Raw genomic sequence first — 121,896 nt, 5'->3', positions numbered from 1 at the left:
AATGGAACAGCATCCTCCAACGTCTTTTTCCGCCTCTGATTTCCGTTAAACATTTACTCTGGGGACAGCGCGCAGTCTCCACAAGGCCGGCCTCTTGGAAGGCGAGGTTGGACGCTGGGAGGACCGCGGCCGAGGGCTCCCGGCGCACTTCCTGCGGGGCGGCGGGCGGGGGCGGAGCTGCCCGCCTCCCCTCACCCCCTCCCGTCCCCGCTCCCCGCGCCGGGGCGGCCCAGGCGCTGCGGGGGCGGGGCCGCCAGCGGCTGGGCGGCGTGGCGGTGCTGGCTGGGCGCCGGGGGCCAAGGTGCGAGCCGACCCGCGGCGGGCTGCGGCGCGGAGCGGGGGCGCGCGGCGCGGAGCAGCGCAGCCCAGCGCGGGCCGAGGCGAGGCGGCGGGTGGCGGAGGCAGAGGCGGCTCCCAGCCCAGCCGGCGCAGGGCCTCCGACAGAGCTGCGGCCGAGCGGGGCCTCAGCCCCGGCGCGGTGGGAGCCCGCCGCGGCGGGCAGCAGCAGGAGGAAGCGGCGGCCGCGCGTCCCGAGCCGTCCGCGCCATGTCGGGCGGGCCCTCCAAGGCCCTGCCGTCCACGGGGCCCCACTCTCTGCGCGACATGCCACACCCGCTGGCCGGCTCCAGCAGCGAGGAGGCCGTGGGCGGCGACAGCACGCCCAGCCCGGACCTGCTGATGGCCCGCAGCTTCGGCGACAAGGTGGGGCGCGCTTAGCTGGGGGATGATGGATCCCGAACTCCTGTGGGCCCCGGGCCGCGCCCACCCTGGCTTTCCTTCCCGGAGGGGCAGGCATGCCCTCGCCCCCAGAGCCTTTGGACTCTCTGCGGACTCTACGGGGTCCCAGCCGCAGGGGAAGCGGGCAGAGGAGACGGGCTTGCCGGGCTGTGACTGATCGTGAGCGCGGGTGACAGCTGGTGGGGAGGGGTCCAGCCTGCGGGTTGGGGCTGGACGTGTGTGTACAGTGCTCGGCGCCTGTGTCCTGGGATGGGGTCCCAGGTTCCTCCAGGTGCATCCTTGAAGCTGAGCTGCAGAGTAACTTGTAGCTCCTCCAGTTTGTTGGGGCTGCAGAGAAGTAAGTTAATGGTTTTCCGTGGTAGGACTGGGCAGCCGTGGTCTTACTGCCAGTCATCTTCCTCCCGTCTGTCATGTGGGGAGGGATCTTTGTTTAGGTTCGTTGTGTGCACTGAGAGGTCACCTGACTCAGACCCCAGCTGGCGGCAGGAGACTCAACTGTGGTTTTCTGTCTGGTGCTCCTTTCACCTCTGACGGCCTCTCCCGCTGTTTAGGTTTGGCAGAAGTTGGCTTTGTGGTTGATGGAAAGAAAGCTCGCCCTTTGACCTTCTTTGTGGAGAAAGAAGCTCCTGATTTTCTTAGAACAGCATAGCCCTCCCGCTGCTTTAAGAGACAACAGGGTCCAGTGATTGGTAAGGGGACGCATCGCCCGCCCCCATCGCCATTTCAGCTGTGACCTGGACTCGAGCTGTGATTGTATCAGCAGTGCTGTTGCCCCTTAGTCATTAATTGCAGAAATTAGAATTTTTCTTAACACTTGTGATCAGGATTGCCTCCTCCTTAGATGGGAGAACATAGTTAAGATGAATATGCCTGTACCGAACACTCAAAATAGCTAAGGAGGGGCGCCTGATGTACCTTCTTGAGAGGGTTTGTAAAAGGAAAGAGTGGGGAGTGAGGGGTAAAGTATTAGGAACAAGAAGACTTAAAAAGCTAATGCAATCAATGGATTGAGGCAGCTTGAGGTGTGTGTGTATGAGTCTTTGTAATTATTTCTTTTATAGCTTATAACTATATGAAGGCTTATGTCACTTGGAAATACCTTCCCTATTTGACATTCAATAAGTGATGAATGATCGAATGAGTAATTTGTTGCTTTATTATGGAAAATAGAAATTGTCCTACGTGCATACGGGTTAAATCTTTTGATTTCTACCTCAGGCCTGTGTAAGATAGTGAATTAGTTATCTATTGCTGTGTAACAAACTACTCCAAAATTTAGCTCCTGAAGATAGTATCTGTGTGTCAAAAATCTGGAAACAGCTCAGCTGGGTGGTTCTGACTCAGGTCTTTCATGAAGCTGCAGGCAAGCTGTTGAGTAGGGTTGCGGTCATCTGAAGGCTGGATTTGGGAAGTGAGCCTCCAAGCTCACTTGCTTGGCTGTTGGCAGGCAGTTCCTCTCCTTTGGGTTGCTTGACATGGCAACAGGTTTCACTTGGAGTAAGTGATCGAAGACAGCCAAAGATCCCAGGACTCAAGCCATAGTCTTGCATAACCTAATATTTGAAGTGACATGCCACTGTCATATTCTGTTGGTCACACAGACCAACATCGCTGCTGGTACAATGTGGGAAGAGGGTATGAATATAGCAAGTTCTCGAATAATGTCGTTTTGTTATAATGTTGATGAGATGCTATAGAAAGTTTTGTTTATCGATTAGCCTATGGTAAAATTATTTTTTTAATATGTAGTTTCATTTAAAGTCGCAAAGTCTATCGACGACAGTAAGTTAGGAATCGTTGGGGCCATCTTGGAGGCTGGCTACTGCTGATAGCTATTTTAGATATTTGCTTAATGATCCACTTTTGGAGGTTACCTGATGCAGAAGTATGGGCATTTAACTAATAAGCAGTGGGAGAACAGATGCTCTGTACCACCCAAAGCTTATTGATAGGCAGGAAGTCAGGTCCAATTCTAATTACCGCAGGCTGCCTTTACAGGGACAGTTCTGTGAGAGAGAATCTTGAAGACCTAATTATTAATTATTGAATATTAATAAGTCTCCTTACAGCTGCAAGGAACATCAAAATGACATCACTCCCAAGGGCCTCATTTATAGTAACCAATGTAATTTCCTTAGAGGCAAAGCAGTGCAATTTCTTTCTCTGACTGGGAGTAACATTTTCCTTGAATCTTGGCATGCACACATGTTTTCGTAAGTCTGGAGAAATTTCTGTAGAGAGAACTAGGAAGCAACAGAGGCGAATCATTATCAGTGGAAGGCAGTCTTCCCTTTGCCCTGCTGTTTCTTGCCCAGGCAGCATGGAGGGCAGGTAGGAAAGTGGTCTATCTTTGAAAAGAAGCCTGTCCTCTTGCCTTTCTGGACATTAGGGTTGTGATCCTGGGTGCCTGATTGTGAGTCAGTTTGGGGCTTGGGAAATGAGGGTTTGACAAGCTGCTTATAGTGCAGTGTTATTATGTTATGCAAAGGGAATTGCTTTTTGTGAGCCCAGGATGGTGCCATGAACAGGGAAGCCCGTGTCTCAGTATAGCAGACACTTCCGAATGGCCTTCGAGGTGCCGGGAAGGAGGGAAAGACCATATGCTCTGGTCTCTCCATGCACAAAACCTAAAATCATTCAAACCGTGAAATGATAGGAGGAATCTTCTCTATCTGCCTGGGGTTGCTAGGACTAGTTCTTTTGCCAGCTAAACTCACCAGGCCTTCTACCACTACATCCTTCATCTCCAACTAAAATGTAAATAAACTACTGGCCCATCTTTCTTTTTTACTTTCATCTGTAAAGTGCCCTGGGCTGCTGCTCCCCTGACTCAGCCTCTAACTCTTGTGTGCCTCCCAAAGCTAAACATCAAGCCCTTTCAAGTCCCAACTGTGGTTAACACCCCTACCAACATCCTCAATCTTGTCACTGAACTCTTCCACCTCTTTCTGTCCCTGTAGGTCACTGCTTCCTTTGAAGTCTTCAAAATGGAGGTGTCTTTTCCTCTTGTACTCCACTTATATCAGAATCAGGAGATAGGGGGTTAGTGTCCTCTCTCCCTCCTTGTCTTTTACAAACCAAGTTCTGCTCCTTTGAGGCTTATGTCATCCAGCAAGTATTTGAGAGCCTACTAAGAGTCAGGCACTGTTGAAGGAACTTGAGATGAATCAACAAGTTGAAGACCCCTGCCTTCATCAGATACATTTAGTGAGCACATACTATATTATGTAATAAAAGCTGTGGAAGGAAGAAAAAGGGCAGGGAGGGGGTCGTTCAGAATCACTGGCCATGGGGAGGGGGATTTGGGTAGGCCTTATTGAGAACTTGAGATTGGAGCAGAGGCTTGAAGGAGGTGAGGGAGTTAGCAAGTGGATATGTGAAGGAGTGTCCAGGTGGAGGAAACAGCCAAACAGAGGTCCGAAGGCATATTCCTGACTTGTCAGGGAATAGCCCAGTGGCCAGTGTGGCTGGAGCAGAGTGAGCCATGGGAAGTCATAGGGTTGAGGGCGTGACGGGGTGGGGCAGATTGTATAGGGCCTGGTAGGTCACCCTGAGAACTTTAGGCCTTTACTCTGAGTGCCATTGCAGGGTCTTGAGCAGAAGGAGGATGTGGTTTGTCTTCGGGTTTGGAAAGGATCACACAGGCCGTCGAACTGAGAATCCTTTATTCTACTATTCTACAGAATTAGATTTCTTTTTGGTTAAAAGGACATAAACTGAATGCAGACTGGTTGAAGAAGAAGAAATATTAGTTCCAGGTTGTTGTATGTTGTTGAAAAGCTCCAGGTATTTGGCTTCAGGAATAGCTGTAGCTAGGTATTCAAATGATGTCTGGAATCTGTCACTTTCCATCTTGGCTCTGCTTTCTTTGTTTTAGCTTTATTCTCAAGCTAGCAAGGGATATGCTGTACAAACAAACTTCACAGCCCTAGCAGAAAGAGAGCAACTCTTCCCTGATTGTTGCAGCAAAAGCTCTAGGCTAATGTCTCATGGGCCTAAATTGGGTCAGACCTCGAAACCAATCTTGGTAGCTCTGATTGCCCAGACAGGAACAGGTCTTTATCTTTATAGCGCCAAGAAGGGAAGTTTTTATGTTTGTTTTAACTGGGAAATATGTATCCGAAGTATATAAAATGTGTCTGTAGTCTAAAGAATAAAATGTGTCTATATTGGTTTTTAAAGAATAACAACACAAATACTCATGTTTTTATCCCCTAGATTAAGCTATAGAATATTACTAATATTTTGGAACCTCCTCTGTGCCTGGGGAGGACAGAGGTGGCTTCCAGAGCAAAATCTAGATGCTGGTATTAGAAGGAGGAGGAACCAGTGAATACTGGACATGCAGACACAACAAATGTCCATTACAGACCTTCCACTGCCTCTTTCTTCCCTGTCGTTTTCTCACGTCTCAGCTTCTCACTCCTATTGATTAAAATCTTTCAACCCCCAACTCTCCTCAAATCAAGCGCTCATCTCAGAGACACTGTCCAAATCTCCAAAACTCTCAGTTTCTTGACCCTATTACCAGTCGCCCTCACCTCTTTTTCCAATTCAGCTGCCCCTTCCCGTGGCTACACCCTCGCATCATAACACGTAGAACTGTTTCTGCTCCGAAATAATGTCCTCACATGTCATCTTTTCTTGCCTTACCCTCCTCTCAGTCAGTACTAACCGACTACACCTGTTCTGTGACCTCACGTGCATTCACCTACCTGTTTTAGATTCTGTGGCTCTCACCTTGTTACTTGATCCTGCCACTGTCCTTTACTCAATCACTTTGCTCTCCTTTTACGCTGAACCCGGATCATTCCATTTGTTTATGTCTGTTGCCCACACCTAGGGTGTAAAGGCATCTTAAGAATTCCTGCCAATGTAAAACCACAGATTGCAACCACAAATGCGGCCTCCATGGTGCTGGGCACTCCTTTCTTTCCACAGTCGGCTCTCATTCTGCACTGTGGCCGATCTGAAGCTTCTCTCTGCTCCTTACACCCTCCACTTGTCCTTCTGCTGATGGTCTCATTTTCAATGAGGAATAGATAGAAGCCACTGTAAACAAACTTCCTTTCACCACATTACAAAATGACCATCTGTAGCCATCTTTGCTTTCCTGCCCCTTGTTGCAGTGGAAGAGATTCTGTGCTGATCCTGAACTATACAGCTTGTCCCTCTGGCCTCGTGGAGACACTGCTCCGTTGTCCGCCTGCCTCCCTCCTTTGTCTTCAGACTCTCTCTCAACGAGCTTATTCCCATCAATATTTAAACATACTCAAGTCGCTCTTACTTCTAAAACAAAGCAAGAGTGAAGAAAACTGTTGTGATGCTCCCTTCACTTCCATCTCCTGTCTGATTTTGTGACTCATCTTCACAGCCAAACCTTTTCAAAGACAGGTTCGCTCCTCTTGTCTCTACTTCCTGATCTCTGGCTTGCTGTTCAGCCTACTGCTATCTGGTTTCTCACTTGCCTATTCAAAGTCCCTCGTGACTTCCTTATTGCGAAGTCCAGTAGATGCCTCACAGTCCTTTTCTTACCTGACCTCTTGGTAGCACTTGATGCAGTCAAGAGTAGCTCCCTGCTTAAAACCTTCTTCACTTGGCTTTGTGTTTTAGAGCGTGTACTCTGGAGCCAGGTTGTCTGGATTTGAATCCCAGCTCTACTACTTACACTCTTTGTAACAGCAAATTATTTTCTCTCCCTGACCCTCAGACTTCTCATCATAAAAGGGTGCCTGTGCCACAAGGTTGCTATGAAGACCTAGTGAGTTCATTTCTAACACACTGAAACACACTACCTTGAGGAGTTCCTGATACATAGTGAGCTTTTATTAAAGGTGAGGATAGTGGTGGTGGTTTTTATTCCTTGATATTGCATTCCACATTTTCTTTGCGCATTTTTACCTGGTCTTTGTTAACTTCTGTATCAGTCATGGTCTAGTCAGGGAATAAAAACCACTGTAGGTATCTCAAACGGAGGTACTATAATCCAGGCAGAGGACAGCAAGGCAACCCAGAGAGTAGCAAATGTAGGAAGCTGCTGTCCTCCTCAGGGATGGAGGGTCAATGGGAGGAGGCAATGTTAGCATAATCCAGGAGCTTCTGTGGGGATTTGAACCATGGTTGGGTTGCTCAGCAAGAGCTGGGACCACAGAGAAAGGGAGCCCTGGAGAGGGAGCAGCTGCTACCAGGGACACTGGTCTGAACCAGAGGGAAGGGGTTGGGGAGTGGGGAGAGATACCCTGGCTTCTCTCTTCATCCTGCCTCTCATCTCTCATCAGCATCTAGCACTGGCTGAAGCCAGAGAGGAAAGCAGAACTGGGGAGGAGGAGGGGCGCCAAGCCTGAAGAGCCACCTGTGCCAGCTGCTCCCTGGGCTTCCTGGTTACGGGCAGCTATGAATTCTCTTTCGTTTACACTATTCTTAATTTGGTTTGCCACTTGAAACTTTAAAAAAAAAAAGTTGACCTGTCCATTGGCCTTAAAATGCGAAGTGCAAATTGAGTTTCACATTGGCAGGATTGAGAAGGGGGTGCTTAATTTCCATCAGTCAGCCCCACTTTTGGGGTGTACATCTGCAAATCAGCTAAAGTGGCAGAGGTGTGTTTTCACCAGGACCCTGAAGTTCGAGGAGGCTTTCAGGTGCAGCGTGGGGAAAGCATCGTGGGCCAAGGGAGCAGCTTGAGCAAAGCTCCTGAAGTGGAAAAGACCTGTGCCCACTGGAGTTGGATTGAGTTGGGTTTTGAGAGTCTCGAGGTGGGGATTAGTGAGAGATGAGGTGGGAAGTCAGGTCGGGAGGAGGCTGAAGACTGCTTTGAATGCCGTGACATGGCGGTTGGTTTTATAATTTAGGTAAAAGCCAGCCCTAGAGGGTTTTTGAACAGGAGAACGTGTGATCAGTGCTTGGAATGAGGAGAGACTGGCAGTGAAAGAGGGAGAATCAGAGAAGGTGTCAGCCTGCTTTAGGTTGGAGTTGTTGCCTGAAAAAAGAAAGATTAGCAAATGTAAAGATGACTAGTTTTGGTAAGGTAGGAACGACTGGTTTTCTAATCAAAATATTGATTGATTATATATTGATCCTGATATTGCCTGGTGCTCTCATTGAGGAGGGGAACACAGATTGGGATGCAAGTGGGAGTGGGAGGTATAAAGATGACTAGGATGCAGTTTGAAGTCAGGAGTTCAGGACGGAGGTTATCTGAACCTAAACCCATGCAAGCTTCAAGGCTTAGCACAAATGGTGTCCCCAGGCAGCTCTCCTGTGTTATATAGGTGTGTAACCCCAAGGGATCAAATAGAGATGGGAGTGGAAGAATCCAGAAGTTAAGGCCAGACTTTAGGCAAAGTGGATATTGACAGTCACGTGGAAGGCAGGAGGTCATAGTATGGTATAAGAAGGGTGGTAGCTTAGGAGAAGAAAAGCGGAGTTGGGGGAAGGTCTTTAGAAAAGGGGAGAAATGAGCATTAGTGGAGGTTATGGGAAGGAAGACAGATGTTCATGATAAACGAGAGTCTCTCAAAATAAGTACATAAATAACAGCTTGGCAAAGGTGCACAACTAATTCATGTATGAGCCGCTGGGTTTGTTTACTAGATACTAGGGGGGTCATATGCTGTCTCACATCTGCCTCAGATGTGCGAATTCCTCATTTAGGCCACCACAGCAGGGATCAAGAATTATGGTTGCACACATGTGTGCATGCGTGTGTGTGCGTGCGTGCGTGTGTGTTGGGGGACAGGGTGGAGAGTGGCTAAGAGCAGGTGGAGAGTGGGTAAGAGCATGAGAGATATGCAGAAAAAGGTGTTCCAGTACTCCTGTTTGAAAAAAGGCAGAGGCAGGAAGGGAGCACACAGCACGTTTGCATAGCGGAGTATAGGCGCTCTTCAAAACCCGTATCTTTTGAGCATCTGCTACTTGCCTGGCTCTGTGCTAAATGCTGGAGATGTTGAGAAATTAAAAAAAAAAAAAGGTCTTTCCTTTGAGAGGTTCATGGTCCAGTGAGAAGAGGGATATGTACACAGATGGTTGCAATAGCACGTGAAAGATGCTAAATGTATTTGCTGCCTCTGCGGCCTTGGGCGAGTTTCTTAACCTTGTACAGAAGTCCTTCCGCCTTAATGTGGGGTTTTGCTTTCTGCAGTTCCAGTTACCTATGGTCACTGAGGCCTGAAATTTATTAAATCACCTCAATTATTGACATCTGCTCCTAACATCTAACTATTAACATCGTCATGGCTTTATGACCTAGGTCACCTGAAGCAGATGATCCTCCTCCTGACGTATTGCCAGGTCAGTAGTGTCCTAACGCTATGTCACAATACCCACGTCATTCTCTTCACACCATCTCATCACGTCAGCATTTTATCATCTTACATTGTCACAGGAAGTGTGAGTACAGTACAATAAGATGCTTTGAGAAGGACTATGGGTGTGTAAATATCTCTTTGAGATCCTGTTTTCAGTTCTTTTGGATATATGCCCAGAAGTGAGATTGCTGGATCATATGGTAATTCTATTTTTAATTTTTTGAGGAACTTCCATACTGCTTTTCACACTTGATCTTAGCCAAAAGGCCAAGAAGTGATCCATACTGCTTTTTGTTGTGGCCACAACATTTTAAAATTTTACCAACGGTGCACAAGGATTCCAATTTCTCTACATCCTCACCTACCCTTGTTATAGTCTATTCTTTTGATAGTAGCATTTTAATGGATGTGAGGTTATATCTTAATGTGGTTTTGATTTGCAGTTCTCTGATTAGTGATGTTGAGCATCTTTTCATATGCTTGTTGGCCATTTGTGTCATCTTGATAGACTCTCAAATCCTTTGCTCATGTTAGCATCAGGGTATTGATTTTGTTGTTGTTGTTGAGTTCTAAGAGATTTTTTTTTATTCTGGATATTAACCCCTTATCAGATATATGATTTGCAAATATTTTCTTCCATTCTGTAAGTTGCCTTTTAATTCTGTTTGTTGTGTCTTTGCACAAAAGTTTTTAAGTTTGATGTAGTCCTGTTTGCTTATTTTTGCTTTTGTAGCTTGCGTTTTTGATATCACATCCAAGAAAGTTTTTCCTTGTTTTGTTCTAGGAGTTTTATGGTTTTGGGTCTTAGATTTAGGTAATACATTTTGAGATAATTTTTGTTTATGGTTTCAGATGAGGGTCAAACTTCATTCTTTTGCATGTGGATATTCAGTTTTCCTAAGACCACTTTTTGAAAAGACTGTTCTTCCCCCATTAAGGGTGCATATGCTTTTAAAGCTCATTTCTTACCAATATTAATAAACCATATTATATTAATACTGGAAGAGCTAAGGTAAATTTATTGTACAAGTGTGTGACTTTTCTGTACTATGCCCTGTGTAAGGCATTATGTTCCTTGAGAGTTAAGATATCTAAATTCTAAAATGGACGGGTCATGTCTCAGATGTTCGGGTAAATGATATCTTACTGTAATTAGAATAAAAATGGTTATGGAATAGCTGTTTGATTACAAAAATGGAAGCCTAGACCTTCTTCAGGGCTATTTAATTAGGGCAGAGGAATAGTCTAAGGAACTGGGCTTGTCATCTTGCTGACATCAGCATCTGTGCTACAAAAATGCAGTATAGCAGCCTTTCTCTGTCATGTCCAATCAAGAAATCCTTATTTATTTTATGACTTGCATCAGCAATTGTGAAGGCCACTTGGACTTTTTGTTCATTCCCCAAAGATTTATGTTGGCCTGTCATGTACTGTGCCTGAAACATCTGTAGAGAATGAGAGAAGACCTTACTTTCTAGGCACCCATAGTTCCGGAAGGGGGACAGAGGAGGTACAAGTGAATAATTGCAATTTAGCTTAATGGTAGGGGTATATTGTACAGAATGTCATGATGGTTATCATAGTTTCTTTGCAAAGAAATTCTAGACTGAAGCATGTTTGAAGGAGTCCTTAGATTCCCTATTATAGATAATAACTACATTTTGTCTTTTAATGTTTATGTTGGAATTTCAATAAGAATTTGAATAGTTGTTTTCTGGTGTGACGATAATGAGAAATTCTTTACTACATTTCAGCCCTTAGATTTTATCGTGTATATGTTAATCCACTGAATGTTCTTTACTAGCGTATCTGAAATTGACTACAATATTTATGAGACCCAGTGAAAAATTTAAATACTTGTCCCTTGTTAAAAAGTTATCGAGGATTTCAAGATAGTGGCAACAGAGCATTAAAGCCAGCATGGAACCCTTCTGAATGCGGGATGCTCGTATCCTTTGGATATACTGGTTTTCATGTCCTGTTAAAATCACCCCTTATCCATCTCAGTGTTCTAGTTTAGGACTGTTGTCATTCTCTGGGTATGCTTGCAATGAGTTAGGGTCCCCAGGGCTCGCTTCTCCAGTTGGAACTGGCTGGAGCTTGCCTGGAATACTCCATCCTCTGTCAACATTCTAGCTTTCCCTGTTACTAGAAAAACTTAACATGGTCTTCTCTATGCCCAAGTTTTCATGTTTAACATATGCTTGGGACAGCTTTTTATTTTTCTAACAGTTGCTTCTACCGTCTTTTCCTTGGTTCTGGTCTCTTTCCCATCAAGGGTATTCAGCATATGCTCCCTCAGTTACCCTGCCTTTACCCAGAAATAATAGTAATGTGTGTTTGCAATTGTTGCTAACATTTACAGAACACCTTCTTTGGTTAGGAACTTTACTGCATCATCTCAGTGCACTCTCCTGTGACATAGTTACTGTCTCATTCCCTTTTGACAGCTGAGGAAATGTAGGCTTTAAGAGGTGAAGTAACTTGTTCGAAGCCTCGATGCTAGAAGAGAGTGAGGCTGGGATTTGAACTTGGGTCTTTCCAATTTCAGAGCCCACTTTCTTAACCACCACCAATACTACAACTGTCATCCCTTCCCAAACCTTTTCCTTCTTTTGTGAGCATTTAAATGCTTTAGGCACTGTGCATTGCATTTCTCATACAAAACACAGTCTTTGGGCCAAGAGGCATGAAACCATTCTCTACTGTATCTTAGCCCAGTCTCTTCCCTTATTTCAGTTTCTAGGTCTTTCAGCCTCTTCCTCCTCATGTGCCAGTCTCCCATGTTCGAGAAGTTTCCTAAGGCTCACTGCTTTTTGCCTGCTCCCCCTTCCCATCACAGTCAGGCTCCTCAGATGGGAGGTCTTTGTGCACTGCTTCCATCTGCCTTGCCATCTGCTGCCTCTTGCCTCAGCATCCAGCAAGCCCCCTGGTCCAAGTTCTGCCCCTATCACTCACTGCTCACAGAGCTCCACGGTGGCTGTTTTTTTTTTCTTTTGCAGAATCCCAGGCTTTTAGAGCTACAGAGGCCTCAAAAAGCCTTCTTTGCATCTATGGACATGATAATTTGGTTTTTCTGCATTAATCTTTTAATATAATTAATTGATTTCTTAATACTGAACCATACTTAAATTTATACTCAGGTTAAGTCCTACTTGGTCTTGGGTTCAGTTTGCTCCTGTTTTATATGGATTTTTAGATTTATTCTATATTTTCTGTTTATTGTACTGTCTTTCCCCCGCCTCCCTCCTCAATTTTCTGACTTTGGGTAGATTGATTAAGTGTGCTTTGTTCAGTTTTATTTTCCTCCAAGTTCTATTTCCTGTTTCTATTTGACTAATATTTATAATTATATTTTTAAACCATAGGCGTGATTTACTTAGTATCTATAAATTTCTCTAGAATAAGGAGAACCCTTAGGCTTTCTTCTACTTCCCCTTTTTAAAAAATCATCCTGAATCATCCTGTGATCAATCTTTGTTAAAAAAAAAATTGATGCCCCCCTTTTTTTTTATGAATTCTTAACAGTTACCTCGAATTTCACAGTTACTTCAACTGTCCATTAAACTATGTCTTCTATCTTGAACAAAGGCTTTATTCTGATTTATTTTTCAGTGTGCTGCATTATGTCTGTTAGTTACATAAGGGCAGAGGGAGCCCTGGATGATATACATTATATAACGACATCTGAGTGGTATTATTCTTGTCTGAATGGTAATTTGGCTGAGTTTTTCCCCTTAAGATATATGTAGAGATTGCTCCATTTTCTTCTTTTTTATTTTCAAAACATTTAAGATTAAAGCATTTTTGAAAATCAGTTTTGTAGAGTGTCATTTATCTTAAATCACTATCATATAAGTGTTTGATTCAATGAATTTTGGCAGTTGTATATACCTTTGAAACTGCTCTCACAATCAAGCTACAGAATGTCACCTACAAAAGTTTTCTCATGCCCCTTTGTAGTTCATACCTTTTTCCACCCTTGGCACTAGGCCAACCACTGATCTACTTTCTGTCACTATATTTGCATTTTCTAGACTTTTGCATAATTGGAATCATAAAATATCTTCTCTTTTGTGTATGGCTTCTTTCACTCCACATAATGATCTTTACCCATGTTGTTGGTATATCTGTAGAACTATTTCATTACTGAATAGTATTCCATTGAATGAATTTGCCACAATTTATTTATTCACTCATTAATGGACATGTAGGTTGTTTCCAGTTTAACACTACTATGAATTAAGCTGCTACGCTAAAAAAGAAGAGCACACTAAACTTATAGCAAGCAGAAGGAAGGAAGATTGAGTGGAAAATAATGGAATAGAAATAGAAAATCAATAGAGAAAATTCATGGAACCAAAATTTGTTTCTTTGAAAAAAAAAATCCACAGAGTTGACAGCTTTTTAACGGGATCAAGCAAGAATAATAGAAGATTCAAATGACCAAAATTAGAAATGAAAGAGTAGACATTACTACCGACCTTTCAGAATTAAAACAAAAAGCGGGGGGGGGGGCGGTGTCAATTATAAGGGAATACTGTGACAGTTCTATGCCAATAAATTACGTAACTTAGAATGGACAAATTCTTAGACACAAATAAAACTGCTATGAATATCCATGAACAAGTCTTTGATTGACAGGTTTTCATTTCTTTTGGGTAAATACCTAACAGTGGAATTGAGTTTATGAGAGTGACAGCAGCTCCATACCTTTGCCAAGACTTGGTATTGTAAGCCCTTTTAGTTTGATCAGTTCTAATGGATGTGTATTATCTTGTGGTTTTAATTTGCGTTTGCCTGATTACCAGTGACGTTGAGCCTTTTTTTCACATACTCATTGGCCATTTTTATATCTTTCGTGAAGTATCTTCAAATCTTTTGACTTTTTTATTATTATCGTTTAAGTTATTTTTTTAATTTAGTTTCAAGTGTACAGCACATTGATTAGACATCTGTATAGTTCATAAAATGATCCTCCCAATTGCTCCCTCCCTCCCTCCCCTGACCTAGCCAATATATTAATGCTAACTGTATTCCCTATGCCATGCTCCCCATCCCTGTGACCATCCATCAGCTACTACTTTGTACTTCTTTAGCCCTTCACCCCATTCTCCCAGCCCCTAAAACTCCCTTTCCCTCTGTCTGACACCAAATTGTCCATTATATTTGTGAATCTGTTTTTGATTAGTTTGTTCTTTTTATTTCTTAGATTCCACATACATGTGAAATCATAGTGTTTATCTTTCTCTGTCTGACTTAAATACCTTCTAGGTCCATCAAAGCAATATCTTTTTTCATCCCCTTCCTTTTCATATGTAGGGGTCTGATTTTCTTATCCTTTCAGGCACTCTATCTTTTGGTTGGAGCACTTAATTCTTTTCCATTTAAGGTACTTGTTGATAGGAATGTACTTTTACCATTCTTTATTCCTGTTCTTGATACATGTTTTTTCTCCTTAAAGAAGTCCTTCCAACGTTTCCTATAATACCGGCTTGATGGCGATAAATTCCTTTAGCTTATTTTTGTCTGGGAAGCTCTTTACCTGTCCTTCAACTCTAAATGATAACTTTGCTGGATAAATTATTCTTGGTTGTAGATCCTGGATCTTCATCATGTCGAATATTTTTTTTGCCAAGCCCTTCTGTCCTGCATAGTTTCTTTTGAGAAATCTGCTGCCAGTCTTATGGGTGTTCCCTTATATGTAATTATTTGTTTTTCTCTTGCTGCTTTTAATATTCTTTCTTTGTATTTAACTTTTGGCATTTTAATTGTGACGTGTCTTGGTGTGGGCCTCTTTGGATCCCTGATTTTTGGAATTCTCTGAGCTTCCTGAGGTTTTATGTTCATTTCCTTCACCAGGTTAGGGAAGTTTTCCATCATTATTTCTTCAAACAGCTGTTCAATATCTTGATTTTCTTTAGTTATGCTGACACTATTAAGGATATTTGGAGCCTTAATAGTGTCCCATATGCTCCTTAAATTATTTTTATAGTCTTAGCTGCTTTTTTCTTGCCATTCTGATTGCATGTCTTGGGCTTTCCCATCGTCTATATAGGTCATATGATCCTCTTCTTTATTCACTTTGTTTATTCCATTTAATATACTTCTCATCTCAGATAATGTGTTCTTCATTTCTAACTGGTTTCTGTTTATAATTTTCATTTCCATTTTTTTTATAAATGCAGTTTATTTTTCATACTATATCCATTTTCATTTTTATATATTTTTTTTATCTCTGTCGAAGTTCTCACTGATTTCATCTACACTTCTATAAGTTCACTGAGCATCTTAGTAAGCAGCATTTGAACTTTGCATCATTAGATTGCTTGACTCCATTATTTCTGGATCTCTGCTCTTTTCTCTCATAGAGTTTCTGCTTCTTTGTCTTCCCATTCTGGCTGCCTTTCTGTGTCTGTTTTTATGTACTAAGCAAAGCTCCTAAGTCTCTCGGTCTTATTAGTGTGGATTTGTGAAGTAGGTGTCCAGTGGCACAGTCCTGAGAGGGGTTCAGCTGCAGGGCAAACTTTGCCCAAGACTCTACCTGTCTGGGGTGACTTGTTAAGATTCAGCAAGCGATCCACAGATGCTATGCTTATAGCTGCTTCAAAAGGTGACACTAGAAACCGATGTTACCTCCAGTGTGAGTCTCAGCAAGAGCACCTAACTCCCTGAGGGTACACCTGGAAGTGGCTTGGGAGGGGCCATGAGTTGGGGGAGGCAGGGTTTCAGGGAATCCTCTGGGTGGAGCGACCTTAGTTAACCAGTTTGATGACGTCCAGGCTATGGAAGTGCTGTGGCTGGCGCACTGGTAAGGGGGAGGGCTCAACAGGGAACAATGGATACCACCGGCACTTCTGTACAGAGTGTCTTGCGTTGGCCCTCACTCTGACAATGTCTCCCTGTAAGTTCCTGGTGCCCCCTGGGTGCAGCCAGACCAGCACTGGTGCTCAGAGCGAGCAGGTCCATCACCGCGAAAATCCCTCGTGGACACGGCCCCTTTAAGAAGCGTCTGCCGCTGCCGCAGCCTCCATCTCAGTCAGCCGCAGGGGACCGGGCAGCCCCGCGTCCTCACCCTGTCCTACCTTCTGTAGTTGGAAGGTGTTTTCTTGGACTTCTGCCTAGTTGTATAGCTTGTTCCTCTAGATCCTAGGCGATTTTTCCTTGCTGTTGTTCTTGTTTCTGTCACAACTTTGATTTGGTCGCCAGGGATGAACAGAGCCTCTGTCATCTCTGCCATTTTTTCTCTCTCTTTTGCCTTATTTTTGATTGGGTTGTTTTTCTTTTTGAGAGAGATTTATATGTATACATACATGTACATATATAGAGAGAATTATTTACATATTATTTATACTTTTTAAAAAGTCATTTTATTGAGGCATGATTGACACACAAAGAGATGTACATTTTTAATGTATACGACTTGGAGTTTGGAGATAGGTATATATACCTGTGAAACCATCACCACAATCTATGCCATAAATGTATCTGTTACCTCCAAAAGTTTTCTTCCACCTTCTTTATGTTATTATTGATAAGAACACTATTTTTTTTTTAAAGGCAAGGCAACCCTCGGTTGACCTCACAGGTTGCAAAGACCGTGGCAGCTTACAATCCTTTTTTAAAATTTTTATTTTATTTTTTATGCCTACAGCACCTGGTCTTCTTCCTAGGAGGTCTCTCATCCAAGTACTAACCAGGCCCAACCCTGCGTAGCTTCTAAGATCAGAAGGGATCAGGCTTGTTTAGGATGTTATGGCCATAGACTAGAACACTATTGATAAAATCTACCTTAGCAAATTTTTAAGTATATAATACAGTATTGTTAACTGTAGGCTCCGTGCCATACATTAGATCTCTAGGAGTTATTCATCTTGCATGAGTGAAGCTTTGTACCCTTTGCCTAACACTTCCCCATTTTCCCCTTCCCCAGCCCCTGGTGACTGCCGTTCTACTCTCTGCTTCTATGAGATTGACTATTTCACATGCCTTATGTAAGTGGTACTGTGTCGAATTTGTTCTTCTGTTCGTTTGTTCTCCTGGTTCATTTCACTTAGAATATAGTCCTCCAGGTTCATTCATGTTGTTGCCAATGACAGAATTTCCTTTTTTAAGGCCAAATATTTTGTTGTATGTGTGTCCCACATATAGTTTCTTTTTTAGAAAGAGAGAGAAAAATGTTTCAATTATTGAAATACATTGGTAAATTGAGTAAACTAAGTTGCAGTACTGAGTGGATAAACATGGTCATTAAGAACTCTCCAAATATCCCAGTAACCCTCAGTCACAAGTCCCTGAAAATGGCATAGAATTAGCATGATACGATGCCATGATCAAACAAAGGTAGAAAGGGGAGATCAGTGGCTAGAATTATTTGTTGTTATGTAAGCCTTTGACTAAAGAAAATAGGACATTAGTCAAAATGTGCATATGGCATGCAAATTTCAGAAGTATATTTTAAAATATTATGTTATTCCTAATTAAGGAAATTCTGACATTTAAATAAAGATGAAAACTAAATAGGAAAAAAAAGGAAAAAAAGGTAACAAAATCAATTTTATGGCTAAAAATTACTGTGAAGTAGAACTAATGATAGACAAATATATTACTTTAGGTAATTCACGCATTGTGGCTTATTATTTTAATTTATAGATAGAATAAGGATTTTGTTATACAAAAACTGTTAAAAAGGTATCAGTGAAAAGACATGATCTTCATGAAGTGTGTTAAAGCGATGCTAGAGCACCGCAGGTCAGCTGGGCAACGGCTGTTTGTTAGCTTGTCTTTTGCAGGTGGACCACAGAAAGTTCCATATTCGAGTGTATAGTTTAACCAGTTCCTTTCCAGTACTACAAGGTTCAACATGTTTTAACTATAGACTTAAGAATCAGAGGGCGGGGGAGACAACTGTTCGGAATTTTGTTGGAAATGTCTGTGCACATTACAATGTCCCATGCAATGAAATTCCTTCCAATTCCTTCCAAGGAAGTTCTTGATTATTGAGTCATATTACTTTCTTCTAATTTTTTTTTTGTACAGTCTTTGTTTGGTTGGATACTGTATTGACAGTTTGGATGGCAGACCAATATATACCCCTCCATAGTTTCTCCCCTTGTCATCTTCGTTTACGATTCTTCCATTAGAGCTTTAGATATATTCTGGATACAAGGCCTTGTCCGATAGATGTGTGTTCTCCCATTCTGTCTTGTATTTTTTTTTTTTTATTTTAAATTTGTGTTTGTGAGAGGGAAAGAGTGAGGAAGGGAGACAGAGATAATTTTATACACACACACACACACATGCACACACGCACGTGCGCATGCCACATACACACTTTTTATTTTTTTGGTGTAGGCAGTGCATTCTCTTCACACACAAAAAATTCAGAAGGTACAAAAACTTATCTGGCAAAGGTCTCCTGTTTGCTCTGGGCACATCATCCCTCTTCCTCTGGTAGCCAGTTTATTCTCCTCAGAAGCAACTGATGTTACCAGTTTCTGGAGGAAATTTCTTGAGATATATGTCATGTATAAATATGAAAGTGCATAAATGTAATCTTTAAAAAAAAAAAACTCAAATCGTCCTTACATAGTGTTTTGTACCTTGCTTTACACAGCCTTGGATCTTGGACATTGTTCCATATTGGTCCAGAAAGATCTTCCTTCCCCTTCCCTCCACCTGCTTCCTTCCTTTTTAATGACTACATAGTATTCCATTGTTTCGCTTAGCTCAGCACTTACAGTCCCAGGTGAGAAGTCTGTGATTATTTTCTTCTTCACATACTGTTCCACATATCCCTTAATTTTTATTCTTAAATTTAGAAATTTCACCAGCCAGGTAGTATTTAGATGCATATTTTTGTTAGAAATTTCCACTTGAAACTTTTTTAGTTTTATTGCTTTGTCTATATCCTTTTCATTCTCCATTCTCTTTTTCTGAAGAAAGGACCTATGGATATTTGGATTTTAGTCTTTCCCCCCCCACTTTTTTTTTTTATTGGCTTCACTTTTTTCTTGGCTCATTTCATTGCATTTATTTATTTATTTATTTATTTGGCTCATTATATCTTCATTCTGCATATTGGAAGAATTCCTTGATTTGATTTTCTGAATGGTGGGTTTATTTTTCATCCCATTCTGATATTTCTACTTTTCTATTTAATTTAAATTTCACCTCACTTATGATTGTTTTAGCAAACGTGTCTTCGAATCTGCTTTCAGAATGTGATGTGCATATGATGATCTTGACTTAGGGCGGGAGCCGACTACTGCCCTGACCTAGACCAGAGTGCACTGAGCCCAGCCTGCATGTGTGGGGCTCTGCTGCTTCTGCCTCTTTGGCGAGGGAAGTACCGTTGCCCCAAGCAACGAGGCTTGTTCTCGCGCCACCCTGTGTGCATGTCTGTGTATATATAAACATGGATGTGTGTTCACAAGCAGTGCACAGACTCTGCAGTTGGCCGGCCTTTGTCCTGACTGCTGAACTATATACTTAAAACTGCTTAAGATGGTAGATTTTATGTGTATTTTAGTACAGTTTAAAAAGCGAGTGAGTGAGAGCGAGAGAGCGAGAGAAGGTTATAAAGGAACCCATTCTAGTGCCCTGAAAAAACTTGATGTGTGGGTTCACTGATGGCAGCTGGAAGAGCTCTAAGCCTTTGGGGTAGGGATGAGACAAGGTAAGGAGAGAAGGAGACTAGATCCACGGAATTGCTCTTGGACAGGCTTCCTGTTAGGGCGTGTGGCTGATAACAGGGCAGTAGGCTGGATGGACTCTTCTGAACTGAGGACACGGGACGGAGTTGCTCTGCAGGTGGAGAATTTCACAGCTGATCCCAAAATACGCTTCCTCTTTTCTTTATTCAAGTTGCACCGGACACTCAGCACTCTACACTCTTTCATCACCTCTACTCGCCACCTCAGTGCCTGCCGCTGTTCTCAGTCACTGTCCCTCCTAAATTTGTTTTTTTGTTTTTTTTGTTTTTTTTTCCTAGACCCCTCCCCATATTCACCATTTCCCACTGTGGCCCATTTAGGTTTTGGGTTCTTAACTCTGGCTAACTTTGATTTTTCTGTGAATTTGATCCTATCTTCTGTATCTCCAGAAATTCCTCAATTTTTTTTTTTTTTTAAGTTGAACAATAGCATCCATCCCTGTTTTCTGGCTTTTAAAATGGGTTTATTCTTATTCTGATACTTCTTTTGTCGTTTCCTTGGAATTTGGAGTAACATAAGAGTGAAACACAGGGCTTGATTCCTCACCGCTGGGGACTTCAGTGTTCTTTACATCTTTCACTGGCAGGGTCTGTAACAGCCTCTCTTCTCATTTGTTTCCCTTCCGTATAATTTTAATAATAGCAGCAGCTATTAAATCAAGTATTCGCTATGTGCCATATATCACGACAGAGGTGATTTAATTGTTGTTTCATTTTGTACCCGCTGTGTACCAGGCAGACATTGTTCCCTTTATGCGCTGCTGCTTAACAAACTACCCCCAAAACAAAGTAGGTTAAAGCACCAATTTATTCTTATCTTTTGTGGTTCTATGTGTTGCCTCGGCCGTGTGGTTCTTGCTTGGTGTCTTTCATGTGGTCGTCAGAGGGCTCAATTGGATTGGATGCCTAAGATGACTCACATGTGGCTGGCACTTGACTCGAGCGGCATCTCTATGTGGCTTGGCCTACTCAGAGCATGGCAGACGGGTTCCTGGAGGACGTGTCCCAAGAACGAGCATTCCAAGAGACAGGAAGTAGAAGCTGCTGGGCCATATGAGGGCTCTGTCCAGAACTGGCACAGCATCACTTCTGCCCTATTCTTTTGGTCAAAGCATTCATGCCGCCTGCTCAGATTCAACCAGGTAGATGGATAGACTCCAGCTCTGGATGGGACAGCAGCCAGGTCACATTGATGGCATGTACGATAGGAGATATTTATATAACCTTTAAAAAACACAAACTGCCACAGTTACCATACTGGAGAAAGGTAACTGATACCAGATCCATAGCTCCTCAGACCCTGTGGTTCAGTGGCAGAGGCAGGTAGGTATGTAAACAGACAATGATAGTGCAAATCGTTAGTGTTATGAAAGGGCCAGGCACAGAGGCCCGATGAGAGCATTGTGGGGGATATCTAACCCAGACTTGGAAAGTGCTGGTGGGCTGGGGATGGAGACTTTGGTTGAGAAAGAAGACATCTTAGCAGGGATATTGTTGGAGCTGAGTCTTGAAGCATAAATGGCATTAGTTTGGTGAACTAGGAGAAGGAAGGCATCCTGGAGGGAGGAAGTATCCGGTACAGAGATAGGATGAGGGGTGTGTGAGAGCAAATGGCACTTTGGGGGAATTGCTGAAAAACAGGATGGGCAAGTAATTAGGTGCTGCTGGCACATGGGATGGGAAGGCGAAACTATAGCAAAGATATGTTCTCCCTTTGGATTCTGTGAATCCTTGGCTTGACGTGTGCGGGTCCTCAGTTGGTCCTTACTGAGTGTGTTAGTGGGGAGCTCAAGTATCTTCTTAGGGGTGATGAATGGGCTGCTTTAGGGAGATGGCAGAAGAGCAAACCTCATCAACTCCATTTTGGGGATCCTTTCCTGGATCCTGTCCATTCTTCATCATTCATTTCTCCTTCCGTTACTTGTTCTATACTTTGTTTCTCAATCCATAGCTCAAGTGAGCATGTAGAAAAGGATTATGTTCAGTGTTGAAGAATAAGGGCAGACGAGGGAAGAGAGGAACGGGAGTGAAAGTTGGAGAACTTACTCATTGTGAGGTGCTTGGCTGCACATTTCAGAGATTTGCTCTCAGTTGATACTCTCCAAGGCACCCAGAAGATAAAATATTATCCACGTTTTATAGATGAGGAAATAGAAGCTCTGAAAGGGAGCCTGGACTCTGTCAGCTGGTTAGGAGCAGACATGGAGCGGGGTTATCTGTCGCTGCCCTCCACCTCCACCCCCATGCCTTCAGATACACACATAGATGTCCAAGGTGATGATCTTGTCTTAGGGCAGGAGCTGACCATCTTTAGACTAGTGTCTAAATCATTCTAGAGTCCTGAAAAAACTCGACGTGTGGGTTTGCTGATGGCAGCTGGCAGGAGATCTCTACGCCTTTTACTTGCGCTTTTGGCAGCTGTTATCTTTGTACCGAAACCCAAGAAGAATGGGTTTCCTGCCTTTTTTGTGTGGACTCCTCCCTTGGTGACACCATTGTGCATAGACTTTAAAATGTTTCTTACAGTGAGTTTCAGCACAGTGTTTTGCTGACTGCCACTTGTGTCTTATGCTTCCTTGGTTGATTTCGAGGACTGCCTGCTTCCCTGGGGCTTGAATTTTCATAGTAAAATGAAATTCACTGGGTATAAATATTACCATCTGCTTGTTAGTCGCAATTGACAGAGAAAAAGCTCTGGGGTCATTGAAGACAAATGGAGGCGGGTAATGTCTTCTGCATTTTTGTCCTTGGCATAGGCATCGATGACACTTAGGCGTGGCTGAAGATGGAAGAAGGGAGGCAGGTTCTATCAGCACTTTTTCTTTAGCTAGAGGGAGTTCAACCAGTCACAGAGTCCCCTAACCACACTATTGTCACCCAGCCCATAGTCTCTCTTCTTGTTTATAAAGTTCTTCCATGTTCTTTTGGCTTTGTACTCTGAGCTTGAAAAAAAGCCATTTTATTTTCTTGTTTTCCTAAATATTTTTTTTAGTGTGGTATAGTAGAGAAACAGTGTGGCTTTAGAATTAGAAATAATCTTTTTAACCTTTGCCAATCTGATGGGAGATGTTTCATTTTTATTTTGTTGTTTACTATTGATGTTGAACAATTATTGCTTAATGGCCACATTTATATCATTTGTTCATTTTTGTATCAGGCTCTTTTTTTAAATATGGATTTCCAGACCCTTAATATATTAAAGCAAACAACCTATAGTCATATATGTTCAAACCCTTTCCCCGGGTTGCTGTTATCTTTTCATTTTTACTAATTGTGTCTTATTTGACAGGGAGAAAAAAAAAATGATTTAAATCTTTTAGTTTCCTTTATGGATTCTGCTTTTGGTTTTGGGTTTCAAAGCCCCTCCTAACCATTGGATTTTATACACTGTTCACATAAATCAGGAATTACCAAACAAAGGCCAAGAGGTCAAAGCTGGCCAGCCACCTGTCTTGTATAGGGCATGAGTTAATAATAAAAAAAATGTGTTTCGCAATAATTATAGATTCACGGAAGTTACCAAAAACGTGTAAAAGGAGGTCCCAGGTATCCTTTAGCCAGTTTCCTCCAATGGTAATATCTTGTATAACAATACCAGGAAATTGACACTGGTGTCCCCACAGGACTCATTCAGATTTCACTGGTTTTACACGAACGTGTTTACGTGTAGGTCGTGTGAATATTTAGTTCCGTGCAGTTCTGTCACGTGTCGGTTTCTGTAACCAGCACCACCACAGTCAAGATACAGATTGTTCCATCGCTACAAGGCTGCCTCCTGCTACCCTTCTGTAGCCACACTCACCTCGTCCCTAACCCCTGACATTTGCAGTCTTCAGAGTAGTTTTTCTATTTTCGAATGGCTGAAAAAAGATTTGTCTATCGTGATAAGTGAAAATTGGTGTAATTCAAATTTCGGTGTTCATCAGTAAAATTTTATTGGAACGGAGCCACACTCCTTTGTTTGCCTACTGCCTATGGCTGCTTTTGACCACAACAGACTTTGACTTGGGATGTTGCAACAGAGATTGTAGGGCCCGCAAAGCTGAAAATATTTACTGTCTGGTCCTTTACAAAAAAAGTTTGCCAACCGCTGATATAAATCATCACGTAATCTTTTCTTTTTTTAAATCTTGTGTTTAATTCTTTACATGACTTGATATTTATTTTTGCATTTGGCAGTAAAGAAGGATATGACTTAATTGTTTTCTAGATGGTTAACCAAATTCTTCATCAGTATTTACTGAATAATCTATTCTTTCTTCACTATATGAAGTTTCATGGTTATGTATTATAAACTCAGATCTGTTCCGTCAATTAAGGAATGACGGTGAATCATCAAGCTCTTTGGGCAGGATATATGTAACCACAGGTTCTCTGGGGTTGAGAAGCCTTTACCTCTTGCATTAATAAGGAACATTCAATAACGATGTACCTGTGTGCAATGAGATCTGACCACTCAGACTCTACAGCGAGGTGCTGTTTAATTTTCCAGAGCCCATAGGAGATTGCTGATGGCCAAATGGAGCTGTTTGTTAATGGTTTCTGGTCCTTTATGTTGTATCTTCCCTGGAGCTGGCTGGCTCTTAAAATCCAGTGACAAGAGAAGTGGCTTGATTTATTTCTCTGACATTGGTGCATCGAGAATTGTTTTCAGAAACACATATGAATGATTGCTCACAACCAGGTGCTGGCTCAGATGCAAAGGCGAATCTGGTGGTGGTGGTGGGGGTGTGGGGGGGTGGCCTCTCTGGTAGGTGGCTATGTAATGAAATCTCCTGTGACAAGGGGGCAGGTGGTAGAAGACCATTAGCTTCTGCTCTGGACTCTTGGGGTGTGCCTCTGCTTGTTGGTGGCTGAGTGACCTTGGGCCCACCCTTTGATCTCTTTGGGCCATTTTTCTTGTAGAAAAACAGAGATAATAAAGGTCACCTCCCTCTCCCTCTCTGACCCTCGAGTCATTTTAAGTTTTAAATGACAAAATGTGTAAAGCTTGCATAGTGCCTGCAGAGAGCATGAGCTTAAAATATTTAATTTCTTTATCTTTTCTTCCCTGGTCTTTGATGAGTATGCATAGATCGCTGTGAAAAGTGTGGATTTTGTCTCCAAGTTCTGTAATATTTCTTAGCCTCAAGACTTTGCTTTCTGTTTTGGGAGTTTGCTTTGTTTTTGAGTCAGCTCCCAGGCTTTCAGGGTGCTCAACTGGCCATCTTTTGCTCTCTGCTCTTTGTGTCATTTGTTCAGATGACCGAAGGAGAATCCTAAGGAGAACCGTCTGGCCAGGTGTCAGAACCAGGCCATGTTGGCAGCCTGTGGGCGGTTTGCACGTCCGGCTTCCTTAAATGGACTACAGTGCGAAATCCCCTGTGTGAGTTCCCTTGCTGAGGGTTGCTGGCTTGTGACAGTGGAAAAATGACTTGAATCAGGTATCACTGAAGCAGATGACTCTGAGGGTGAGCGGGCGGAATCTGCTCTGGGAGGCAGCTCCCGCCTGGTAAGAACGTCAGGTACGCGGTGACCTTGGTTTAAGCCTCGGCTGAACAGTCATTTTGACAGCCCTCCCTCTTGTCCTAAGGATGGGCTCTGTGGATTCAAGGACAAGCACACTGGGCCCTTGAACTTGGGTTTGCTAGATGTTGTTAGAGCTGCAGTTCTGGTCCTCTAATTTACCTGTGTTTGAAACATGATTCCCCTGGTGTGGTCAGACTCGTTTTTTTGTTTTTTTGTTTTTTTCCACCTAGGAAACATTCCTCAGAGTATCCCAGCCCATTTGACCTTAGTGTTGACAATGCTTCTCATGTGTCCTTCCCTCTTTGTGGCATTTGCCACGAAGTTCAGGTCCCATTGGGGCAGGGTTGTGGGGGGAGGGTGTGCCCAGACCATGACAAGAGCTTCCTAAGTGATCCCTTTCTTATCTCCTATTTCTTCCCCTTTTTATTTGTTCTGTTTTTTTTTTTTCTCCAAAGTCTTTTTTAAAATCAAACTTAAGGTATGATTGCTGCTTTCTTCCTTAAAGAGCTCAGTCATTGCCTATGGTAATGCACCTCAAATTGTTAGGGTCCCTCAGAATCTGAAGTTGATCACCTCATTTCCTGCTACTTCTCCTGGGCAGCTCATGTTCTGTCCATGATGACATTCTCCTGCCGTGCCTGCCCCACTTCACCTGTGACAGTTTTGCTGATGTAGAGTCCATGCCTGATCTCCTTTGTCTTCCACGGAGTGGCTCTTCACTTTATAGTGGGCTTTCACAGACATTCTCCATGATCTCCGTACAGCCTAGTCCCCGGCACAGGGTGCCCTGGCCATTTTCCGGTGAACGTTGGTGAGTTTAGGTAGTTTCCTTATGGCTATATAGCTAGTAGGAGAGCTAGAATTTAAACCCAGGCCTTCTGCCAGCCTATGAAACCGGCAAACTGTCTTCTCTGAGCCTTCGTCCCCAGGCAGTTACTCTCTCTTTTTCTAGACTCTAGCTCAGCAGGTTTCTACTTATTCAGGTGTTAATCACTTTATATCTTGTTGCTGTTTGTCTTGGGTCTGTGCCACACCCCTGTCCTCCACCCTAATACTTGATCTCTCAAGCAAATTCCTTATCAGCTTGTTTTCCTCTGCATCTAGAATAGTACCTGGCACTCAGTGAGAACCCCATAAGTGTTTGTTTGGATTAATGTGTGAATGAATAGATTTTTCTCCCCATATCCTCTAATTTGTGGTTTGGGGGAGTATAGCACCCTGGTAATTAGGCTGCTTAAACCTCTCATGTGTTGGAAAACATCTCTTTCGGTCTATAGAATAAATAGAAAGTGATAATTATTTTGTCCCATTCCGTCTGCCATGTTACAGAGACATAATCAAGTTTTTCATTACTTGAAGAAAAGTGCTTAATACATATTTAATTTTATGTATATTATAGGAATATATATATATAGGAGTATAGGAGATATAGGAATATACCTGTAATTCCTATAGTGGTCCCCAACCTTTTTGGCACCAGAGACCTATGAGAATCTAATGCCTGATGATCTGAGATGGAGCTGAGGTGGTGATGCTAGCGCTGGGGAGCGGCTGTAAATACAGATGAAGCTTTACTTACTTGTATGCTGCTCACCTCCAGCTGTTGTGTGGCCCAGTTCCTAACAGGCTATGGACTGGTACTGGTCTGCAGCCTGGGAATTGGGGACCCCTGCTCTAGAGTACTCTCACATTCAATGACTTGTGACACATATACCCTACCTTTGAGGGTGGGGGTGTACTTAAATCTTCAACCCAAACCTAAAACTAACCTGAGATGAGAATTTATTACATTAGAAGGAAATATATGACTGTATTCAAATAGTTCACACGTATTTGAAAAAAATTTTTATTTCATTTTTTCCTCCTAAAGGATGCATAGAATTCTTCCAATACTGGTTTGTTGTATTGATTCAGAAACCTGCACCTTACCACAAAGATGTTTTTCTGTGGAATTCCTCAAAGCCTGAATCACAATCTCCTCCAAGGCATCCAGTTTTTAGAAGCCTGGAGTATGCCCATCTCCTACTCCAAAATACAAATGATTTCTAAGCTCAAAATCCTCTGGCTATCTCCCTGTTCGCTCCAGATCCACATTCCTACTGGCACAACTCAGACTGGATGTGGGAGAGTCCTTTTTATTTCCATGGTTCATTGATTCCTTAGAAAAGAAAAAGGCACTCAAAAACCAAGAGTCAGATCATAGTCTAAAGAGTAAAAGAAGAAGCAGGAGTAGGACATTCTAGAGCCAAACTGCTCAAAAGAGTTTCACATCTAAGTAACCAGACAAGAAAAGTAGAAAAAAAGCAGGAAAAAAAGCAGGAAAGACGATGGCCTTAAACTTAACACTGGTTGGTCTGGCTGTCTCACATGAGCTCAGAGGCAGAATCAAACCTTGTGAATTAAGAGCAAATGGAAGGATTTCAGACCAGGTACAGATGACAGGGGCAGAGACAGGTGAAGGAAGGAAGTCAAGGCGTGAATGAGGGAAAAAGACTTACAACCTTGTTTGTCTGTAAACCCTGAGGTATAAAACAAAGTTGGAAACAAGGCAACTCCCACATGTTGGTACAGCAGCAGCTATGGGTACCCATCCACATGGGCTGGGGGGCTTGTTTTGAAGCCATTTGCAAGAGATCAGGTAAACAGCAAGGATTTCTCAAAATGCTTTTATTAACATCTCACATATGACAGAAAAATGTCAACTGTCCAAAGTGAAAAATATTACTTTTTAGTTAAGGTTGTTTTGGGGAGAGGGGTACTGATAGATTAAATGAGAGCTAACTTTCTCCAGAGGCAATCCTAGATGTAGCTTTTGCTCAACAAAATTTAGCTAAAAGGAATTGTAACACACACACACACACACACACACACACACATACACACACACACACACCACAACAGGAATATATATATGAGAATAGAAATATATTATTGCAGGGGTCCCTAACCCCCACACCGTGGACCGGTACTGGTCTGTGGCCTGTTTGAAACCAGATCGCACAGAAGGAGGTGAGTGGCAGGCAAGCGAGCGAAGCTTCATCTATATTTGCAGCCCTTCCCCAGTGCTAGCATCATGGCCTCAGCTCCACCTCAGATCACTGGGCATTAGATTCTCATAGGAGCACCTGTCCCTGGTGCCAAAAATGTTGGGGACTGCTGCCCTAGAGGGCAATTTGGTTTTAGTTAGCTCGTGAATGTTGAAATGTACTTCTGCTTTCTCTTTTTAGAGAGACAGTTTCGAATCTGCAGTGTCTAGCTTTTTTCTCCCATGGGTATTTTTAGGACTCTAAATACCACAGGTTCTTTCTGTAGGATGATTCAAAATCGCACTTGGAAAATTCTGTACGCAATTTTCATGTGAGGCGCCGATGGATTCCCGGGGAAGAGGCCATGTTGTAGAGGAATGGTAAGCTTTAGGCAATTTTTGAGGCAAGAACACTTTGAGTCTTGCCGAATGTGCAAGGCTTTTTTGAAGCACAGCTGAGTGGTGTGGGCTGTAAGCGTGGAATTAACAGTAACCTCTTGGCACCTGCTGTTGGTTATCGAGTTCTGCCCTATTCTGTTTCTCGCTTGAGTGGTTCTTGATTTTGAAAAGGTTTGGACTGGGGTGATGATTCATCCATAGGTATTTTATCACCTAGTGCATATTCAGCTCTGTAGAGTATATTGCTTTGCCTAGGTCTTTGTTCTGAACACCAAAAATGCCTTCTCCTTTAACCTTCAGTAGGTGTCTGACTTGTTTTATCAAATGCCAAGTGTGTTCTGTATATTTAAGACCGGGTCAAATGGTGGCACAAAAACATGTTAACAGGTTTTGTAAGATGAACCAATGCCAGTTAAGAGGTACTGGCATTTATTAAGGAATTATTTTAGGCACATTGTATTTCTTGAATCCCTGAACCCACCATGTCATAGATGGAGAAACTGGAGCTAAGAGAGAATGAGTACCTTAGCCCAGGACCGGTGAGGAGCAAAGCCGGAATTCGAGGCCCATCATTTAGATTCCAAGCCTAGACAGTTCTTTCTTGCCTCTTCTGTTAAAGATTAGAGTAGTTGGAATGGGATAGGGTAGGAAAAAGCATAGAAACGAGAACGTTACACTGAGTCTCCACGGTAGATTAATTTCATAGTCTTTATGAAACATCATTTACCCTCCATTGATTACCACTCATAGTGTTCCTCAGTTGGCCTGTTAGAGATCTTTACCTGCTTGTCTACATCACTCATCTTCTTCCTCTTTAACCCATTTCCTGAATATTCGCTGGCAGCTCATGGCTACAGCATTTACCCCAGGATAACTTGCGGATTACAGTCCTAACATTACCTCCAAACTTTGCCATGAAATATCTCACTTCTATTATCATTTTCACATCACTCTAGTATATTGATTGTCTTTGTTTGGAGGTTCTAGCAGGGGAGCGCAGCTACTCGTATACCCTTGACCAAAGAACAGTCCTCTCCTCTATCAGGGAAGGTCATCCTCTTCCACTGAGCGTCAGCTTCGGAAGGGACTCACATGGAGCAGTGAGGGAGGACAAGGACACCTGCTTAGCCAGCCAGATCAGCCCAATCAATCCTGGCGATCAATGCGGTGACAGATGTTGCAGCCAGATCGCCCTCATATCCTCGATAGTCTTTGGAAACAAATAACATCATCCCATTTATAGCATTCTGTTTTTAGTAGTGGTATTTCCATTTACAAAATATAGTAATTCTCGAGTGCCGAAATGTCAAATCCTAGAAAACGTAGCATTTCTATGCCTGATGTTAAATTCATGCTGGCCGCAAGCTGCACTTTTTGTTTCCTGACGGGAAATGGTTTAAGGAGGAGTGTCTGGGTTTTGGTGTAGTACAGCAGAGAGAGACCAGACCTGGGTTCCTCACATACTTCTTGAGTGACCTCATACATCTTATATATGTAACACAACCTCTTATTATATATAACACAATGACTTGGGTGATCTCTGAGGGGTGCTGTGCCCCAAACTCTTATGTGATTTGGTGCAGAAATGTCAGTGGAGCAATGCCTTAGTTTTATGGGTTTTCAGTTGCAGCATCCTGACAACACATTAAGGTGGGCAGAAAAGAGAGTGGTTTTTAGGAAGAGTCACGTTCTCTTTGGCTATATGCATCTTTTTAGAAAGCTGTCTGCTTGGGCTTTTGGGTCCTTCAGATGGCAAGCATATACTTGACCAGTCATAGAGGCAGAAATCTTTGTGTTGTGAGTCTTAATTATCATTCAGCTAAGGACAGTCTTTTGGAAATCTCTCCTTCGGCTGGTGGTGATTTCCCATCCTGGAATGGCCACACCATACTGCCCTTGAGTCTTGTTTTTCCAAGTTGCTCCAGAATCCTTTGCTCACCTCCTGCATTTTGCATGGAGCTCTATTATACCCTGTATTGTGTTGCATCATAGAGGTTTTCATATCCATATGCCCAGCTAGACTGAGTTATTTAAACACAGGTGTAATATCCTGTTTTGTTTGGTAGCCCTGTGTTGGCACTTCGGCTGTTCAATATGTGCTTGAAATAGTGGATCCTCCTTAGGACTAGGATCATGTTTAAATTCAGCTCAGAGTAGGGGAAGACCTTTCCTCCCAGGAATCACAAGAATGTTTGGAGAAATGATTGCTAGTCTGGAGATTCTTAGAAAAAGCTAGGAACAGACATTGGACACTTAGCCAAGGAATGTGGGTTTACACTCTTGGATTTTACTTCATTTGTGATTTTGTTGGATGTGTTATTTTTACATCAGGCCAATGGTTGGGTTTTACATGAATGACAGGTTTACTAATAGAAAAGCTAGGAAAACATTCCAGTTCTAAGTGACTTAATTGACCTACACATAAAGCTTTGAAACAGTGGTCACTTAACCCATCTCTAAAAGAGAGCCTTTACTTTATAAGAAATGGTCCAGAATCCAAAGTTGGAAAATTTGACTCTTCAGGGAGCATGCTAGAAACCACAGACTGGTGGGTATTGGGACCTTGGAGATATGTGTACAAGAATTCTCAGAGGTTTGGGAGAATGTCTGAGATAGGGACTATAATTCTGCAGAAAACCAACAAACAAAAGATAAATCCATGCATCTTAAAATTCTTACTGTTTTTCCAATTTAGATTTGAAAAAAAAATGTATAGATATTTTAATAATTATATATATTAGTCTTACTGTGGTAATAACTCCAAAAAATTCAAGGGTCTGCAGCAATTAATAATTTCTAAGTCACACTATGTGTTGGTGGCTGTGAGTCAGTTGTGGTGGCTCCTTTCCACAAGTCTTCCATTCTGCAGGAGCAGCCCCATCTGGGGCATGCTAGTTTTGAGGCAGAGGAGAGAGGACGAGAGAGCTGGGGAGACATGGACTAGCTCCCACAGTGTCTGCTCCCATTCGTTGTGTGTCACATTCGCTTATGCGCCATTTGGCCATAGCAAGTCACGTAGCCACGCCGGATGTCAGCAGGGTGGAGATGTGTCTTCCCGTGGCCAATTACTTGTCAATGGTAAGAACATATAAACCTCTTAAAGGAAGGGAGTGAGTCGTTGTGTAAACAATGGTACAGTCTATCATGGCGTTGGTGTCCTCTCCTTTTGTCACTGACCATTAGTTAGTAAATAACGTCTGTCCGGATTTGTCATTTTGAAATGTTTTAAATACATTTTCTCCCTATCATGTGTATTACAATTTTAGATTAATTTGGAGGGATTAATTTCAGCTTTATTTGTAGGTTAATAAAGTCATTTAGACTTCTTGCCAGGGAATGACGCAGTGGGTCACTGCATGTTTTCAAGTGTCCTTCAGTCCTTCGGTGCATGGAGTTCTGTTGTACATCATTGCAGTAGCTGGAGTCTCCAGAAGAATTTGAAGAACGGGGTCATATTAAGTATCAGAGTCTTGCTTTCGAATTTGGTAGACATGCCTCTGATGTTTCACATCGTTTGCTGCTTAAAAAAAAATTAGTATTGAGGTCTTCCACACGCTAAAACTCACCATGTTAAAGTATACATTGAGTGGTTTGGGGTATAGTCACAGCATTGTGCAACCCTCATCACTACCTAATTCCAGAATAGTTTTGTCACCCCCAAAAGAAACCCTGTACTTAGTAAGCTCACACTCCCGTTTCCCCTTCCCTCCAGCCTCTGGCAAACAAGAATGTGTTTTCTGTCTCTCTGGATTTGCCTGTTCAGGACATTTCATGTCAATGGAATCATACGTGTGGCTTTTCGTGTCTGGCTTCTTTCATTTTGGAGTAATGTTTTCAAGGTTCCTGGATATTTTATGATATATGCTCTAACATATTTAGTAACTTTCCTTTTAATCCTTATTTTTACTTAGAGATTTTAATGGAACAACTGATGTTCACTAATGAATGATACTACTAATAATAAACATTTTGGTAGTTGTGGACATGATTATATTCAACAGCGATTATGTGATAATTAAGGTAATACATTGCATTAATAAATGTCCTAATGTTAAATCATTCTGGATTTTTTGGAATACATTTGACTCAGTCCTCGTCCCTGGATATATATTTAAAAATCATTTTAATATATCATTTGCCATTACTTTATTGGTGATATTTACACTTTATCTAATTTCCTTTCTTTGTCCTAATATTTTGATACCAGATCTAGGTAACCCTCATACAACTGTTGAAAGGATTTTTCTATTTTTTAAAAATATATGTCTTAGAGTGTTTGAATAAAACAAGACTTGCTCCTTGAGGTTCATTAGAATTCAGTTGTAAAACTGTTGGGGTTTAGCTTACTTACTAGTAAAAGTCCTCCGATAACAGTTCTGTGGTTATTTATTTGTTTAGGTTTCCTCTCTCAGCTTAATTTCACTTTGGCTATGTAGTTTCCTACAAAGCCACCTACTCATATAGACTTCCAAGTTTATTGGTATGGTTATTCATGGCACATTTTTATGACCATACATAGAGGTAAGATTTAAACAGTTATTGCCTGCTCTCCCCCACCCCCTTTTTATGTTGATCAGGCTTCCTAGTTTTAGTTTCTCTAAGTCATCTTTTAGAAGAATAAAATTTCATTTATAGTTCTTACTCTTTCTTTTGTTTTCAGTTTCTGCTTTAATTTTTTATTCTCTCTCCCCCTTTTTAATTTTATCTCTCTTTCACCTTTTTTCTTTTAAGTGGAGGCACAAATTAGATGTAGGCTAAAATGTTCTGTTTCATGGGATAAATCTTTTTCAAGTGTATATATTTATCTGCTCTTGAGAACTGCTTCTTTCCTCATATTTAGGTCTTCTTGGGTTTGAACGATGAGCTAATATAGGCTGGATATATTTTTTGGTTTTCTTGCATCTGAAGGATGAGATAATGCAGGGTTGATATGTTTTTCTGTCTACTCGTATCTGATAAGGTAATATAGGCCTGTTCTTTGCCTCCCATCGGAACAAGTGAATTATTGGATCCCCTATGTTTCTATTTGATGTTAGAATTCTCTTCTTGGTTCTTGAGTTGAGTTGAGTGGTCAGTTCCCAGATCAGTTGAGGGATCTGTCAGTGCGGAAAGGAGACAGAAGAAAGCAAGCCAGGGTCCTGGACAGCCCGACAGGGACACTTGGCCTGGTTCCTGTCCGTGTCAGGATCCAGCATAGCCTGGCTTCCTTCTTGTTTTAGGTGCTCTTCCCATCTCGGCAGAGCTCAACCCTTCAGAATTTGTAGTGTCGCCTGCTTTGCGCTTGGTGGAGCGGCCCAGGGCAGCTAACCCAGTTGCCTTCCTATTTCTCTTAATTTTGCCTTGCATCTCTACCCCTCATGGGCTGATGAAGCAGTGTGTGCAGGTCGCCCCCTGCTGGTGGCACTCACATGGTGTGCCCTCCAGACACTAGTGGTCTTCCTTTGTCCCACTGTTGGCCCTTCTACTCCCACATACCCCCTGGGCAATTGTACTTTCAAATTAGAGTGTATGTAAGGAGTTCAGGACATTTTTTACTTCTTAGGTAATAACTTTGATAACCTTAAGTAACCTCAGCAACCTTGGTTCTCTTCTCAGTTGTGTCCTGATTAAATCCAGTAGAAAATCTTTGAAAGTTTTACATTTGGATGGTACTCTTTCCTAGTTTCCAGTCTGATATGATTCCAGTCACTGGTCATTCCCGCCCCCTTACCACCCCCCTCCCTGCTTCCTCTCCCATTTTCCAGGTTGTTAAATTAGTGTCTGGAGGACAGAAAGAGGGAGAAAGCAAAAGCTTGTGCTCACTTCACCATCTTTCCTGAGTATTGAGCTCTTGGGATTTTTCTAGGGTTCATTGTGTTCTTTGTTTTGTTAAGAACATCTTTGAACACAACATTTTGGGGATTTTCCCTTTGAATTTATTCTCCAAAGTGGGCTTAAATTTAACTTTATGACAAAGTCAACAATCAAGAGTGTTCTGTTGAACAGTTTAGACACATCCTTCTTCAAGTATCTCCTGTGTGCTGGCAGGAGGGAGGGAAATTAAGACAAGTCAGGTGCGGTCTGTGAATTCGGAGGGCCCTCACTTTCCTCTGAACTCTAAGGATGCCTTCAGAGACTTTGTCAAGCTCTACTGAAACTTCATCACCATGTTGTTCACATTCCTCTAATAGTATGAAAAAGAGAAATTAGAGCAATTAAGCTTGACTTGTTTTTATTAAATTCATACCGGCTCTAATGTATACCACTTTCCTATATGTTTAATGTAATGTTGAATTTTGCTGGCGATTTATGTTATTTTACTAATCTCTCTTGTGGCTGGCTGACCACAGTGTTGGATCTTCTAACTGAAATTTTTTGAAATTTTTTGAGCCAGAGGGGTTTCTGAATCAGCTTAGGTATGTATTTCCCTTCCTAGGTAAAAATGGGTAGAGGGGAAAGGAAGTTCTCTTATAACTGAAACCTACATGATGAGAACTGATATTTTAGCGCACTGAGGAATGTTCATTTATGTCAAATGTGTAGTAGTAACTTTTGCAAAGGCTCCTGTAGATACCTGTTGCTACAGTAAAATCATCAAGGAAAGCGTATCTGAGGCACCAACTATGACTCTCGCTTGATCCAGTTTTTATTTTCAGCAGCATTTGATTAAGTGCCTACTGTGAACCCAGCCCCTTAATCTATAAGGGGATGCAAGAATACTTGTAGACAAGTCGACTTCATATTTTTTTCAGCGTGTTTATAGCGATGTAGCACCCACCGTGTTCTAGGCACTATTCCGATCGCTTTCATATATACTGACTCAATCCCATTACGCCCATTTTCTAAACAAGGAAACTGTGGCATAGTGAGATTAAGAAACTCTCTAGTAAATAGTAGGACTGGGGTTTAAAACGTGGCAGTCTGGTTTAGGTTAGTCTCAGTTTCACTGTCATTCAAAAAACATTTGCTGAGTACATTTTATGGGCAAGGGATTGAGTTGGGTCATTTCAAAGACTCATTCATCAAATACTGATTGAGTACCTACTATGTGCCAGAGGGTAGAGGGGCGAATAAGACAAAGTCTCTGTTTTTGTCGAATTTACTGACTAGTGGGAGAGTCAGATGATCAATAATAAATTTGCAGAGAGTGATAAGTCCTGTGACTAAAATAAAGCCAGGGGAGGGGCTGGGAAGTGTTGGAGGATACAGGGATATGTTTAGATTTTGTGGGCTGAGGTCTCTCTGAGTAGGTGTCATGTGAGCAGAAACCTGTTTGAACCCAGGAGCCAGCCACATGGGAATCTGAGGGAAGAGGAGCGTTCCAAGTAGAGTAAACGGCAAGTACGAAGGCCCTGAAGTCAAAATGAGCCAAGCCCAGTGTCTAGAGCAGGATGAGCTAGGGAGAGAATGTCTGTGATGAGATCAGGGAGAGTGATAAGGTCACGTTGGCCTTCGTAGGTTATGGGAGGGAATTTGGAGAGTTGTGAGCAGGAGAGTAACATGCTTTGCTTGACATTTTTTTTTATCTTTTAAAAACTTAATTATTTTTAATAAGGTATAATTGACATACCACATTATATTAATTTCGGGTATGCAACATAATGACATGCTATTTGTGTGTTTCGAGAAACGATCACCACCATAAGTCTAGTTAACATCCATCACCATACATAGTTAGAGAATTTTTTTTCTTGTGATGAGAACTTCTAAGATCTACTCTCTTAGCAACCTTCAAATATGCAGTGCAGTATTATTAACCTTAGTTAATAATTGACGTTTTTCCAGGTAGCACTCTGACTGCAGTGTGGAGGACTGACTATAAGGAAGCAAAAATAAAACAAGGCTTTTGGTGTCGAGCCAAGGGTCGTCTCTCTCACATCTTGAATTCTGTACTTCATGTCAGTTGTAGAGGTGCTGCTATCCCACAATGACTGCTCTAGACTTGGGTCTCTCAGCCTAGCAAACCCAGTGCTGGAGGACTCGGGGGTGAGGAGCCTGGTCATTCCATGCACCTAACCCCAGGCCCTTTTCTCCTGAGATTTTCATATTTTTTTTTTTCTCCACATTTGTTCTTTGAGCGCCGTATCTTGAGGTGAGTCATTTGGGAAATAACTTGTATTAAGACCCTAAGGAAAATGTTAGCTTTCCTTGACTGGCTTTAAAACCAGAAACCTCATTAACGGCTAGGCGGAAAGCCAGGGGAGAGAGAGAGAGCAACTGAGGGGTCATTTTATAAACGATATAAATGTCTAACCAATGTGTTGTATACTTGAAACATAATAATAATACTCCAGAAAAATAAAAAAACAGAAGTTTTATGTTTACCCAAAAGGATTTATGGCTCGAGAGTGGAGATGAGGGACAGTGTTAGGTTGGAAAAAGCCACACAAGGGATTCAGCTTGATAAGAACCTTGAAGTAGGAACCAGACACCTGGGTCAACTTCTTTGCATCGACGTCTAGTTTCAACACCTTCGAACATGTTACTTAACCTTTTTGGCTTGGCTTCCTCTTTGGTAGAGACAATATCTCTACTGCTGACCTCATGAGGCAGACATGGGGCACAATGAAATAAGAATGTGGAAGCATCGCGTGCAGAGGTGCCATAGAAATCTGAGCTGGTAGCATCCCTTTTTAGAAAATTACAGATATTTGTAGCTTGCTGGCTATTCGTATACCCTCCAATAGTTTTCCTTGAAACACCCGTAGTAAGAGAGTGAGTGTTTTCCCTGGCCACCCAGTCCTAAGAGGAAAGAATGTGCAGTGTGCGACAAGATCCGGTTGACTGACTCTTCCCTTCCCCCACCCCTACTCACTGATTTGAGAAATAGCTAACTTCCCACTGTCTGGCCAAGACATTTCAGAACTTTCTGTGGGCTGTCCTGGAAAGTTATTGGCTGAGGTCCCCAGAGCAAAGGTTAGGGGAGTTGGCTTGGAGTCACTGGGAGACCTACAGACATAGTTAATTACACATACGCCACACACACAGACACACAGACACACACACACAGGAGAACAAAGCACAGTTATAGTTATTGGGGAATTCAGTGTTTGTGGATATTATATAAGTAAATCAGTGATTAAAACTGTGAAAATCGCTTCAGTGGAAATATCTTCAAACTATTGAGAAAGGGAGTGACTAATTCTGCCGCGGAGTGGAACAAAGAAGGCTACCAAGAGGAAGGGGCATTTGAGCAGATTCCTATGAGATACTTGGAGACCTCTGTGTAATAAAGAGGAGAGGCCTTGGCAAGAAGATATTAGGGGTACAAAACGGCATATGGTGGGTTTCGGGAACTAACGCGGTGAGAAATGAGGCTGCTAGGACCAGTCCAGGCCAGATTGTGGGAAATTGCTGTGTGAGCTGCTGTTGGCTTATCTGACTAAAGATTTTGAATTCTTTCTTTCTTTTGTGCAATGTTTAGCCATTGATAGAGCCATTGTGGGGCCCAGTGTGCTAATGTTGAAAAAAAATGGCCCCTGTAATGCCAAGCATGGTGCCTTACCCAAGCTCAGTGTTTAAATATTTACTGAAATGACGAAGACACGATGGTTATCTCAGAGCTGCAGAGAAGATGTCTTAGCTCCCTGAACAGTGGGGTATGGACGCTGCGTGCTCTGTGGTGTCAGGATGCTGAGAAAGCAGTTAGATCAGCCAGTTGGCACTGCAGCCATATCCACACGGAGAACAGCTCCTGAGGGGTTTGCCTTCCCAGCTGGCAAGCCCTTGGGCCAAGGAGGAATGGGGGTGGGCTCTGTTCCCATGAGTGCGTTCTGTGAAAATGGTACCCTTTTAGTAATTACAAAAATATTTTTCGTGTTGTGTAATTGAGTATGGGTTTCAATTATCTGTGGTCAGTAGAGATGGGTGACAAAGGAAGGTGCCTTTTCTGTTTATTTGCAATTTCCCATCGAGTTGGGTGACATTGCCCTCGACTCCAGGCTGCGATTCCCTCTGTCTGTTCCCAGGCCTCTTCGCAGATGTCGCGTGATCAGCTGGAGCTCATGGATATGACTACTAGGTTGGCCTCTCATTGCCTGTGTGTTCTCTAAGCTGGGGGCCCAGTCATATCCAGTCTACATATAAGAATAGAGAATTCAGAGGGAAGCACCTCCCACCCCCTTCCTGGGATCAGGAATATTTTCTCCATTCCCAACCAAGGCCCTTTTTATGGTGTCATGTCACTTTCTTGCCATATTCCTTAGTGTTTGCCTCCTAATGATTCCAAAGTGACATTCAGAGGCTTTCGCATCTACTGCTAGACAGACCTTTATTCTGTAATGAAACCTTAAAACCACGAAAGGTTAACTATAAGCTTGCACTTTTTTTTTTTTTATATATTGTAGGGGCATAATTTATTCAAGAGGCTTCCTACTAAGGTCTATAAAGAAAAGTCCATAATTTAAAAAATATTTCCTTTCTTTTGTTTCCCTAACATTTGCCCCTCACCACTTAAAACTCTTTTACTGTGGAAAAATTTTTTAAATGTACAGAAGAAGAGAGAATTGTACAAGAACCTGAAAATACCAACTTCAACAATTACTACCTTTGAGACATCTTGTATCATCTTTATCCCCTGTGACCCATCCTTAATTATCTTGAAGAAAACACCAGATATCCTATCATTTTATGCACGAGTATTTTAGTATATAGTTCTAAAAAGGGAAGACTTTGTCAAATCCGAATTCTTCTATTATCACACCTAATAATTCCTTAATATCATTAAACAACTAGTCAATATTCCAATTTCTCTACCTCAAAATCTTTCACCATTTTGTTTTAATCACATTCCACTGCAGTTGTTTATAGGCCTCTTAAGTTTCTTTACATCTCTAGGTGCTGCTTCCCTCTCTTATTTTAATTTTTTTGCAATTTATTTATTGAAGAAACTGTGTCTTTAGTTCTCTTTAGTTTCATTTAGTGTGGATTTTGCTGGTTGCATCCTTGTAGTATTATTTAACATCCTCCTTACTCCTCTGTGTTTCCTATAAATTGGTGTGGCTAGAGATTTGTTCAGGATTCAAATTCAGTTTTTTTTTGGCAAACATACTTTATAGGTAGGTGGTGGTGGTTACTTCTTTCAGGAGGCATATAATGTTCAGCTGTCTCTTTGTATTGGTTGATTGAGTTTTTAAATGCGATAAGTATTTTAGAGGGTTCAGGTCCCTTAATGTTTAGCTGGACCTGGGTGGCGGCCTTCAGAAAGTGGAAAAACGAGAGTACGTGGTGTGCTCACTGAGTTCCCTGTTGTGGTCTGATGATGGTGGGGGCTATGATGTTCTCTGTCCCTGAACTATTTGCTTCTGTTGGTTCCTCCAGTGCTTGCTGGAAGATGAATCAGCATGAATTTGGTGTGGCGCTCTGCCATGGTTTGTTTCTCTTGGTCATGAAAGACCTGTTCACTTAAGAAATTAATGTAAAGAGAGGCTCAGATTATTTGAAAGTTATTATTTTATTTAGAGGTGTTTCTTGGCTTGTCTAAACCAGGTACTTTTGCTGATACCTCCAGGTGTGTGTTTTCATTTAATCTGAAAGGCGATTCTCTTCTTATTTCAGGATCTCATTTTGCCCAACGGTGGTACTCCAGCAGGCACTTCAAGTCCAGCTTCTTCATCTTCTCTTCTCAACAGACTTCAACTTGATGATGACATTGATGGTGAGACCAGAGATCTCTTTGTCACGGTTGATGATCCCAAGAAGCATGTCTGTACAATGGAGACCTACATCACATATAGGATCACTACCAAAGTAGGTCCCTTTATTATCCTCTGCCCATGTTGGGTGGTCTTGGAGAACTGGCGTCTTACCTCTGTGGTTTCTGCCTTTTTTTCTACTTTTTTTTTTTTTACAACTCTGTTCCTCTTTATTTACAATTGTGGGTGTGGTTTTGAGAGAGCAGATGCATTCAGATTAAAAGGATTATATGCTTTTTAAAAAAATCTTAAAATGAAGGGGAAATTGAGACTACAGTCTTTTAAAGATAACATTTAATCCTCATACAATTGACTCTTGAACAGCATGGCATTGAACTGTATGCGACCGCTTATACTTAGATTTTTTTCAATAAAGGTTGTATATGTATTTTCTCTTTCTTATGATTTTCATAATAACATTTTCTTTCCTCTAGCTTACTTTATTGTAATAATACATATAGCATACAAAATATGTGTTAATTGACTGTTTATGTTACTGGTAAGTTTCTGGTCAACAGTAGGCTGTCAGTAGTTAAGTATCTGGAGAGTCCAAAGTTATATGTGTATTTTCGACTGCATAGGACAGTCAGCACACTTAATCCCCACGATGTTCAAAGGTCAAACTTTATTTTCACTTCTTTTTTTATCATGATTTTATCATAATATTTAAGATATTAATATCTTATGACACTTGAAATTTATGCGTCAGTGAATCAATCTAAATCTCTGTGATAAGACCATGATTATTTCCTTAGACTGATGGTATGGGGAGAAGGAGGAAGGGAAGGAGGGAAATTACTGTTTACTGACTTTTTGCTGTGCGCCACTCTGATGTTACTGCCTTGTCCTCGCCATACCCGGTTCACATTTGAAAATCGGTCTTTGTATGTGGACATACGCAGATGCACTTACACCGTCTTTCCCCATTGCCACTGGGTGCCTGCCATCTCCCAGGCACCGGGCCAGGTGCTTCGATGTATATTATATTTTCAGAGGTCTCAGGTAGATATACACGTGTATTCCAATGAATTATTTCCAGCTACTTATTTTTTCCCCTAAGGTCAACTTATTTTTTACCCCCTAGTCAGTGAAATGCAAAACCTGTCCTTCTTGAATTTGTGCTCTCAACAGCCGGATGACAAGGCGATGCCTTGCTGGCACAGTGATGCTTGCCTTCCCTGACGTTTTCCCACCCCTACTTGATTCTTCTGCCCTCACTTTAGCTCCCACAATGGTAATACTGCAGGGCCTCTGTTCACTGACTCCCAGGCTGAGACACAGGCTGCAGCCTCTCACTCTTTCTTGTGCCTCTTCTTTTTCCTTCTTTCCTTTCTCTTTCTCTTTGTGTTCTTATTTCTGTCCCTGTTCCTGGGGCTGTTCAATTTCCTATAACTCAGACAATGTCTTAGGATAATCTTTTCCAGGTTCCAGTCCCACGTTTTCACTTGGTTGTGATGCCAACACCTCAAGGTGAACTCGTCGCAGAATTATGTTATTACCATCAATTCCACTTCCTATCTCAAACCAGAGTCCTTTTCTTTTTCTGTTTCAAACGGTGACACTGGCTCTAATATCTTGGCGATGCCTTTGGAGCCTTCGTTCTGATGTTGTATTAAAGGATATGTAAGGATATGTGGGGATGAGAGAGAGAAAAACCAGGAACTCAGGGTCCCAAACACCTGATCTTGTCCCGGGATCCCCACTTCTGCCGAGGTTCTCATGCAAACTGAATGGTGAGAAGACGAGGTCATACAAATACTTACTCTGTTACTTTGAGCTTTGACTCAGATTTCCTAACTCAGATTCCTGATGAGCAAAGCTGGACAATGTATAGAGCTGCTTTTGCCTGAACCAAAATGAGCCTGCAGCTGAGAGCCAATGTAGGCAAAGCATTCTTCACCCATATCTAAGTTGCGGGTATCTTATCTTTCCAGCAGTGAAGAGAGGCTTTTTCATGGCAGGCAGATATTGACAATTTTTTTCTCCAGGCTCCTAGAACATATCATCATATTAACTAATTATTGAGCACTGAACCACGTGCTCTGTACTGTTTTGCAATAGAAACCGTTTAAACTTTATTTTATATAAGTAATATGTGCTCATTGAAGAGAAATTAGAAAACTCAAGTAAGCTATAACATTGAAACAAAAGGAGATCTGTAAGCTCACCAGCCAGAAATAATCACTTATAACTTTATGAACTATTTATTTCTATTCACTTACATAAATGAGTGTTTTGCAAGCTGTCAATTCACTTAATATGTTGCAAACATCTTTCTATGCCAGTAAATGCCAGTAAGCATGCTTTTATGCTGTTGTTTCTAAGACTGCAATAACGTTCTGCTCTATGGATGGGCTATCATTTATTTTGTGCTAAGGGCTTTAAATATATCATCAGTTAATCCTCACGCTCAATGAACTAGGTACCGGTGGTATTTTTGTTTTGTAGATGAAGAAACTGAGACACAGAGATATTTAAAAAATGGCTCGAAGATACGCAACTAACATGGGGCGAAGCCAGAACTTGAATCCAGGTCATGACATAATTTTCGAGGGTTGCCCCCCGCCTGCCCTAGCCCTGTGGTTTTACTACCACGGCCTGGCATTTGAAACTGGTGCTGATGGTGTGGAAATAGACTAGGGGCTGGCAAACTAGAGAAGAGCCTTCAGCTCCCTTTATAAGCCATCCTCCTCTTGTCTTTTCTCCATCGCCAGTTAGTCATTACCAAGACTTGTGCCCCAACTCGTTCCTTTTTTCAAATGCCCCGGTGGTCAACAGGCTAAAAGCTGCTCAGAGGTCAAGTTATATATATAAGGATTACAAAGCAAACACTAGCTTTAATGGCAAGAAGGTTATTGATGGCTACGGTGAGAGCAGTTTCATTGGTGTGGTGGGGCAGAACCCAGTTTGCAGCAGGTTAGGGTGAGTGAAAAGAAAGAAAAGACATCATGAGTTTTGGTAGTTTGGCAATGAAAGCGAGTCTAGAGAAAGAGCAGTAGCTGGAGCACGGCGTGGTTTGAGGGGAAGGGACTTTCGTTTGTTTTTTAAGGATGGACAAGACTTAAGTGCCAAGTGGACATGTTGAGAAGGAGACATTAGATTGAAGATTGGAAGCCACCGAGAAGGTGGAAAGAGATCGTATCCTGAGCAGAGTGAAGGGACAGAGCGGCCTCTGATGAGGGAAGTGAACTTTTTTCATTATTCCTGAAGAAAGAAGGAAAGTTTTTGTGGCAGAAAGTTGAGAGTTCTTTGCGGATAGCTGTAGTTTTCTCTATGGCTAGATAGATAGATTGGTCTTCTACTAAGAGAGAGAGGGAAGTGTCGAAGCCTGGGGCCTAGAAGTTTTCAAAACTTATACAGGTTTTGCATGTATTGATGAGGAAAGTGAGGGAGAGAGTTGATTAAGGAAGTATAGAAAGATCGTTTGGCAGTATTGAGGGTCGAGTCGTAGAATTCATAGCACCAGTCAATGTGTTTTGCTTGATTTTGTTATTCCTTCAGGAGTGTGCTCGCACGCCCAGGTCTGTTAGAGCAAGAAGTGGATGACTGTGTTTTTGCCAGAGTTGTGTGAGAGGACAGTGGGGAAGGGGCTTTTAGGGATATCGGCAAATCAGAGGTAGGAATGATGGTTCATGGAATTGATACTGATTAAGGAAGGAAGTGACGACAGGAATGGACAGAGTGTGAAGGAACTGTAGATGCCAAAGGCTAAAAACCAGGGGTAGAGGAAAATGGAAGAAACTGAAATATAGGAGATGCTGGTTAGGGAGGACGATATTTAAATTTCTGCATAATGACAGTTTGTGGAGAGGCCACGGGAAGGGGGCGTTGTTGTCTTGGTGATGGGTGTTGTGCGTGCAAACCACCTGACTCTCAAGGGCACCCAGATTATGGGAGGTATTTGGAAAGGAAGCCTGAGAGCCAGGTGCGCTCAGGGAATCAGGATAAATGACAGGGCTGTCAGTAGATGACATGTGTGAGGAGGAATAGAGATGGATATATCTCGATGGCATGGGCCTCAAGAGGGTTTTCACAGGGCTGTGCCGTGGAGGGGTGGTGGTAAGGGGCAGTGTGGAATGAGGAGGATGCCAACAGCAGCCCTTGGTCTTAGAGGGTGAGGTGAGGTTTGGGAAATGTGAGAAAATGGGCAGCTTTCCACTTGATTGGACTGTAGGGAGGCCTTATCCTCAGGGGAGAGCGAGCTTTCAGAATGGGTTGAAGAACTACAGGACTTGATTATTAATTATGAAATCAGTGTTCAGAGCACCTGGTGGAAGATCTGAGAAGAAGGGAGGTAAGTGGCAGCTTGTGTCAGAAGCGAGGAAGCCCAGGGGCACTTGAGGAAAAGGGGTCAAAGCCTCCCCAGGCCTGGTTCTCAGGTGCTCTCTTAGGCCTGTGGGCTTTTGAAGCAGAATGTGATTAGCTGGCTAATACTTGGTGAAGAAAGAAGTCCCTTTTGGGGCAGGGGAGGTCACTCAGATTTCTTAGGATCCAGCCGAGGCCAGACAGGTGGCATTTCTGACAAAGACCAAATTTCTCTTGAGTTAGTCAGTTGTAAATTTTGGATTGAATAGAAATCCTCTGGAATGGCTACAGGCCACAGTCATTGGATAGGTTAGCTTCCGGGGAATAAGAGTTCTTTTGTGGTAGGATGAGGCCCAGAGGACGGGAGACTCCTGGGTGATCACCTGTACTCTAGCTCTGTGCTAGGTCTTCCAAAGTGTTGAACTTAAATAAAAAATAGACGGGGATGCCTAGAGATCAGCAAGAAGATGTTCATATGGAGGGATGATGAAAATGAATATTTTTCATTACCACTCTTGTGAATGGTTACCGCTTTGTTCATCTGACTTTAGGTAGGTATGTACCCATGACCTTTGTGATATTTGTGGGTCATTCTAGACTGGGAAACACATTACAGAAGGACACAGAACAAAACGGTGTAATAATAATGGTTGTCTCTGATTGCAAACCTTGTATACTTTTCTTTCTTCTTTATTGTTTTGTTCACCACATATGTTAGAAAACAGATAAACATTTATTACCTTATTTTTCTTTCTAAGTTAGACCCTGAATTTCACTGAGGAAAATCTTACTACAAACTCATAGTTGGAGTTATATTGGCCTGCATATTTTATGAGTACTGTGAGTCTTATAACTGACTGAGTTTCTCTCCAGAAATTCCCAGTAATGTCTGTGGCCCAGTTTTAGCAAGTGAGAATAATTCCGAGGTGAGTGTGTTTTGTGAGCCTCGTTCCTAGTTCTAGTTTTCTCTCTGTCCTTGTTTTCCCTGTATCTTCTCACCTACTTCTAATTTATATCATTTGATCATGTTTCACATATCACTTTATCTCTTCTAGAACAAATTGTGGTAAAAATAAGTAAAATAAATATTGGATCAGAGAGTATGAACATTTTTCTGTTTCGTGATGATTATTTTTTATCATATTGCTTTCCAATGCATCGTACGAGTTTTACTGCATTGTTAAATCTCCTTTGTCCTTAAAGGAGCTGTTAAAAAATGAGTATGTGTGTGTTTGTGTGACTATAAAAGTATTGTGTCAATATAGTAGGAAATTTGGAAATAAGCATGAGTATAAAGAGGACAGTTTTTATTATCAGTTCTAGAGTTTCCTTCTAACCTTTTATATCCAAATTTTTAACACCAATGAAATCATAATGTATGTGCAATTAATCTTGTATCTTGCCATTTTCTCTTAAAACTATATTGGAGAATTTTTGTCACTGAAAATGTATTAAAGACATTACTGAAAACCGTAGAATAAATACGCCATAATTTCCTTAACCATTTTTTTATTGCTGGACATTTAGGTTGCTTTTGTTCTTTTGCTATGTTAAGTAATATTGCAGTGAATATCATCAGCAGATACCTTTGCCACAGTTTAAAAATTATCTTCTAATGGTTAATTCCTAGAAGTAGAATAGCAGTAATCAAAGGCATAAATGTAAGAGCCATAAATAAAGGAGAAAATACAGGTGAATATTTTTAAAAGCTTGCAATGGGGACAGGCTTTTCATGGATGACAACAAAAGTAGCAGCCATAAGGGAAAATAATGGATGAATTTAAAAACTCTATGTCAGAAAAACCATTTGAAAATTATGATAGACCAATGGCTATAAAGAGTCTTCACGAATGAAAAAGACTTGACTCACAATTTAAAAAAGACCCCTCACAAAAGAAGAAAAACTCCAGCCAACAAATATTTGAAAAGATGTTTAATCCCAATACTCATTAAAGGAAAAAAAAAATAAAACAAAGATAATATATTATTTTTCAATTATAAATCTATCAAAGATAGCCAATGTCAATGAGAATTTGTGGTAAGAATATAAATTGGTGTATTTCTGGAAGCAATTTGTCAATTAAAAATACGTATACTCTTTTATCCAGCAAATCTATCTTTAGGAATTTATTTTAAGAAAATTATCAAACAAGTGCCCAGTGATGTTTACTGTAGCATTGTTTATTGTTTGAAAAATTGGAAACAATTTATATGGGGATTTAGTTTAATTATGCTATATTCATTCAGTGGAATACTGTATGTGTGTTAAAAGTGATTCTGTAGATTTGAATTTAGTGACATAGAAAAAGATGTCCAAGGCATGTTAAAGAGATATAGAAAATGAGTGAATAAATGAATATGCATAGGAAAAAAAAGTGAAAAGACATAAACCATAATATTAATTGCATTTTTCTCTATTTAGAAGGAATATGGGTCTTTTATTATTTATTTCTTTATTTTTCCTAAAGTTTTAAAATAAGTATGCCTAACCTGAATGAACAGAGAAAGAAAAAAGTGGTTCCCCAAAAGTAAAATTAGTTACAGCAGAAACAAACTTGTGTTTTATCATACTGCTTTTTATAGTTACCAAATAGTGATTTCAAAATTAGAGTAGCAATGTTACTTACATAAACTATAATTTATAAAGTGGATCTGCAAAAGCATAGTAAAGAGAAGCGATCTGTTGATATCATGTAAATGAAAATGGGTTGAATTCATTTGTCACCTTTTGAAATCTGCCTTTCATGGGCCCATCGTTATCAGCAAGTCCTCATGGAGCCTGCTGGGGTGCCCTGTGGGTTCCCCAACAACGTCGCTTCCAACTCTCTTCTTACCGCTGCGGAAGCCAAGGCTCCGGGCAGGCATAGCGGTTGGTGTCCTGGGAATCTGGTGGGGGCGCTGGGGCCGCACATGTGCAGAGTTCTCCCCACACTGCCTCGCTGGTGTGTATCAGTATTTCCAAGACACTTATGCCTGAAAATACGTCAGCAGTGATTTGTTCTTTGGATTTAAGTATTTTCTCTCTCTCTCCAGTTCTACAATGCTATTTCCTCTGGGGAGTCTTCCAATAAATCCTACCTACCTAAGTTGAATGAATCTCCCCACATCTTCCCACCCCTACCCCCAGCGCAAGGGAAGGTTGTATTTCCTGGGCATAAGCGGGTGCATTTGACTCCAAAAAAGGGAAAAGATGCAGAAAGAGTTAGTTGGGGGTCAGCCCAAGACCCAGGTCTTTAACTTCACAGTTTTGCCCAGACGGTGTGAGCATCGCTTTCAGGGAGGATGAAATCATAATTTTCAATGCCAAAACTGTTCATGGCTTTTTCTCTGGTAGGTGACTCTTGTTCATGTGTTTTAAAGATATTCTCAGTGTTGTGGTTTAAAACAGACTTTTGGCGTGAAAGAATAAATTTATGAAATATAGCTCGAACCATTTTTATTTTGTACTTTAATTTCTGAGAACTGTGACTATCGTATAGTCAGTACCCCCCTAGGGAAAAATAGTTTATATGAGACACAATTTTAGTTTGGGCTAATTGATGTGTAAAAATCCTGTTTTGCAATAATTTAATTTTATTTAACATTAGTTTTCGTTATCTAAGTGTTACAGTCACATTTCAGAAAACTTAAATTCAGGAAAGGGTATCGGATAAATATTTTTCTTCATTATAATGGCATTTTGGTTTTATTTCCTTCTAAATTTTTTTTTCGTATCTAAAATGCAGTATAATTTAAAGGTTATAGTTCTGGCCAGAATATGGCAGATGAGGCAAAACCTCTTCTATTTCATCTAATCTGGATCCTAAGTGTGGTGTTATCTCTACTTTTTATTTTCCCTCTGCCTCTGACAAATTTTGTTAGCATATTTAGCAGAAGTTGGAGACATAATTTCTTTTCACAGATTCACAGATTTGGATTTAGTAGCAATATCCTCTGTGGAATGATTCTGCTAAAAGAAATTCTCAGTTAAGCTTGGAGGAAATGAATCGAATGTTTCTGAACACAGTTCTGTGGGATAGTTGAGATTCGTTTCCTGAGGGTAGAAATGAAAACATTTTTATTCTAGAGCTAGATCCTTGGCTTTTTAACTGGGCTTTGCCTCTCAGAGTGGTCATTCCGTGCTAGGAAAGCCTGCCATCTGGCTGGTGCTTTTGGTGGAAAGAACACGTGTTCTTGCGCAGTTTGGTTATTCAAAGAGAGCGTTTTTCCTCGCCCTCTGCCAAGATGTACTCCTGTTCCCTCATGCTTATTTTGTTCCACCCTTATTATTTTTTAGAGTACTCGGGTGGAGTTTGACCTGCCAGAATATTCTGTTCGTCGAAGATACCAGGATTTTGACTGGTTGAGGAACAAATTGGAAGAATCACAGCCCACTCATCTCATTCCCGTAGGTACTAAGTCATTATAGCTTGTTATTCACTTTTCCTGCATTATCTTTCTTGTGGATGAATGTTCACTCAACTCTCACCCTTTAAATTACAGGTAAACTCTGCCTTACATTTGATACCAGATTCACCCATCACATGTAATACCGTGTAATATATTTCACCTTTTGTGTTTTGGGTTCTGATTTGCTGTACAGGGTGCCAGTTTTTTGAGTGGGGTGGGGTAGGTTTTCACTTCTATTATGACAAATTTTTGAAGTTTGGAGAATCCTAAGTCTCATTTGCTGTCTCTAAAGACTTTCAGTTTCACTCGTCCTAGAGTGAATATCCAAACTATTCTTAAGGTTTGGATAGCTGCCACCAAGTGAAGAATGATGCCTCCGGCTACAGCCAGCCGGGCTTTCTTTACACCTGGGTAATTCAGGGAGCAGGAATCTAGCACACGATCCACTCAGCCACAGTTTTTCATTTAAAAGACAAACCGAAAAGCCACTTTAGCTCTGTTTATTTAAACAGAACCAGAGCAAATAAAATTGAAAAGACTTAAAATCAGCACACAAATTGAGTATTTTTATGACTTTTTTTTTTTTTTTTAGTAGAAATAATAATTACTTACACTCCGGAGGTTTCTTGGGGCTTTGGTGGTTTTAGGGCAATTTGGGTCATAAAGCCCTTCATCAGGGCTTTATTTTCAGTAACCGCCTTGGCTGAATAACGTCTTAGCACTGCCGATTTTCCTGTCCCCACAGCATTTTCCAGGGCTTTCCCCCACTCCGCCCCCCGCCCCGGCCCCATGGTCGAGAGAGGCGGAATGTGCTGTGACACTCTGGCAGTTTTCTTGGTTTTCAAGGCGAAAGCAGCCGTGGTTGCAGCGCTGCGATGGACGCGTTGGAACTTGGCTGGGACTTCATTCTCTCTCAGAGAAGCCCCCAGCCCCCAACCGCATGTCCCCTCTGCTCTCCAAGCCTGAAGTTTTGCTTGTCTGTCTTCTAACCAGTTAAAAATGTGCTTGAAGAAGAAACTGTAGTTTTTAAACCATTGGAACTATCACTTAAAATAGAATTTAAGAAAAAAAAAAATCTTCATTTGGCAAAATTGGCAGCTAGTGAATTATTTCTTTTTAAATAGACTTTTTATTTTAGAACAGTTTTCAAGTTGCAGAATTATTGCAGAGACAGTACAGTGAGTTCTCACGTACCCACACTCGGTTTTGCTTATTAACATCTTACATTATTGTGGCACATTTGTCACATTAAATGAACCAGTGATGGTGCATTATCATTGCCTAAAAGTCCTTTATTCAGATTTCCTCAGTTTTTGCCTAATGCCCTTTTTCTATTCGAGGATCCTATCCAGCATACAGAATTACGTTTAGTCATCGGGTCTCCTTAGGCTCTTATTAGTTGTGACAGTTTCCTTGTTTTTGATGACCTCGGCAGTTCTGAGGAGTACTGGTCAGGCATTTTATAGAGTGTCCTTCAGTCGAGATTTGTCTGATGTTTTCCTCATGATTAGGCTGGGTTAATAATGCATTTTAGGGAGGAAAAGCACAGAGGTAAATTACCACTTTCATCATATCAAGAGTACATATTATCAGCGGTGTTTATCACAGTAGATGTTAACTTTGATCACTTGACTTGAGGTAGTGTTTGTCAGGTGTCTCTGCTCTACAGTTACTCTTTTTTTTTCTCTCTCTCTCCATACTGTACTCTTCTGAAGCAAGTTGCTCTTTATGCACAGCCCACACTGTGCGTAAAGGGAATTGTGCTCCACCTCCTGGCAGTTTGTGTAGTTCAAGTTTGGTGCTTAACATCAAAGGTTAGATAGCAACACCTGCTGGAGAAACATAGTATCACTCATGCGCAGACACAGGCCAGAACGGAAAGAGAGCGGCAGTCTCCAGAATGCCTAGGGAATGATCCAGAGTATCTTTAAGTATGGTTTTTTATGGTCTGGGTAGAAGCAGTCACTAGGAAGGTACTTTAAAAGCAAATGAAGACTTAAATTCTTCATAAATCCTCCTAGCATATCTGGGCTAGAGAAAAATTTAATATAGGAGAGCATCTCTGACTTAAACATGAAAGTCAAACTGGAAACAAAAAAATTTGTTTCCCCTACAGAAATTCATTTTACAGCAACTTTGCTGGGTGTCTGCCTATTACTGAGCATCCACTTTTGTCTTGGTCTTTTTACTAGGCCTGGTGCGTACTCTTGGGAAGGTGAGGGGTTATAAGACAGACAAGGCCCCCTGCCCCAGAGACCCAGTAAACACACAATGCAATTATTGTTTAAATTTTCACTTAATTTTAAAAACAGCTTTATTGAAATGCGATCCATATACCATGCAGTTTGCTCATTTAAAATGAGTACGTTAGGGACATTCAGTGTATTCAAAGTTGTGCAACCATCACACAACCAATTTCAGAAACTTCTCATCACCCCACAAAGAAACCTCCCACTCCTTGCTCATCACTCCCAGACTGTTTATCTTCCCTAGTGCCCGGAAACCTTTAATCTACTTTCTGTTTGTCCAGATTTGCCTATTCTGGACGTTTTACATAAGTGAAATCATACATTGTGTAGTCTTTTGTGACTGGGTGTTTTTCACTTGGCATGCTGTTTTCACGGTTCTTTCATGTTGTAGCATGTATCAGAACTTCATTCCTTTTTATGGATATATCACAGTTTGTCTATCCATTCACCTTTGATGAACATTAGAGTTGTTTTCACTTTTTGGCTATTATGAGTAATGCTGCTATGAATATTTGTGTGTAAGTTTCATGTGGCCATATGTTTTCATTTCGAGGGGTCATGTACCTAGAAGTATAATTGCTAAATTGTGTGTAATTCTTAATTTAATCTTGTGAGGAACTGACAGACTGTTTTCCAAAGCAGCTGCATCATTTTGCATTCCTGCCAGCAGTGTGCGAGGGTTCCAGTTTCTCCACATCTTCATCATTGGTTATTATCTTTTTGATTATAGTCTCCTTGTATGAAGTAGTGTGTCATTGTGGTTTTGGTTTGCAGTTCCCTGACAGTTAAAGATGTGAACTTTTTTTTTTTTTTTTATGTGCTTATTGACCATTTGTTATCTTCCTTGGAGAAATATCTATGTCGATCTGTTGCCCATTTTAAAATCAGGTTGTCTTTTTATTATTGAGTTTGTTGTAGTGTTTTGTATAATCTAGATACAAGTCCTTTATCAGATATAATTTTCTCCCATTTAATGGTTTGTCTCTTTACTTTCTCGATGGTGTCCTTTGAAGTTCAAAGGTTTTTAATTTCTATGAAGTCCAATTATTCTATTTTTTTTTTTTTGGTTGCTTATGCTTTTGGTATCATATCTTAGAAACCATTACCTAGTTCATGAAGATTTATACCTATGTTGTTTTCTAAGATTTTTATAGTTTTAGCCCTTACATTTAGGTCCTTTTCCATTTTGAGTTCATTTTTGTACAGTAAGTTTTTATTTCTTTAACTAGTGAGGCTGAATATCTTCCTATGACTTTTTGGGACATTGGTATTTCTTTTATGAATGCCTCTTCATTTTCTATTTTTTTTTTTTTTTTATCGATTTGCAAAACCTCCATATCTGCAAAGGAAATGAACTCAGTTGGGAATATCTATTTTTTCTCCAGTTGTCATCTTAGACTTGACTCCATAAAAATAACATCCCTTCCCTCTCAGCCAAGTTAATCTTTCCTTTACAGTTTCTGGCTGTGAAGTGCATTTCTAGCTGAGGATGGTAAAAATGTATTTCTGTATTTTCTTCTATTACTTACATGTCTTTATTTTTAAAATATAAATGTAGAATTCTGATGTGACATGGGAAGACCTTTCTTTTTTTCACATGGTGAGTTGTCCCAGAACCATTTATGTGGATAATCAATCACCTTTATCATAATTTGTGTATTACACTGTATCATGCATTGGACTTGTATATTCTTGGGCTGTTTCTGAAACTTTTGGTTCATCGATCTGTCTAGTCCAACGCCCCTCCTACACTATTCGAAGTATTATAACTTTACCAAATGTTTCAACATCTGTTTGGATGCGCCCCATTTCCCTATATACTTAGATTTCAGGGCTTTTCTAGGTATTTGCACATTTTGTTTTCTTTCCAAGTTGAGCTTTAGATTCTTTTGAATCAATTGGGAAAGTTGGGGGAATAATGGTGGTGAGTTTCTGTTTGTTTGTTTTTTTCCTCCTGACAACTTATATCAGTTATAATTAAAAATGTGTGAGAGTTCCTGAGTTTTCAAATTCTACTGCTTATATTAGGAGCGTGGAGATAAAGTTCCCTCATTACCTGGGCTTCACTGGAGTTGTGTGAAATTGTAGGTGAACAGCCAGCCAGACTGTACTTCCAGGGAGGCACCCAAGTTCTTTCATTTGCCTTCCCCTGTTGGCTGCCTTTGCTTCTAGCCCCTGTGGGCCTGAATTGGCAGTTTCTGAGACTCTACTGGAGAAACCCAACCCTTTACTTTCTGGGACAACCTTTACTTTGCCTGAGTAGAATCACAAGATGCTTAATATTGACTGACTTTTCTCTCACCCCAATCTTTTCTGCTTTATGTCTTCAACAAATTCTGTCCTGTTAACAGTACCTTTATATTTTCTGGTGTCACGGCAGATTTTTCTCTTTTTATATTACTTTGTTCTTCTGGAATTTAAAGCAGAAAGAAATAATCATGTGTTCTTAAAATGCCATCTTAAAACTGGAAGTGTGCTGGATATATATGTTTGTCATCCCATAACGGCAGCTCACTTTGAATGTCTTTATTATCCAATAGTAGGAGCCACCAGAAAGTCTTCATTGTGACGTCTTTGTTTTTCAATTTAGTTTTGGCCCAGAAGTTAGTTTTAACTAAACAGCTTCACTGCTAGTTAGTTACACAGCAGATAGATTTCATGATTCATTGGGCACAGATAGATTTTTGAGATGAAATAAATATATTTATTAAACTCTAGTGTTTAATTTCACTTGGAAATTTAATGCTTGCTTCAGTTTTTATGAAGAAAGCTTTGCTGGAAGGACACATTTGTACTTATTATGTACCTGTTTTGTTTGGGGCAGAAATAAACTCAAGAATTAATTAGAAAAAATTAATAATGCAACAGCTGTTCTCCTTAATATGAAATGATCAATAAAACCCTAACTTCATTTTCTATTTGGTTCCTCCTTTTTCGTAGTTAAATATACATGCCTTTAGCTTACCCAGTAGATAAGTTAATAAGTAGTGAAACATTGATTGAACTTTCGTGTACTTTGAATTAAACCAAGCTTGGTGATTTTTTTTTTTTTATCAGAACAAAGCTTTTAATCTTGATGCTCTTTTATTTGTTAGTTATTTTTGCTTAGGAGCAGTATTTTCTGTTAGATAGATAGGGATAGGAAAAATACTTTTCTGACATGCAGTGGTATGCACTAAATATTTGTTGAATTCCATAGAAGAAGCAATTTTAATGCTAACGAGAGGAAGTTGGAAATTTCAAGACTGAGCAACTGAAATCTTTGTCCGGATTTCCCTTCCAGATATAGTAGCTTTTCACTGAAAGTCTATAGGAAATATGCTTTTTTTTCCCCCTCACAGATTGTAAAATACTATCCTATAAACTAATATGAAATATATGTGAAAGTACTTTACCAAAGTATGAAGTGCTATAAACATATAAATATTTTAAGATTAAACCTTGAAATATTTAATGGGTTATTGTCATGTTTTGCTAACAGGATTTTTGGCAGTACCAACGTACATATGTATATATAGTTTTAAAAAACTTATTATGGAAAATTTCAGCATTTATCAACTTAGGACTAATCTTGTTTCATCTCTATTCCTTCCCACTCCCTTACCCCTATACCAGCTGATTATTATTTTTTTTAAGTGGCTTAAGCAACAGAGATTTCTTATCTCATAGTTCTGGATTTCAAAAAACCAAAATCAGTCTTGGTGGGTTCATATCAAGATGCAGGTAGGACCGCATTTTTTCTGACGGCTCTTCTGGAGAATTTGGTCCTAGCCTTGTCCAGCTTCTATAGGCCGCCTACATTCCTTGGCTCACAGCCTCTTCTTTCATCTTCAAAGCCAGCAGCGTAGCATCTTCTCTCCTCTCTTGACGCCTCCCATCATCACATTTTTAAAAATTGAGATGAAATTCACCACGTTAAAGTGTACAATTTTATGGCTTTTAATACATTCACGATGTTTTATAATCACCGCCACTAGTTCTAGAACATTTGCATCACCCCCAAAAGGAACCCCATAGCCATTAACTCGGCACTTCCCATTTCCCTTTTTCCCCAGCCCAGCTATTGTGAATAATGCTGCTTGAACATTTATTGTACAAGTTTTTGTGTGAATGCTTGGCTTCAGTTATCTTGATAATATACCGAGAAATGGAATTGCTGGGGCACATGATAATTCTATGTTTAATTTTTTAAGGATCTGCCAAACTTCCACAGTGGCTGCACCATTTAACATTCCCACCAGCAGTTTATGAAAATTCCAGTTTCTCCACATACTTGCCAACAGTTGTTTTTCTCCTTTTTTTTTTTCTTTTATAGCCATCCTTGTGGGTGTGAAATGCCATCCCAGATGATTTTTTAAAAAAACAGTTGGCTTAAAAGATATATGGAAGTTCCACCCTTTAGTTCATACTTCTTTTTGCTTTCTGTTCTCAGTGTTTACAAATTTATAAACATAGCTGGCATTCATTTGACATCTACCATGAGCTCGGAGCTGGATTGAGCTTTTCATTTGCATTTAATTATCTCATCTACAGAGCATGGATGTCCTTGATTTCACCAGTAACCCAGATTCCTATGTATTAAAACCCAGAAGGTAATTATAAAGGTGACACTAGAGTAGTATTCCTTTAAGGAAGCTCGAAACAGGAAGAAACAAATTTTTGAAGCCATGTGTGTTTGAGAAAAATAATGCTTATCACAGAAGGAAATTCTGTTTGCAGAAGGATTCTCCCCAGAGTTCCTTTAGATAGCAAACTTTGTTGATTCATTAAACATCAAGTTCAGTGTAAACATAAATCTGAAGAATGGGTAACTATGTCAGAAGGTTATCTGTTATGTGAAATGAGGCACACCTCACCATTTATTTGCTCAATTGGCCTCCCTCCCAATTCGTATGAAGCATAAATAAATGAGAGAACGCTTGACAGGACTCATGAGATAAGAACAGAAAAATATCCACTGGATCTGATAACTAGAAAGTCACTGCTCCTTTCAAAAGAGCAGTTTCTGCAATTGGGTAGGAATGTGGCGGAGAAACGCCACACTGCAGGCAGTACCACAGACAGCTTTGTTTTGCGATGGAAGAAGTTTGGGGGTTGAGAAATCAACGGAAAGAGTGGAAGTGAAGATACATGATTTTTTCAAAATGGTGAAATGAGGACGGAGGCCAGAGGAGATGTAAGGTCAAGAGATAGTTGGATTTAGATTTTTTCTGGTAGAAAGAGAACTTAGCCATAGTTTTGTAAACTTGGAGTAGAGCTAGGTAAGGAGGAGATATGGAAGATACTGAAGAGAAGGTATAATTAATTGGTGACACAAATGCATGATAGTGGACTATCTGGGTCCAGGACACAGATGGAATTGATAGCTTTGCGGAGGCATGTGTCGTCCACAGGGATCTGAGGAGGGTAGGTGAGGGTGGTGCCCAGTAGGTGGGTTTCTGTGGAGGAAGAAAAATGCTTAGGGAGTTTCTATGTGATGCCCTTATACCTAGTTCCTACTTCAGAGAGATGGTTATCTGCTTAGCATGAAAAGTTGATAGATGAGTATAAGGTTTAAGGATAATGGTTGTCTAAGGCAATAGGAGAAAGAATTGATAAGGATAAAGGAGTTATCCTAAAGGACAGTCATATCCTGTTCAGACAGCTTCACTGATGCTGGAACATTGGGTTGGGTGGCGTTTGGGTCTGACCTTTGTCCCTTTCTAATGTTGTACCCAAGTATAAGCTCTCCTGGGCATCCGACTTGGACATGCCATCCTCATGTGGCTCTGTAACTGTATTCCTGACTATACTCCCCTCTCTTCCATTATTGCTTAACTTTTCCACTGTGCCCTATAGAAGAACTCCTGCTCTCTTAAAAATAAATCCCTCAGTTCTTAGCCTCTCCTCTGAATGCTCCCACCATCTCAAGATTTAACCGAACACTGGCTGTTTCTGAAGATGAGCAGTCCTCTGAGGTTGCTGCCACTCCTACAACCCAAAACACTCAAATGTCTACTCTGTGGCAGAAATTGTTCCAAACACCATCACCCTCATAGCTAATGTAATCCTCGTAACAACTCTGTGAAGTTTATACTGTTTTTTTTACAGATGCAGAAACAGATATTAAGAGATTATACAACATGACCAAAGTCAAACAGCTTGGCAGAAGCGAAAGAGGAACCAGGAGGCATGCCCCGCCCTCCGCCCCCTGCCCCACCCTGAGTCTTTGCTCCTGGGAATTAAAATACACTAACTTTGCAAAGCCCTTTCAAGTTGAGGCTGTCAAATTCCACACACTCAAGTTCCTAAATCTTTCATAGGTTCTGTCTTATCAACCTGGGTTCTTCTTTCCTTTTCCACTCCAAGTTGCTTAGGATTATTCTCTTTTTTGGATTGGCTAAGCCCTTGTTGCTGTATCTTATTTCTGTGGGGGTTTTGCTTTGTTTTGTTTTGTCTTTGAGGATTTATAACTTAAAAGAAGATCTCTTTATGGCCATATCAAGAAGTTGCAGACTTAAATGCTTTTTCTAGTTTTTTTCACATCCTCTCCAATATGTTTGTTTTTCTTTTGTTTTTTTCTTTTTAAAAAATTATGGCCATCCTTGTGGGTGTGAAGGGGTATCTTATCGTGGTTTGATTTGCATTTCCCTAATGACCAATGATGTTCAACATCTTTTTATGTGTGCTTATTGGACCATGTGTATATCTTTGGAGAAATCTTCACCAGATCATTTGGCCATTTTTAATGTAAATATTCTTTTAATATTTCATAACTAGAACATTTTAATTGTGCATTAGCAGCTCCTGTCTTTCCTCGTGGTAGCAATATTGAGGAAGGCCTTTAAATCAAGCATTTAATCGAGCTACTACAGAAATAGATTAAAGCTCAGAGATCCTTTGGTAGCTAGATAGTTTGAAATTACCCACAATATGGGCTCAAAGTAAATATGATAGAGAAATTCTTTTGAGGAAGGGGAGTAAAGGAAGTTGCATCTTTAAGAACTTTTGAGTGTAAACATAAAGGAACAACAACAAAATAGATTGGGAAAGGTCTTTTTTTAGATACTTGGGTTTGTCTAATGTGCTTATTTCTCAAGCTGCCATGTTCTTTTACCACTTGAACTGGGTAACTACATTATTATGTGGTTGATGTTGTCCACTTTCCTTCCTTAAGCTATCTTATCTTGTCCTAACTTTCTCATTTTATCACTTGTGCATCAAGCAATGTAAAGATAGCTATACTATTGGATTTACTGGATAAATATTGACTGACTGTTTTCTGTGTTCCACAGACTATGCTCTAGTGTTTTATTTCTTGCATTATAACATTGACAAGGTAGTCGTGATTTATTCCATTTTTATTTTTCAAAAATGTTTATATTGATGACTAGCAAATAAAGGTTTGACTGATTAAGAAACACTGTTCTCAGACAGACGGATCATAGGAATGATTTGCTAGCCTGATGGTTTTTCTTCGTACCATTTTATCAATTACTCTGAATATTTTTCTTCCTGTCTTCATAGCCACTTCCTGAGAAGTTTGTGGTGAAAGGTGTGGTAGATCGTTTTTCAGAAGAATTTGTGGAGACCAGAAGAAAAGCTTTGGATAAATTCCTCAAAAGAATTACAGATCATCCTGTGCTCTCTTTCAATGAACACTTTAATGTTTTCCTTACTGCTAAGGTAAGGACAGAATTTTTCATATTTCTTCCCCCACATTAGCATTCTTCGAGCTTTTCCTTAAAAGCTGTTTTGATTTCTCATGAGCCACCTTTTGTGCATGGCCCAAAAAACGTGCAATTTATTAGTGTTAAGTAAATTTAAATTGTTATATAACTAATCTCTAGAGCTTTTTCATTTTACAAAACAGAAACACTATGCCCATTAAACAACAGCTCCCCATCTCCCCACATCATCCTTTCTCTCCAGCCCTACATCTTTTAATGCATCATGAATATCTCGATCTTGCTCTTAAATTACCCACTTGCATGTTCTGCCACAGCAATTGCAGAAGCATTCCTCTTCCTTGTGATGATAGGATCTTATCACAAATTAGAAGCATCTTAAAGAAGAAGTCAGTAGTGTTTCTGGGAGAGAGGTAGGGAACACTCAGTATCAAATATGTTCAAATTAACCTTTTCATCTTTGGCAGAATGGGTGCAGCAATCAGAGAGGTACTACTACATCACTGTATACAACATGTTAAGTTGGTTAATTGGGGGTACCCTTTCAAAGCTCTACTTGAAGTAGAGCTTATGCAGTCCAATGAGCCCAGTTTGCTCCAAAAAATATTGTTTATGGAAGCAATTCCAAGAATTCCAAGGCTTTATTTATGGTCTTGGGAAAGCCTGGCACCTATAAGAATATTTTTTGTCTAGAGCATATGAGGTTAGAAGGGGAAATGGAATCTTTAGAACATTTTCTCAGGCAGCCTGATTGTGAAGGGAAGGAGAGAGGTGGAGGAAGTGGGCTGGAGGTGACTTCTCCCTTGGGTATATTTTACATGAAGGATTAGAAGTTGAAGATACAGACAGGAGAGGGGATGGTTGATAGGGCAAGGGCTTTGGTTGGGACATGGTGAAGAGGAAAAGATGAAATCAAGAGCAAAAGTAAAGGTTCTTACTGCATGAAAAAGTAGAAGGAAGTCAAATGAGGAGGAGTCTACACTTCTAACATATATGGAGATCTGAGCCTACAATTGTACGCTGAATTGGGGAGGAGCTGTTAGATAGCTGTGTTAACCATGATTCCCTGTTCCCTGCTGAGCCACCAGAAAGCAATGGCTTTGTGTTGTGTCTCCTTATCAAACTGTAGACATGCCCTTCTAAGACTAGGAGTTAACATTCTGTTTGTATCGAGGGTGGACATAAGGAACAGACACCTGTATCTTTTGTTACACCATTTTTAAATGCACCATTAAAGTAAGGGACATAAGACAACCTGAAGGTACTGTAGATTCTTCTTAGAGTTTAATAATAGGAAGAAGCTTGTTTTACTTGGCAGACTAATATGCTATTTTAACTTAGATACACTGGGTTATGTAGCTCAGTGTAGTTCTCATTTATGCCTAGACAAAGAAGTCCAGAGTAAATGTTTTGTTGTTTACAGCATCTACCCTTGCTGTGAATTTTCTGACAATGGTTTTTCTGTTACTGTTTTTGGCTTCCCACCCTCTACTTTCCTTATTTGGCTTTGGTCGAGATATAAATAAATGAATGGAATGAATTTCAGTTTTTGAATTTTACTCCTAAAGACAACTTAGGATATTTTGTAAGAAAGAAAGGGATTTTCTGTTTTTGGTCAGAAGTATTAAAAAATTATGTTGGAAACACAGTGTTCTGTTTAAAAGAAAGCAGGCTCAGGCGAGTAAACCTGATTAGAAAGGTAGGAGTCTAGCTCTATTGAAAGCGATCTGGGTGTCACCCCATAGGAATTTGTACCTGCTGGTTGTGATGGCATAGAGAGGACACACTTTTGGGTATGTGGTTAGGTCCTTTCACTCAGCTCCTTATTTTCTGAGTCCTGTATTTCCAAAAAGCAATTGCCTGAAGGAGTTGGTTTACTGAGTCCTGGCCCATGTGAGTGATCAAGCCCTCTGGGTTTGTTTATTCATGTGTCATCCTTAGGACCTGAACGCCTACAAGAAGCAAGGGATGGCGTTGTTGACCAGAGTGGGCGAGTCGGTCAAACATGTCACCGGAGGATACAAACTTAGGAGCCGGCCTCTTGAGTTTGCAGCCATAGGAGAGTACTTAGACACATTTGCACTCAAACTGGGAACCATAGATCGGATAGCCCAGCGGATCATCAAGGAAGAAATAGGTGAGCTATTTATTGAGATAACATGCCCAGGGACTACATTTGCAGAATTGGCATTCACGTGTGCTAAGCACAATCAACTGCGAAAATGCTGGTGGGACAGAACCAGGCCACATTTTACTTAACAAACAAATAAATGCAAGGAGGGGAGGAGGTGGTCGTGACCAGACTATAATTTCGCGCTTCATTTTTTGACCTTCATTTTAGCGTTGTGTTTGCTTTCGCCAGGGCAAACAACCACGTCTGCACCTCTAGACGTTCCCACTGTCTTCTCTCTTCACTGTAGCTTGAAAAGTAGAGACATTGGCTCAATTTCCCTTCATTCGTAGGAATGATGATTTAAAAAGTAAACTTAGGTATCTTTTCCGGCAGAAAGATGGTTCAAAAGGACAGCACGGTGACCCGTGTTTGCCAAGGTTAGGATCCTATGAGCCTTCAGACTTGAAATTAATTTACCTGCCCCACCCTCCTACATTTCAGAACCAGAGTTATGAGGCCTTTCTTTATTCTTCCTGATTGTCACCACCACTTCCTCCCCACCCCTCCCGTGGCCACTTGATTTCTGTATCCCTGTCGTGCTGGCACGTGATATGAAGCACGTTGAGAAGGATTCTCCGGTAGCTGCTCTCTGTTGGTTACTAAAAAAAATGGCAACTGTATTTCATTGTCATGGCAAGCATCCTGGTGACAGATGATGGCCCAGATTTTCTTATGGGGGGAAATAACTTTTTCTTGTTGTTCCCTGTGCTTTAATTCTCATTTAACCACTGATGGTATCGCATGGGGTCTGCAGGTTTGGGAGATAGCTTTAGGTACCATCCACATCTAAGGACCATGTGGAATAAATTCTGATGGGAGTAAAGTGTTGGGGTGACTCCTGACTGAGAGAGTGGGTCTGCCTATATAAGACCACATCTCCTATATCAAATGTTTCCTGAAATTCTATTATTTTTCCATTGCGACTTATTTTTTTCTTTTAAAAACATCCCCCTGAACGTGTAGGAAACTACCCCCATTGTTTGTTAAAATACTGCTTCACCGCGTGGGTAGGAGAATGGTTATTTTTGAAAATAGTTTGTGGGTACAGCACCTATGACTGTCCCCGGAAGGCATCGTGGTCTCCATTATTCAGAGGCATGGCATTCCCATTATGAGGTGGAGTCGATGTTACAATTTTAGCTGAAACATCATCTTTTCAGGATTTAAACATATACGTATATATGTATGTATGCATGTATGTATATGTATTTGTATATGTTATAAGCAGTATTGTGTTTAAAGGAGAGCATGCTCAGGTGAGTTAGTAGCCATGGAAAGACATCTTAATGTAGAGAGCTCTTGGCTGCAGTGGTTATTGAGTCAGTTAATACCGGTGATTGCTGCCCAGCCAGATCTTACTGGTTTCTCTTCCCCCTTTAGAGTACCTTGTAGAGCTGAGAGAATATGGCCCTGTGTACTCCACGTGGAGTGCATTAGAGGGAGAGCTGGCAGAACCCCTGGAAGGGGTGTCAGCTTGTATTGGCAACTGCTCCACAGCCTTGGAAGAGCTGACAGATGACATGACAGAAGACTTTCTACCTGTGCTCAGGGAATATATTTTATACTCAGACTCCATGAAGGTAAGCTGGCTCACTTCTCATGTACTTAGGTATTTTCTTTGTTGTAGTCATTAGCCAAAAAGGTAATTGATTATATCTTATTTGCACGTGGTACAGGTTTTTCTTTTCCTAGGTGAGCAGAATCAGACATGTGACTGACATCACGATCATATAAAAAGAGCACAGGGTGAACCAAGTATGTGAATTAATGCAAAAAAGTAGTTTGGAAAAAATTCTTATCAGTGTTCACTAAGAGTTCAAGGGGGCACAAAATCGAAACAAGAACAGGATGCTGTGGAAAAAGAACAATTGGATAGTCAGAACTTGTAGAAGTTAACTATGATCACTGAAATAAAATTGTAAAGTTGGAAGATGAAGATGAAAAAATCTTGAAAAGTAAAACAAACAAAAAAGTGGTTGAAAAGTAGAACAAAAATACAGAAATACTGAAAATGTGCAACAATAGAAGAGACATAGAGGGAGCATTAGTTTCAAAGGTTCAGCATCTGATCGATAAGAGTTTCTGATTGAGAGAACAGTGAAACCCGAGAAAAGGAAATGATGAAAGAAATAATGCAAGAAAATCTCCCAAAGCTGAAGGACATGCATCTTCAGATTAAAAAGACCAGCAAAAGTAATGAACAGAGAGCCAACCCAAAGCATATAATTAATATTTTAGAATCAAAGTTACAAGGATCAAATGTAGAAACTGCCCCACTAGAAACTGCCCCTATCTGTACTTAGACTGATTGAGGAGCTTAGCTGTAGGGGACTACTACTATGGTGACACCAGTTAGAGAAAAGGGTCAGTCTTCCTGACCGAAAGAAAAAGATACGTGGCTCAGTGCCGAACATCCTGGTCTTGAAGTGGCCCTCTCCTGCTTGCCAGAGGAGACCTCTGTGAGTAGGACTGATGATTCTCTAGAGAGGAACTTGTCAGTTGGTTGAAAAAATGGAAAACCAGAAAAATTACGGTGCTATGACAATATTCTCTATCTTGATAAGGGGAGTGAAAAAAATTAATAAATCAACTAGTTATAAAAGCTTTATTATGGAAAGTTGCAAGCATAAACAAAAGCAGAGAGAATAGTATGACGAGCTCTCATATACCCATCACTCTCGTTTCATCTCGTTTTATCAGGTATGACGTTTTAAGGCTCCTCATACATAGTAAAGTGTGGACAAGGGAAATGGAGCCTGTTCCTGGTAGAATGAATTCCTGTCTCATGTATGCTCTATAAAGCTGTTAGTAGAACACTTTCGAAGATAGGTTCGGGTCAAGATCTCATGGCAATCATGGAAAATGGTATAAATTTCCTTATCTGTGAGGTGGAAATAATGATAGTGATAATAAGGATAAAACTCACGCATGAGATCATTAACCTGAGGTAGCTTTGCTGGTAATTACTGGAACTGAGGCTTCTGACTCCACATTTGTAACTCATTCTCCTCTATTATACTGTATTTTTTTTTTTAAAATCGAGATCTGCACATTGCATATTTAATCCTGTGGCTGAAAGAAGTATAGCAAGGCATCCTGGGGTGAGGAAGGTGGGCGAAGTGGGCAAGGGGGGTCAGAGGTACAAACTTCCAGTTACAAAATAAGTCATGGGATTTGGTGTACAGGATGATAACTCCAGTTAACAATGTATTGTATATTTGAAATTTGCTAAAAGGATAGATCTTAAAAGTTGTCATCATAAGAAAAAACAGTATAACTATCACATGTGGGATGATGGATTTTAACCAGTCTTATCGTGGTGATCATTTCCCAATATATATACAAGTATCAAAACATCATGTCGTGTACCCAAAACTAAGGTAATGTTATATATGATTCATATCAGTAAAAAGGCACCCCAACTTGCTTAAAATGAACCAGAATATTTTGCTTTACTTATAAAGTTAATAGTATATTTTTGTGAACAAAAATAAATTTTTACAATCCTTGAGGTGTCCTTGAATTTGTCTTTTATATAGACTCACCCTTCATCAAAAATGCTCCCTTAACAACTAGCCTGACTGACAATCTGATGCATACATGATCCTGGTATCTTACAGTACATATTTCTTTGTTCTTGCATGTGGCAAGTATCTTAGTACTTAATATGCATTTGTACCCAAAGAAGGGTTCTAAATTGTCATTTAGCAAGGCTTTATCTGGCATCTTTATTAAAATATTACACAGTGAGACATAAGCTTGTGTGAGTAATCGAAGTTACACATCAAAGAAACACTTGTTTGCTTTCCTTCTTCACCCCTTGTGTGAGGCATATGTATTAAGTTTCTTGTTTACTGAGCCTGAAAAAATGTTAATCAGGTTAATCAAGCTTGGAGAATGGGGTTGTACATAGTGTTGTCTAGGGAGAGGCATGGGAGAGGAAGTGTTTACTGGCAGCCTCTGAAACTGTAGCTCTGCCACATGGTGAGCTGAGGTAAGACTAATTAGAAAGAAATGAGGCCTCCTGCTCCCCATTTTTCCAGCAGTGAAATATGTTGGCATAGTGGTCTGGGCGAGGCAGGAGTGACTTTATGGCAAAGTCAAGACTGCATGTGGGCTTTTCAGGGTCTGTTTGGCCAGGACTGAAGACGTTGGGAAAGTGGTAGGTGTCTTAAGTGGATCCCCTGCCTTTTGACATCGCTGCTTGTTAAGAATCCTTAACTGTATTCCTCTGTGAGAGTCATATAATTCCACTTCCAAAATAACCTTCTGATTTTTAAGGTATAAATGGAACAAACTTTGCTATTCAGCTTGCCGAAGGCTGGATTGTGAAACTCGTTCTTCCAACTACCAAATGGTCTTCAGGACTGAGAGAGTTCTGGTTTTGTTTTGGTAAGGAGGTATTGGTGTGATGGCATCTTGTCAGTCTACTCCTTTTGTGATGGCCTCGAGTGAACCAAGGTGGGTATTTTTCCTCATCGTTTGGAGTCCGGCCTGTGACTTTAGAATTTGAAGTAGTTGAGTGTTGGGCGCATGGAGAAAATGCTGGAGATCGATGAAGCCCTCTCTAATGGGGCTAAGGTTGCGGCGCCTCTCCGAGGTTGAAACGCCCTTTGGGATCATCTTGCCTAACTGGCTCATTTTATAGATGAAGAAACAGAGCCCCATAGGTAAATCTTTTCTGTGTCCCATGACCACAGTTCTAATAACCAGTCCCCTTGAATCTGTCTCTTTACATTAGCCGAGAAGGAAACTGGATCAGGTCCTGCTTTTCAAGGCCAAGTCTCATTTGTCTCTCTTTAAGTGCAGTTGTGGTTGGATATATTCTGATCCCTTTGGAGGTAGAGAGAAGGCACAGAAAAATGAGAGCTTTTATCAGGCCGTGTGGAATAGACAGACCATATTCAGTGAACAGTGAGGACAGTGTGTACCAGAAAGATGGTTGAAGACGTGTATTCCAAGAATGCTGTGGAATGAGAGTGAACAGGGCCTGGAAGGAGGGGTACCAGATTTACCCTCAGGCCTGGGACTCAAGTTAAACATACTGTAGACATCTGCAGGTGAGCCCTTATATGGGATTTCACATCCTGTACCTGGCATATGTGTAAAACAGAATTAGGATAGTGATGGGCTGGGAGGGAGTATCTTAAAGAGTTTTTACCAAATTTCTGGCAATGCCTTTTAAATATAGATGTCATTATGCCCAGGCCAAGAGCTGGAGAAGCTTTATTTAAGATGATTTGGGGCAGGACCATTTTATTTCCCACACTGTCTTTTTCATAGAAGGTAGTCAGCAAATATTTAATTGGATTTGACAATGTAGTGAATTTGGAATATTTACAGATGTGTAACTACAGCATGTCATGTATCTTGTTATTTTTAAGACACAGGTTTATGGACAAGTCAAAGAGCATGCTTATCTCAGAGGAGTCAGTGAATGGCTAGAGCCAGATGAGAGAAGAGTGGGTGGTGAGGAAAAGCCACACAGAGGAAGTGGCTTCAGTTGGAAACTTGAATGACATATAGGAGTGACTGTGCAAATATCAGAGGACTGAGCATTTTAGGCAGAGGGAACGGCCAGTGCAAAGGTTCTAAAGCAGAAATGAGCTTGGGGTCCTTATAGGTCAGAAAGGCCAGTGTGAGCGGAGCCCAGTGAGCAGGAGAGGAAGTGGGAGGAGTCGAGGTGAAAGACATAGTGAAGGGCCCAGACATAAGTGGTATCTTAAAGGCCATGGTGGGTAAGAGTCTGGGTTTTATTCTTAGGAATAGATGGGAAGCTGTTTGGTTTAGTGCAGGGGAATGACAGGATACATTTTGCACTTTAAGAAGACAGGTCCGCAGTGTGGGGAATGGGTTGCAGGGAGTGAGAGTGGAGGTGGGGAGATCCGTTAGGAGACTGTCACAGGCAGCCGAAGGGCAGATAACTAAGATGGAGGAGCTGAGACTCCGGTGATGGAGAAGTGGGCGGGTTGTGGGTGGATTTTGGATCTGGAGCCATCCAGACTTGCTGCTGTATTAATGTGAAGTGAGAAAGGGAGAGATTGAGGGTGACTCCTGAGTTTTGGCTTCAGCAACTAACTGTGTGGACAGTGGTACCGTTTCTTGTGATGGAGACATCTGGGAGAATACATCGGGCAGTTGGGAATCACGTGTTTTGGTCCTGTTAAATCAAAAATGCCTGTTAGTCATTAAAGTTAGTCATGGCAGCTGGTGATGAGTTTAGTTCATAATGGGAAGAGAAATCTAAGAATCATTTGCATATAGATGGTGTGTAAACCTATGAAAGTTTGGGATATCATCTAGTGATGACATTGAGGTAGTCTAGGTCTGCTCCCTGAGGCATGGCACTATTTAATGGTCTAGAACCTAATTAAGAGGAGGAACAAGTAGAAAAGGAGACTGAGAAGGAACAGTCAGTGCAGTAGGAGAAAAAAGTCAAGAGATTCCCTCGGTGAAGCCAAGAGAAATGTTTTTAGAAGAAATGTGATAAACAGCGACCGACCAGTAGGTTTAATAATATGGAAGTCATTGGTGTTTGTGATTAGATGTCTCAGATGTGGGTGAGAAATTTGAGATTAACGACAGTTTGTCTTTGAGTTGGAGATACTCAAATGCCAATTTAATTGATTGTGAGGTGGTTTCTTCAGCCTGCCCACCATTCTGGAGCCACAAGGTGGAGCTAACAAGTCAAGTAACTAGTTTATGCTTTAGATTGACCAGTTCTGGTGCCTTTCGAAAACTAAAAATATTTCCCAAAGATTAAATTGGGAGTGCGGGGGGGGGGGGGAGGGTTGGAATCTTCCTTCCTAAACAAAAATGATTATAGATTGGGCCCTAATTTCTTGAAAATATGAAAAAGTAGAATGTAAAAATGTATATGATCTCAAATGTTTTTTAAAAATTAGGAAAGTGTAAAAATTAAAACTCAGATTCTCAATGATGACAGACTGAATACATTTTTAAACTTCCCCTTCTTCATGAAATTGCACACAAATGACTCTAGAATGATTTTTTTTTTTTTTTGAAAAATAAATAAACCTGCAAGAACAAAGCGACAGGATGGGAAACCATAGCAGTACAGTTGGGGACTAGAAAACAACTTTAGAGGTGATAAGAGACAGGTGACTAAGGTGACCGTGAAGTAAAAGTAAGAAGCCGCCTGGTTTACTCTGCAGAACCATTCGAAAGGTTAGGAATTGGCAGCACCCAGTGTTCTGAGACTGATGGGGAGATAGAGCTGACAAGAAGATTCATCAGGAATCTGTTTAAGAAGCAGTTTGAGCTTCTGATTCTTTTCTCCTTCCCCACACAAAGGCCACTGTCCCCTCTCCACTCTGGCAGAACTAGAGGTATATTCTTTGAAGGGGATATAGTAGAGGGTTTCTGGGCCAAGGGATACCAGGCCAGTTGATGGTTGGGGCTAAAGTTCTAAAATTAGGATGTTAAGTTCAAGGTTACTGAATATTGAGATTCTCAGTCATCTTCCTCTGCTTGGCTCTTAGCCTTCTGTCTTCTTTGCAAGAATTAGAAGATCTTTTTTTTCTAGAAAATCTGAACAGGCCAGAAGAAGAGACTAGGTAGGAGATGCTAATATTGGAGGAGAGGGGGGAACCACCCGCAGCAAAATGACCCAGCAGAGTCCCTATAGAGAATCATCAACAAGCCCTTGACATGCAAAGAGCTTTCAATCAGTTTTTCAGTGTTTCCCTCTTGGATGAGTGAGCAGACAAGAGTCACCAATATTTAAGGGATGATTCTAATTTGAATACCAAGTAAAAACAAAGAAGAAAGAGCATATTGAGTGAAACATCATTGAAGGAGAAGGAAATTTCCAGGGGAAAAAAAATCATTAATATCTTCAAAAAGAGAAGAGATATCACAGCCATAAAGCAAGAATTAAAAAAAAAAAAAAATCCAGAGAACAAAATTCATGGATTTACATGAACAAAACAAAACAAATCAATAAAAGAGTTAGAAGAGCAAGTTAAGGAAATCACATATAAATTGAAACAAAAAGACAGGTGGAGGATTGGAGAGAGAAAACGTGAAAATGAGAGGACTAAACTGTAACACTCAGTAGCAGAAGTGGCAGGAAGGAAAACAGAAATGGGGAGGACCAAAGAAGTCAGTCAAGAGAAGAGACTTGAAGTGAAGACATAATATGTTACCAGTTGTGCCTAAAAAATGGATGCCCTTTCCCCCTCCTCTACATTTTCTTTTTGTATTTTTCCATAACAAATATCTTTTAAAGTCAGGGGGAAAATATGTGGTGGCAGTATTATTGTATTACCGATGTTGCCCTAGAATATTTCACTGACAAGTGGTCCTGTTTTCAATAGAATGAATGTGTAAAAGAAGCACGTTGAGTGAAACAACCTAAATTCAATCAATTACTCAGAAATCATGTCACCAGGACCAAGTCAGACTCATTTTCCTGCCTATAGAAAAATGCTCTCCTAGGGGGCCACTAAAAAGCAGGCCGCAGGGCAATCTCTTTTGGGTGTTTGATTTTTATTTTCACCTGAGCGTCTTTCTTTATTACTGAGTATTCAGTATTCTACACAAATTCCTCTGGGGCCTTTTGGGCTGTCAGCCCTCGGCGTATTAGGGAATGACCCATTCTGTTCTCAGTTCTCTACGCTGGGCCAAGCTCTTCCTGCTATTTTCATATACTTCCTCAACCCTGAATCTAAATGTTCCTCTTACAAAAAGATTTAAAACTTAGAACCTTTCTGGACCTGAGTAGGCTTTGGGGTAGCTGCTGACCTTCTGCATTGGGGCTCTTTTTGGACTGTCACCAACCCTACAAGTTTGTGAGTCCACAGCCTCCCCAGGAGGAAATGTGAGCATGTGCTCCAGGGGTAGAGAGGGAAATACTGAGCTTTCCTGTTGATGCTGACCATTGTGGCACTTTCTGGGAAAGAATCCAGTATTGATGTCAGAAGCCAAACCACAGATGTACCTGTGATCCAAATTCCAGGTATTTGTCATTGTCTGTAATAAACATTTTGGATGATGAGTATTATGTTTTCATTCTTTAACTTTTATGATGGGAAAATCAAACACATCCAAAAATAAAGTGAAGGTACAACAATTCCTCAGGAACCATCAGCCAACGCCAAAGTTTTCCGCTCATGGTCCGTCTTGTTCTATAGCTCTGCTCCCACCCCCGACCAGCCTCCACTCTCTGGATTGTTTTAAAGCAAACCCCACACATCGTATCAGTTTGTACAAGAATATTTAGTATGTATCTTTAAAATACAAGCATTCTTTGAAAAGAGAAAGAGAACCACATTATCATCACACCTGAAGAAATTTTCTTCAGATTCTCAAATATCTATTTAGTGTTCGATTTCCTTAATTCTCTCAGACATCATTTTTGTAGTTTTTTTATTTTCCCCCCAAGTCAGGATCCAAATAAAATTCATATGTTAGTTGATATGTTTTTGAACATTTTAAAAATCCCTCATCTATTTTCCTTGCAATTTATTTGTTAAACTGAGTTATTTTTTCTCTTCATATTTGAAAAGAAGGGCGGTAAAGTTCTATATTATTAGGACCATTTTGAAATCGTGATGAAATGCTCTATATTAAAAAAGAAACACAGTGTTCCAGAGAGATTTATTCCATATCTTGAATTAAAAGTCACCTTGTCATTGAGGCCCTCCCTGGCTACCCTACGTACAATTCTGCCATCTTCTAAACCTTTGGCATTTTATATCCTCTATACCTGTTTCACTTTTCCTCCCCAATATCTAGCATTACCTTACAGGCTGTATATTAATATATTTTACTTGTGTATTGTCTGCCTCCCCTCTGGAATGTAAGCTCCACGGAGGCAAGGCTTTTGTGGATTTTGGTCTGTACTGTATTTCCAGCACCTGGATAGATGAATGAAGAAATATTAAGGCGGGACAGAAACAGGGTGAGGATGGCTATGCAGAGGAGGTGCAGAGAGATATAAAGTATAATGAGGAAATTATCTCCACGCACTTGACCTTTTTGATTTCTGGTACCCACTAGGATCAGAGATCCCTATAAAGCTCAGATGATGAATACCTTTTGCTTGCCACTCAACGATGGGGGCACATCTCTGTCAGTGCTGACTTGGTATGTTGACCCTTTCAGCCCATTGCAGGTTCAGGCCTCATCAGTCACAGGCTGGTCAACCAGTTTTATCAACAGAGCCTATGTTGTTTGGGGTGGGAGGCCAGGCCTTTCAAACCATCACCAACAGTGTGCAAAGATACTCTCAACAAGGATGGTAGTCTTAACCAGATTATCTTGATTCCAAACGTGTTTCCCAACATTTATTGTAATTGAATTGCAGTCAGACTGGGAAACCACAGGCCATGCTGGAAAAGCCTGAGTGAGTCACCCCTGTGGTATTAACCATCCGTGTGGCCTCAATCTCCACTGCATCTCGGTGTTCTTGTATATAAAATGGGGATAATACCCTTTCACTTCTTCAGGGTTATTGTGAGCTTTTGTTGTTGTCCAGTGATGTGGGGATGTTAGCGCAAACCCTTCAGTGAGCCTGCATGAGAAGGCAGCGATTTGGCCACCGCGGGCGAGGCCAAGGGTAACAGCAGCCAAGGAGACCGAGGGCCAAACTCTCCTTTGGGCCAGGGGAGGCCCAGGCTAACTGGGGGAAGACATGTGGCTTAATCTTGGGGCCCCCTCTCCTTTTTGGGGTGTAGGAAAGGAGATTCACTGGGGCTGTTTCAATAGTGTGGAGCTGACACATCTCTCTTCATCCCTTCTTGCCTGGGGGCCTTGGCGACCTCAGCAATTCTTGCCACGCTGACAGAGTGTGTGTTGCTGGGACAACTCAGCCACGTTCACGTTCCTTTTCTGGATATGAGGCATCCTACGAAGGGCATACGTGGCGGTGAGAAGGAGTCCAGTGGCCTCCCTTCCTGCTGTCTCATTGCCCCAGGGGACCCACATCCATGTCCCTAAGGATAGTATCGGATGTTTATTTCTCTAGAGTGGAGATTATGATTTTTATAACTGCTGGTGCCAGACTAGTAGATTTAGAATATTTTCTGGGCTCTATGAAGGCCAGAAAGGACCCCTGGTTTTTTCGTTTGTTGTACCCAGATCTGTGCTTTCCAATATGACAGCCACTAGCACAGGTGGCTATTTAAGTTTTAATCCAAATTCATTAAAATTAAATACAAATTTAAATCCAGTTCCTCACTCACATTAGCCATATTTCAAGGGCTCAGTTGCCACATAGGGCTAGTGGCTCCTGTATGGATCCTGCCCACAGCAGAAAGTCCTATCCGGCAACACCGGAAACCACCCTGCTCAAACTGTGGGGAGGGGACTCGCGAGCACTTAGGAGACAGATGTGTGGCAGACAATGAAAAATAAGCTATTGCGAGTTTCACCTCATGGTAAAGCACTGCTTGAAGTAAATTCTTACTTTAGGGGAAGACTCAAGATTCCTTGTGTTGGCACATTCCATTAGAAGGTCGTCCCCAGAGCACTCTCCACTCTTCAGTCACTCATCACCTTTCAGCACATTGTTGGGGGCACAAGATACCCACCGCTTGGCCAGGAAACAGCTCCTTTCTGCCTGACTTCACGCTCTGTTGGAAGGTCGCAATGGGAAAAGAGGAAGACTAGAAGCTTCTATAGCCCTGTGTGACTTCTGAGTGGGTGGGAAAGAAAAATTCTTACCACTCTCGGTTTGCTGTCTGTAATTCTACTAAAAGAAGAACAAGGAAACCCTTGGATGAAACACGCTCTTCTAGAATGTCACCTGTAAGCTTTTCTGTTCCACCTGGTGGCCTTGTCGCAGCAGAGCCAGGGCTAGGTGGTTTCGGGAGACACACTCAAGAGCTGACCTTGTACTTGCACAGGCCCGAGAGTGAGTGTCTCCTTCAACTTTGCGCCCTGGGCCTTCGGTTCATCACCCAGGCTGGCTCTGTCTGAGCCCATTTAATGCTCACTTGGCCAGGCTCGCGACATGGTCGCAGGGATTCTGGACGCATGCTCAGCTCATTTAGCACCTGCAGCCTTACCACGTGTCTGCACCTCTTCCCTCCACGGAGCCCCCCAGGTAGGGAGTGTGTCTCTTTGTGCTTTGCATTCCCGGCCTAGAGTGTAGGACAAATAAACGGCTAATGGATCAATGAGAAAATCAGCCTGCCAGGGATCGACTCGGTGAATTAATGAGTCAGGAACTCTCTGGGCTTAGACTTTTCTGTTCACAGTTCAGAGAATGTCCTGCATTGTCACCTGCCGACCTTCGCATTTTGGCACAGCTAAGTTCTCTCTGCGCGCGGGGCAGCCGAGAGTCCTGTCATCACCACAGCCGTGGATGGGCACCGCCCGCCCCACTCGCCCTCCCTGGAATTCTGCCACTTTCCCGGCCAGGCTGAGCTATCCCGCTAGAAAGCTCAGCCTCTGAGAATGGTTCTCCTTCTCTCCTTAACTCGCCCTCAAGTGGAAAATGAGTTTGAAAATTTTGGATAAAATTGCGTTTTGTTCAAATGTGGTAAAGATGTTTTTATAAATCGTTATTGTATTTCCTCCTGGAGCTGGTTTAGGGCTCAGTCTTAAACATCTCTCTCACCCCAGCTCATTTCTTAGAAGGCCTTTCTACCAGCTCTGCCCTCTCTCTTCCCTAGTTGGAAAATGTTTGCATGAATTAATAAAGTTTACTCTTTCCTACAAACAACAACAACAACAACAACAAAACTCTGCTTCCTCCAGAGTCCATGTCACATGTCACAAAGCAGCCAAGCTGTCCTGGGAGCCCATGGCTGGGCTTGGGGGCCATGATTTGGGGAGGAATAGGATAAAGAATGGGCCTGGGACTTGGATGCTCCTTTGTGAACTGTGTTACATGCTTCCCCTTTCTGACTTCCACAGAGCGTATTGAAGAAGAGGGACCAAGTGCAAGCAGAGTACGAAGCCAAACTGGAAGCTGTGGCTCTGAGAAAGGAAGACCGCCCCAAGGTCAGGGACACCCCCCCCCCCCCAGGGAGTGGTGGGCTGCAGGCTGCAGTCGCCCTGCCTAGTGAATCTTATCCCTCGATTCAGGCCTGTGTCCATGCTTCTACTGCCCTCTTTTTGCTCCCTTTTATGTGTTATCTCTTGGAGTTCCTGATGTGCATTTGGGGTTGAGTTTTCTGCTGTTTCCTGTTTGTTTGTTTTTAAGACTTCAACTCTGCCATTCATAGGTGGTTCCTCTCTCTGTAAAATGGCATCAGGAGAAAGGGGAAGAAGTGTGTAAATCAGAAGTATGGTTTGCGGGCTGGTCCACACACTGTTACTGATCCACCGTGGGAAAAGTATAGACGTTGAACGGAAGCACTTGATAGCAATTTGACATTTGTTGAACGCTCAAGGTGACTGTCGTCAAACTAGCATGGAGAGTTGCACGTGGAGCAAGTTGCATATTGGTTGTGCACAGTAGGACTACAGCTTGGTTGGATTGGGGGAGGGGGAAGGCCAATTAGAAATGCACCTTTACCATAAAGCGCTGATCTAGCTTGTTTATGATGCCTTCCAGCTCCAGTGCTCTGGGTCTAGATAGAGGATCACGATTATAAAGATGCTTCTGTTGTATTTGTCATTCCCATTCATTGCCTCTCTTCCCCCAGACAGCCAGGATTAAAAACGAGAGTAATAATAGCCAACATGCAAGTACTAACAATGGGCTAAACACTTTATACCATCTCGTTTATTTCATACAACAATCATGTGGTTCAGGGACCATCATTATTCCCATGTGGGAGATGAGGCAACTGAGGCCCAAGGTCACACAGCTAGCAAGTGATGGAGCCCAGAGCACAGCCTGCAGTCCGACTTGAGAACCTTGCCAGCCACCGTTCTGAACTCTGCTCCTTTTTGTTTATAATTGGGAGGTGTATTTGTTTTCCAAAAAGGGGTAGGGTAGAGAACGTTATTAGAAAGGCAAGTAGCGGGGCCCCAAGTTTCAGGGAAGACATCTGACGTCAGAACTGTTTGTTTGGTTTTCTTCCTCTGTCTTGGTCCTCATTGCTGCTACTGTGCTGAGATATACCTAGAAAGGAACTAGCTTTGGGAATTTGGAACTCAAACCTCAGAAATGGCATACATTCACTCTATATAGTAGTTTTTACTATTGATTTCACCGTGTGATCACCACAGCAGTCATCTGAGGCCCAGAGGGAAGGCAGTGTTCTTTCCTCACTTCATGGGTGAGGAAACAAGGCTCAAAGCAGCTCATAAATCGCATAGCTTTTTCTGATGCCAAAGGTCTTTATCCCGTGTACCTGACACAGCAGGCAGACAGTATATGTTTGTCGCATTGTTTCGTGTGTCACCCATAGTGGTCTACACGAGAGGGTGAAAGATGCATGCATCTTACAGGAAGTCAGATGATAAAGATTGGGACTCCAGTCATTGGCCCGGTATATGCAGCTGGGACTTGGTCAGAGAGCTAGGTACCCTCCATTTCGTCCACAGGCTGTCAGCTCCCTTGTGTCACAAGGGAGGACATGCTAGAAATGCAGCTGTGTGCATGGCCGCCCTCTATCTCCCAGCTGCCTGTCCCATTGACTAGTCTGGTTGTCCCTGTGAGATTTTGGAACACGGTGCCATCTGCTGAGCCCATATCACAGTCTCATTTGAAGGAATGACATGGAATCCTGTGTTTACATATTTCAAATTTTCATTCTCACAATTTAGCTCCCAAATATAAATAGAGAAGTTGCTTTTTCTGTCTAGGGGAGGAAGGAAAGATGACGAGTTCTGCCACTGGCTTAATTTAGAAGCTGAGGATCCTGTATTTAAAAGATGTCACTCTAAGAGTCCTGTCAGCATTTGTACCTGATCAGCCCTAAATACAAGCTTTCTCAGAGGCTGATTTTGTCATTTAATATATGTTCAGCCCTATGTAGAATAGTTCTTTTACAAAGACAGGAGCCGAAGGTTTGAATAATAGGCCAAATGAAATCTTGATTTTGCCCTGGCTGGGAAGTTCACATCCACCTTTTGAGCACATGGAGCAGAGGGAACAGCTGTTTCTGGCTCCTGAGTTCCTGCTGCTGCTGATCTCACTTCCCCAGAGCCTCACTGACCCATATGACTCATTCTCTTGGCCACAGGACTTCTTAGAAGAGGGGAGGTTTCTTTCCATATCATTTCAAAAACAGCTACATTCTCTTAGCAAGCCGTGGGTTGGCAGTCTTTGCCTTCCCTCTCTTTCCGGTGGGATACTGAGCCATGCCAAAGTTATTTTTGTTACCCGTTTAGCAGTTATGGTGTTTAACAACAAAACAGGCTGTCAGGATGGTGTACCAGTGAGAGTGAGCTAACAGAAATCGTACCACCAGTTTTGGATCTGGGGCAACAGCCCTTTTGGTGGGCAGCGGTGGGCTCATTCGGCGGCCTGTCCAAGTTGACTGTGGGTTGGGAGAACCAGCACAGGATTCAGAACCAGATGGGCCTGCCTTCAAATCCCAGCTCTGCCCCCGGCTTGGACCGGTTCGCTCATGAGCCTTCGCAGGGTTCAACATGTGATTGTTGTGAGGACGTAAAGATCCGCATAGCATCGGATGCAATAACAGGCGCCCCCTCGGCGGAGCCTCTGCTTTCCGTGCTAGCCCTAGTTGCGTTGAGAAGGAATGTGAATGAAAACTGTGTTTTCTGGGTTTGTTGTCACTTGTGATTTTCGATGTTGAAACAGATCTCAACACTATTTTGGGTATTGTTTCTTTGTGTCGTAAAGCTTTCTCTGTTTTTCTACTCCTCCCAACTGCTGGTCCTCCCTGACCACCCATCAGCAGGTAGAGAGACATCTAGAAAATGAATAGCTCAGGGTTTTTCCATGCTTTGTTGTATGAGGTTTGGGCCTCTGCTTTCCAGAATTGCTATTGGTGAGATAAAAACCAGGGTACCAGGAAGTGCATCAGGGTTGGTTTTACCCCAAGGGCCTAACGAGTTCTACTGTTAGTAACTGACAGTGGGAGCAAGGTTGTTCACAGGTCCATCGCAGAGATGTGGGGAAGGAGAGGGTTCCAGCTGAAGGCCGGGGAGTTCGTGCGGGGGAGGGCCCCGGGTCTGGGGGCTTACCTTGTTTTGAAGTAGAATCTTGAAAAGTTGCTCTGAAGAGTGAGGGAAGGTTATTTTGGGGAAGCTATGGAGTAGTATCAAATCTAATCGATTTTCTGTAACCCAGAAGAAGGAAATGGCCTTGCAGGTGTCCTTGACCCCTACTGTGAGTCTCATGCAGAAGTGGGTGTTCTTAGGACAAAGGAGTGAGTCCTGCGTCTCCAGCTGCTGCTCTGGGAGCCCTGAGCATGCCGTTTGTCTATGTGTACTGAGGGGGTAGGTGACGAGGTCTGTCCAGCTGAGGGAAAATGTTAGCATCATAGAATTTAAAGTTTTGATTTGTTTTTAGGGTGAGGAGACTCAGCAGACCCTGAAGTAATTTCTTCTCAGGGAAATGGAGCTTTGGGTTGTGTACACTTACCTTTTCTCATATTAATTTTGAAGTGAGAGAAGTTAAAGGCTCTCAGTTGGGAGCAGCCTGCCTCTGCTGGATCTATTATGACCACAGATATGTGTGAACCTTAAAATTTGACTGTCCTTAGAAGGTAGGGAGGGCATCAAAGCTATTACTAGAAACAAAGAGGGGCTGAGGAATTGCATTTAAGATGAGATGGGAAGCATACATACCCTAATGTGAACATGAAGGTAAACTCTGGAGGGAGCTTGCACAGTTAATTCTGCATTTGACTCTTTTTAGTGCTAATATATTCAAATGTTGCTAATTCAAAAAAGAACAAAGAAGGGATGCCAAGAGAGAATGCTTTATAAAAATCTTACAATTATCTTCAAAAGGTAAAAACGAAGAAAGGGGGATGGTGGGAATGTTAGGCCCTGACCTACAGGTGGCCTTGTGTTGGGTATAGCGCCAGGTGAAGAAGCTATTGGAAATGTGTGGTGTCGTTGTGGAATTGAGAAGGTGTGTTGCATGTAGGTGGATGGGAGCAGAAAACAGGATGTATTGAGCTGCTGCTTCTCAGGTCGAGGGGAAGTAGAACTTGGGATCACTTCGATAAACCTCTTGAAGGCTATGGACCTTTAAAGGCTCTTAGGACAACGAGAATGGTTAACATTCTGGATCAGGAAAATGTGGTACATAGCAAGAACTCTAAAGTGGCAGATGGCAGCGAGGAGACTTCTCAATATGCAGCTTCTACAGACCTGAGAATCAAGTGAGGGCGTCTGTTGTTTCCAGGCACTTTCGACAAGTGAAGAGAGACACTCCCGAGTTTCCCCAGTTCTCTCCACAGCACCCATCATCATCTCAGCCTGGGTTCGAAAGCCAGACTAATGAGAGACAGAGGTCACGCCAGCCAGAGAAGGGCTGGACTGTCGTTTCCCTTATCTTGTTTAATTCCTACAACAGCCCTCGCCAGTGCAGTTCTTCTTGTCTTACAGATGAGGGACCAAGGCTCAGGGGAATTATATATGTCTAATTTATGTGCCAAAGCTAACAAATGACGTGGCTCCCAGATGTGACTGGCTCCAAAGTAGGAGCCCTTTATCCCCCCTTTAGAGCTTCCAGCAATCTGCACCTTTGTGTGTGTGTGTGTGTGTGTGTGTGTGTGTGTGTGTGTGTGTGTTGGGGGGAGGGGTCTGGCTTTTGTCAGCATGTATGGACAAACACTAGAGGGACTCGGGGAGAATAGCGACCTTCCCTTGGCTCTTCAGTGTCTGTGTCTACTAGCTCCTTTCAGCCTTCATGCCAGTGAGCTCATGGCTTCTCTGTTCTTGACTCATCTTATGCCCTTTCTTCTCCCTTCTCACCTGCTAGTCTCCGAAGTGTGTTTATTATCTATTAAAAACAAACCAAAAAAAAGCGTTTTTGTTTTTTTTTTTATTCAGGCCACCAATGGCTCCCTATTTGCCAAATTCATCTCCATCTGGACTCTGATATCTGTGTCCAGTGTTTTGTCAACGTTTTTCATCTCGCAGCTCACATAGAAAATGAAAAGATTTGTGTGACACACTGGGAGAAACAGACCAGGTCGCTTGAAGCTCGAGGCGAGACGCCTGGAACCCTGGCCCGGGCTGTCAGTGTTGCTGTCGTCCACACGGCACCCGTTAGGAAGCTCTGCCCACCTTTTACCCAGCAGCCTATGGCCGAGAAGACCACCGTCTTGAATTGCTTCTGGCCCTAGCCCTGGCACCTGTCCCATAGCAGCCATGAACCCCATCTTCCCCGTCTGTATCTGTATACTCATGTTCATAGCAGCATTATGCACAAATAGTCAAAAGGTGGAAGCAACTCAAGTGTTTACCCACAGATGAGTGACCAAAATATGGCATAGACATATAATAAATTATTATTCAGCCTTTAAAAGGAAGGAAATTCTGACACAAGCTAGAACGTGGAGGAACTGTGAGGACATTAGGCTAATGGAAATAAGCCAGTCACAGAAAGACACAAAAAGTCCCCCGGGACTTTTTAAATCTACCCTCATTATGGGAGCAGATAATGTGGCATGTCCAGCCTAGCTCTAATAAGGAAACTGAAGTAGAGATTTATATTGTAGGACCTAGGAATGCCTGGTCCACGCAAAGAGCTCAATAATAATACATTTTTAAATGAAGCTTGAGTGAATTTACATTACCACCCTGCGTCCCAACACACAAAAATGCTTAACCTCATCCTATGTTACCCTCGTCTTGTCACTCCAACAGCCCACATTCTGTAATAGGTGTTCTCAGGAGCAATAGGGGAGCCGATGTGAAAATGCAGGCCTGTTCTCCGTTTAGACCTTTTTGTCTTTTGGGGTCTTATCTGGTGATTTTTTTTTCCTTCTTGGTATCTCGTGGCAAGCAGCACCCCCCATTAGCATCGGATATTGCTGTCTCAACATCCTTCACACACGAGTTAGCATAACGATACCTCAGTCAAAAAATTAAAACATGGAGATAAGAAGGAATACTGGATGTTTCTGGTCAGTGAACTGATTGTCTCAAAACTACCATCCAAAAGAAACAAAAGCAAGAAAAATGTGACTCTGAGCGTCTGATGTCAGCAGCCGTCTTCTTCATAAAGTTGGACAAATTCCACAGCTGGCGGCTTTAGACAGCCCATCCCAATTCCTCTCATTCTCTCCGTTTAAGCCCTTCCCCCGCCTCCCTCTTGTGCTTCTGGGGCCCTGTTCTCTCTGCCTCACTTCCTGCTTCTCTGCCCATTTTCTTAGTGACCTTTGCTGATTCCTTTATTAACCCTATAAATACAGACTTCTCCATGAGTTCTACCCAAAGACCTTTCTTTCCTCATATATTTTATTCCCCCATATATTTAAATGTTTTTTTTTAATTGTGGCAAAGTACACATAACATCTTAACTGTACAGTTTAGCAAAGTTAAGTAGCTAATATAAGTGGAATCATACGATATTTGTCTTTTGTGACTGGCTTATTTCTGTTAGCATAATATCCTCACGGTTCCTCCATGTTGTAGCTTGTGTCAGAATTTCCTTCCTTTTTAAGGCTGAATAATGTTCATTGTATGTATATACGATATTTTGTTCATTCATCTGTGGATAAACACTTGAGTTGCTTCCACCTTTTGACTGTTGTGCATAATGCTGCTATGAACATGGGTATACAGATACACAGTTGAGACCCTGCTTGCAGTCCTTCTGCGTGTATACCCATAAGTGGAATTGTTAGATGATATGGAAATTATATTTTTAATATTTAAGGAACTATCATTCTGGTTTTGACAGTTGGCTGTTCCTTTTTACATTTCCACCTACAGTGTCTAAGGGTTCCAGTTTTCCCATATCCTCGCCTGTATTTACTTACTTATTTTATTATTATTTTTTAATAATAGCCATGCTAATGGATGTGAGGTGGTATCTCGTTGCGGTTTTGATTTGCATTTTCTTAATGATTAGTGATATGCAGCATCTTTTCATGTGCTTGTTGGCCAGTGATGTGGAGCATCTCCACATCTTCTGTGGAGATGTCTGTTCAAGTCCTTTGCTCATTTTGAAATCGGGTTGTTCATTTTATCGTTGTCGAGTTGTCTTAGCAGCCTCTCATGGGAGGAAGTTCTCACCCTTCCCATGTTTGCAGCTCTCTCTTTTGTCCAGTCTGTGGACCTTTGCTTTATCCTGAGCCCTACAGTGGACTATTGCCACCCTAGTCATCCAGACTAGAAATGTCAGGCTCTCCTCTGATTTACTATTTTTTTCTTATATGTCACGTGCAGTTGGTTGCCACATCTGTCAGTTCTGTGTTTACCAGGTTGGTCTAAGCCATCCTCTACCTTCTGGTGTTACTGCCACCGCCCTATTTGGTTCCAGGGTGCTGGGGGTGATCTCATGACAGTGTTTTGTGTTGGTGACTCATCTCTGATCTCTAGTGAAATCTGAGGTGGAGTAGCATGGGCGAGAGTAGCATGAAGTTTGAAATAACACATTTAATTATATTGTACTAGTGTTATACTTGGAAAACAAAAACATGACCCCTTTTTTATGAGTCATGGAATAAAGCTTAATAAAGTATTCTGACCAGAGAAACTATGCAGCTGAGAGGTTATCTTTTGTGAATATCGATTTGTAATATTGATACCGATCAGAACTAACAAGTATTTGTTGAATGCTTCATATATGCCAGGTGCCAAGTGTTTTATACATTCTATCTTATTTAACCTCATAACAACCATGTAAGGCGGATAGTATTATCTAGAAAAAGAAGCTGAGGCATAGAGAAGCCCAAAATCACCCTTCTAGTGAGTGTTAGATGCAGTATTCAAACTCCGGAAGTCTTGCTTCGTAACTGTCTTATAGTCAGAGGAAGCACAGGTGTTTCTATTTTCCAAAAGAGGGCATGAGTTGAATGGACCACAGAAAACCTGGCCTTCAGGACGAGTCCCAGGCTTCTCATCTTCTACCCCTCACCCAAGTAGTCCTGCCAGTGGAAGTTCTCTCTCTATGCCTTTGTGAGCGTTATGGCCTGTGAGCTATTCCTGAGGTGAGTCTAGGTGTTTTCTCACTTCCGTCACTTGCATGTACTGTCACTCTGGAGTGCCCTCTCCCCCATCATTACATGTCCCGCTTCTATCATCTCTGAAGAGTCACCTCTGTGGTATTTCTTCAATGAAGCCTGATCCCACTTCCCAGCTGGACTTGCTCTCCAGCTCCACCTCAAAATGCACTTCATGACGGGGCTTGAGAGCAAAGTGAAAGCACTTGGAACATCTCACCTTCCTGTCCAGGCAGGTTCAGTTTCTTCCCGAGTAGACCATAGGCAACTGGAGACAAGTTTGCCTATTGAGACCCATGCACTTTTATATTCCTCAGTGCTAGGCCTGGAGTGTGTTGTGGAAACGATAAGCTGAAAATATATCCCAAAGCAAAGCTTGGATGATTGTCAAAGGCAGAGCTATAGTTCTGACTCTTAATTTTTGTGGGTCAACCAGAGTTCCCATCCCCAGACAGACCCAGGAATCTTTCCTACGCAAGAACTTTTCATCAGGGAGCCCGGGCTCTCTGTCCGCCCTTTCCCCCTGACAAGGTTATCTTTTCAGAGCTTTGCTTTTCCTCTTAGCCGAAGCAGTTGTGTTAAGCAAATAGGAAGTGGCTGTGAGGCACTTTCACCCAGATGCTAAAATGAGCAGTGTCCAGGAGAAGAATAAGGAACTGGACCGTTCCTACAGGGAGATGAGGCTGGCCAGAGACACCAGCTCATGGGCGTCCAGTGAGGCTGGTTCACCAGATGTTTGTGGGGTAATGGCTCAGTGCAGCAAAGCCGGGGCAGTTCCCCCTGAGGTGGCCAACAGTGATAGGGGAATTAGCGGGGAAAGGCAAGAGTGACTTCAGTCATGGCATCAAAAGAAGGTCCAGTCTTTTCTTTCTTTCTTTCTTTTTCTTTTAATTCCAGAAGCTTAAGTGCTTTGAAGAAGGTTCTTTTCCTCTCTAAAAAGAAAAGTTCCTTCACCTTTTAAGTTGCCCAGGTACCTCATTATATCTTTCTCTCTAACTCATCCTCGTCTTGCCCAGGTTTAGTTCCCATGCCAGGCACGTTTGGATCCCCTCACCTAGGCTGCTTTGCTTTCCTTGCTCTTGAGTACTGCAGCCATCTCCGAATGGTTTGGGTGGCAGATGGCCAAGGGTCATCGGCCCTTTTGGAAGTCCTCAAGGTGCCCTGCTCCCTCATGCTTGGCTTCACCATTGTTGGTGTTTCTGGGTCAGCTCCTTGCCCCTAAGTTCAGGGAATAAAACTTCTGTGGTTGGTAGAGACTGACCCTGAAGGTGATGCATAGCTTGGACACAATGGGGTTCACAGGCCCCAACACACACAATGTACAAGGCCCCGTTAGTTGTTGGAAGCATTTGCAGGTGTGTGTTTGACCCACCTTTGGGCGTATTGACCCTCTGGCCACCATGAAGTCCCCATGGAGCTCCTGAGTTAGGAGAGAAAGCTAGCTTTGTTCTTGGAGAACCAGGGCAATCATTTTCCGTTCACTTCTCACAATATTGGGTATTCTCTCTCTAGATGGATAAAACTCACCAAAGCAAAGGGAAAGTCGTGAAATTCAGGCAACATAGTTCCATTCTGAGAAAGTCTTCTCAACTTCTTAAAGAAAAACTTGAAATCGCCTGCTACATTTTTCTTCTTCGTATTTCACATTCTTTTGACACACATATTTTTGCATATGGACGGGGGGAAAATAAGGAACCAAAGTTGTATGACTCTGAATTGCAGTGTTTTTTTCTTCCTGTTTGTAAATGAGGGTAGTGTGGGTGGTGTTTCCCCCAGGAGTTTCCATTGTGCTTGGATGGGTTTGAAGAAGACTTGGGTCATGGTAGTCTTTTTCAGAATTTTTTCTTAGACCTGAAAACCCTAGGGCCTGCCTTCAAATAAATGCCTCCAGAAGAGAGTGTGTTTGTGGCATTTTAATGTAGAAATCTGGCCCTTCACAAATGAGTGAGCGGAGGAGCTCAGGGCGTGAGAAACCAGTTACATGTACAAAGTACCCACTTATGCGTCCCCATTCCAGGTGCCCGCGGATGTCGAGAAGTGTCAGGATCGGATGGAGTGTTTCAATGCTGATCTGAAGGCCGACATGGAGAGGTGGCAGAACAACAAGAGGCAGGACTTCCGGCAGCTGCTCATGGGGATGGCCGACAAGAACATTCAATACTACGAGAAGGTAACACGCACACGCAACGAGACCACGGCTCTCTCACGGAGGAAGCGTCTCCGGCAGCAAGGGCCCTTCATAAATGCCTGTCCGAAGCCCAGGAGCAGGGATCCTGCCAGTCCCACCTTCTTCCCTTCCTTTATGTGTTTATTCTTAGCAACCCTTGCAATGTCATTGCCCAGCTGTGCCAGATGTGGGGCCGATTTTAGGAGCAGGTGCCCTGCAGGTGCTCACAGGGGTTTCACCTTCACTCACTGCCGATGGCAGCAGCAGTTCTGACTTCCAGGCTTTTCGGTCCTGATGGCCAACTGCTTCCCAGAGTCAGTCAGGCCTGAAGCACAGGGATACCCCTAGTTAATGGAGGTTTTTCGAGTTCCTTTAACGTGATCTTGGGTTACTTTAATGGAAGTTGGTGTTACTTTGGGGTCACAGCTTAAAGAACTGCCTGTTATAGTTCTACATATAGGGTTTCTTCACTTTCATTGTGCCATGAATCCCTTAGGTCATCTGGTGAAATCTTTAGACTCCTTATCAGAATACTATTTGTTTGGGTGGGCCGGGGTGGGGGGGAACTTTACAATGCTACTTTTAAATAACCTAAAATAAATGTATGTAGATTTACAAAGGAAAACTATTAAAAACAGTCATGTTTTTTTCATGAATTCCCATGCTCATAAACAGGGTCCCTGTCTTGGGCCTTGACTGTGGCTCCTTACATGTAACATGCTTTCTATGTTCTTCCTGTGTGCAAGGCATGGCTGTACATTACTAAACAACATGCAGGACTCCTGCCATGAAGGAGCCCTCTGTCTAGTGGAGGAAATTTGTTAATACAAGAATTCTATTACTTCAGAGTGGGGTCAAGCTTTCGAGGACCTCAAAGAAAGCTGGTGTGGCCTTGGTTACTCATCACTGACAAAGTAGGACCCCTCCAGATCTGAGATGATGGGCTAGGGAGAAAGCAGGACCCAGAATACCACAGATGCCACCCTGGCTGTCTCACTGAAAGGAGATTCCTGGGAACTCCCCAGCTTCCTCATGCAGGGCAGAGGCCTGAGTCTAGCTTCTTCTGCAACCTCAGAGTCACCAAGGAAGGGAAACAGGGGGTGATTTCCTCACTTCTCCCCCTGGCTTGGCCTGAGGATTCCCTCTCTCCTCCCACCTCCTCAGAACCCTTCCCCAGAGGACTGTTTTACTCCCAGGCTGCTTCTAACACAGGCCTTGTGTGATTCCCCTGTCCTTCTGCTTTTGCAAAAGACCACTCAAAGGGAGAAACATTTCTGCCAAGCAGGGTGCTCTTGAGGAGAGTGCCAGAGTCATCTAAGTTCCTGGCCCTTCACAGGGATCTGGAATGAAGAGGATTGGTGTCATGCAAAGAACATTTGTTTTGGTTTTATGAGCTCTACCACTTACTAGCTGTATATCTTGGGCAAGTTATTTAATCTCTCTGGGTCCCATTTCCCCCATCTATGAAATATGTGTGTGTGAGATAAATAATAATTCTACTTCATGGAGTTATTGTGAGGACTAGTTGATAGTGAATGTAAAATACACAACAGTATTTGGACATAATGAAACTCAGTAAAAGCAGCATTTCCTGTGCCCTTTTCCCCTTTTGGAAGAACCAGGCATGGCCCACACTGGCAAGTCTGAGGTTGGTGAGGAAGAGCGAGTTTTCCACCGCCTTGAAACAGGTGGCTGGCTCATTCTGGTATGATTTACATCCTTAGGCATGCAGTACCCATACCTGGAGTCATGTCTCCATCCTTGCTGACAACCTAGGGTCTCATCAAGGGTGTGCAGCCTGCTCTCTCTTCTGCTTTTTGAAGAGAAAGAATTCCTTTCCACTCACCGGACATGAGCCTTGTAGACAGTGCGTGTAGGCCTTGTAGAGGCGCTGCTGTCTTTGGTAGACATGGAGTGATGTATTCAAAACAAACACCTGCTATCACCCCCATTTCTAATAGTTTTGGATAATACATTGGTGTCATTAGACAAAGATGACCCAGCAGGATTGACAAAAGGAAGATTAGAGCAGAATCAGGGAGCCGACCCTGAAATCTGAAACTCGATGCTGATACTGTGTGTGCATGTTGTTGTTTCAGTGCCTCATGGCGTGGGAGTCGATTATTCCACTACTGCAGGAGAAACAAGAGGCCAAGTAATTTCCTGCTTGGGACAGAGACTTTCTACCTACACAGGGCATGGCACCCCACACCGGAATGTCCCTGCAGTGCCAGAGAGGCAGCACTGAGAATGCCACAGAAACATCTCCTCGTGTCTTTCTTTCTTTTCCCCAGCTTCCTTTGTCTGACAGTTGTTTTCAATTATTATTTATTCCCTGGTGGAGTCTGTATGGCTATAATCATCTCTCAGCGAAAGAAGCATACCTCCGTGTGGTGAAGGAATCTATGAAATGGAACACTACAAAGATTTGAAACCGAGGGACAAGACGACCCTCAGCTGACATTCTGACATCTCGTTACAGTTTCCTGTTTTGGGACAGCAGAGCTGCCTGTCGTGGAAGAGAAGCCGGGTCCTGCTTTTCAGGGACATGAGGAAGGTGTGGATAGAATGCAGCTCCTGCATTCTGTTGGATATATGGTGGCTCTGAAACTGGCCTCTGTCGACAGTGGCTTGTCTCAGCCTAGAAGGAGGTATTGGCACCTCCGTGGAAAGTCTTTACTGTACAGTGGCCTATAGCTGTGAGTGTGGCCTGCTGCCTGCTTGTGATGGTTGACACCTGTTTTATGGTTTCTGGACAATTTAAATCAGTGTCTAAATGCATCTGTGATAGAGTGAGCAAGCTAGTGTCCTTGTCCTTATGTGATGCCTTGGGGAGCTTAGGGGGCAGTGCTCCCCAGACTTGTCTCTGACACTAGAATGCAGTAGATTGGAAACTGTTTTTCTGTAAAATGAAAAAAGGTGCATTTTTTTTCTGTGAAGTCCTTCAGTGTTTTTCTTTTGCTTGTCAAATGTCATCAGAGTAGAGACTAGGCCTTTTAGGCAATATCCATTGTCTTGAAGTCAGAGTAGCTCCCCAGTTGTGGAGGTTTTGGGGCAGATACCAAGCCCTGCCTCCCACGTCTGCTTGTGCAATTGCCTTGACCTCACCAAAAATTCCTAGTTTAATGTTCTGTCCACCGAATGTTTAGACAACCTTTTGGTGAGAGGCTGGTATGTCGTTATGACACAGTCGAGATTTCATAAACTCAGTGCGAAGTGTCCTACAAGAAGTGCTTTAACCCTTCATATTTCCTGGTCAGAGAGAACAGTCACTCTTTGGCTGGGCCTCCAAGATCACAGGTGCAACAGTGAACTCTTTGCTTCTAGTTAAGCTAAAGTCTCAACTTGCAGCCAAATTCCTGGGGACTGCTGGCTGCACCTAAAGTCTTTTATTTCAAACTATTACCAGGTTTGCTTTTCAAGTCAACACAAAACAAGCAGACGAAAAAAGAATCTTCCAACTCATTTTTTTCCTTCTCCTGAAATGAAGCTACATATGTCATATTTGTGTTCTTTCATTCATGGCTCATTCCTATAAAATTATAAAGCTGAGTCTCAAATAAATGCTAGTATTTTTTTTTTAAATAAAACAGCTGTGCCGAGACACTGCCATATGTGCAAATACCCGTCAGCGTGCAGCATGTCGAAGTCACTTCATTCCGCTTCTAACGGCAGAGTTGACCTTGTGTCAGCCACCGCTGTTACGCTGTTCTATGTCAACAACTGGATGGATGACATAGAACAGCTTGGTTCTATGTCATCGTGTTTGAAAAAGTCACAATTTAAGTTATAATTTTTACATCAGTTGGTACTTGCCTGTGCTGTTAGACCCCATTTGTGCCAGTCTCAAACCCTTTGATGTGAATTTTCACTTTGGTACAATTAGAAATGATTTGTTGAAGTAGAAGGGGAAAAACAGTCCATCCACTCTGAGTAGTGATTCATTGTTTCATTCTACCTCTAAACTATTATGTTGATGTAGGTATGGATGCCTGGGTCCAACCTGACAGCTTTCTGGCAGTATTGGGATATATATCGAATAGGGGGTTGATGACCTTCTATTGCTATTTGACAGAAGACACTAGACTGACCCAGGAGCGAATGCTCATCTTTGGGAATGTGTGAAGCCTTGCTTTATGGGATGTGTGCTTTAAAAACGTTGCCCAGTGTAACATATACTTGGAAATAACTATGGAAGGAATTATAAGAAGACTAGAATCTAGTCTGCTGCTAGTTGCCAAAGCCCAGGGACGTTTCTGTGTAAGGGTTATTTGGGAGAAAAGGCAGCACTTCAAAAAATCAGGTTCCTCACTTGGACGTATGGGCAAGGGAGTTGGGCAAGTAGTCATTACTCAAAATAAAAAGTGTGATTTTAAACTATTCTTTGCAAATGCAACCTCGTGAAAGGTCAAGACCTTTGACCCATGCCCAGTGTCATGGGGGTCGGGTTCTTTGGAGACTTTTGGAATTTGCTCTGAAAAAAACTCTTGACACACACAGTCTCATTATTGGAGGCAGAAGACTGGCTCAAAAGGGATTCGGGCATCTTGGAGTTTTGTCTTTATTCGTTTGGTCCTCAATTGATATTCCTGTGCTTTAAGACACCAGACAGGGCTGGAACAAGGCAAATTATCCTCCTTCATGCCACTGGTAGCAGAGCTGGGAAAACCAGTATGTTACAGACTGCCTTGGACAAATGGTGTAGGCTGGCATCTGATGAGGCAAGGAGGCTGGACCAGAAGGAAAGGGACCCTAGGCAGTGAAGGAGGAACTCAGCCCTCCCTACCCCCCGGGGCTCCCCTGGGCCCCTGAGGGTCAGCAGCCCCAGGCATTCTCCTCCTCCTCTCCATCAGCACAAAGGGGATTCCCTGTGAGAACTGTAACCCAGAGACTTTTGTGCCAAAGACTGCCTTGTAGAGGCTCCATCACCACATCCTTTTTCGTTCTGCAAAGTCGTGGTGCTGAGATCACTGATTCCTGCTCATATTTATTTTCCAGGAGAGTTTTGCTTGCAGATGTGTCTTACCTCAGGCAGACATGGACAGGTTTTGAAGCTTGAGCACATGTGAGTGGAGTGGAAAGTCCACTTTCCTGGGAAGCGAAAGGTTTCATTCACCCAGATTAAAAGTCCAGGCTAAGGTAGAAGAGAGAATTCCTGGAAGCTGAGCAGAGTTTAGAGAGCAAATGATGTTGAAGAGAGCAGTTGTAATTTGTGGTGGATATGGATATTGCTCTTCCTTACCATGTGGTGGATCTGCATGAAGATTCTAGGCTGCTCTGCTCAAATCAAGGAACCACTGCTCCTAATGGAGGGAACATCTTACGCTGCCGGATTTAGGGTTGGTCTTTCTCCTTCAATAAGGTTTAATAATAATTCCTGGTGAACTTGGATAAGTGCGATTATGGGGGTGATTGGCTCGTATTTCACTGTGCTGCTCCTTGAACTAACAAGACACCTTTTCTTTAGCTAAAATAACAAAACCCAGCACAACGCTGGAGATCATGGTGAATGTAACAAGTTTGTCTTCATGCCAAAATTCAGCCACACCCAGAGTGGGTTTTATATGTTGGATTGAATGTGTTTTCTCAGTTGCCATCCACATGAAGAAACTAAGTGAACACACACTGCTCATTTCTTGTGAGGCTGCTTTTTATGATGGGATGACAGGAAGTTGCACTTTGGAGGAGGGCGTGCAGGCCACGGGGCAGTCTGCAAGTTCCTCTGTTAGGGTAGTATCAGCCCAAGAAGCACCCAGAGTTTGTGTGACTTGGCCCTGCCATTGATAGCATTGACATCATGGGCACCTGGCTCTGTTTTGGTACCACTCGTTGGACTGCAAAAAAGTCATTCTCTATACTCTATCCTGATTGGTGAGAGAAGACAGCGAGGTCCAGAGCGACCTCCTAGGTCTCTACCCTGAGCAGTGATTCATTGTTTCATTCTACCTGTTTGGCTCTAGGGATGGGTTAGAGCTGGGCTCTACTCTCGCTGCCCTAACAGGTGCCTGTGCTCAGAAAATGGGCCGCTTATGGTCAGAGTGGGCCACACCAGCCTGGACCTCACCTTCCCAGACACCTACTTTAAAGGCCTGTGGAAACTGAGTAATCTAATTATAAGGTTGGCGTAACGCTACCTTGGCCATCTCCATTTTGAAAATTATGTTGGGAACGTGGGTTTGCCTCTCACTTTCAAAAGTCCTCAAAATGGCCACAGACCGGACGTGTCCTCCCCTTGTGTGTTCTCTGTTCTCATGACAGGTGGCATTTATCAGTGAATTTGAAGACAATATCATCCCCTGGGCCAGACTTACAGATGGAGCTGGGTGCGTTTGTGTTGTCCTCTTCCTCGTGGTTTTAAATAATTCAGCGAATAAACCCGAAACCCATTTTTTTTTTTAATCAATCCACTGACTAGGTGGTTAGCTTTCTGTTTGAAAGATATCTGTTCTCCCCACAGTTGCACAGATCAGAGCATGAGCAGGGCTGACTGTGCTAGAAAAGGTGGGGAGAGGCTTCGTTATAGGAGTTTGACTGTCCTTTCTTAGTCATATGTTTGAAATGCTTTCTGGGTGTGGCTGTCTTAACCCCTTTTGTGTGGCAGAAAAATTGTAATCCGAATGGTTTTTACTACTATAGATAGCCTGTAAGTAAGTGCTTTGAAGAAAATAATAAACCAGTAAGATATTTTTTTTCGTATTTAGCATTCTGTGTATTTGCCACTTGAAAATCAGCAAATCCAGACTTTTAAAAATGCCAGAGACTTAAAAGTCTAACTCTACTTTTTGAGAATTTGTCAACACCTATTAAAATGCCTTATTCTTCAACTAGTGTTTTTTAGATCCTGGATAAAAAGAGGTATTAGAAATGTAATCAGTTGTTCAGCTTAAATACTAGCAGTCTAACACAGCTGGCCCTCAGTCCTCTTAAACAAGCGAGAAAGTGAGGTTCGTAGTTAAGGCTGCCCTTTTGGGAGGAGAGAGCTAAATATTGCTATTGCCAAATGATGTTTTCAATAATGTAGGGAAACACAGGGACCACAAAACCATTTTGTTGTTGTTGTTGTTGTTTAAAAGTGTGAAAGATTAATTTAGTGCCTTTTGGCACACTTTCGATTGTAGAGAATCTATGGTATCGGCATAGACAAATCACATAGACACGAAAAGCTCTATAGATTATGACAGTATTAAAGGTTTACCCTGATTCTGCAGAACAGTTTTTTAAGAGATACTGTGGGGCCTCAGAGCAGCGTGTTTCAGAAAGAAATTCTCCACAAGTCGAAATGCCAAAAACATAAAATGTATTGTGTTGACTCATATAATTTAGTTCATTTTAACAGAGCTTTTACTGTTAAAACCAGTGATTCTTGTACATGCATCTCTCCTGGCAGCACCTCCTTCTTCCTGCATGATTCTGGGCGCCCCGTAGGCTGGGTGAAAGCAGGTAATACCTGTCAACAGCCCTGTTTGACAGGCTGGTTCACAGTCTCAGAACAACCTTCAAGTCACAAAGGATACCCGAAAGAAGAAAGGGGGATTGCTTTTTCCTCAGTGTAGAAATCAGAAAAGGAAAGTAGATTGCAACCAAAAATGTGAATCGGTATGTTAAAGTCATGCCCATTGTCATCTGGGCCTTCGTCAAATAAACCAGCAGCTGTTAGCAGTCAGCACCGTTCACCTGGACACCGCCTCTGAGGTGTGGGTCCTGTCCGGAAGACACCCTGTCCGTTGTACTTCTGTGTGCCTGCTCCCTTGATGTCTATGAGTTGGGACCGCATTGAGAAATGATGCACACCAGATATATTCCCATGAAATCAACTGCCAGCAGACTTTCTAACTTGTATTTTAACTTGTTGAAAAAGATAAAAACTTTTGCTTAGGTCATGTCCAAGTTATGGACTGTATTTCTTATTTTTAGAAATCATTCTTTACATTTAAAATTTTAAAAGAAAAAAAAAAAACCTTCCGAGGTATTGATAAAGTCCTCTGTGTAAATGTGTTCTCTTCTCTCCATGCTGCCATTAAGCCAAATCAAAAGCTGTGAAAAAAAAAAAAAAGTGCTCGAGGATGTATGTAGATGAGAAAGTGATTTATTTACAGATTGAAGTCTTTGTTTCATGAAGCTACCAAATTTTTAAAAGAATGTCACCCTTTTTCCCCTCGTTAATGGAACCCAGAGATTGTAAAAGTAAAAAGTTTTTGTTGCATTTTTGATGCTGGCACGAGGTTTTTGTCCACTTTTTTTCATATATCTGTGTATAAAAAATTCTGTCTGTTGTTTACTATGAGAATAGTGTTACATTTTGAGGTAAACAAAAGAATTTGTATTGCTCGATAAAATGTTAGCTTGTAAATTTAAAAAGGTTTCTTTACCTCAATTAACTTAATGGACTAATAAACCTATAAAAGATGCTTTCTTTACCTTGAGTCATATTCTCATTTCTACATTTGATAAGAAGGAAATCTGCATGCCTCTTATTGTTTTTTCTCTCTCTAAAGTTTGCCTGCAAGAATCAGGATATGTGGAGCAACAGGAACATAATATAACTGAACTGTTTTTATTCTCCACTTCTTTATAGATTTATCCTCAGTTTATCGTCTCCTACATCCAAAAGTTGGCACCAGTTTGGGGAAATGAGAAACTACCTGGTATCTCTACATAACCATCTCAGCAAGCCTAGGAAATTACATCAAGGATTTCTTCCTATTCCATTCCATAGCAAAGCATGACCTCATATTCTGGATCAGAGCCAGTCATTTCCTGATTAATTTTTAACAGCTATGATATTATTTAAAAACCTACAAGGAAAAAAGAAGTATTTGTGGTTCATTAGAGTGCTATAGGGTGTTGCAAATTAGAGACCAGAACTCTCTGTTAAGCTTAACCGAATGACAATGATGGCAACGTACTGGAAATATACTTAAACTGGTGTCAAACTTGGCTTACTGATAGTAGACATCATTAATATAGGTCTGCAGTCATACAAAATGAGGCTGCAAGGTGGGATGAAAGGGAAGGATTTGAGATCAAATCTCAGCTTTTTCACTTACCAGCTATGTGACTTTACACAAATCACATCTCTCTGAACTTCAGTGTTATGACCTTTGAAATAAAGACATGCCTTCCCTGAAGTGTTGCTGATAGGACTAGCAATAATATGTACAGAGCACCCAAGTGTCTGTTGGCTGCTCATTATATGCTAGCCCTTATGGGAAGACTCTTCCTATTACTTGTTTAAATATGACCAACTTAAATATTAAGAATATTTCCCATAGCAATTCTTCCTGTATGCTTTGCCATTGAAAATTTAAAAGTGAGATATACTTTTTTTTTTTTTTAACTTTTCTTTTTAAGAAGATGATGGAGATAGTATGTTGGAGGATTGTGGTCAGACTGAAAGCCTGTGGAATAGATGAAAATAGATTGCAACAGTTGCAAGAAGTGATAGAAAGGGAGATGGATTTAAGAGATTACTATGGTGAGGAGAAGAGGTCAGAGAAGGCTTGGAGATTTCCAGTCTAGGAACCAGGAGGTGAACTATGATATCCATCAGGAGAAAAATATAAAAGATGGAGTGAGTGAGTTTAGACAGTGAGATGGGAAAAGAAGAATTTGGTTTGGATTTATGTTTGAGGAAATCCAAGTGGAGATGTTGACTGGGTTGTTGGAAAGAGATTTCTGGAGTCTATGAGAGTAAACTAGATTACTTGGGGAGAGAACTAAAGACACGGCTTTTGGGGCCTCAAGAATTCAGGATGCGGGAAGAGAAGGATGGAGACTCGGGGAAAGATTTTAAGGTGAAAAAGGACCATAGGTTAGAACAATGGTTCTCAAGCGCAAGGGCTTGTGGGAACACCAGTTGTTGGGCCCCACCCCTCGAGTTTGATTCCAGTGGAGCCCAAGAACTTGCATTTTTATCAGTTCCCAGGGGATGCTGATACTGCTGGTCCAGGAGCTACACTTTTAGAACCCCTGTGTTAGAACATTGTTCGAAGAAATGGTGACCTGGGGAGAGTAGAAAAGGTTTGAAATTGCTACCCTAGTGACCGGTGGGATTGCAAAGGAGCCAATACTGGGGCTTTGGGACCTTGATTCAGGTTAAAACCCAGAAGTTTATGGCAAGGTCAATTTAGACAAATAAGGACATTTTTCTAGATATTGAGAGCAAGTTTTTCAGGAGCAGGAATGAAGAGACCACTACTTAGATTCATTCAGGTTGGGGGACTGGTCAGGGACTGGGGTGGGAGGGACGGAGTCAAGAGGAATGAGCATATTGGTTAGAGTTTAGATAGGAGCACGACCTTGAACTCATCTTCCCCATCTCAGCTTTTGTGTTTATGTTGCTTGTCTCGGGGAGGGCCTCTGCCTTCTTCCTAGTTGCCCAAAACCCAAATCTCAATCATTCTCGCCTCCATCTACCTTACCCTCTCCAGTCCATCCATCACCAGCTCCTGTTGACCTCTAGCTTCCAAATATTTCTCCCAGTGCACCTACTTTTCTCCATCCTCGTAGCTTCTCACCCAATGTCAGTCCACCATCATCCTTCACCAGGGTTACTAAAAGGGTCTCTTTGCTCGTTTCCTTTCTTCAAGTCTTTCTCATTCCTTCTTCTACCAATTCATCCTCATTGCTCCCAGAGTGCTTTTTCTGAGATACAAAGATAAACATTCCATGTTCCTGCTTAATAGCTATCCCCTATTCCTCTAGAGAGAAACTTTTCTTGAAGGCTTGGTTTTGTGATGTTCCTCCGTACCACCCCAGTCCCATCTCTCAGTTCAGTCCTCCTTGATACCCCTCCCTCCCTCCCTCTCTCTGCTCTTTTCACATTGAATTCCTTTATTGTATGATATTTTCACCTTCAGGCCTTCCGGATTGTTGTTTCATGTGTCAGGAATGTTCCCCAGCTTCTGGCCTTGGTAACTCTTTATCCTTACAGTCTTAATCATGTGTCACTTCTGAGAAGCCCTCCCTGCTCTCCTAAGTCTGGATTATATGCTCCCTCATGTTAGCACTGATTATTGGATACATCACTACCTTCTGTTCTGTCTGCTCTGCCCACTAGACATTCTGTTAGGGCAGGAATGGCCATGTGCTTGCTGTATCTCAGCACCTAGCATGGTGCCGGGACCTTAGTAGATGTGCCAAAAAGTTTTGCTCATTCGCTGTAAGGGATCAGATATACAAAACAAACCTTCTGAACCCAGATGCTCTGAGATTTAAATGCATTCTCTACCCTTAAGTTTTACCCCAGGATGAGAATGCCATCTCTATAGTTATAGAGGGACTCTGAATTGAGAAATAATGAGTCACACACATACTATGAATGTTGATTTTACTAAGAAGTAAGTCTGCTTTTATATATGTAGGTTAAAGAGACAGTAAAAATATCTCAAAATGAAGTGGCTCTTAGCATATTTCCTCCCTCCTCTCTCGCCAACACCACTCACTTTGGGAAGTATAGTTGACTAAAAGTATTCAATTTAATATTCCATTAAAGAAAAAGTCTTGATATTTGCTTCTTAAAAGCAATAGTAACCACGACAACAAACCTACCTCGAAGCCAAGAGCCTGAGATCTAAAACTCTTCTGCGTGTTCACAGCTAATAAGGCCTCAGGAAGAAAGCTAACTTTTTTTTCAAGGTTTTATTTTAGTTTAAAAAAAAATATATGACCGATGTTCACTGTCGGCAGTTCTTACAAAACATCCCTTCCACATTCCTTTCAGGCTGTTGAAAATGCGTGCCTTACTTTGAATTCTCACATGAGACTTGTGGCACCACACTCAGGTTAGCTATACCTTGGAGTCTGTAAGGCAATTTCTGGGAGGAAAGCAGCCACTATCCGAAGCCCCCTATAGCATCTGGCATGGCTGTGCATGCCGCTTGCATGTAAAAGCTCTTACTGAACTGCCTGCAGAACCTAATGTCTGCCTAACAGGGACATCTGAAAGCTGAGAAAGTTCCTCCATCACCAGGGAAATGCTTTCCCCTACCCACCAGGGACCCTGAGCCAGAGCAGGTCATTCTGAGGCTGACTCTCGCTGGAACTCAGGTTTCTTGGGCAGTGGGTTGCTGAGGTCACCAGTTCCTGGTCCCTTCCTTTGTCTTCAGAGGGGTCTGGCCTTTGCTGATACTTCCAGCTCTTGCAGGTCAGCACCTTTATTTTTCTGTGATGTCTGCGTATTTCAACCACGAGGCTTGTTTACAGGCCACAATTCTGTAAGAATTTTTACAAGAGAGAATTACAAGTGAACAGCTGGAATGGGGCAAAGATGTGCTTTCTCCTCCCTGCAAACAGTGGGGAGGGCTCTAGGCACCTCTTTATCACTGATAGAATGAGAGACTCTATCCACTGTGGCATCAGCAAGCTGTACTGAGCAGAGAAAGGTGGCCCAAGGGAACTTCTCTCATTCTAGGCTCGGTGCAGTCATGTAACTCAAGTCCTTTCAATATCCATTTTCTTTTTCCTGCAATCTCTTTCTGTCATACTTCTGCCTGAGGATGAACTCACTCCTGTATCTCAAGATCAGGTTAGCTAATTCCAAGCAGAATTAGCTGCCTCATCTTCCGCCTCTCCAGAGCCTCTTTCTCTCTTCCATTGTTTAAAAATATTTGTAGATAAAAGAATAAAAGGATTTAGGAGATCTGAGTCGAAGTCTTGGATCTGTGATTTTTTTCATGTCCTCTGGGGCCCTCGGTTTTCTTATCTGAGCTCTAGGTCCCTCAGGTTCTAAGCTCTTCCTGATTGATATACAACATCTGGAGCCTCTGGTGAGCTTCAATCCAAACCTTCTATGGGAAAGCTCTGTGGGAACTTCCAAACACTGTGATTTCCCACCTTCCATGAGCCCCAGGGCTGTACAGGGAGGGGCATGTAATATATTTAAAACAAAACTCATTGTATTATGAAACTGGCAAAAGGAGAGCCAAGACTTGGAAGCAGTCAGCCGAGGACCATGTGAACTCCTGGTTGCAGCCTTGACTCCACAGCTGACCCCCGCCATGGACCACTATAGCACAGCAACATGGCGATGGCCAGCCTCTGACTTCAAGGTCAGCCAGCAGGCAGCACTATGACGTCGATGGTCAGTAGTGCTGGTTAGTAGGCATCACATCCTTCTGACAGATCATTCATTCATTAAACAAGTGCTTTCTGAGTATTTCTTTTATGCCAGGCTCTCTGCTGGTCACAGAGGGATACATGGTGAGTCACGATCCCTACAGGGAGCCTGCAGTCTAGTGGACAAGCATATGAAATAGATAATCACTAAATAATCCTCAACAGTCATGCTATGAAGAAAAAGGATAAGAAGCTTGGGGAGCATATAATAGAAGGGTCTAATTTAGATTGAGAAGGGGACTTTTCCAAATCTTCTTTGAGAAAACGGAGTTTAAGACCACAACTGGCTGGGTTGAGAAAGTCATGTGGGTGAGGAAGGGGGAAGAGCATGAGTGGAGGCTACTGGGGCTGAAGCGTAGGGTAGGGAGGGTGGTTAGTGGCAGGGATTGGAGGCTAGACAGGTTGGCAAGGCCAGATTATGCAGGACCTTGTGGTCCATGGTAAAGTGTTTGGATTTTCTCCCAAGAACCATGAAAGCCAAGTGCAGAGCTTTGAGCAGGAAATGACGTGCTCTGATTTACCCTGCGAAGAGATTGCTCTGGCCACCTGGTAGAAAGAAGATGGGAGGGAACAAGAATGAATGTGGGGAGAATGGCTCAGAGGCTAATTCAGTCATCCGAGTGCTTTGGACTAGGAGTGGCAGTAGAAAGAGGAAAAGGATGAATTTGAGGCAATCGTAGAGGTAGAATCACAACAGTCTGGTGGATTGAAAGTTGGGGAAGGAAGATGAGAGGGGAGATTGGTGACTCTGATTTCTACCTTGGGTGAGTGGTGGTTCCACTTAATGAGACGGAAAAGACTGGCAGGAGAGCAGACTTAGGACATCAAGAACCCAATTTCAGAAATTTACATGATAATTTGAAGTTTTGAAAGTTCCTTAGGTAACTTAGAGAATACAAAGTGAGAAGACAACCCAGAGTAGAGCCCCAAAGAAGTCTTCCATTGGGATGTTTGTGGAGAAGAAGCAATCATAGAGGAAGGAGAAAAGCTGGGAGAGTGAGGTGTTGAGAAAGCCGAGCAACGGGTCAAGTGCCACCCAGGGAAAGAGCGATCGACAGTGTTGGGGGCTGCCGAGGAGCGATATGGGGTGAGGATTGCAGTGAGTCCACTGGGTTCAGCTTTGAAGAAGTGATATCTTAGTGAAAGTGGGGGATATTAGGCTATCGTGTGTTGAAAAGTCAATGGGAGGTGAGGACATGACACAGAATGTGCACACCAGCCTTTGGAGAACTTCACTCTAAAGAGGAGGACAAGGGAGAAGGTGGTAGATCATGTGTCAGTCCTGGTGGGAAGAATTCAGGAGAGAGTGCAGCTAACTGGTGCAGTGAGCTCTCTAAGGAGGTGGCAGAGGTGGCACCCAGATGCCCAGTGACTTTTCTAAGGAGCAATGTCATGTAGTGGCTAAGAGAGACTGCCTGGGTTCAAATCCTGTCTGCCACTTAGTAGCTGTGCAACCTTTGGCAAGTTACATACTACCTTAGAATTTGTTTCCTCATCTGCAAAATGGGGACAATAATAGTAGTTACCTCAGAGGACTGTTTGAAAAAATTAAATTAGTTAAAATACATAAAATATTTATAGTAGTGCCTGGCACATATTAAGAATTATTTAAGAGTTTGCAATTATTATCATTTTTAAAAAGGGCAGGAAAGGAGAAGATCAGAATGGGTGCAAAAGAGCCTAGGTTTAGGTTTGTTACGTTGTGGAAGATGAGGCCGTTCTCCTCTGATGGCTTCTATTTTTTTCTATAAAGCAGGAGGCAGTAGCTGAGCACATGCGTCCTGGGTGACAATCGAGCCGCGGGCGGGCAGAAACAGATATTTATTTCCTTAGCATCTCCCTATTGCCTATAAAGAAGAGCAAACGGGAGAGGGCAGGTTCTCGCAGAAATGTGAAATCAGCTCGCTTTGGTACCAGGAAGAGCCAGGGCCAAAGTCCCTTATTGCAAAGAGGCTGTTGGCAGCTGACCTCTCCTGCCAGCCTTCTGCCCTCACCCGCCTCTTCTCTCCCCTGCTCTGACATGCCTTCCTGGGTTCTTATGTTGTTGGAATGTAGCTCTTCTGTGGTTAGGAGGTTCTACTGGTCTTTCCTGTTGATCTTACTTAATAATTAATGGTCCAGCCTTGGCCTCTTCTAGCTGTGAGAGTTTCAAGATCTCATTTAGTAATTTCGTGGAAGGGAAAGGTCATGGAAAAAACACTGTGCAGTCTTGGTCGTACATTCAAATAACCTGGAAAGCTTTTAAAAATTCCTGTGCCCAGGCTGCACCCCAGATCAACTGATTCAGAATCTCTGGGGGGTGGCATCCAGGCATCGGTAATTTTTAAATCTGTCCAGGTGATTCCAATGTACAGCGAGAGAAGAAGTCTATGTTTGCACATGGCTCTCTCTACTGCTAAATGTCTACAAAAGAGAGAAATAATTAGCAAATACTGAAGCATCTCATTCATATAAGCACTCAGGTATTAACTTGATTGGTTCAAGATTCTGCTCCTGCATCTATGATGTAAGATCATGACTACCATGCATGGCTTAATCAAGATCCCGTGCACGGGATGTGTGACTGTGTACAAATACCTGTTACAAGTGCATGGGGGTGAGATGTCGAGGGCAGCACACCTGCTTCACATGCCCTAAAATCTCTTAACAAAGGCAAAGCATCCTTTTTAGCACACATGTGAATCAGCGACACTGAAAAGGAACCAATTATATTTTCTCATTGCTTTCATTTGTCTGTTTCTAACTGGAGCTATGACACCCATTAACTAGTCAGACTTCTTTTCTTTTGTTGTTTCATGGGTTTTGTTTATTTGTTTATGTTAAAGAGGATATTTCAACCAACTGCCAATCAAATAGGACTGGCTGGATAAGTTCCAAGGGCACAGCTGCGAATCCATTAATCACTTGGACAAAGAGCTGGGGCTCCTGAGAAGTTCATGTTGCATGCTAGGTCTAGTTAAGCCCAAGCCATTCAGCCAAGATTCATGAAAACAGGAGCACATGAAAAGGCCTAAGGGCTGGGCAGTTTGAGGACAGGTCTAGCTCAGTCCTGTACCTTGAGAAAATGAGACCTGGGCCAAGAGGACACTAGTAATCACGCCTGCTGTTTGCACAAATTCTATCAGTTGTTTGATCTTCATATCTTATTATTCTTAACTGTGGAAAACAGTAAAAAGCCTCCTGTCTCAGGAGGCCCAACTTTGTATGCAGGCAGGGACCTATATTGTGATGAGATGTGAGCATTCAAAAAAGGGCCTTACTGCCATCCACTTCCCACTTCTTCCACCTGCCTCCAGTTATTTTCTACTCTGCTGCCTATAATGCTACCATCACTGTACCATATGTACAGCTCTCATGTGCTCTGAGGCAGGTCCCTTTAAAATGTAACTCTATATAAAATCCCTTGTGCCTCATTGTGGATGAATTTATTGTATTCCTTTTTCTTCTCGTGGGATTGATACAGGCATGAGAGAACCTCCCTTTAGTGGAAGGGGTAAAAGTGCCTAACGGTCCAAGCTGTGCTGCCTTGAAATGTGACTAGTCCAAATTGAGATGTGCTATTAGCATAAAATCCATACCAGATTTCAAAGACTCAGTAAAGAAAAGAAAAAGCTCATTAATTTTGTAAATTGATTACATGTTAAAATGATAGTTTGGATAGAGTGGGTTAAACCAAATGTTATTAAAATTAATTTCACCTGTTTTATCATTTTAAAATGTGACAACTAAAAAATGCAAAATCCCATAGATGGCTTGCATTTGTATTTTCAAACTGTATTTTCATTGGACAGGGCTGGTCAAAGGCAAGACTAATCCACCTGGTCCAGTTTGGTGATGACCTAGCCTGGTGCTCTGGCCATGGCCTTGGAATGCCCCTCCCTGGATGTTCCAGCTTTTCTCCTGTCATCTCCTAGACTTCAGTGCTTTTCTTTTACAAATGAGATAATTCTTCCAAAAGACAATAAGGGAATTGCCCAAGTCCTACAGGAAATTCACACAGTCCAGTGGCCATGAGCTACCTGAGCGCAGAGGCTACCAGGTGCCAAGCCCTCAGAGGGCACAGAGAAGAGTAAGTACTCAGAAGTGAGGTGGGATAACCGTCACCTAAAGGGAGCTAAGCCACAGAGGTCTGAGAGATTCAAGAGGGTTTCTAATCCCAGCCTCTGATTACAAGGGAGTGTATGAGGCTCCTAAAAATAAACTGTATTACAAAACTGCCAGGAAGTGAGCCAGCTGGTTGGGGGCCTCTCTTCATTACTTATGAGTTTGGAGAATTCCCAAATAATTAATTTGGGAGAATGGCAGAATTTTTTCTTTGTGAGAAAACCCGCTGAAAATTAAATAATGTTTTATGATAATGGGCTAGAGATGGTCCAGCGGTTCCTGACCTAAGCTCCAGGGCCACAGCACAAACAGCAGACACTGCTCACACCTTACCCAATCGGGACGATGGCCAGGAAGGACAGGAAGGAGGAAAGAGCAAAGCAGGTGCCGACGAACTTTTCCATGGTGAGCTGATAGATCTCGTTATACATCGCAGATGTCACCACAGAGGTCAGTGTCAGGGACAGCTGCAGGATGACAAACACCTTTCCTGTGGAAGGAACAGAGATTATCAAGATGTGCTGCCGAACCTTCCATGTTCCCAGCTAGCCGAGTCTCTGGGGAGCTCTCGAGAGACCCCTCACCCTTCCCAGGACTCTGTCTTCACGGCTCCATACAGCTGGATCTACCTGTGGCCTACGAATGGCAGTGTCTTCCTTTGTGGCTTTTCGGCAAGTGCCTTTCTGAGTCTTTTCCACCCTCCCATTTTCACTTCCTCTTCCCTGATGGATGTCGGTATGTTCTTAGAGTATTTGAGATTGCTTCTGGAACTCTCTCACATGCCTTCTGCAAGCCCAACCCCTGTGTCTCAAGCCAAGCAGCTCTGAAACAGCCTGAATAGGGAACCTCAGAGAGATTCTTTTTAATCACCATAAGAAGAGTCCTTTATGAGTTTGGACATTGCGGACCGGATGGTTGCAACGGGGATGAGGGCGAACAGCATGACGGCTCGAGCTGGAAAGAAATCACACAAGAACATTCCTTACTGTAGCTCAGCCTTGGCCAAGGAGTAAATTAGAATAAAACAAAAGCCTCACTTAGAATCTCCTTTCCCCATAACTCCTACACAGCTCGCCCTGGAAGAATAGTTTCTCTGCTGGCAGACTGGTGCCCTCCCTGGGGCAGATTGACTCCCTGAGTTCTGGCAGGGATGTAGATGCTGCAGACCCTTCTGCAAGATGGCAGGGCACAGCCGTCATGGTGGCAGATGGTGAAGGGTGTCTTCATTGGCCGAGTCAGGTGGTTTCTAGGGAAGCAGAGCTGATGTCACTGAAGTGACTCGAGACTCCTTTCTTTGCCTCCCAGGAGAAAGGTGTCTGCCCTCGCCATTGATGAACACCGCTGAGAGATGGTCTCATCTGGCAAACGGTATCCAGGAACGTGTGCCACTTACACAGCTGCCACACACCCTTCCTTCCCTCAAGCTCCGTCCGTTATCCCGATGTGGTGTATGAATGAGTGTGTGTGAGAGAGAGGGATGGAGATGTAGAGGTGGTGAGAAGGGAAGGGAAGAGGAGGACTCTGGCCTTTGCATATGGCCTTTTCAACTGGGAGCTGACCAAAGGTAATCTTGCCATTTTTTTGGGTGTTTTCCCGAGGTGTGTGACCTCAGCTAAGGGGCAGCTTCTGGTAACCCTCCAGTTCTTTCTAATATGTTAGCCACTGGCCACACGTGGCTATTTAAATTAATTAATATGAACTAAAATGTAAAATTCTGCTCTTTAGCTATACTAGCTGCATTTCAAGTGCTCTAAGAGCCACACGTGGCTAGTGGCTACTGTCTTGGACAAAACAGACATGGGACACTTCTATCACCATAGGAAGTCAGCACTGGTGTACAGCTCTCTGCTTGCAGTGGTCTGAGCTGTGTTCTCACGTGGAAACTTCATTCTGCTTCCTTGAGCGAATTTGTTACGTTGGTTGGGGAAGGCATTTATGGAGAATTTTTATTCATTTCTAAAAAGCCCTTGGTTGGCCTGAAATGACTTTTTCAGCTGGATTGCTTAATGTTTTATCTCTTTAAAGCTGTGGAGAGGAAACTCAACCCCACCCTGAAGCTGCTTCTACGGCCTCCAGGCACCACCGACCACCTCTCCCTTGACCTCCTAGAGCCACGGACATCACTCTGGTAACTTTTCAGTAGGTGGCACAGAGAACGCAATGCACAGTGCAGCACAGATAAACTCTCAACTCCCTTGAACCTCTTAGGTAGCAGGTACAATCCCTGGTGCGGAGCTGGGACTCCAGACCATAGACTTCCTGGCGTCAGCCCTATGACTCAGGCGGCCAGCAGTGCCCGCATCCTGCCTCCCCACGAACGCCAGACTCACCAATGTAGAACATGTATGTCTCTTTCACAAATGCCAAGAGGAGGGCTCCCGTCCCAAAGGAGACCATCCCAATCATGATCATGGTGGTATCCTGGAAGCAGCGGGAGAAAACTAGGACGCCCAGGAAGCTGGTGATGAAAATGATGTACCCTGCAGCCATACCATAGCCCACCTGCACTTGGTTCCAACTGAGAGGCTCCCTGAGCACAAAAAGGGGCATCACGTCCACTGTGCCCACCACTGCCAGGTCGTAGATGATGGCACCCACGAAGAGCAAGGCAATAATGTTTTTGGGAGCCTTTCTTTTCCCAAGAGATAGAGGGTGCCCCACCACGCTCTGCTTTTCTGGCTGATCCGGATCCAGGGTGCGGTATGTGCCAACTGTGCCAGACACAGTATCCACTGCGGGGAGTGCCTTGCTGGGCTTGGCCACTGACTCAGGGACCTTCAGGACCAAGAGGCTGTACAGAAGGGCAAAAGCGGCACAGCTGACGCTGCAAGCTGTCAGCACCAGGCCCTTCCCAGACTGCCCAGACACGGGCTGGAAGAGATGCCCGGAGACCATGCTCCCACAGAATCCTGCCAAGCCCATGATCAGGTCAATAAAGATGAGGCGTAAGGAGCGGTGGCCCTCGGAGGAGCCAAGGGATCCCAGGGCTATAACCCCTGACCAGTACGCTGAGAAGCCACCGCACAGCCCGTTCAGCGCTGCCGCCCCGTACAGCACCTCCACCGGCCAGTCCCACAGGACCTTGAACAGCAGTCCTAGTCGGCAGAGCAGGATGCCCAGCAGTGCCACGCAGATGGAGATCTTGCGGTGGTAGCGGTCGCTGAGCCAGCCCAGCCCATAGGCAGACAGCAGGGGCATCAGGCCCATCACGAGGTTGTAGATGATGTAGAAGTTAGAGATGGCCTTCTGCTGTTGGTCCTCCTGAGTCCCCCGGGGCGACGGGCTGGCGCTGTGGTTTGAAGAGTCTCCAGCCCCGAAGGACGCCTTCACCACCAAGAGAAGGCCCGCATCGTAAAGGGAGCTGGCCACCTGGGTGGAGGCCACCACGGGCTCAATCCAGGTCCTCATCTGAAGGCGAGGCAGAGGGCCCCTGCAGGGATAGATGGCCTCGGGGCCCATGTGGTCTCTCTGATGGGGGATGGAGGGGCTTGCTTGCTGGCCGCTGCTCTGGAGGGCCGGGGCTCAGTCTCAGAGCGGCGTGTGAGCGGTGCGTCCAGGTGCGCGCAGGAAAGGGACTAGCGGAGCCGGGATCAAGGCGCGTGTGACCGCGGCCAGTCGAGCCGCCAAGTGACCTTCCTGGCCTGCGCCACGCCTCCCCAGCCAAAAAAAAAAGCGGCGCTCCGCCTCCTGCCCCCGCCAGCGCAGTGGAGCTGGCGGCTGCCCAGGGCGCCCAGGCGCCGGGGCAGCGCACGAATCTTGGCCCCCTGCGTCCCCACCCCCTGGCTGCCGCGTCACGCTGCTCTGGCAAGCGCGTCCGCCTGACCAGACGTGGATTTCCCCACAGCCAGGCGTGCCCGGACCTCCCGCAGGTCGCGGGGCCTCTTCCCCTAGGGCTTGTTACTGCACGGGCTGATACACCCCACCCCCCACCCAGCCCACTCCCGCCTCCCCAGACAGGGAGCAAAATTCTGATGCCCCGGGAGCGCAGATTTGGGCGAGGGGTGAGGTACCTAAGATTCTGCCTGGGCTATGAGGTTTTATATGTTGGGTTTAAAAGCAAAGGGACTCATGTGCTGGGTAGCACAGACATTGAGAGACGTAAAAGCTCAAGAGTGCTTATTAATATATCTTTGAGATCTTGATTTCAGTTCTTTCAGATAAATACTCACCAGTGGGATGCTAGATCATATGGTAATTCTTTTAAATTTTTGAAGAACCTCTGTACTGTTATCCCTAAAAGCTGTACCATTTTGCATTACTACCAAGAGGCACACAAGAGTTCCTCCCTTCCTTCCTCCCTCCTTTCCTTCCTTCCTTCCTTCCTTCCTTCCTTCCTTCCTTCCTTCCTTCCTTCCTTCCTTCCTTCCTTCCTTTCTTCCTTCCTTCTTTTCTTCCTTCTTTTTCTGATAATAGCCATCCCGACAGGTCTATCTAAGGTTATATCTCACTGTGTTTTGATTTGCATTTCCCTGATGATTAATGATGTTAGGTATCTTTTCATATGTTTGTTGGACATGTTTATGTCTTCTTTGGAGAAATATCTATTCAAGTCCTTAGACCATTTTCAACCGGGCTATTAGTTTTGTTTTTGTTTTATAGTTGAATTGTAGGAGTTCCTTATATACTTTGGAGATTAACCCCTTATCAGATATATGATGTACATTATTTTCTCCCATTCTGTAGGTTTCCTTTTCACTCTGTTGATTGTTTCCTTTGCTGTCCAGAAGCTTTTTAGTTTGATGTAGTCCATTTGCTTATTTTCAGGATCTTGAAGACAGGTTAGTACTCTTACGTTCTTTGCAGCATTATTCACAATAGCCAAGATGTGGAAACAACTTAAATGCCCATTGACAGTTGAATGAATAAAGAAAATACGGTGTTTACACACAATTGAATACTATCCAGCTTTTAAAAAGGAGGAAATTTTGTAATTTGTGACAACATGGATGAACCTCGAGGACATTATGCTAAGTGAAATAGCTAGTCATCAAAAGACGAATACTGCATGATCTCACTTATATGAATCTGAGTGGATTGGTGGTTGCCATAGGGAGGAAGAAATGAGGAATTACTAATCAACAGGCATAAAGTTTCAGTTTGGCTAAATGGTAAGCTCCAGAGATCTCCTATACAGCAATGCACCCATAGCCAATAATAATGTATTGCACACTCATAAATTTGTTAATTTGTTAACTATTCTTACCACAGTTAGAGAACATGGGCCATCATGGGCCCCAGTGTGGGTTTCATTTTCAAACCCTAGGGCCAAGGGGGAGAGAGGGAGGTCTTGCCAGCCCTAGGTGTCCCTCCATACGATAAAACTGGACTTTCTGGCAAGGGGTAGAGATCCCACCACAAAGAACAGAGTCACTGGAGTCATCTCCTGCATAAATCCTCAGAGCCTTTTCTACTTCTTCGAGGTTGCTCTCAGCTTATGGGCTCACTGCCCTGGACTAGGCTGAGACTGCCTTGCTTCCTCCTTTAAGCACACGCTTCTGCAAACAGGACCAAAGTGATGGCTGGTGCAGGGGCAAAAATGGTCATGCCCAGGGATGGAGAGTCAAAACACACAACTTCTCTCCTTGTCTGCTCAATCCTGACATAGCCATGACAGCATGGATGAGCAGGAAGCCAAACTCACACAAGGGAAACTCAAATCTGCAGGGATTGTTTATAAAGCCAAATGGATAAGGTACTTGTGAGTGTAGAGACTAAACTCTAAATGATTTTCTGTAGGTAAGTGTCTTCTAAGTAGTTCATAGGTGAGCTATAATTTTCTCTACCCCTCCCTGTCACTGCTCAGCCCCCAGTGCCAGGCCCAAACAACTCTGCTTTCTGTGAAGAGAAAGACCCACTCGGTCTCCCCCTTCAAGATGTGCCCTGTGGAGCTAGCCTGGCAGTCTTCTGAAAAGCTTCCTCACATCTCTCTTCCTCCCCTCAACTAGGCTCACCTAGACTTATCTGGGGAGGTACTGGTTTCACCCAGCACATGTCTGACTCTCCCGCTCCATTCTTAACCCTGTTTTTCCAGAGGCTGCAGCAAAGCAGTCCAATCAGCCTGTTCCTGTGAGCATCAGAGGCTGCAGGGGATGATGGACAGGTTGTGGGGGAAGATGGTATTCAGTAGTCAGATACTGCCATAAAAGCAACAGGCTGAACCAGACAGTCCACTTTGGCCATTAAATTAAGGAGTCTTGTCTATTCTTCGCACTGTGTCTGTGGTATCTTTTATTCCTATCCTCTTGTGAAACCAGGGACATTTGAGGGGCCCTTGCGAGATTCATGCAAGATATAGGACAAGTCTAATGAGAGTGGGTCATTATGATGCCAGCCAGCCAGCCCTGGGACACTCCAGTTGTGGGATCTGAATCCTCTGATGCAAAAATGAGCTAGACCCAGGGAAGTTGGTGTTTTGCAGTTTAGACAACTGTGGTTTGGATTATATTTTCATCATGTCCCCATTACTCCCTTCATCTCTAAATGCAGATCCCAAATAAGTTAATGCCTGGCAATCCCCTCTGGCCTAGGGTACCAGCAAGGTATAGCCGTTGCGCCAAGTTGGACCCCTGACCTTGCTACTTTAGTCTCAAGTCTGGCTTTATTCAAGGGTAATGGTTAAATTCTCTCATCTTTCACATTGATAAAGTCACATTATGTGAGGAGAAAGAAACTTAAAAAAATAAATAAAGGAGTAGCTAACATTTACTGAGCCCTTACTATGTACTAAGCACTTTACAGGAGAAAATTAATTTAATCCTCTTAGGAAGTCTACAAGCTAGTCTATTATCTCATTTTATGGGTGGAGAAACGGAGGTCAGAGAGGTTAAGTAATCTGCACGAGATCACATAGCTAGTAAGCTGGAGAGCCAGTATTTGGTACCAGTCTTTGAAAGCGTATAGCTATGGGGAATTTTATTTGAGGGCCTCCTCTCGACTAACATAGGAATGTGAAGAGGAGCAGAAAAACCTTAGTCATTTTGAAATTACCATTGATCAAGAATGTATTGTGTAAATGGAGAGGAACAAGAGGAGTGGATGAAAGTTTGTTTATCAAATAAATACATATCCCAAGCACTTTGCAATCAAGTAGGAAATGTTTTTATCTTCTTTACAGATGGCCCCAAAATATAATTTAGAAAGGAACATCCTGTTTAGAAAATATTTTTGATCAGTTAAAAGGTAAATTTCCCAGGCCTGGATTTTAGCTGTGGAGGAGGCTTCAGAGATGGGGAAGAATCTCTGTTCTGAGTCAAAGAGAGGAACCTGTCTTAGGTTCTAAACGGGAGGAATGGGAGAGAAAGTAGGGGAGGGAGAAGAGAGGGAGAAAGGGAGGAGGTGTGGGAAGGAGTGAAGCTGTTGGTGGGAAGAGTCATGACCATAACCCCTGGTGTCTGGGTGGTCAGAGGGACTTCAGAAGGATAGGAATATTTAATATGGATTTTAAACAGCTCACTGCGTCCCTGTGTAGACGAATCCTTCCTGAAACCACTCCCTGCCTCCTCAGTACTTTAGAAAAGTCTGCTCATGAATGGTTGTGTGAGTGAATTTTTTTTGGGGGGCGGGTGGGGGGAAATCAGTGAAGTGGCTGTGATTCGCTTCTGGATGGACATGTGCTGAGCGGTGATCACGAGGAAACAGGCAGAAGAGGAGCCCATGAGAACACAGGATTTGCTGAAATCTTAGATGGATTTAGGACTTTCACAGCTATGGGCTTGGGGAGTTAGACCCAGATCTGGAAGCCCAGAGAGACCTTTGCCACTGATGTGCGGGCTGCAGTGATGAGGAAGGGGCCCTTCTTTTTATTGTTAATATTTCAGGGGCTTGGGTGAGACTTTCCCCAAGACATTGCAAGCAGGGAAAATAAGATGCTCTTCAAAACATAAATATGTAATGGAACAAAGCCAAGATGTACAAGCTTATCCTAGGAGATAGAGACAAACCTTGTCAGTGACCACTTCTTTTTAGGATTTCCCAATGGCTGGTTCATTGTTACATGCCAGAGGCAGCTCAAGTCCCCTGCCTGATCATGAGCAATCTTCTAGCTATGATTTTACCTCCAAAATATAGTTGCACACAGGGAGAAAATGCAACTACTTGAATACTCCAAATAATTTCTTGTGGTAAATTAATATGTTGCATTCTGATTTATCTATCTGCCTTTCGAGTCTGGTTAATATGCCTCTATCAGAGACATAGAGTTTTTTTTTAATTCTGTCAGGCTGAGAGACCCCATCTATAATAAATTTATCAAAATAATGAATATTATCTATGGATACTCTTGGGAGATTGTTTAATTGTCCTTTTCACCTTGAGGTGGCACCCTAACATTGCTCAATTTTATAGATGAGAAAACTGAGACTTAGGGTAGCTGAATCATTTGCACAAGGTTCACCCGGAGCCAAGATTCAAATCTAGGTTTGTGTGACTTCTGAGTCTATGCTCTTTTCATAGTGCTCCATTTTTGACGTAATCAAACAGAAGAGATATATTTTTTGAGGGGAGGGGAAGTTTGGAATGAAACTCTAAGATCCTTTTATTTAATTATTAATATTAGTAAAAGTAATTCTTTAGCCTTTTCATAAAATGGTCAGTGTTTTAGTTTGTCAGGATTGGTAGTGCTGCCATAACAAAGTGGCTTAAACAACAGAAATTTATCTTCTCACAATTCTGAAGGCCAGATATTTGAGTTCGAGGTTTCTGCAGGTCTGATTTCTTCTGAGGGCTCTCTCATTGGCTTGTAGATAGCCATGCTCTTTCTGTGTCTACACATGGCACATTTTTTTTTTTTTGGTTTGTTTTTGTTTGTTGAATACTTTCCATCAAATGCTGTTAGCTTAATCCTAAGGCATTTTCAAATTCCATGGTTCATTTGTTTATTCATTCATCATCTATCATTTACTATCCATCCATTCATCCATCCATCCATTTACAAGAGTATTTTGCCATTCCCTTTAAACTTTCAAACTCTTCTGTCATTTTCTGTTTTATTTCCAGCTCTGTCGTGTACCTGAAGTGAGTTTTCTAAGGTCATAAGTAATTCCATGTTGTTAAATCTAATGGATATTTTCAGTCCCCATCTTACTTGATTCTGAGCAATCTTTGAGAGTTTTAATCTCTTTCTTAAACCATTAAGAGTTTATTCTCTTGTTTTGGTAATACCACACCTCCTGGTTTATCTCATTCTTCTCATCTTTGGAGACTCATCTTTAAAGTTAGAATTCATACGACTCAGTCATAAGCTTTCTTTTCTCTAAACAATCTCATCCACATATGTGGTTCAAGCTATCATTTATATGTAGATGAGTCATTATGTCTCTAATCCTGACCCTTCTCTGAGCTCCAGAGCCGTATATTAACTACCTAATTGATATCTTTTCAACCTGTAGAAGACCAAACTCAGAGTCTCCTTCCCCACCCCACCCCCATTATAATGTTCTCTATCATTGCGAATAGCACTACCATCCATCCAGATGGATAAGCTAGAAAGATACCCTTAGTATCTTTCTTTCTCTTGCCTTCTTCAGTACTATGCTTTGGACAAATTGTCACCACTAAATAAAACCTATAAGGGTGAACTCAAAACTCTGCTATTCCTCCAAACCCTGATTTATTGAAAGTTTTGCTGCCAGTGGGGCTGGATATAGAGCTAGAAGCTACAGAGCATATTTCCATATTTTCTATGTCATCACCTTCTGGCCATTCTTAATATAATACACTAAATAACCTTCTGGCAAAGGAGACTTTGGGGTCACATCAATTTCAGCTAAGCAGCGCTCCTTTGTTCTCCTTGGCCAGGATATAGCAACTCTTAACATACACACATCTGTGCTTCTCACTCTCTCCTCAAAAGTAATTCCACCACTGAAGAGCTTCACCACAAGGATTCTCTAGGGCAAAAGACCCGCACCTGTTAGCAGCTGAAGGTGACTTGAAGTTTCCTAATTTAGGGAGTGGGGACTCTGAGCTGCACTTCTTACCCAACACATGATCAGCTGCCTCAAAGTGGAAGTCTTCGCAATGTTAAAAAAATTAAGAAATGAAAATAAAGTTTCTGTTCCTCAAAAAAAACCCAGTTCCTGAATACTTAAGGAGGCTTTGTCTTAAGTTATACTCTGTAATTCAGGAAGCGGGGGTGGGGGTGTATGTGGGGAGGAAGGTGTAGTATTCTTGCTATTTTAAAATTTAATATATAAAATTTAATATATATATTTAAAGCCATATATTTAAAATTGAAATATATATACATAATCACCCTGACTCAGTATTTACTTGTCTGTACCTGTCATTTTATCAGTCAAATTCGGCTCTATGAAACAGAAGAAGTAGATCTTGGAGAGATGTGGCCGGTACAGGCCAGGAAACACCCCTGTAATGAGCTAAATCAAGTTGGGCACATAATCACTTTCTGATTTAAGGGTTAGGAAAACCCTGTGGCAAAGGCTTAACCTAGTCCAGAGGGAGAAAAGGACTAGTCAAGGCCACTTCCTTCATGGAGCTATCGCCAAGCTTGTGGAACCACAGAGGGCCAAGGCGAAAATAAAACACATCTGCTTTCCCTTCTAGAAATCAAATTAATGTTTTGAAGATTTAGGCTGAGTCATGCCATCGCTGGGCTAGAGTTTGTTTCACATCACTTTTCTTGATGAGAGAGAACAGTGCTATCTCCTCTTCTGACTGGTTTTGGGACTTGTCTGTTCCATGAATTTTGCCTTCAATCAGCTCTATCTGCTTAACATCTTCCGGATATTTCTTAATGGTCTGGTTCACTAGTGGCATGTACCGTGTTTGCCTTTGGAGTTATTATTAATTAAACTTATTTATATTCTCTTTGCATTCAGTAATATTTTGGGAAGAAGAGGTGATGTATATATTTCCCTCACCATCATGAGATAAAAAGCCATATTATATCTTGAAGTGTCCAGGGTCTTGTATAATGATGATAGTTTGTGGCTCATTTGACTAAACCTGTGATTATAACACCTAACTCCCGAATCCAGAAATGAAATGAAAAACATGAAATTAGTGTGGTCTATTGCATTGATATTTAACGCATGTAAAATTGTGTTCTTTTGGCTAATCATTTAAGACATATGGTACAAAAATATATTCTGTTGATTATGGAGCAACAATTCTTGTCATGATTTTCTAGAAAAATTGATAGTTGGTTACATAAAAGCATGTAGAATGGCAGATATCGTTCATGCTAGATTTTTTCTAATAATAAACAAATGTAAATGCCATTTCTAAGGTACAAATATGTTTTAAATAAAAGAATATTATTTTCTGAGTATAAAGTTGTAAACATAAATGTAAAAATACAGTCAAGTTCTGAAGAAAAGAATAAAATTACAATCCAAGAGAGAGACATAACCACTGTTAACATTCTAGCACTTTTTCTTTAAATTTAAAACTTTTTTTATTATTTACTATATCAAGAGAATTCTCCCATATCATAAAATGACTATTTGAAATTCTTGACTGAATATAAAGTAAAATATACAGTGCTCAATAGTTCATAGAGCTGAGATTATAAATTTATTTAATTTAAACAGGTATGTTTTTAAAACTTTTAATTCTTTCTTGATAATATTCTGACAACTAATGAAGTTATGAAAGACATGTGTATCTGTCATAATGGGCTTGGCTATATTGTGATAACAAATAATCCTCAAATCTCAGTGACTTAAAATGACCAAGATTTATTTCTCTCTCAGGCTGTATATCTTTCTTGGGTGTACGATTACGTGAATTTTAGCGTATTTAGTAGATTTACTATATTTAGTGAAATCATTCAGGGACCCAAGCTTATGGGACCATCACCAACTCAAATATTTCTAGTCACCTTTTAAAGAGAGCTCTAAAGGCTCTCCTCCTGATAATTAAGTGCTTGGCCCAGGGAATGACATTCATCACTTCTGCTCAAAACTCATTGGTCATTTGGACTTCGTCCAAATTAGAAACTTTTATGCTGCAAAGGATACCGTTGAGAAAGTGAAAAGACAACCCACAGAACGAGAAAATATTTGCAAATCATATAAGAGACTTGTATATAGAATATATAAAGAACTCTAACAACTCAACAATGAAACAATAGATGGCCCAGTTTAAAAATGGGCAAAAGATATAAATAGACATTCATCCAGGGAACATATATAAATGACCAATCAGCACATGAAAAAATGCTCAACAAATTCAGGGAATGCAAATCAAAACTACAATGACATACCACTTCATGGTCACTAGGATGGCTATAGTCAAAAAGAAAGACAAAAACAAATGTTGCTGTTTACACTGCTCGTGGAATATAACATGGTGCAGCCACTTTGGTAAACATTCTGGCAATTCTTCAAAGAGTTAAACATAGAGTTATCATATGATTCAGCAATTCTATCCCTAGGTATATAACTCCCCAAGTTGAAAATCTATGTCCATACAAAAGCTTGAACATTAATGTTCATAGCAATATTATTCATAATACTCAAAATTAGAAACAACCCAAATGTTCATCAACTGATGATGGATGAGCAAAATGTGGTACATCCATACAATGGAATATTATTCCACAACAAAAAGGAATGATATGCTGATACATGCTACGACATGAGTGAAACTTGAAAATATTCAAGTGAAGGAAAGAAGTCAGACACAAAAGGTCCCACATTCTATGATTCCATTTATAAAAATGTCCAGATTAGGCAAATATAGAGACAGTTGCCAAGAACTGCAGAGGACGGGCAGTGGGAAGGATAAAAATGTTCTGAAATTAGATAGTGATGATGATTGCACAGGACTTGTGAATATACTAAAATCCACTGAATTGCATACTTTAAAAGAATAGATTTTATGGTATATGAATTATACCTCAATAGATTTAAAAAATTTACTCATAAAACAGATTCTTCTATTTCATTTTAATTAAGATTTTTAATGGTGTTTTAATGATTTAAATAATATAATTTTACAAACATTTATATTCTGTCTCATTTAAGGAAAAATCTTATTGTAAGACTATGATCAAACATTTAGGTCATTGAAATATTTTGAATGTTTTTTCCATTGTGTAAATTTTATTAAAATATGTAATAGGAGAGTCATTTACATTCTTGCTTGTCACTAAAGTGTTAGAATTCACCGAGAAGCAATTTCTTAAAGAGTCATAGCACATGATTCAGTTTATAATTATGACTGCATTTGTGAAATTTTTATATCAGTAATGATATTCATCACTAGAAATTTCTGTGAGGATAGGAGCCCTGGCTATTTTGACTATTCAACACCTAAGAGTATATGTAACATGTAGAAGGTATTCAATAAATATTTGTGAATAAATGAGTGAATGGTTAGTTAAAAGAGCCAGCATTTCAAAGTGTTTTTCTAAAGCCATTTGGCACTTCCTGATCAATGACAAAAGATACTAATACAGAAGTGAAGTAAGATGGAGAGAAAATAAAGTACATCAATCTTCTAAAATTGACGCTACCTCTATTTTGAAATTTATCTTTTAAGTTTGTTGGGCATCTCTGGTCTTCTTCTAATATTTCTTAAAGATGACTGTTATTTGGGGGTTAAATCTGACTCTTCTTTCAGTGCCTTAAAATATTTTTCATCTGGGCTTTTGATTAGAATGAAATCAAGTAGTTGGGAGTTCTCTGGTTATCTTTCTTCTCTACTTGGGGACTTAAATGAATTTTTATTTTTTATTTTAAATTAAATTTATTGGGGTGATATTGGTTAGTAAAATTATATAGATTTCAAGTGTACAATTCTATAATACATCATCAGTATGTTGCATTATGTTCACCACCCAAAGTCAAATCTCCATCTTTTAATTCCTCTTCACCATGTGTATTTTCCCCTTCTAAGTTTGAAGATAATTGTCCTTGTTCTTGAAGGTAGTGTAGTGAAGTGGCTAAGAGCTCAGGCCCTGAAGTCAGATTGAGGTTTGAGTCCTGGCTTGGATGTTTACTTACTGTGTGACCTTACTCCCTTATACCTTATTTTTCTCATCTGTAAACTGGGAATAATATTAGAACCTACCTCAAGGGTTGTCATGAGGACTAAATGAGTAAATGCATGTAATATGTTTAAAATAGTCTCAATAAATGTTGATCTCTATTATCATCAGCCTGATAGAGAAGTGAGATGTTGATTTATAATTTTCTATCTGTCAGGTTGTATATTTAACTCTTCCTCATTTTCATACTATAATCAGGGCTTAACACCTCAGTCCTATCTTTTGTGTTCATCATAATCTCCTAAAGCTCTGGGACTTTAAGGGACTTCAGTCTTTACTGGCCAACTGAGAGGGTCAGTGAGGATGGCAAATAGAATTAATATTTGGGCCTTGTGAGGATCTGCTAAAAGAATTGTGCTTTTTAAGTAAGAAGAGGAAGACTAAGTGATGAGGACAAGATGGGGTAGAGTGGAAGAGGTTGTGGAACAATGTTACTTAATCTACTTAAAGGAGTGCCATGTTGATGTACAGTTGACTTATTTGTGGTCCCAGAAGAAAGAGCTAGGACCAGCTTTTGCTTTCATATAAGGAAGGAATTGCTAATAGTCAGAGCTTTCCAAACATACCTCAGTACAAACCACCAGCTTCTCTTTCAAGGTCTACTACAGTAATCTCCTAACTTGTTTCCCACATCTCTAAGGCTCCTCCAATACACTAACTACATTGTAGACAAAGAGATTCTTTTAAAGCACAGGTATGATTATGTCATGTCTCTGCTTATAATTCTTCAATGACTTCCAGTTATTTTTGGAATTGTATTATGGCCTATAATTTTTACCAGGTCTGGCCCTTCATACCTCTGCAGTGTCATCTCACTTGACACTCCCTCTTACCCACGGAGGTCCAACTACCCTAGCCTTCATCATTCACGTCCGTAAATCCCCACAAGGCACTAGAACATGCTTTTACCTTTGTTAATGACATTCCACTTCCATTTTATCTAATGAACGCCTACTCTCCCTTCAGATGTTAAATCAACCATCCTGTTCTCAGGTAAGCCTTCCTTGAACTTCCTGTCTTGGTCTGTTAGTTGTTCTCTTAGCATCATGTACCTCTCATTTGCAGTTCGTTCCACTGTTATAATTTAAAGGCATTTCTATGAATTTTTAATTAATGCCTGAAAGGTCTGTGAATGCAGAGATCTTTTTTTTTTTTTTAAATCCTCATCTGAATCCTCAGCATGGAACACAGAGTCTGATATGTAGTAAGTGCTCAATAAATGCTTTTGAATGAATGCATGAATGAATAACTGAACAGCTGACGGAGCTCTTTAAGTGAGAATTATACTCCTTCCACTGGAGATGTTTTAAGCTGAGGATATGCAGACTCAAAGCTTCTTTTAGAATCTAAGTCTATAATCCCAGAACCCTTATAATAAAGGTTTACTTGCTTAAGAAAATGATAGTGAGCTCACTGAAGTGTTGTGCTCAAACTCTGAACCACATCCCATAGTTGAAAACTCCCTGAGTGCCACTTAGTGAGCAGAGGAAATGCGCCTTTACCCCATTCACTCATTCAGTCATTCTATTATGTGCACCACTTAACTCCAGGGGGCACCGTTCACATAGACTATGATGTAAGTGGTACTTTGTGGAGTTATACAACATGGTATCCATGGCCTTCAAGTGTGGTTTCAGGAAAGACTTTAGACAGAGGAAAAAGAGCTTGTGGAAAGCAACTGGCTGAAGAATGAGGATGGAGAGGGAAGAAGTGAGCAATCAAAATCCTACAGTAAAGAGGAAGGGCTGGCCTCTCTTTGAACTGGAGAAGGTCACAGAGGAGGAGGTGAGATGGGCCAGATGTAGATGAGATATTATGCAGGAAGAAGGCACCCTCGAGGAGAACAGCTTGCTTTCCATACAGTTTGAGCTTTGAAACTACTACTCAAAGACAAAATTTTTTCATTGAACATATCTTGGGAAAATATTATTGAGGTAAGTTTTCTCAAATGTACCACTTTTCGCCAAGAAAATAATACCTGCTCTAACTGACTTCTGAAATTAGAGATTCTTGACACTGTCCTTTCTCATATAGGAAGGAGACCAGCATGCCCAGACCTAGACGTTTTGTGAGTTTGGGCCCTCTTTAGAGATAGGAAGATAGGGCTTAATCTCCCACCATCTTATTACCTCTGAGGACAGAGACATTGGTGCATCTATTGTGTGTTGACAGAGGGGATCAGACACTGGAACCCCTAGTTCAGGATTAATCTAGTGACCCCAATTAGAGCCAACAATTCTTCCACATTAAACATGATGTCTTCCTCAGAAGAGAATGATGGGGAAGGAGAATGAGTTCCATTGTAAAGGATAAGAGAGGAGCAATACTTTCTGTGAGGACCAGAGACAGCTCACCAGGTAGGGCACCCACAGGCCACTGTCGAGGTCAGGGAAAGAATAGTGTGTGTGTGTGTGTGTGTGTGTGTGTGTGTGTGTGTGTGTAGTGGTGATGGAGATGTTGAATCTGGGATCGCAAGAGGAGTTCAAGTTGGTCTCAAGGGTTTAAGAGTCCTGCGGGGTAAGGCCTCTGTCATTGGCTACCTGAGTGTTGCTACAATGAGTACATTAACAGAGTAGCCATGGTGGTAGGGATGAAGGCTATGCATGGGTTTGACAGCTGGTCTAGCTCTCGCTTCTGTTTAAGGTTCAGCTTGTCGAGAGCAGAAACCAACACTTTACTCCTGATACTGCACCATGACCTAAGGGAACTAACCAGCCACTAGGAAATAACTTGACTGCATTGGATCCCTTGTACACTAGAAGGGACAGCTATCAATTTGACAAGGACAAATATATAATCTTTATATGGGTTTATCTTTCCTGATATGGGGCCTCAGCCAGTACCACTGAGACCTTGCAGGGTATTTGATATCAGCAAGGAATTTAAAGCACACACATACATATACTTCATAGCACAAGAAGTATGGTAGTTGGCATGTGGCACAGGATCCACTAGCTCTATTATATATTTCATCAGCCAGAAGCCACCAGTCTAGAACAGTAGAATTATCTTTATAAGACCAGCCAAGATCTCAGTTTAGAGACAATACATTGTAAGTATGAAATACCATCATCCAGGACACCCTAAATCAATATGCTATTCCCTGTCCCCAGTAGAAACAATATATGGGTCTGGAAACTATAGGTCACTCTTAGTGACCCTCTTGGGCAATTCGTGCTTCTCAACCCTTCAGCTTTAGCTGGAAGGGGACACTTCCATCAGAGGATACAGTAAAAATCCTATTGAACTCTGAACCGTGACAGTTGCTCAGGCACTCCTGTCCCTATGTGCCAAGAGAACAGCAAGCAAAAGAGGAAACGCAAGGGTAAGTAGGACTGCCGCTACTCTGTGGAGTAGGGAAAAATATGTTCGGTGCTCAGAAGCTTCATGGAGTGCCTGTTGGTGTTCCCATACCCAGTTATCATGGTAAATGGACAAGTGCAGTAGCCACAGCCTGAAAAAAAAGACAATAGATTTAGACACAGACACCTTGGGCATGATGATCTGGGTCACCTCACCAGGGAAGCCACTTAGACCAGCAGGGGTGGTAAAAGGAATACAGAGATATTGCAGGTTCAGTTCCAGACCAGCATGATAAAGCGAGTCATACTCTTTTTGTTGGTAGAGGGTCTTGCCTTCAATTTGTAAAAAGTGCAATATGTGTACAGCACAATAAAGTGAAGCATGATAAAATAGAGTATGCCTGGATATACCTAGAAGGTGTGGAGAGGGGCAAAATGAGAACCATTTATCGCCTCAATTTAGCTGTGACAGTGAGGTCTGTAGTTTGTCCCATTAAACCTTCTCTTATAAATTTCCCAGTAAGCCAGATCAACCAGAATTATGGAAAAATCATTCCCAGATGAATCTTAGAGGTATGAGAGGTGAGTTGCTGTGGATATTGTAGTGTTTATTCAGATTCCTTTTTAAGGCCCCTGAATCTAAACCCCAGCTCCTGGGAATATCAGATACTGCTGGCCCACAGCCATGTCTCTTGTTGGTAATTATACTTGCAAAATGAACTGCTTTGCCCAAGTTTCCATACCTTTTCACAGGAGCATCCCCCAGCTAACAACTGGCCAATGAAAGGATACGAAGGCTCAGTTCCTCTGCTTCAATCTGGGACAACTCCAGAAGTGCTCATCAGAGTTGTCCAGAGTGCCATAGCTCCAGAGCTAAAGTGTGGGCTGCAGTCCCATTGAGGGTCAGCTGCTCATTCCTGCCTTCCTGATTTCCTTACAGGGATGCTTCCAAGAGCTCTCCTCCAGAAAACTTCTGCATACAATTCTCTGTTTCAGAATCTGTCTCCAGGTAACCCGGTATAAAACAGTGTTCATCTTCAAGAATGAGTGGTCTGTCAGGGATGATCATTGGTTGATTGAAACCAACAGTGTCCAAATAGTTCTTTGTGAAATGAAGAAAAACACTTCGTTTACACAAGGGTTCTTCTCAGGCAGAGAACTGTCTTTTGTTTAGGAAAATATCTTGATAAACTGATAGAGAGTGGAATTCAAGAGCAATTGAAGAAGAGAGGATGGAGAGAGATGGCATGATTAGATGAGTGTTTTATGTAATTGGTAGTTAAAGGACATTTTTAAAGAATGATGAAATCACAAAATCAGTGTGAGGCTTTATCCATTACTGAACTTGCCCCAAATTTTGGAGAAAATATAAAACACTTAAATTGTTTATATAAATGGGATTCTGTGACAATTGGAGAAGGAACTGAACAGAGAAAGACAGCCCACAATGAGCCTAGAGCATGGAAACTGAGTGGACATTAAAAAATACTCCAATAAATGCTGAAAACGTTTTGAACTGCCATAGACTGTGGAAGGGGGCTTCAGCCACTGTCCTCTAAAACTTAAAGGCTAGGAGGCAGCACCTTATATCTGGATTACACTAAGGCAGAATTGATTCACCAGAGAAGTGTGCAAATGGAAGCTGACTTGAAACTTCAGGAATGGAGCTGCAGGAAGATGCAGGAATTCTTAGAAGCAAAATTTTGCATCACCTGAGGATATCTGATCAAAACTGTATCACTCTCTCGGGGATCTAAAGGTTGAAAGAGCAGTGACCCCAGGTCTGGATAATGTAGCCAATATTTCTTTGGTGGTTTCTGAGGGCAGAATTGCTTCCTGGGAGATAACTCAGATACAAGACCATCAAGAAGCTGATAAGAATTAGGAAGATGAAGTTCTTTTTGAGCACTGCTGGGCCTCATTATCATACCATCAGAACATACGCTCTGTTCTCTGCTGACAATTCTTTGGCAACTGCCTCACAGCTATTCACCCTTGAAAACAGTGTGAGAGGAAACAGCAGCCCTGAAATGACTATGGAAAGTGACCTGTTAATGGGAATGTTTCTGTCCCTGAGGTCAAAGTTGCCCAAGGAGCCAGAGAAGACCTTTTCTGGGTCTCCAAAGTGGGGAGAATGGGGAGGAAGCCCTCAGTGCTATATCAATAGGCTTTATCCTTCTCTCGGGTCATGCTTATAGTGGTCTCTCACTGAGGCGAGACCTTGTTCTGTCCATGGACAGCAGTTTAGAGAGTGTGCCATACCCCCAGGATTTCCTAGAGTGGTCGTTCCCAAATATGTGAAGCTTTTGCCAAGTGTGGGTGGAGGATGTGTCTCTCCTGTGGCCAGCTGCCCTCTTGGCGTCCACAATAGAGCAGCTCTGGAAAAAGGCACAGCAGGCAACGGTCCGGGCCAGCCTCAAGCCCTGCTTTTCTCTGTAAGGAGCTTTATGACACTGTCATTATCCCCATTCTTCAGAAAGAAATCTGCTTGGTGTTTGGTCTTTGAAGTGGTGTGGTAATTGAAATATGATTAAAGTGTGACCAGAAAAATTCAAGTGAACTGGGGAAGAAAACCCACAGAATTAAAAAAAATTAATTTTATCATGCGAATCATGTGAACATAAAAACTTAATTGTGCTGCATCTGAGAAAATACCACCAAAGGTAACTAGCATGGCTTCTTTTGTTGGTATATATGAAATTCCTTTGTCTTTTCCTTCATTTAATGAACACTTCTTGAACGTCAGCTTGTGCAAGTTACTTGCAATGCTAGGGAAACCATCTACAAGGTCACCTTCACTTTTGACACCAATGGCAAGTCAGGGAAGGTTCCGAAGGCAAACCTTGCATTTAATAATTCACTCAAAGGACTCACAGAACCCACTGAAAGCTATTATACTTTCAGTTATGCTTTTCCACAGCAAAAGATACAGATTAAAATCAGCCAAGAAAAGAAATGCATAGGGCAGAGTCCAAGAAGTGTCCAAGAGCACAGCCTGCAGTTATCCTCTTCCAGTGGACTCATGGATCATGCT

At 42.1% G+C, this 121,896-nt stretch overlaps 2 protein-coding genes and 1 pseudogene across 5 annotated transcripts; 1 reads left to right on the top strand and 2 right to left on the bottom strand.

Annotated features, from left to right (window-relative positions):
* Positions 1 to 342: 342 nt before the first annotated feature.
* Positions 343 to 92,749, top strand: SNX30 (sorting nexin family member 30). Of its 3 annotated transcripts, none has more exons than XM_016126330.2 (9): positions 345 to 702; positions 40,223 to 40,414; positions 48,941 to 49,051; positions 58,809 to 58,967; positions 60,911 to 61,106; positions 62,523 to 62,722; positions 74,028 to 74,114; positions 84,177 to 84,329; positions 86,426 to 92,749. In XM_016126330.2, the coding sequence occupies exons 1-9, from the start codon at positions 547 to 549 to the stop codon at positions 86,483 to 86,485; spliced, it is 1,314 nt and encodes a 437-aa protein (XP_015981816.1). In that variant the 5' UTR covers positions 345 to 546; the 3' UTR covers positions 86,486 to 92,749. The 3 variants fall into 3 exon arrangements, with proteins under 3 accessions (XP_015981817.1, XP_015981816.1, XP_015981818.1); XM_016126332.2 differs by lacking the exon at positions 345 to 702 and adding an exon at positions 17,012 to 17,035; XM_016126331.2 differs by lacking the exon at positions 74,028 to 74,114 and having other exon boundaries at positions 343 to 702.
* LOC118600856 lies at positions 16,687 to 16,808 on the bottom strand (annotated as a pseudogene).
* A 2,791-nt stretch (positions 92,750 to 95,540) lies between the features above and the next one.
* On the bottom strand, positions 95,541 to 105,212 carry SLC46A2 (solute carrier family 46 member 2). Of its 2 annotated transcripts, XM_016126328.2 has the most exons (4): positions 103,877 to 105,212; positions 102,417 to 102,500; positions 101,880 to 102,036; positions 95,547 to 96,539 (listed from the first exon to the last, which is right to left on the bottom strand). In XM_016126328.2, exons 1-4 carry the CDS (start codon positions 105,003 to 105,005, stop codon positions 96,482 to 96,484), a joined length of 1,428 nt encoding a protein of 475 aa, XP_015981814.2. In that variant the 5' UTR covers positions 105,006 to 105,212; the 3' UTR covers positions 95,547 to 96,481. The 2 variants fall into 2 exon arrangements, with proteins under 2 accessions (XP_036095429.1, XP_015981814.2); XM_036239536.1 differs by lacking the exon at positions 102,417 to 102,500 and having other exon boundaries at positions 95,541 to 96,539.
* Between the last annotated feature and the right edge of the window lie 16,684 nt (positions 105,213 to 121,896).

Source organism: Rousettus aegyptiacus, unplaced genomic scaffold, assembly GCF_014176215.1.
Source record: "Rousettus aegyptiacus isolate mRouAeg1 unplaced genomic scaffold, mRouAeg1.p scaffold_m13_p_3, whole genome shotgun sequence".
In the NCBI taxonomy this organism is placed as follows: domain Eukaryota; kingdom Metazoa; phylum Chordata; class Mammalia; order Chiroptera; family Pteropodidae; genus Rousettus; species Rousettus aegyptiacus.
Note: the sequence above shows the minus strand (reverse complement) of the source record. Positions and strands in the feature narration are given on the sequence as shown.

Bases quoted from the DNA above. Each gene is read 5' to 3' on its own strand.
- SLC46A2 (XM_016126328.2), bottom strand. From the start codon at position 105,005: ATGGGCCCCGAGGCCATCTATCCCTGCAGGGGCCCTCTGCCTCGCCTT. The intron at 102,037-102,416 runs GTGATTAAAAAG...TTCCTTCCACAG, and splicing joins CATAAAGGACTCTTCTTATG to GAAAGGTGTTTGTCATCCTG. The intron at 96,540-101,879 runs GTAAGGTGTGAG...AAATTCTTACAG, and splicing joins CTGGCCATCGTCCCGATTGG to AATTGTGGCCTGTAAACAAG.
- SNX30 (XM_016126330.2), top strand. From the start codon at position 547: ATGTCGGGCGGGCCCTCCAAGGCCCTGCCGTCCACGGGGCCCCACTCT. The intron at 703-40,222 runs GTGGGGCGCGCT...TTCTTATTTCAG, and splicing joins CCCGCAGCTTCGGCGACAAG to GATCTCATTTTGCCCAACGG. The intron at 49,052-58,808 runs GTAGGTACTAAG...CTGTCTTCATAG, and splicing joins AGCCCACTCATCTCATTCCC to CCACTTCCTGAGAAGTTTGT.